General features: G+C 39.7%; 5 protein-coding genes and 1 non-coding gene across 7 annotated transcripts; 5 read left to right on the top strand and 1 right to left on the bottom strand.

Moving 5' to 3' along the window:
* Nucleotides 1–66,484: 66,484 nt before the first annotated feature.
* On the bottom strand, nucleotides 66,485–79,572 carry fbxo8 (F-box protein 8). Its single transcript, XM_041036602.1, has 8 exons — nucleotides 79,373–79,572; nucleotides 76,898–77,003; nucleotides 75,471–75,548; nucleotides 74,026–74,170; nucleotides 73,703–73,829; nucleotides 73,343–73,461; nucleotides 72,862–73,058; nucleotides 66,485–70,517 (listed from the first exon to the last, which is right to left on the bottom strand). The coding sequence occupies exons 2-8, from the start codon at nucleotides 77,001–77,003 to the stop codon at nucleotides 70,330–70,332; spliced, it is 960 nt and encodes a 319-aa protein (XP_040892536.1). The 5' UTR covers nucleotides 79,373–79,572; the 3' UTR covers nucleotides 66,485–70,329.
* Nucleotides 79,573–89,349: 9,777 nt separating this feature from the next.
* Nucleotides 89,350–96,215, top strand: cep44 (centrosomal protein 44). The gene is made up of 11 exons (XM_041036247.1): nucleotides 89,350–89,480; nucleotides 89,655–89,752; nucleotides 90,623–90,770; nucleotides 90,940–91,077; nucleotides 91,685–91,759; nucleotides 92,114–92,278; nucleotides 92,821–92,949; nucleotides 93,059–93,157; nucleotides 94,122–94,193; nucleotides 94,727–94,764; nucleotides 95,452–96,215. Exons 2-11 carry the CDS (start codon nucleotides 89,661–89,663, stop codon nucleotides 95,510–95,512), a joined length of 1,017 nt encoding a protein of 338 aa, XP_040892181.1. The 5' UTR covers nucleotides 89,350–89,480; nucleotides 89,655–89,660; the 3' UTR covers nucleotides 95,513–96,215.
* A 1,499-nt stretch (nucleotides 96,216–97,714) lies between these two features.
* Nucleotides 97,715–107,785, top strand: LOC121180657 (deoxycytidylate deaminase-like). Of its 2 annotated transcripts, XM_041036249.1 has the most exons (7): nucleotides 97,715–97,860; nucleotides 98,836–98,935; nucleotides 100,245–100,380; nucleotides 102,035–102,151; nucleotides 104,319–104,415; nucleotides 105,373–105,436; nucleotides 107,155–107,291. In XM_041036249.1, the coding sequence occupies exons 1-6, from the start codon at nucleotides 97,811–97,813 to the stop codon at nucleotides 105,410–105,412; spliced, it is 540 nt and encodes a 179-aa protein (XP_040892183.1). In that variant the 5' UTR covers nucleotides 97,715–97,810; the 3' UTR covers nucleotides 105,413–105,436; nucleotides 107,155–107,291. The 2 variants fall into 2 exon arrangements, with proteins under 2 accessions (XP_040892183.1, XP_040892182.1); XM_041036248.1 differs by lacking the exon at nucleotides 105,373–105,436 and having other exon boundaries at nucleotides 107,155–107,785.
* A 1,576-nt stretch (nucleotides 107,786–109,361) lies between these two features.
* trnal-caa lies at nucleotides 109,362–109,434 on the top strand. The gene has a single exon. It is a non-coding gene; the product is annotated as a tRNA-Leu (tRNA).
* Nucleotides 109,435–115,640: 6,206 nt separating this feature from the next.
* Nucleotides 115,641–143,749, top strand: LOC121180658 (deoxycytidylate deaminase-like). The gene is made up of 7 exons (XM_041036250.1): nucleotides 115,641–115,770; nucleotides 116,661–116,760; nucleotides 117,492–117,627; nucleotides 119,291–119,407; nucleotides 123,115–123,211; nucleotides 123,829–123,937; nucleotides 143,070–143,749. The coding sequence occupies exons 1-7, from the start codon at nucleotides 115,739–115,741 to the stop codon at nucleotides 143,079–143,081; spliced, it is 603 nt and encodes a 200-aa protein (XP_040892184.1). The 5' UTR covers nucleotides 115,641–115,738; the 3' UTR covers nucleotides 143,082–143,749.
* Nucleotides 135,978–143,075, top strand: LOC121180659 (deoxycytidylate deaminase-like). Its single transcript, XM_041036251.1, has 6 exons — nucleotides 135,978–136,043; nucleotides 136,925–137,024; nucleotides 137,708–137,849; nucleotides 140,509–140,625; nucleotides 141,962–142,058; nucleotides 142,944–143,075. The coding sequence occupies exons 1-6, from the start codon at nucleotides 136,012–136,014 to the stop codon at nucleotides 142,996–142,998; spliced, it is 543 nt and encodes a 180-aa protein (XP_040892185.1). The 5' UTR covers nucleotides 135,978–136,011; the 3' UTR covers nucleotides 142,999–143,075.
* Nucleotides 143,750–144,179: the final 430 nt, after the last annotated feature.

Here is a 144,179-nt window from a genome sequence, read left to right as displayed (position 1 = left end):
AGATTGCTTCGTTCCCAGAATGCAGGTTTGCTTATGGTTCCCAAAATCTCTAAAAGTAGAATGGGAGGCCGAGCCTTTAGCTATCAGGCCCCTCTCCTATGGAACCAACTGCCAGTTTGGGTTCGGGAAGCAGACACCCTCTCTAATTTTAAAACGAAGCTTAAAACCTTCTTGTTTGATAAAGCTTATAATTAGTTGTAGTTACAGTCCTAGTTATTTATTAAACTTATAGTTAGTCACAATTATCTCTATAGACACTGTTACAGTTAAGGATATAGCCCTTAGTAGGGCTGGCCCAGGCAACTGAATCATCCCCTAGTTATGCTGCTATAGGCCTAGGCTGCTGGGGGACATCCCATGATTTACTGCGCACTTCTTCTTCTTTTTCTTTCTCTCCTCAGACCCACTCTCAAATTTATTAGCCTTTATTACATGTCATTAACTCTGTGTCCTCTCTGTCCCGTAGTCCTGTGTTTGTTTCTCTCTGGTCTCTCTTTCTCTGTACCTTACTGCAGGTACCTCTGGCTCCGGAGCTGCATGTCCTATGGTCCTGGCTCCACCCACCTGCTGCTGTTTATTGTTTACAATGATCTATTTCTAACATGTTTAATGTTCCGTTCTGCTACAGATAAATATTTGATTAATATTCTTTGCAAACTGTAATGTAAATAATCACCAGTCATGGCAGCTTTTTGCCTCCGTGCTCTGTTTCATAATTCTAATCTGCTGAGCACACATTATCCAATAACTGTTCACTAACTGTAATGTAAATACTGACCCACATTGTCTGTATTATGCTGCATGTCTTTCTCCCCCTCTCCTCCATTCCTAGCTGTCCTATCTTCCTCCTTTTCCTCCTTTCACCCAGCCCGGCCATCGGCAGGAGGGTCCCCCATCTGAGCCAGGTTCTGCTCAAGGTTTCTTCCTGTTAAAAGGGAGTTTTCCTTGCCACTGTCGCCTTAAGTGCTTGCTCTGGGGTCAGGCTCTGGGTCTTTGTAAAGCGCTTTGAGACAATTTTGATTGTGGAAGGCGCTATATAAATAAAATTGAATTGAATTGAATTGAACATGGTGTGTGTGTGTGTGTGTGTGTGTGTGTGTGTGTGTGTGTGTGTGTGTGTGTGCGTGCGTGTGTGTCTGTGTCTGTGTGTGTGTGTGTGTGCAACCACCACAAGGTAAGTGTTCATACAAATACACACCTACAAACCCTTTAGGTTACCCATATGATCCCTGTTAACCAGGTTTATTGGGGACTAATCTAATTACTTAATTACATGTAAACACACTCTCCCTAATGATTGCTGTGGATGAACTGGGTAACAGAGGCATATAAGATATAAGATTTATTGGCAAAGGTGCTGAGGCTAGATGGTGAAAAGCACATATACATACAATCACTCATATAAATCAATTTGCAAACTCTGTTGTCAGTAGCTCACATGTCCTCAGGAGGATTTTTACACACAAAAGCTTGTGAATCACCTCACAAACCGCAACCATGCATCCTGCACTCACTTGGCTTCTGCTGAAAGCCAGTTCGCCTAGAATCTCATCTCTGATCTGACTGTCTATCTGTTTTACAAGGTGAAATTGATGGCCAGGCTTTAGTGGGTATTTGGCAGCAGGACAGGAAAATTACACACCCAGTATTTGACAGTGTGCTCCTAACATCCTCTGTGGTCATCTGTCCTGATGGCAAAACTCTTACATAGTTTCCACTCTAATCTGAGGGAGACAGAAGAAGATACAGTTACATCTACATTTCTATTCAGCTGTTCTCCTGCACAGTTTAAGCTGAGCGTACAAGCACCTGTACATACCCAACAGGTAGTCATGAAGACTGCAGCTCTGCTGAGCACCATGATGCTTATATTTTGACTCATTGTTTTTCTTCCAGCAGCTGTTTTTAGAAAAAAAAAGTGTGTTTGGAATCGTAGACTTTGGATATGTAATAATTAAAAAAAAAAACTCTAGCTCTAGGTGTTGTGAGGGATAAACCACTCTTTACATATCACAGGACTATAGATTTCAGGGTGGATACTTTCTGCCATGGCAGAAAGATGAAAACCCAGTTACTGCCTATTCATATTTTAGTGTAAAACACTAAAATAGTTGGAAACTGGATGGCACTAAGTGTAAAATCCTGGGTCAAATATTATTTATTTATTTATTTATTATTTACACCTCATTAAGTTAGTGTGTGTGAGGAAACTGTTTCATTTCCATTTTTTTAAAACCTTGGCCTATCATTATTAAGAGGCCTCTGTGGATTCATTTTGAATGGTAATCTCAGAGCCATCTGAAAATAATGTCCTTTCTCCATCCAATCCGATTTTAGTATGGTACAGTAACTTAAACACCAATGTACAGTGGTCTATAAATGTATATTGACTCATTAGATTAGCAAAGGGAAATCCAGTGAATAATATTAGTGATCAACCTCACAGTAACTCTAATCATTTCTGTGCTTTGTAAATTGTCTATATTCCAACACAGAATTAAATAAACTGTGCTTATTTGATGTTTCCCATTTTCTTCATGAATGTGCTGGTGTTTGACCTAAAGCTCTATCTAAAACACTTCAACGTGTTTATGTTTCATAGCAGATTTTCCAAAGAGGGAGGCAGAAACAATCTGCAAACACTCCACTGATGCAGCAGGGCTGCCAACGCAGAGGGATGTGGTAAAAGAAATGCAGCAACACTGAACCACACAATTCAATGTCATTCAGTAAGGTACTACACCGGCCAATCAAATATTCCCAGTAGAGACTTTATAACTTGAATGCCATATTTCTCCTGTTTACATTAAAACTGTTGCAATGCCTTGATGACTTTCCAGAGCAATAAAATAAATAAGTTCTTTTGTCAGGCATAAAGTAAGCTGTGGTGGTAGGAGTGTTGGACAGGCACATAGCATGTCTGACTTTGATGCAGGAAGCCTGAGTTTATGTCTTGTCACACATGTAACCTACGTTTGCCTTTTTATCACCTGTAGCCCTAATCATACCATCACACCATCTTTCATTTCCTTTAACCACAATCTTTCCTTAACCTCACTGCACTTCAAAAACTCTGTCTGTGAACATAACCTTGGGTCTCACACAATTTGTCCAATATCAACATTTTCTGTCTGGTGATGGGGGATGAGGTGAACCACTGGTTGGGCTGCTGCCTCCAGGCTCTGGAGACGAACACCCAACAAGACTGTGGTGTTCAGTAGTACTTCGTAATTGTGTCCATAAGTCAGAAATTAGGTCCTGATGATCAGCTGATCGGCTTAGCCCTCAGATAGAGCACCTGTTGACTGCACTCCCTACATTGTTAGACCCTCCTGCTGAATCAGCAGGAGGCTGTAACTCAGGAGTGATCACAGCCTGATGTATTCATAGTCTAGTCTTGATGTTGATGAATTATTTCACTGCTCACTTATTATGTATATACACAACATTGTATGTATCCATCCAATTAAGTCAGCTTATCATTGCAAACTGTTTAGGATTATGTGACAGGTTTTTAGTTTTTTAGAATCAGAGGATGTTAGTGCCACTTCCCTTTGATAGCTTAATTTGCTATGATGCGCACAATACATAACAATACAGGATCAATATATGTTAATGTAAGTGAAATAACAGTAGATGGAGAGATCAATTGATTATAGATTGAATGAGTCATCCACTGAAAATCCAGCCTCAGTACATTATGAGCCCTCCCTTGTCCCTCTGTTTACATTCTCCTCAAACTGCAGGAAGCCATTTTTAAAGCAGTGCCACAGATAGAGAAGCATGTGTGTATGTATGTGTGGCCAGAGGTGGGTGAGTGATTGTTAGACGTTCTGGCAGAGGGCCGGCTCACCATAAACAAAGTTTTTAAAAATGGAAACCTCATCCCTCTGCTAAGAGAGGTTGTTAGAGAAAGAAAGAAAGAAAGAAAGAAAGAACAAAAAAGAACAAAAGAAAGAGTTTAGTAGTGAGTGGAAATGCCAAGAATGGGAAGAAGAGAAGAGTTTATTGTTCTCAACATCTACTGAACCTTTATGTTAATGAATTGTGTTCTAACAAGATCACAGTGACTTTTAAGATCAGTTCTAGACTTTGTTAGCACTATGTGAAGACCCGGCTGACTTGAACATGGTCAAGTTAAGTAGTACGGTCAAATAAATCTGGGCTGATTTAGACCTAGACATCATTACCAGTATTTACACTTGTACAGAGTTATACTTATGTGTATGTAGGAATAGGTCAAGTCTAGATTCTAGATCAGGACCAGTATAATTTAAGACAAGGTCAGGAACTGCCTTGTTTTAAAGATAGTAAGAAATAAGTATTTACAGAATTAAGTCAGTTAATCTTTTTTATTATTTGCACTGAATGCTGAAAAAAAGAAGTGATCCTACCTTCAAGGAGGAAATGAAAACAGAAAATGACAATCATTTGTTAATGTTTGACATACTGCGCACAGGTAATCCTCAGTGCAGTCCAAAAGCCACACATTAAACTGAGGAGAAGACGTTAGGCCAAACAGTGACAGAGGCATGGTGTCTTTTTCTAGGTCCTGGTTGGACTTTAAAGCCATTGTTAGGAATCCCAGCTGTGATGCAGGAGATTGCACAGTGACACCAACAGGACTAATGACGTCATAGGCCTAGCATCTATTGTAGAAACAACCCAGAACCAGAAAAAATAGGTTTAAGTACAGTTCTGAGCAAAACTTGTTTTGCTTGCATTGTCTTGAAATGGTCAAGTTTAACCGTTGACTGTTTCACAAAACACAAATTTGTATTATGCACAACACAGTTGTATTATATGCAGCTGAAAAAGGCATTGCACTGCAAATTAGTCTAACAAAATATGGTGAAGGCCAGAGAGAGAGGAACATGAGACAGGCACCTAACAGCTACAGAATGTATGAATTTTCGGTGTTCTGAAAATAAATGAAACAACTAATGAAAACAGGGCAGAAGAAAAGAAAATGAGAGTTGCCTGTTTGGATGATAAGCTAAGTTTTGGAAGTTTTGGAGAAATCATTTGCTGTTACTCCAATGAACTATTATAATAAGTGTTTGTAGGTCAATGAACATAAGCCAGCATTATTTCAACAGCAGGAGACTCAATTCCTCTTTTACGTGACATATTTAAGTTAAATGTAAATGTTTCTATACAAATGAAGTGTGAGCTGAAAAATCCTTTGAAATATTATAGTTATGGAACCAGAACTCTTCTTTAAATTATTCATTTTGATTGGACCCTAAAATGTGAACATAATGTAAAAAATCTATTTAATTGTCAAAGAGAAAACAGATAAATATGTGAAGACACGGCATATTTGAACAACTGGACTGATTTAGCAGGAAAGAAGATTTTCAGTAACTGAAATTTAGGGACAACACTTTTTTCCTCCAGTTTAAGAAAAAAAACATTTGTAAAAGTGAAATAATAAAAAGTCAGTAAGAGTCTTGGAGCAGGACAAATTTTATTTAGTACTGGGCCATGGCTTTACTTGGGCTTAATGCCAGAAAATGAAGGTTCAACCTTTCCTGTCAAATGTTTGTTTATTGTAAAATCATACCGGTTGTATCGCCTGCCTGTGGAGAAGAAGAGAATAGAGCAGAATAGAATAGATTGATTTCCTTGTGGTTAACACACAGTACAGACACTGTTTATAATTCTCGTTCCAGCAGCAGTCTTTTCAATAAACAGCCTGACACTCTGATTTATTGCTGCAGTCCACCACAGTTAGTTAACATTGCTCTTCTCTCCCACTCTGTCCTTGGGTAGCACTAATTCTACAGCACATACACACTACCACTCCACATGGGTGCAGATCTGGTTCCATGAAAACTTCAGATTCTCATGTTGAAGAACTGTGATATGAAAATATTTCAAAAGTACCTGAAGCATTTTAGTTGAATGTTTAAACAGATGAGGATTAGTAATATGGCGTCTAGAAAACTGTATTCCACAGACAAATGGCCTGAATGTTTCTCTTAAATTGGGCATGCGTACTTTGTGTTATATATGCTATTTGTTATAATACAGACAGTACTACTAATAAAAAAAGTTATGCATTTGTAACTTTAGTTTTATGACAACAGGTGGAAAATTAATTCAGCCCCCCTTTCAGACCCCATGCTACTGTCTGTGTAAAAATGTGATGCACCTAAATCAGTTATCTGAGTTCAGGAGAGTTTGATCAAAAAACAACCACAAAACTAAAAACCCAGTGACAGGAAGAGTTCACTGATTTGCTTCTCTTCAGCCACAACTGAAGAAAACACAACACGGCACTGATTAAACAGGACAATAGGTCAAAGCAGACTTTTGGAAGTCCATCCATGCTGCCTTATAGCCACTACAATCAAACCCTAAAAACTGTGTTACAGAAAAAGGCTTTAAATCAATATTCTACACAGTTTCCAGTCTGATACTTTGCAAATAATCAGGTGAGCAGGAGAAGCAAAGCTGATCAAAGTGCTGCACAAATTACAATAGAAAAGTGGAGATAAGGCACAATAAAGACAACAATGAAAGGCAATAATAATATACAGGGGAATATCAAAGTATATGAAACACGTGAAACATAAAATAGAATAAGAACTTTAAAATGAATTTATAAATAAATGAATATAAGATTAGAGTAAGTACTAAGGTCATTAAGAACACCCAAAAGCTTTTGAAAACATGTAAGTCTTGAGTTTTGCCTTAAACGTCTTATTGCAGGGGTAATCCCTCATTTAAAGTAAACTATTCCAAAGGTTTGGGGCAGCTACTGCAAAGCAACAATGCCCTTAACCATTAGCCTCAATCTTGAAACAGTTGAAAGCAATTGACCTGAGGATCTAAGATGCCTTGAGTCAGAATAGTCCATGTGCAGCTTTAAAAATCAAATGAAAGAACCTTGAATGCAGGCCTGTATAATTCAACATAACAATGAAAAGAAACGTGCTTACAGAAGATAGGGAACATTTACAAGGAAAATAAATTGCACTTGCTTAATCATGCAATTATCCAACCAGCCAATCACATGGCAGCAGTGCAGTACATAAAATTGTGCAGCTAGAGGTCACGAGCATCAGTTCATGTTCATGTCAAATATTGGAATAGGGAAAAATGTGATCTCAGTGGCTTTGACTGCAGCATAATTGCTGGTGTCAGACGAGCTGGTTTGAGTGTTTCTGTAACCGCTGATCTCCTAGATTTTCACACACAGAGTCTCTGGAGTTTAACTCAGAATGGAGCCAGAGACAAAAAGCATCCAGTGAAGCAGCAGCTCTGAGGATGGAATGAGAGAGGTCAGAGGTCAGACTGGTTGGAGGTGACAAAAAGGCTTCACTAATTCAGATAACCACTCTTTACAACTGTGCTGAACAGAAAATGAACAACACGTCCAAACTTGAGGAGGATGGACTACAACAGCAGAGACCACGTCAGGTTCCAGTCCTTTCAGCCAGTAACCTGCCCAACCTGCCTTGTGTCAACAGTCCAGGCTGGTGGTGGTGGTGTGATGGTGTGGGGAATGTTTTCTTCAGTGGCCTCCTCAGTCTCCAGACCTGAATCCAGTAGAACACCTTTGGGATGTGATAGAACAGGAGATTGGCATCATAAATGTGCAGCTGACAGATTTACATTTTCCCAGTCTTCAACTGTCCAGTTTTGGTGAGCCTGTGTCCACTGCAGCCTCAGATCTCTGTTCTTGGCTGACAGGACTGGAACCCAGTCTGGTCAAAAAACAAAAAAAACAAATAAAACTTGAATTGTATCATTGGAATGGTGGCCCTGAGGGTCAAAACACAGTGACATTTCATTTAATAAAACACATTTCCTCAAAATGCAACATTGGACGTTGGAATAATTTTGCGTTCAGATGCATTCCTCTTTTTATTCCAAATTATATGCATCAGTAATCACATTGGAAGAGATTGATCAATAAAATATTGAGAAGATATACACTTTATCTATCAAGAATAAATCACATTGTCACAATCATTTCATGAGAAGAGGTCAAATATATTTTATTCCAACAGTGCATTTACCCGATAATATTATTTCAGCTCTATGCTCATGAACTTATTTTTTCAGTGTGCATGTGAGAGTGTAGTACTTCCATCTGTCTCATGCAGTATGGGAAAACAATGTTCAGATCTCAGAGCTATACAGTCCATCACAGGGAATATAAAGCCTTCATCTGATGTGCTCAAACATTCTATGTCTGTGTACTTGTCTGTCTCAATTTCTTTTTCTTTCTTTCTTTCTTTCTTTCTTTCTTTGACTTTCTGTGTCACTCCCTTGGTGGTCCCATCTATTGAGTCATGTTTCATGTTTGATGTCCAGTCATTATCACAATCACATTATCCATTCTATCCTGCTGTATAGGGCTACTGTATGGGGCCTGTGTGTGTGTGTTGTACTGTCTCAAATTAAGGCCAATGTAATTAGCATTCTGACCTCATGGCACAGGACAGCGCCAGCACTGCTAATGACCTCTAATGACCTTTCAGCCTCATGTATGTGTGTGTGTTTGTATGTGGTGTGGCCAGTAAAGCCACAGTCTTGATCAGAAAGGTTTTCTGTCAGCATTGGAGAGGTTGCCATGATGTTGATGAGAGCTTTAATATCCAGTGGTAGACAAACACACATGGAAATAGAGCGTGTGTTTTTATGTTGTTCTGTGAATTCATTTTATTTTAGTCCCGAGAACTTTAGAAATGTATTTCTTTCCTTCTGCAGACCTCCCTGCCCTTCCATGTGCATAAATGGAAAGGCTAACTCAGAGAGACAAGCAGCAAAGACACCCCCAGGGTACAGAACAGAGCAGGCATCAATGACCAGAGACATGATGTTGATTAAGTCAGACTCAGTTGAAAAAGAGGAACTGGGTAGAAGCAGGTTGTAAAGCAGCCAGCAAACAAAGCAGCAAGGGAAGGCAGACCAAAGTGTCTTAAGCAGGGTTGGATGCATGGAGGGGAGTCACCTAGGCCATCGGCTGATGTGGCCTGGCACTGAGATCAGCTGAACAGGACCACTCTGCAGTAAGTGACATTTAGCAGTATGGTTCTGTTCTGGGACCTCCCTACCCTCCCATGTGGATATGTGGAAAGCCTAAGTCATGGACATCCCAGCAGCAAAGACCCCCAAAATGGACATGGCATTTATCAGCAGGTGATGACATCGGCCCTTAGCTTTGAGTGTTGAGACAGGAGCTATAGATGATGCAGTTGGATGCAGAGAGATTGGAGCCTGCAGAATTAACAGAGGAGGGGAAGGCGAGACACAAACTTATTCTGGGACATCATTTTTTCTTCCTCTGCAGCAAAAAGAGGCTCTTGTTGGCTGTCGGCTTGAGGTAAAAAAAAAAAAAATTCAAAGTAGAACATCAGCAATTTTGTTATCCAGGCCTGGAATATGAGCTGTGTGAACAATGAAGTTACCTAACACAGATGACCACGTAAGGCCCCTTACAAAGCTATTAATAAAAGGTAACTGAAGAGCGCCACCTTTGTTCATGAAATTAACAGTTTCCTTGTCTTCTCTGTTTATGGGTTCATTTCCATTACAGAAGTAGAAGTGTTAGTGGACAGTTCTTTAGACCATACATTACCAAACCAATGATTTTTGAAAAGAAAAGAAAAACACAAAATTAACTGAAGAGGCTGCACCTGTACATAATTTAATTTACTTTTGCATTATAAAAGAATAAGATGCCATTTCATTTATTGCACAAAAGAGACCAGAAGCAGAGCTCGGATCATCTATGATATCTGCCTTAGCTACGCACCAATACCTGCTTTCTTAATAAACTTAATGGCATTGTCAACAGAATCATGAAACAGGGAAAAAGATGCCAAAGGAATGAGACCATTAATGCTTTGATTTCAGTCATAATGAGGAGTAGATAAATGAATGATTAAGCTCTTTTACCAGGTTATAAAGGGCAATTTATAAATTGGTAAATAAAGAAACCTTTATGAACCTTTTTTACTAGTACTGAATCAACTATCTCAGACTCCTTCAGAGCACATTGTAAATTAGTGCAAACAAATTACACTTTTGGTAAGCAAGAAAAAAACCAGCTATGAAAGCTTGAACCAGTCTTGTAATGAAATAATTGACAAAACAGCAGTTAGGATGCTTTTTCAGAGCCTTCCCCAGCTCATGGATGTTGACCAGGGTTGATGGCTTTATTTTTTTCAGCGCTTGAGAAAGGGTTGGGTGGTTTTGGGGCATGATGCATTTTGAGAGATGGATTGAGAGAAGGAGTCACAGATTTGGCAGGAGAGACTAACAGTAATTGTAAAATAATGTTCCTCAACAGGTCATGGCCAGATTGGAAATGATGGCTGGATAGATTTCCAGTTCAGCTCAGAGGGATAGACTAACTTAACATTCAACACCTCTGAAAACACTAAAAGCCAGCCAAGAGTTTTAGAAAGTCAGCGGTTGCATCACTGACACATCTCCACGATTCATAATGAGCCTATTGCTTAGCTCCGAGCACAGAACTAGATTGACTGGCTTGGGTTTGGTTTGGTCTGAATTTCAGCAGCAGCAGGAGGAAAGAGTGGAACCCTGTTGGAGACTGGGCCTGCATTTCCCAGCATCTCTGTGGGACTGTGATGCCACTGATGCTTGTTGGAATGATGTTAATGTTTGCAGGCTATCTGCCACGGCCGGGGATTGACGTGATGAGCACCAGGGTAAGCTGAAGCATGTACGCTGACAGCCTGGTCATTTTCATGTGGGGGAGTATGCAAAGTTTGCAAAGGAAGCAGGAAGGGTGGCAGGCTAAAGCAGCTTAAACAGAGCATCTTGTATGAGATCTGCATAATGGATGCTTGGAAGGGAGTGAGTTGAGACATTGGCTGATGTGGGCTGGCACTGAGACCAGCTCATGTTCTGGCACTGTGAGCTGAGCTTGACTTCATGGCCTACCTCAGTTAACACTATGCTCAATTTTAATGACCTGAGATGAGAGTGTAAAACATATTTTTGGACACCAAAGCTGCATTGTACCATTGCACTCTCCCTGTCTGACCTCATTCTGTTATTTTTTTGTCTAAAAATATAAAATAAATATGTCACAATTTTTAAAAGATATAAATGAATTTTATGTGTAATTAACTAAACCATTTACAACTTAAAGCCATTTACAATGGAAGGAAAACAGCTTGTTGGTAGTTGATAACCATTTTATTCAAAATGTGCTTTCCAATTATTAGAGGAAGAATTTGGCTTCAGGGTGGACAGAGGCCAAATCATGCAAAGGTACCGTAACAAAAAAATTAACAATGAAACAAACTGTTTATACAGACCAGAGACGAACACATGTACACACACCAAATGAAGAACATCCAGTGTTTATGAAGTTCTGCTCTCCACCTAATATCATCTTTAGCTGGACTGAAAACCTGCAGACAGATTCCCATCCCTGTTCTAGAAGGAGTAAATATAAAAAGGCAGCAAGTAAATTTAGTTAAGGCCAAGTGGTTATAGTTTACATGAACTCTGCTTTTTAACATAACTTGATATGTAGCTGTCATCAGGTGTTATATCTGTCATAAAGCAGACGATAGTGAAAGAAAGTTCTACGAAGTAAATAAAGAACAAGCCGTGGCTCGCCACCCTGAGTCAGTGAGGTTAACTCTGTTTGACCCTATGATTCACTCCACTGAAGTTTGACAACTCAAAAAGCAACTATCTTTAGCCCAGCTTCTGTGACTCTGTGTGTGTGTGTCCTGTCTCCAGCATGGCCTCAGGCATGTTGTTGCTTACCTCATTAAGCCATGAAAGAATCGCCAGACCACTACTGCACACACACATGCACACACTGCAGCCTATTGTGCTTGTGTGGCAGCACCGCCACAGTGATTAGTGTCTCTTATGTCTTTGACAGTGAAAGACTGAAAATGTCACTGGCTAGCCATTCACACACTGACGAGCTACGTGTCAAGTGTGTGTGTCCTTGTGTAGCCCATACAGCGCACTTGAAGTTAAAAGGATCATTTCTCTTCGTTAGTGTTCCTTACTAACATGTAGCCTGCGGACACAAGAAGACAGACAAGCGCTCGCTGTATGTGGCCTTTTCCCCTTGTGAGAATATATCAGTGCATTACAGCGAGTTAGCTCCACCCGCAGATGGATAGATTGACAATCACAGCACATGAGTCTAAGGCTTTGTGGAAGAGTAATATCTTGAATTCAAACCAATCCAATCTTGCCCTTCCCCAAGAAACCAGAAATAGGACCAAACAATTGCACTCTTTCATGCATGCATTCAAACATCCATTTCCTTACTGTGTACAGGGGCCATGGTAGAGTTGCAAAGGTGTATTATTGCCAGTGACTTCCTCCAAATGGTCCTCTCAAACACACACAGAAACGCAGTCCCCCTAGCTCTTAATTCCAGCAAGGTCAAAAGTGTAGTCTGTTCAGTTTTATGTACACAAAGGAAGCATTCAGGTGGTGTTCTTACCATTGAACTCGACTTTAAAACAACAGACTCGTAGGAGGCGTTGACCCTCTTCTTTTTGATCATGTTCATGGTCTGATAAAACCATTTTCTTTAAACAACTGAGATGCCAACCTGTAGTTATCAGACTGGTTACAGTCCAGCCCTGCACAGCCTTGATATCCTATCCATGGATGTCACAAACAGGAAGAAGTGACAAAGGCCATACTTCTCACAGCCCAGTGCCAACCTTAACCAATCCTAACAGTATAACAGCAGACATCCTTCCTTTTGGGTGTATAAAGACCCGCTAGATTTAGCTCACTTTTGACTACACTTACATGGAGCAAATTCTATCATGAATTTTCCTCTTCATTCCTATAAGAGTTTCACTGGGCTCATTGATGCAAAAATGCCTGTGTAACATTACCATTGGTGGACAACAGACAAATCTAAAGCCAAGTCCAAAGGTTTGTGATGAATAAAGAAGCACATTGTCTGGTCAGTCTCCACTGACTTAAGTGAATGTATTTATTCCCCAGGAAACAGATTCTACATGAGAAACCTCATAGAATCTTCTTAACCATTCCTTTCCTCCATCAGTCTATCATACCAAACTGCAAAGGTCATTGTGCTGAGTGTAGCAGCTTGCAGCTAAATGCTTCTAACATGCTCACAATGACAATGCTAATATGCTGAATTATAACATATGGTTTACCATCTAAGTTTAACATTTGCTATATAACACTAAACACAAAGTACACTACAGCCGAGGCTGATGGGAATGAAATGAGCTTGGTAATCAGCAAAGCATTACACAAATTCAAATGACATGACAATGGGCAGTGGATGAAAAGTTAACCAAAGTAATCATCAAAGTTACTGAAAGTTTTTGTACCAAATTTCATCATAATCCACCTGCTATATAGAATATTTCACTCAAAATGACAAATGTGTTGTTGGAGGAAAGGTCAGGGGATCACCTAAGTCATTAGGATTCATCCTCTGGGGACCCTGATTGCCTGCACAAAATTTTATCTTCCTGACATATTTCAAACTTGACTAAAAGGGTGAACCAACCAAATTAATGGCTATTCACTAATGCCGGAGAGGAGTCGTGTACTTTTTTGAATCATGTTGTGCCTCCTGCACACTTATCACACTGATCTGGTGAACCAGTCTTGAATATAAAGTCTAATACAATTATTTACAAAACAAACAAATAAAACAAGTAAAAAACAAAATAAAATGACAAAATAAGCATGGCAGTTGCACCACCATCTGTTATAAGCTAACTGCTGAGCTAAGCTTAACACTCCTGTTATCCAGCTGTTTATCTCTGTGTAGCAGCATTGGTTGATTTAAGATTAGGCAACTAAAGACACTCAAGGTTGCAGACTGATGGTTGTTATGGTTAAATAAAAGATAACCATCCACCACACTCACCCCAAAATCTGAACTCTTTGCTGCACTACTGTCACCCAGGAATGTCACCCTGTTTCCTGCATCAGCACTTAATGTTGCTATTCAGAATAATTGTTGTCTTACTTGCTGCTGCAGTTGGTTTTGCAAAATTATGATGGCATTAGATAGAGATGTTTGGATTTGGAAAATACAGCTCATATTTATGTATTCTCAATGAAATGAACGAAATATAAAAAGTAAGTAGTGGTAGGAGCAGTAGGTAAGGAAAGGTAAAATATAGCAGAGGGGTAAGGAGAATGGTAAAACAGAGATGCTGCTGTAGTTACTTGCAGAAACACAGGATGTGTGTGTCAGTGTGGAGACACCACTCGGGTCAGGGTCTCAAAGAAGGAAAAAAAAATAGATCCCCAAAAGCCTGGTAATAGCTTAAAGCTGCACTCTCTCGCTCTCTCTCCCTCTCTCTCTCTCTCTCTCTCTCACACACACACACACACACACACACACACACACACACACAAACACACACACACACACGCACACACACGCACACACACACACACACACACACGGAGCAGTAGTAGTAGTGTTATTATTGTAATTGCACTGCCAGTTTGTCTGTGTGTCACCCTCATCCCGCCCCTAAATCTGACTGGACAACAAAGTGTTTGAACAGCCAATTAGGACACAGAAATAGCCAGTGTTACTGTCAGCTGGTATTAGTGAATGGGTTAGGCCGGGGTCACCTCGGCGGATGTGTGGCCTAAATCATATCATCATGATACAGATTTTCTCAAAGAAGATGGCCAATACTGAAATGAAACTCTTAACAGTATACACACTTCTTTGGATATCAGTGTTTTATGCTGTTTTGTACTAAACAGACTTACGGAGAAGACACAGAATGTGTCCGTGAACAGAAACTGCAACTCTGGAAAGCTACTGCCAATTTTCAGTATGGAAACTTTACACAGGGTGAAAGCCAAATGTTTTTTCCTTTATTTCTTGTTTCCTGAGATGTTCCTGAAACGATCTCACCCCTGTCCACACTTTGTTTTACTTTTTCCAGCTGTGAGCAACTCACCCATTCCCACACTGCACTAAAAATGAAGCAACTTTAAAATGCATTCAGACATTGTTTATACTTTATTTCGTCACTTTTCCAGTCTTCAGATCTTTCCCTCTACCTGATCAAATGATCAATATGCTGACAACGACAATATTAATATGTTGATGTTTAGCCAGTAATATCTTCACAATTAAAGTTTAGCATGTTAGCATTTGACTGCTGAGATTGTGTGTTTGGTCATAAACCAAGTACTCCAGGACAATAGACAGAGGACAACCAACCAACCGTCATTTCAGTCGCTGGTGCCAAGTCATTAGCATCCTTCATTACCTGACTATACAGACCAGGATATTATTATTTTTTTTGTTAGCTACTAATTTGTCCTTTCATTCATGAGCAGTACGTTTCTGACATCTAACATGTTTGTCAGTTTTTGGATATTGAAAAACCACTACAAACCTTCAGGTGAATTCTTTTCTTATACTCTGCAAAAACCCTAAAGTATCAGTCAAATAGCGGATGATCAGGTTTTTCATTTGGAGAGGAATTTTAACATAATTCAGGCTAACAATACAGTAGCTGCTGTAGCTGCTGGGATGATTTTCACTGTGCCCATGCAGAAAACTTTATTTTTAATTGTATGCCCCAGTTAAACATGTGTAGTTAGAATGAATCATGTTTCCAAGACAGCAGCATACTGTGTTGTATGTTCCAGTTTACTGCTGACAGAAACATAAAATATTTTTCTCAACATAAACTGACATTTCCTAGAATTCATCTGAATCCTTCATTGCATCACCAGTAACCGCTTGTATCTGTAACTCTGATTATTTTTCATCTTCCATTTCCCATGTTCTCCTTTCTGTTTTGGCATCTCTCTACATGAGGTAGGACATTAATTTCTATGGTTGATGTTATACTCCTCTCCTCCCACTGTTCTCATTCTCCTCCCAGCTGTCTGTGTCTGTGTGTGAGTAAAGATAACATGACACAAGCAGAGATTCATGCACTGTCACAGTTGTATAAGCAGAGTTCTCCAGTGTTCAAGACGTTTATGCTTGCAAAACTTACATTTTTGAATCTTAGCAGTTATTATTATATTATTACGCTTCAGCTGTTCTTCTGTTTAATGTGTTGTATGTTGTACAGACTGAGTAACTCATTTGATATGTGAGTTATTACAACAAATAAGCAAAACAGCCATTTTTCTTGTTTTTTTTCTTCTACAGTAATAAAATCATCACAGTATCTGTGACTGAATTGTTTAACAACTAGATTAACAACTAGATTAACAACTAGATTATAACAAAATAATAGAGAATATGATTCATATTCTTTTAATTCATGTTTCTGTCTACAAATCATCAGAGTTAATTTAACCTCTGTTCACTACACGATTCTTGTAAAGTGTGACACATGATGGTGTGTGTCCAGATGGGTGCTGATGGGCTGGTCCATTTCAAAAGTCCCGGGGCTGATTTTTTTCCACTCCATGCCTGCTGGTATGGTCCTTCAAAGAAAGGTGCAAGCATGCATACACACACACACCTACACACACACACACACACACACAGCTAGTTATCTTCAGAGTAGCTAATAAAGTTGTTTTTATGAGGATCAGGTGACCGAGGCCCCTGATCTTGAGTGGAGGAGACACCGGGGCAATAGAAGGCCACCCAGCTTTTATGTTCTGTCCGTATAGTCAGCCTAGCAGCCAGGCAGAGCAAAGATACACACAGAAATACACACACAAAGCCAGGCTTCACAGCAGAAAGATGACACACAGGAAGCATTCTGAACAATAGATGATGACCAACAGACGTTCTTCCCACTTTTTATTGTATTCTGAAATATAAAATGTCAGCACACCAATGTACTTGAAATAACTTGGATCAAGTTATTGTTAAACTTATTAAACGTAATTGTTACTTTGAGCACTGTCCATTGTTTGAGTTGGGGTCACAGTGAAGTGGTGGACTGCAGGTAATTCCTCATTTTTAACTTCTGTTTACAGTGTTTGAGTTCCAGATCAGTGTCACACAGTGCAATAAGTGCATCTGTTCTTGCTGTATTTTATGGCAGAGCAGCATAGGAACTCCAAATTGCACTTCTGTTTACAACTGAGAATAATTCAGGAAGCAAGGTCTTGGGTAAGGTATAGTTTGACTGACACAGTATCCGGGTCCCTTTAATCAGAAAGAGTAAAAGCCTAAAGCTGTGCTAGTGGGACCTACAGGCCGTTATTTTCATTACAACCCACAGTGGGAACGTGCTGAGCAAGTGAACAAAACAAATTACCTATGATTTTCAGCTCTCTTCCAGTTGCATGAAAACTGCATCGGTGGTGCAAGAGGAAAAGAACTGTGGCCCTTAAAATCAAATCACATTAATGAATGTTATCATTAAATGTGTGTCACTTGAGTGAATATCCACACCAAATTTGATAGCAATAAGATGAGTCATTTTTCAGCCATGGAGCCCTGGGTATTAAGTTGGAAGTTGCTAACAGGGCAAAACTCAGATCTGTTTCAGTCATTGTCATCTAATTCATGAACACTACAGTGGGTTTCTGTTGGGAGCAGACAGATTAAATTTATGATTTATTCATTTATTCACTTATATCTTCTGTGAAAGTGAAGGACATGCTAGACATACAATATCTTGATGAAAGATAAAGATCTTTCAGTCTATGATTCGAAGCATGGTCTAATGAATAAACACAACACTTTTCTGAGCCGCTGTTCAGTGTTGCCTCAGCATTACGTGTGTGTCTGGCCTTGTGAAATCTGTGATAAGAATTCAGATAACATCACTCAGCTCATGACACTGCTGGAATCTGAGGGGGGAGAAATACATATGCATGTGATGGGATGTGGGAATCCATTTGCTTTTTTTTTTTTTTTTTTTTTTTTTGGGGATTTACTTTCCACTCATTTCAGTAATAGCCTTTTCAAAAGCATACAGTCACTCTGTAGACTGCTGAATGTGTCTTGTGCTTACTTTAAGCACTCATGAGCTTCAGATCACTTCATCACACAATGAAAATCAACTTTCAGAGACTAGTATGCATTATGTTTTGTTCTAGACAAAGTTGGACTGGAGTGTGGGCTCATTTGAAAAATCTAAACCTGACTTATATTGTCCTTCTGTGCAGTTGTAAAAAGAAATCAAACCCAGGACGCAAAACATAACGCAAACATTGAGGTGGTGAGAAAAGAAACTGTGATTTTAACAGTGCTTAGATAATAATTGTGTAGTTATGTTTTTAATGCATTAATATCCCAATAACATAAGCGTTGATGACAGAAATACCAAGTCTCTGTAGAGCCCCAACGCAGACCACCCTAACAGCTCTTCAACACCCGCTCTCCAGCCATTTCTGTTCACCCCATGCAGCCCATTTCCCCTTTCTCTTCTCACCCAAACTATTTTTTATGGCCACATTCCATCCCATATATCTGCCACACAACTCGTCAACTGCACTGCAAGTGTGTATGTGCATATGCAATGCTAGCTAGTTCTCTGCCTCCTACTGAGGCATGGAGATAAAAACATTGCATTGCACTGCTTTCATCTGTGTGTCTTTATGTCTTGAAGTGTGTGTGTGTGTGTGTGTGTGTGTGTGCATTTTCATGCATCTGTGTTTCTTTAAACACAAATATATTGTAAAGATGAGAGGGAGCATACATTTAGGTATATTCTTGATTGAGTGTGTTTTGAGGTATTGAAATGAGTGTCTGAGAGTCTAAATGGGAATTTGTGCAAGTATGTGTGTGTAGGCACACAGGGAGTATATCAGTCGGTTTAGTAGCAGGAAGTCTTTGTAATAAGGGAGTCTGACAACCCTGGATACTGAATCCCGGTGGTGATTTATCACACACACAAATACACTCACACATACACACATACATGAAGTAAGAGGCATATTTTGTGGGGAGGAAAGCATTTTATTGGTTGCTGAAACATCAGAAATCCAGCTGTTTCCAAAAACACAGAGAGGAACAAAATGCAAACAGTTATTTCAGTCACACTCAAAATGTCACTGTTTCCAGGTGAAAACCTTGTAACTCTACATCCGGTAACTTCCATGTTTCACTCAAACTGAACAACAGCATATTACGGCGCTTCTGCATGTACGAGAAAAAAAAAAAACATGTAGCTGCACACATCATAGATCAGAGATCTGAAACACCTCATAATTTATCATAAATTAATGTCAGAACATTTCAACAAAAGTAAAATAAAAACCACATTTTGCTCCTATTTCACACTGGCAGGATCGACACAAATATTTTTGTGAACCTAGCAGCATGGCGCAGATCACAGTTAAGTGCGTCAGGTAAGGTTCCAAACATATTTTTGTGGCTAGGTTCTCGCTTGTGCACCTATGGCACATTTGAATATGGCTTCGGATCAGAAATACTGCATTATCATACATGACAGGAGGGCTGCGACAGTCACAGCCAATCGCATTCACTACTTTCATCCCTTTTGGCAAACGTTGTCATGATTGCTGCTGGTGGTACTTTGGCCAGATTTGTTAAAAAGAAGAGGTATGAACTTTGTCCTGGTTAACTGGCATTTTGGACGGAGACACTGGAGAAGGAGTGGCAGGAATAGATGGTCCTGATGGAGTTATTAACTGAGAGAGAAGGATTTATTGTATCTATATATCATTGTATAATATCTACAATTATTCATGGAATTGTTTTCACTGCCTCTGTCCGGTTTCTGTGGCTTTTTTGTGAAGGTCCTGGTGCTTGTTACCCGAAATCTAACCAGTAGATCGGTCGTGCACATAAGTGTAGCTTGTCATTGTGAGTTATCACTTATGTTAGAGACTGCAGATGGAACAGATACCTGCTGCCTTCAGATCGCTATAAAAGAGTGTGTGCCTGCGCCAAAGGAAGCCACCGAAGTATTATGAAACACATGTGCACTGATCTGTTGACCTACTCAGAGCAAGTCCAAGCAGCAGACTGCGTGAAACACACTCATCAGTGGTGTAAGGTAATAATGAGGGGCCCCAGTACAAGATTTTTCTACGAGCCATACACGCTTTTTTTGGTAATCTTAGTCTTGTAGGCTTGTACAGCTAAGCTTGTACCTGTCAAGTTAGTGCTGTAAGAATGTATATCTAGGTTTCTGCCTGCAAACTTGTTTTGCAGGTTTGCACATTCAGTTTCAGTCTCACAGAATTACTTTCACAAGGTCTTACCACACTTTGGACCCCTTAATGGCAATCAGTCTGTCTGAGTATTATTGATGACCATGTTCATCCCTTTATGGCCACAGTTCACCATCTTCTAATGGTTACTTCTAGCAGGATAATGCTCCATGTCACAAAGCTAAAGTCGTCTCAAACTGGTTTCATGAAGTTCAGTGGCCTCCCCAGTCTCCAGACCTGAATCGAGTAGAATACCTTTGGGATGTGGTAGAACATTCAATTATACTCTGTGCTGCACAAGAAAATAACTGATAAATAGATCTATAGAAGTACTATACTAGTACTTGTCCTGTAAAAAAGGATGGGATAGGCTCCAGCTCCCCCCAACCCTGACGGATCAAGCAGGACAGAAAAGGGATGGATGAATGTATTTACAGTGTGTATTGTCTGGTAGTTGAAAGCCGCAGAATTTTAATGTTTCTTTTCTTTTACACAAGTCTCCATTTAAGCATAGGAAGATTACATGGTGTGTGTATGATTGTGTGATTGTTTTTTTATCATTTATCTCTGGCACCAGCAGCTGCTTGCCTACTGATAAAACACACAGACCTACACACATACACGAGTCTGGTCTGCTGAAGTTCTTTTCTGAGGCGAGTGGTCCACAAGTTAAAACACTGAACCTCCATGTGGTAGAGGTGCCCCTCATTCTTTTTTTTTTTTTGCCCTGCAGAGGGTCTGTACACACCACAGACTGTAGAAATAACAGGAATAGAGAATTTAAATCTCCTTCATCATGTCACAGACCAGCTCTACATGACCTCATCCAAAATTTGGGAATCAACTTGTTAGTATCTTAGGATGCAACTCAAAAAGCACTTCAGTGAAATTTATAAAAGATTTAGGTTGCCATATCAATGCATCTGAAAGTCTAGCAACCAGTTGCGATCACCAAGGGCCGAGTCAGCTTAACATAACTGCACTTGAGAGATACATTTATTTTAGAGATGCATTCAAGGATTGTGCAAAAAGCAGAAACAGTGCAAAAACCAGTGTGAGTCAACCAGCCAAGGGAAAGTGCTTTAGCCACAAGCCGTTTGAGATAGTCATCTATGCGTGTGTGTGTTTGTTTGTGTGTGTGTGTGTCACGCCTCGGGCTACTGCAGGTGATGTCTGCACTAATGCAGCTACAGTTGATGTAATCTCTGTATGAGTTTACAAACAGGCACCCAATCTGTCTGCCTATCTGCTCTGCTCTGTTCATCTCTCCATCATCCTCTCCTTCCTCTTGTCCTTGTGTCTATGTTCTTTTTTTTGCTTTAGTCTATATACTGTTTCTAAGCTGAACCATATAATGATAAACCATATTCAGGGCCTATTGTTTAACTGATGGATAATACTTCTCAGCTACAGTGAACCCTATTTCCTCTTTAGGTCAACTATAACAAAAAAGACATGCAGATTCTTACAATAATCTTTTTTCCCTAAACAGTATGAATTAGAATTCCTGTATGTGTCTTTGCATTGCTTTGGAGCAGGAGTGCTGTAAGCACTCTGGTCCAGTCATCGCCATGGAAGATTACTTGTAACTGGGAGGTTTCCTGATGGGCTGTTACACAGATTATCATTATCACAGATTATCATTACCATTATAACCATTATATAACATTGTACAAGGGTTTCTATCCATGTATCTTTTTTGTTTCTTTTTCACAACGTCTTACCACACTTTGGACTTCAGTTTAATCTTATGAAACAATGTCATAAGTTCTGTGTAAAGGTCATAAAGTGTGTAAATAAACAGCACAAACAGACCTTAAATGAAAAGCAATGCATTTTAAACTTTTTTATCCATATGTTACAGATGCTTATCATGCTAAGAAATATTAAACACAGAACAAACTGAGTAAAATGGAGTAAATGGAATTTGTCCTAATGGTGGCAGTAGAGAAAAGGTCACAGGGTCACCAAAAACATTTCATCCTCTGTTGATCATGAATATCCACAGAACAAGATGATAAAAAAAGGACCAATGTCAGACAAAGTGTGACAAGAAAAACAGAAATAGAAGGCAACAGGCTCCAATAAAGTTACAGATAATAAGTGTTCATCCTGCTGGATTTCATTTGTGTGTGTGTGTGTGTGTGTGTGTGTGTGTGTGTGTGTGTGTGTGTGTGTGTGTTGTGAACAGCTCCATCGATTTTCCTTGTCTTGGGGCAAAGGTGAATCTATTTATACCACAGACACAACCCAGAAGGAGACCACACGACATAACCATTAACAAGGGAGGTGTGTATGTGTCTGTATACACGTGTGTGTGTGTGTCTGTTCAGCAGGAAGGATCTACACTTTTTGACTTAGGCACAAGCCAGGGTCAAAGGTCACAAACTTTCTGTCTGCCTGTTTTGACACTCTGACCCCGAATGGCCTCTGTGACCCTCTAAACACACACAAAAATACACACAGACACACACACAAACACACTGATATGTACAAACACACAACCCAAGTACCTGAAGGCCCATATCCTCCATTCATATTTTTTGTGCAATTTGTCTTTTTTTTTTTTAAAAAAAGTATTGGAAATCTGTGAGGCAGAATGCCATGCTTTGGCAGATACTCTGCAGAAACTGGGTGCGAAAACAGCTGAGTTTTTAACTTGGTTAAAGAGCCTGCACAGCTTAGCAAGTTTACTATTGGCAGAAATAAGCTGGACTGGAGCTAAACAGAAAATTGCACAGTATTTCTATACTGGGTCAAATGATTGTGTAATGTGGTGATTACACAGAGAATTACAACCCAAGAATTTTAGCATCTTTAAGCTCATTGTCTTGATTTTTTAGCCCTCAGCTTCACTGTTTGGTTTGCTATCATCAGTCACTACCTACCCACCACCAAACAACTGACAGACAGAGTTAGCAAATAGCTGGTGAACAGAATGCAGCATTTAGCTGCTAGAGAGCCAGACATTTTTCTCAGGAGTTGGTGGAGACCAAAAACAGAGCTAAACATAGAGTCAATGTTGCACACAAACATGTGAATGTGTGAGTAGGCAACTTTTCGCAACATGTTCACCATATGAGTTTCATAAGATATGTCAGTGGTGTGTTTATAGCAAGTGAGAGGAGGTACACCCAACAAAAATCAAATATACAGACAAATACAAACATGACATTGTATTGTACATAATATCAATTTCAATTTATTTCGGTTACATACATCTTATAAAATAAACAAAAATCATTTTGCACAAATGTCACAGTCAATAACCGAAAAAGGAATAGGCTGAAGCACAAAGCTTATTATTGCCTATCCTATACCATCCAAAGAATAACCCAGAATATCAATATATCAATATTGTATTGTATTGTACAAATACATGTGAATGTACTATTCTAGACACACACATTACTATGTAACCGTATAAAATATGCTGTTTTTCTTACCTAACTACTTACAGCTACTTACTTTGGTCCCTACTATGACATCTGAACAGCTACTGTGTCGTGTGAGCATGCACCATGTTGTAGACAGACACAGTCCCCACAGAATGGATCTCAGAGTCTTTGCTGACCTTTAGAGTGGTGCCAATATCCGCCCAAAATTTCACATATACAGAAGAAATACCAAAGTTTGATTTGATTACTTTAAAATTTTGCACATTCATACTTCTTTTTAATTTTGCACATTCATGCTCCACTTTTTAATCCAAGATTGCATCTGTTCATTACAATAATCTTTTCAAAGGAAACACAGAAATTTGTATTTTACCAACCCATTTTTAAAGGTTTGAATAACGCCCCCAAACCCCCAGAATTACTAAAAAGACCTCTTTCATTGAGTGATGTTTGTTGAGCTAACAGCATGATTTAAGTAGTTACTACAACAGGTTAGGAAATAACACAAATCATGTGGCCCATTCAGTAATTTAATTTTAAATCCATTATTCTTGTTTCCACATATTCAGGTAGAAAGACAAAAAGATAGAGACACAGGTAATTCCTGGCTGTTTGGGGCTCCTGGCTATTTTAAGTGAAGAGGATTTAGCTGTAGACAGATGACTGCTGAGAGGCCCTATTACAGCTAAACACTGCTGTGTGTGTGTGTGTGTGTGTGTGTGTGTGTGTGTGTGTGTGTGTGTAACATATGGTCTCTGATGACAGCCATTTAAAGGTGTCAGACTGGAGCCACAGCAAATTATCAAAATCAAAGGCACACACACACACACACACACACACACACACACACACACTCCATTCCTCTCTCTCTTTCTGTCTCTTTGTCTCTGCAGTCTAAACAAGCTTGTTATCTTGCCCCTTATTAGATAATGGATGACAACGGGTCACATGACCCGCCCTAACAAGGTGGTTGCTAAGAGCCACATCTTAATGGCACTTTAAAACACTGAGACACAGACTTCATATTGTGTTTTTACTGATTAATTATATATATATATCTGAGCAAAGTCTTCCAAAAGACTGATTTCCACTACAAAGACAAGTTTAAAAAAGAAAATAGGAGCAAATCAAGGTACTTTTCAAATAAGATGTAATTTGCCAAGAATTAATTGATTTTTAAGAATAAATCAGTAGAAATGAGAGAAAGCTGCAGGCTGCAGGAAATAGTAGGAAATAATTTTTTGATTAAAGGAAAGGGAATTATTTTAGGGATTTTCTTAGTGAACTGAAATAAGGATAAAACCATTATTAAGGACATTTCAAATGACATTCAAATTTTTCTTTACATGCTGCAGTGAACTACAAACTACCAAACTACAGTCAAATCAGTCACTGTTCTGTTCTGCTCTAACTTTGTTGTTTACATCATGTCATATATTTGATTAGCATCATATGAAAGAATGATATTTAAAAGAAAGAAAAACAAAATCATCTTTTCCCAGTTTTTTGTCGCTATCAGTGTCCGTTTGCTATAACCGGAGGTTCCACACACACTCAGAAACACAGACGCACGCCATTGGTGCCAAGTCTGGCGCCAGTGATTATGCTGTTAAGCCAAATCAGCTTCCTGTGTTTGGTTTGATGGATGCCATCATCTTCATGGATCTAAAACAGGTAAGTGTGCCCCACCACCACCACTGTCTACACCCCAACAGGACACACACATGCAGCCCCCCCCCCCCCCCCCCCCCCCCCCCAGGTTTGGCTAGACATTGCAATTGTTTAAAGGTTGTTTTGATTAATTGATCCTGACTGATGATAACTTCAAGTATTATTTGGAGAATGTGTTTACCATCCTTTTACACCTAGATGAATGCTAATTAATCTTCTTCCTCTATAAATGGATTTTTCTTAAAACATAGTAGCTCAGTAGCTCATACTGGCCTTTTAAACTTATTTGTTGATGGTTATGTGATTTGCTAGTGGCATATACACTACACTAATTACTGCAAATATAGATGTGTTTACCTCACTGGTAGGCAAAGTTCAATCATTTTAAGTAAAAAAAAGATTGAACTTTGAACTGAAGACATATTTCTGTTACCACATACAATTATTCCCTTATAAACAAACATTTACATATATACAGGAAATATACAGAATACAATACATAATACAATAGTAAAATGCTAATAAATATGCCAAAGGAAGTTCGGTTAAGTAAGTAAATCCCTTCTCTGTACTGGCTGTAAAATCATTACTTTCTAACACAACTCAAATGCAGTAAGAGAAAAGGAGGGGAGACTGGCTTCAGAGGGTATCGCGGGTACACTGGATTAATGTCTCCCATCTCTTACAATGGAGTCACATTAGAAAGGGATTACTTCTCCATTGTGCTGCAATTTTCTGCTGCTAAACACACACAAAACTGAAGTTCTCATACTTGGCCTCAAACCAAACATGACACACAGTAGTTACTCCAGATGGCATTGCAATTCCTAAAAATCAGGTTTCTCCAACAAATCTCTAAAGACCTCTTGAGACACTTACTGACTTGCTGACGTGCTGTGGTAGGCATATTGTGTTGTTTCCAGTTGCAAGCGGTTCTGTTACTCGTAATGTGTTTTGCTGCTGAGTCTACCAAGTTGAGTTTGCTACATTCTTCATTACAGCAGCTACACTAGCTGTGGTCAAGCACTCATAGCTCTCCCCTCCTTTAGTGAAGTTTATTTGTTATATTGGAGGTGAGGCTCAGTGAACTGGAAGTGCAATTCTTTGCAATGGAAACCCAGTCGTTTGCTGTTGTGGTTAGCCAGCCCCCAGTAGCCGCTCAGCATAGCCCCTAATCGCCTCCCCGTGGCTCCAGAGGAGCCGGCAAGCCAGGACGGTGCAGCCTTGAGCAGAAGCCCTCGGTTCACCGCCAACCACTTTGTGTTTCAAACAGGTTCCCCCCACTCAGATTATTGGCAGTTCTATTTTGAGAACTGTGAAGTTAGCAACACCAGCGACCATAGTCAAATGCATTCCTGGGGCCTGACATTGAATCCTATTTAAAACTACTGGCTAAGGATAATTGTAAATTTACTAAGATTGTTTTTCACGTTGGAGGCAACAACACCTGATTACACCAATCGGAGGTCACTAAAATTAACGTTGAGTTGGTGTGAAGATATGCAAAGACAATGCTGGACTCCATAGTTTTTTCTGGGCCCCTGCCTAATCTGACCAGTGATGACACATATCACATGTCATCATTCAACCATTAAATCTGTATTAGTAAATGATTTAAGATTATCATATTGATTTATTCTGTCTTACTGAAACTGTCTTACTGATCAAGTCTGTTAATCAATCCTGAACCTAAACTCACTTAGAACTCAATCATAAGCTCCTTCTTCGTCTTTCTCACCCAACATAGGAAACTAAAGCTAATTTCCAGTAACTAATTCCATTTGCTATGGTACTATTTGTTGTAGTGTAGGTTTAGTCCTTAATACAGGTAATTATAGTAGGTGATTTTAATATTCACATGGACATAATAATAGTCTGTGTTTATCTCATTATTAGAATCCAGAGGCTTTTCTCAGAGTGTAAATAAACCCACTCACTGTTTTAACCACACTCTTGACCTTGCTCTGGCATATGTCATCGAGACTGAACATTTAATAAACTTTCTACAGAATCCTTTTTTGTCAGACTACTGTGTATTTACTTTTGAATTCCTATTATTGGACTACCCACCATTAGGCAAAAATGTCTTTACTACTCTGATGGTGCTGTAGCTAAATTTAAGGAAGTAGTTCCATCAGCACTTACTTCATTGCCATGCCTTGATATTGCTAACTTTAGTCCCTCCCAAATTGAACATCTTGTTGACAGTGCTGCAGGTTCAGTGTGAAAGATACTTGACTCTGGTGCCCCTACAAAAAGAAGACAGTAAAATAAAAGAGGTTTGCTCCATGGTTCAACTCCCAAACCTGCATTTTTAAGAAAACAACGTGAAGACTTTAAAGGGTATGGCGTTCCACCAACCTGGAAGAATCCTGCTTAGCCTGGCAAGATAGTCTTAAGACATATATACGTAGTTCAGCCCTCTTTAATGCCAGAGCAGCCTGTTACTCTTCATTAATAGAAGATAATAAAAACAGCCCCAGGTTTCTTTTCCGCTCTGTAGCCAGGCTGACAGCCATGTATTCCTGTAGCTCTCAGTAGAAATGACTTAATGAGCTTCTTTAATGATAAAATCCTGTCTATTAGACAAAATCCATCACCTTCTGCCCTCAATCCGCAACAATATATCTTCAAACACTGGAACATTAGAAACAGCTGTAAAACTTGATGTATATTTAGACAGTTTGTCATTGATTGATTGACATCCTGTCTCAAAATGATGTAGAAGAACTTCTCCATGCTTTAGTTACATCTAGGTTGGATTATTTCAAGTCCTTATTATCATTAAGACTCGTCATTATTATTAAGACTCTCCAAGAAAATAGATCTTGTTTGTGCTGCCTGTCAAAAAAAATGTCAAATTCTGCTCCTTACCTAAAAAGCCCTCAGTGGTCAGGCACCATCGTATCTTAAGGAGCTCGTAGTACCGATTACCCTACTAGAACACAGCACTGGCAGAATGCAGGCTTAGTTGTGGTTCTGTAGAGTCTGGATCTGTGGATATGGGTGAACTACTACCCCCATTATTAGTGTCCTTAATTATTATTATTAGTCCTAATTGTTAGTCGTAATTGTTAGTCTTTTTAGTAGTCCTGCACTTTGTTAATTGACTTGACATGACATAAATACTCTGCAGTTCCAGAATGTGGCTGCACGTGTACTGACTGACTGGATCTCTGATTTAAAGCCACTTGCTGTCCCCATGACCTTGCTGAACATGCACTGCCACACTTATTTGTTTTTGTTATTATTATTAATGATAATAATAATTAATTATTATTATATTAAATAATAATTTTTAATTATTATAATAATAATTATTATTATTTGTGCTGACTGTGTTGGCTGTTGCTCATTCTTATTTTCTTATTTTTCCAACTAGCTTTCGTCTTTTGTGATACTTGTTACTTGTTGTTTACTGGTAACTAGTAATTTAAACTGCTAGTTTATGTTAACTCAACTCTAAACATGCTAGTAGAAAGAGTTCTGGTCTGTTTTTTTGCCATGGAATTACTTTCATTCAGCTACCTTTTTGAATGCTATTACTCAGCTATGCTACCATTGCACAGCAACTCCACAGTCACATTGCTTACACCAGGGAACAGCTGACCACAACTTGAAGAACGGACATCCCCACAGCAATCAGAGGAGGACACACAGAGGAGGAACAAAGCAACGGGGGAAGAGAGCTGGGTCCAAACACAGACTGATGGAAAAGAGCGTATCTGCCTTATGTCATCCTTGGTAAAATGAGATCACTGGACAACAAGGTGGACAAGCTAGCGGCCCTAGTGAGGAATCAGACAAACTTCCTTGAGTGTAGTGTTATGAGTTTCACAGAGACATGGCTACAGAAAGATAATCCGGATCCCATCGCTACCACCGATGGCTTTCAGACGGTTTGGGCGGAAAGGAATAAATCTGAGAGTGGAAAGAAAAGAGGTGGCAGGCTTGCTGCTTTTATTAACAACAGATGGTGCCAGATGGTGGTCACATTACTGTAAAGGAACATTTCTGCAGCCGAGACACTGAACTATTATGTCCAGTCGTAACAGTTACGTCCATACCACATATCCAGGGAGTTCTCATACACACCCCAACTTGGTTGTTGTTTACATCCCTCCCCCCTGCTAACCCAGCAACTGTGTGTGACACCATCCAATTGGTTTCCAGAGAGACTCCAGACTCTGCACTCCAGTGCTTTCTTCCTGATCTCCGGGGACTTCAAGTGGACAACACCGTCCCAACTTTCAGTTTGTGAACTGGACTACCAGAGGAAACAGGTCCCTGGTCCTGCTGTATGCTAATGCTGAAGACGGCTGGTGATTCTACCTTGCACATTACTGCACATTTACATTTGTACATTTTTCTGTTCATTTACTGTGTATTTATTGTCATTACTTTTATGGTAGTTTTTACTCTTTTACCTATTAATTCCCTCTTTCTGAACTGTGTTGTGCAGTTCTAACAATGCATTTTTTTGTTTTGTTCTCTTTACTCTTGTTCTGACTTTATAGCCAGCATGGGCAAGAGGTACAATTACAGCAATCAAATGCACTACTGTAAGACAGAAAAATAAGGGAATGTTAATGCAGTGTGTAAAAAAATGCACTATTTGCCCAAATCAAGGGTATAGATTTCTTTTAACATTAAGGGAGTTTAGGGGTCCTCTCCTCTCAGAAAATTCATGTCTCTGTCTTTTTACCCTCTTGTATTGTTACATGCAACCACAAGTTCATGTGTATGACCCAAATACATGTCTTACATACATGCATCTCATTGATTAACTAGGTTTGTTTGTTTTAGGGCTGTGTTTTGTTTTTGGTCCTGCATTTGTCTTGAACATTCAAATCTCCGGACTGGTTGCTTAGACACCATAGCTCATTGATCTAAAGCAAAGACTCAAGGGTTATGGGTGAAACATTTCAAGTAGACTGTGCAATGAGCAAGGAAAAAATGGCAGTGGTTGGTGTCTCTTCACCAGAGCCTGTGTTCCAGGAAACTTTTCAGACATATTTACCTCACCATTATAGGTTTGATCACACAAGCTTCACAACATCAGCTACTTTAGTTATCTCTTCCCCTGTTGGTTACTAAGATCCCCTGTAGTCCCACAAAAACTTCATGGGGAACCAAGTCACTGGTCATTGGTACATATCTAAAGCATATGGACTCCTTTTCTTTCCCAGTCTTGGGTGCCATCAGTGATTATGCTGTGCTATAGAACTGGCTGAGATTGTATTTAAGTTATCTCTCCGACAGTTGTGATGCTAAATAAGTTAAGGAATTCATTTTGAATGTGGGCACTGGTAGAGTCATGAGAATGGAATAACTAGTCAGTGAGAACAGGGTCGTCCTTAGCAAGCAGTTGTAAAGGCTGGACTAAATTTGCCTCTCTTGACGCTTGGCCTCTTATGGCTGTACCCTGCTTAGCAAGGTAATGCACTGCACTTGAAATGTTTTCAAGACAGTGCCTAGCCACTTGCTGTCTTTTCTCCCAAGCCCCTCCCAAGCTTTCAACTCCTCTTGAGGAATCCTGAGGTATTCCCAGGTCAGATGGGATATGTAATCCCTCTAGCAGCTTCTGGGTCTACCCCAGTTGGGCATGCCCAGAAAACCTCCAAAGGAAGGCACCCAGGGGACATCAAAACCAGATGCTCCAACCACCTCAATTGGCTCCTTTTGACGCAGGAGCCAGTGATGCCTATGTTAGTCATAAAAAGTTGAATGCAGTAGTTGTAACTACAAGAACCTATTATGATCCCATTAATAATGTTTTATAAATATCTGAAGCAGGAATACAGTCTTAGACAAAGCTCAGAGTTGAAATGCTTACCTGGTCACCTGTCTCTCCCTTCTCTACCTGGCCTGGGCTCTGTCATTCTCTTTGTCTCTAGCCATTTTCTCATATGAACTCTGGACAATGTCCAGGTATTCAGGTCCAGGCATTGTCCTGTGTAACCCTTACAAAGATGAAGCACACAACCATAGACTGTCCACGTGAGCTGCGTTCTCACCTACTGAAGATACTCTGTTTGCTGGAGGGGTAAAGTCGCTTTAATGTCCCGTCCAACATCATTCAGACCGGATGTTCAGTGCATTCTCACACAGCTCCTCCGGATAATGTCTAGATAAGTTCAGGGTTGCAGTGCATGTGTGAAAGCATTATCTCTGTCTGCCACTGTCTATGTCTGATGCTTGTATGGAAAACCACATTGCAATACACTGTCACTGACAATCATCTTTGTCTAATCTTGGTCTTGCACATGGGAAAACTTGTTTTTTAACAATTACATCTGAAGGATGCGCTCACTGCAAGAACATTACAGCACACGTGTGTTTGATACCTATAGTGACAATCACTAAGTAATACACCTTAACTGGCCTCTCAGTTCATGCACTTAGATTAAACAGTGTGTAAAACTGATCATTTATTTTTAGTAGTCTAGTTAATGAATGTAATTAATTATTTTTCTTTAAATTGATTAAAATTTTCTATGTATTTTTGTGTTTACAGGTTTATGTAGTTGTTATTTTTTTATAAAAATGATGGAAGACATGATACACCATTGTTTACAGAACATGATCAAAGGTACTCAAGAAGAAGAACATACTGGAAGTAATGGTGTATCGAAGATGAAGGTGAAGGTGTGGTCATAGGTTAAGCTCCATATTAGGAGCAGTTATTAAAGTGAGTGCCCCTCATCCATGCCTTCAGTCACTCCCTGGGACACAGACCTCATGTCTCCGTTTTTCCTATCATCCATGATGCAAATCAGCCAATGATCTCATGAACTAAGAGTCAGCAGAAAATAATGAACTGTAATGTTAACTACAGTAGCCTTATGATATAGATATAGAATAGATAGAAACCCTACTTCTCATCCAGTGGGAACATGAGGGAGTTAACCCTTTATGGAGCAGATGGAAAATATTAGTGATTAAAATGCAAATGCAGTTTATATCAGATTAGTGGTGAAGACAATTTTAGGTAATCAGAAAAGTCACATCCCCACTATCCCTACCATAAATTACACCCATGGCCCCAACACAACAACCCTGCCACAACCCACTTCTTGTGATGTTTTTCACTGAGACTGAGGCATGGAGGCAGTTATTTATGGTGCTTCTGATGGTGAGGCTATAGATAATTTGTTTGGCATTTTTCCTTTATTTGACAATGAAGACAGATGGGAACTGAGGGGGAAGAGAGTTCCTCAGAATCAAACTAGGGACAGTGTATTATCATTGTACTCATCTTACACCACTAGGCTGTGAAGATGCTCAGTGTTAAAATTTGTCAATGATCCTCCTGAACAGGTCCTGAACGAGGAACAAATGAATGATTGCTCTATCCACGAAACAGAAAAATCCTGTTACTGCTTAGCTGGCAGCAAAGGAATACCTCTACCACATGGGTGATTTCTGTTTATTTCACCTGAAAGACTCAGCATCCCACATACTAATAATTATCTCACCACATGTAATAAAACAAAAATATTTGAACATTTTGGGCTTATATGGGTTTGTTAGTGTCATGATTATTGTGGCTAATATAATCACACCAAGCATAGGTAAAACTATAGATCATATAAGGTATAGATGAATCATCTTTGATGCTTTAGCCAAATTGTCTGAGTGCACATGATGCAAAATATGCAAGGACCATGAGATCTGACCGAAAACAGTCAAGATAACAGCTAAATTATTAATGTATAGCTGAGATACATTTCCACTGATCTTTTTGCTTGAATAAAGCACTGAATCTAAATTGTTTGCTTTGAACCTTTAAGAAAATCAGGTCAGCTCCAAATTACCATTCCATCAGCTGTGCCAAAACATTTTTTTTCTGTTATCTATGCATAAGTAATTTGTCATACAACTATAAGCAAATTCTTCTGTAATTAATTTGTGTTATTCTCTGTAACAAATTATACACAGCCTGCCAGTATTTTAATGTGTTTTATCCACAGTGTAGCAGTTGAGAAAAATGACATCACATTTCATATAAATTTTGTTAGTGGTTTTGAGTGTTGTAAAATGGGATCTCATTCTTGAGAGTGAGGTGAGGAGGTGCCATAAATAACTTGGTCGATTGAGTATTTGTGATTGTGTAGTGCTTGACACTTGGAGGTGTGTATTTTGGATCTAGCTGGACTCCAGCTGCAGATTGCGGTGTGTTTATGTGGTCAGTCAGGGCAGAGCAGTGACCGTGGGTTAGTAATGAAAAAGTAGCTGGTGAGTGTGAGAGATCTGAGAGCAGCTACATTTGAAAATACACGTTTCCTATATAAAGATGCCTGTACAAAGAATTCATTCCACATAAAATGTGGAAAAGTGTTTGTATTGTGTGTGTGTGTGTGTGTGTGTGTGTGAGAGAGAGAGAGAGAGAGAGAGAGAGAGAGAGAGAGAGAACAACAGACAGGGGGAAAGAGAGACAGCTGGACTGTGTCAAGACTGATGAGAGACATTCCTGTTAGTGTAGCATAACCTTCCTACTACTCCACTGATAACACTGGCACCTCTCTCTGTCACACACACACACACAAACACTCATATCTTTTGCACTGCACCACTACTACTAATACCATGGGAACCAGACTGTGGGTCCAACTGTGTGTTCAATTATTCCACCACACACTAACACACACATATTCACAGGGCTCGTGTTTCAGTGACCTCATTGTGGAAAGAGTTAGTTAAGATAGCACTTCTTATCAATAGTATACACACACAAACATACTTGCGTACACACACATACAAATATAGTGAGTTAGCTAAAAAAGTATATTCAGAGCTTCTATGTATAATCAGTGTAGTCTCCAAAGTATTCCATGAAAAACTGCAGATTGTAATCAGTAGAAAATATGAGGACTGATGAAAAATCAATGTAAATCAGTAGTAATACATTTGTACTCACCAAAGTCAGTCAAATGCTCACAGGCTGCAAAGAAACACCTATGTCAACTTAATTTAAGATGCTGGTCAAAATAAAAACAAGGAAAAGTGTCTTAACATAAATATATATTGAATTTAAATTTTTCCCTTCAGTAAGGATAGAAAAGTTTTGAGTTAGTGCACCTTGATTATCTTGTGAGAATACTTAAAAAGTGGAGTAGGCTACGTCACTAATTTTGCCCAGACTTGTTTGGCTGCCAGACCATGCCTGCTGCAGAAGGAGAAAACTGAGTTTGCGGGAGTTATCATTTAGAGAAAAGTTGGCGAGTAACAAGCTTTCTTTGCTTTATTCACTACAGACAGGCTACTATCTGTATCAGCACAGTGCAATAATTCAGTTTTACAACACTAAAACTGACACTGTGTTTTAAGCTAAATCTGGCTTGTAGCTAGCTAGTTACTTCAAAGTAGTCCCTTTTATATTTACCTCCCAGTGGCAGCCGAATGATTTTAACTGAAACGCGACATACAGGAGCATTCGTGGTAAGACTGCAGACAATAATACGTGTTTTGTTTTGTAGTCTCCTTAAAGTTGGCACTTTATTCATAAATTCATGCTAACGAAATTAGCGTGTTAGCACGCTCTGCTTTGGCTAACAGCTTGACATTCATCTGAGGTAACTGGTTCCTACAAATAATGTGGTTTCACATCGTTGCATGTTGATGTTTTATCACGTAAAGTTATTTATGTGTGAGACTGAAGTTGGTTAATTGAGCCACAGCAAATGAATATTCAGTGTCCACCTGCAGTCTACTGATGCAGGTTGGGGAGCCACCACCACATTGTAAAAACATTACATCGTATTTAAAATACACCATTAAATGTCATTTCTATCTGCTACTTAAGTTTGCACAACGGAATCAGCAGTTAAAACAGTTTATTTTTTTCTTGTAGCAAAGTGTGCCATTAATAATTGCATTCTGAAAAAGCAGGGAGTAAAATAGATAACTATTTTTGTGTAGTCCTGTTTTTTTTATCTTCAACATTCAAAAAAACTTTGCAAAGTCTGGAAGACGAATTGGATTTGTAAAATTTGCTAATTTGAAACACCAGGAAGAACTGATCTCTTAAAGCATTATAGACGTAGACATGGACATGGTGGAGAATTTCTCCCTTGTCTTTATTGGGAGTGTTATTGCTCATTTAAAACATGGGGTAGCCTGCAAACTCATTTGTCAAGAAGCCATTCCACCCATGAGGTAGTGACACACACTGCCTTGTCTTTTAAATGTTCATGTTGCATGATAATCCAGATTAAGAGTTCTGCAGCCCCAACAGATGCACACACAAACTCACCCACACAAATATGTGCGCAGTGTAAATGTTGTCTAATTGTACAAAACAAGGTGACAGTTTAAGTTCAGCCAGAGGGGTTATTTTATTTTCTATTCTGATGAGCATCCATGCAAAAGTTCAGTTCAGTGCTCTCATCATACAATTAAGTGCACGGTCATGATGTACCTGCACCTAACTACTAATTGTCAGCAGATGATACAAAAAAAATAAATATGATTTTCCATAATTTGTCCATACGTATGGAACTTAAGTATTTGAATGACAATGAAGAAAGAAAGAAAGAAAGAAAGAAAGGACTAAAGAATGAATTTCTCCTCTTTCCTTCTCTCTTCCCCTCCCTCCATCTTGGCCTACATAAAACACAGAGGAAGCCCTAGAAATGACAATATGAAGAACGGGACAGAGAGGTGTGCAGGATCCAGCTGGGGGGAGAGACAATAATAATTTTGTATTAGCAGGAAAAAAAACCTCAGGAATCTCATTGTTTCAATTTTCAGCTCAGAGGACTCAGTAGGGTATACACTACTGTTACTTGGGAAGAGAGGCTGACCTTTATGGCTCTACATTAGCAACTAAATAGTTCCATGCATGTTTTTGAGGGAAAGTTTGGGAACAGTAATGGACTTTTAGGGTGTACTGTGCAGTACAGGATCCATCTGATGGTCAAAACGGGAGTTAGAGAAGAACAAACAATTAAGGAGCAACATAAACATATACATCCACAACGTAACTTTATTGGGTTTTGTTTGTTTTTTTTGACAAGATACAGTAACTTTGTAAAACAGCTTTTACAGTGGCTGAAGCATTTTATACATTTCAATCACCTTATTTATTGAGAGTTCTCCTGTCTGGTGGCATTTCTTCACTGAGAACCCTAGAGAGAACAGCAGATCACCAGTACAGCAACCTGGATAACACTGAGAAGAAAATGATGGCAAGACAACAAGAACATTTACAGAGTGAACTGGAGAGAGTCAGGAAACTGACCCCAGAGGAGAGAAGAAAAGGAGCAGAGAAGAACCGCTCTGGAGGAGGAAAGAGAGGGGGAGGAGAAATTAAAAAAAAGGAGCAGGTGAATAAAGAAGGGCTTCGCTGGAAAAAGGTGATGAAGGTCCTGGAGCTCCCCATCACAAGGCCTGACCTGAACCCAGCTGAAGCCAAAGAGAAGCAGCAGAGAAGGCACAAGCAGAGGAGAAGAAACACTCTGTTCAACAACTGGGTTGGAACAGAGAAAAGGGTAAGGCCCTCAAATGTAAGGTCTACCGAGTCAACTTCACCTACTGCCCCTCTGCTGAAACAACAAGCCTGAAGTCTGAAGGTGTGTATCTCATTTGCAGCGATTAGTAGTTTTTTCTGTTTATTTAATACTGCATCTTTTTCTGTGCTCTTCAGCTTTCTTTCCTGTGGAAAAGCAGCAACACCAAATCCCTCCAAGTCCCTGCAGTAGCTGAGGGAGAGGCTGGGCATTGGCTACTTGGCACAATATGGCAACCGTTGACGTTAGAGCTTGAGCGTGTGGGCCAGTACTTCCGGTCAAAGCTTCCAGTGATCTAACAGCGACAGCGGAAGACAGCGAGAGGGAGAGACAACAGCGATCGCGTTACATTAACAGAAAGATTATTTTTTCACAATGAGTGAGCAACTCAGCAATGAATTAAAGATCTATCTTGCTTCTTAAAAAACATTCTTAGTATCATTGTCATCATTACATTAGCTTTGAGTTTTCACTGACATGAAATGAAAATGCACCAGATCAAACACCTGATATACAGACAAGGGTGGTAAATAATCTTGATCGCGGCCATTGGTGAGCGGTTGCGCTACTAGTCTCTAGTTTTCTGAACCAATACAACACAAACCAAAAGAAATACTTAAACAACTATTCAATAGGCCCACCTCTGACAATCTCATACTAGTCCTAACTTGACAGCTGGCTAAACGTAGTGTCTGATAGCGATAGGTTATGCTTTCTCTGTGATAGATTGAATCGTTTCTTCTGGTCGAGAAAAGTTAGCGCTTTTTTCAGGGCGCTGTGTTTTTGTTTTGTTCATATGCACCTCAACTAAAAAGCACCAAACGTTGAAAAAAACAACTGATAATTCTAAAATATCTACAGGACAACTGACCTAAATGTTAGCTACATAGCTACTGCCATGCAAATAAAATAAAATAATCTCTCCGTTAATGTAACTCGATCGCTGTTGTCTCTCGCTCTCGCTGTCTTCCGCTGTCGCTGTTAGATCACCGGAAGTTTTGACCAGAAGTACTGGTCCACACACTCAAGTTCTAACATCAACTGTTGCCATATTGTGCAAGTAGCCAATTGGAACCCACTGTGAGAAGTTTCAGACTGAGGCGGAGAAGAAGAGGGAGGCTCGCAGGCTCCAAGCGAGCTACAGAAAGCTGGAGGGCTGCAAGGACTCTTGCTTTAACCTCCTTTTTCAGCAGGTTGATGGTTACAGCCTGTCCAGGAACACCATCCTCAAGAAATCCCTCTACTGACCGAAACTGATCCTCCTTCTCCCCCCTTTTCCTCTCTCTCTCTCTCCACCCTCCTCTCTTTATCTCCCCCCTCTTTTTTCTCTCTCTCTCTGCTCTTTAACCCCCCTCCTCGCCTCCCTTTCTTTCTCCACCCCCCTTTTCTCCCCCCCTTTCTATGCCCCCTTTTCTCCTACCTTTCTCTCACCCCGCCGTCTCCCCCCATCCTCTGTGTGATGACTTTGTCGGAGTGAGAATGTGTTGGACTCGTTGTTAGTTTCTTTTTTGATTGTAACTTGTGCACTACAATAAAAGTGTGCTGCAGTGGTTATACTTGTTCTTAAATAGCTAAGATGTGCTTCACTATACCAAAACTGATAGTGGTGGTTACATATTTTACATGACGGGCAATGTTGATAAAAAAAGCCTCAAGAACGCTGACTCTGAAAACTTTTTGCAGGTTACGTTCAGTGTTTTGCTGTGATACAGGGTATATAGGGTTATGGCTGAGTGTTTGACTCCGCCACATGTTTCAAAAGGCTGTGGACGACTGTGTTTACCGTGCTACAGGTTATATGAGGCTTTGCCAGCTGCTTTGTCTCTCTAATGGAAGGAAACTGGCACTGAGACAAATACACACTTAAACACTTTTAGCTGCCACTGGGCACAGCAGTGTGTGTGTGTGTGTGTGTGAGACAGAGAGGGTGAGAGAGAGCGAAAGGATCATACTTGCTCTTACACTTGCTCACTACTTTCTTACTTTGACACTAATTCTTGGCACAAAGCCTCTCTATATATAAATATATTGACCCCAAACACACGCATACACACACAGGAGTGTTACTCCATATTAAGCCTTATTGTTAACGTGTAAATATTACAGCTGGCTGGCAGCCTCAGATTCTTACCTCGAACCATATTTAGCTCGATCATATTCATAAGTCAGACCATCATAAAACCATCAGACTATGGAAACAGTGTCTCAAGAAAACAGTGTTTTCAATCCATGCTGTTGCCTGGCTCAGCTGCAGTGGGCTTAGTTGCAACTCAAGATATAGTCATATTTTTTTTTTCGGTGATGCAGCACCTTAACTTGATCACCTGGAGCCGGACACTGGAGGCAGCTTCTTTGGTACTGGAACATCCTCCTGACTCACGCTCAGGTTGAAGATGGGCTGCAGAATCCCTGGTCAGTATAGATACCATCAGATCCTTTGTGACTGCAGGACTGCTGAAGAACATGTTCAGCTCACTGCGTCTGATCATGTTTCCCTCAGCCTTATTCCTCTCAGCCTCAAAAACTGTGATCTTCTTTATACCAGACCGCTCATCCTTCACATTGTTATTCTGGAGCATGTTTTCCTCACTTTCAGTTCCCTATGCAGCTCCTCAGTGTGTCTCTGTCCCTGTCCCTGAAGGCTTTCTTCCTCCTGTTGAGCAGGAGGTGATCCAGGGCTGTGTGTATCTTTGTAAGTGAGTTCGAAACTCAAAAACATTACCAATGTTAATAAGAGTCACTGATGAGTCTAACATACTGACCGCCTGACTTGTCTCTTCCCCTGGATCCTAGAAAAGAACTGCTGGATGACAGAGCTCTGCAGGTGCTCCTAAATACAGCATTTCCCAGTGAAGTGAAGTGAAATAAAATGATCATTCATATTATAGTCAAGGATGAGTTTCTCATAGAGTGTTTAAACATAGCTTTGTTCTAATCAGTTAAAGATTATACACTCAGTGGTGACTTAGATACACCTGTAAAATCGAATGTAAACCAACACAACTGTTAAGCAATGAAATCTTTACAAATCTTTACAAAAGTGATAGTGTTCAGTTTTCAGGATCTGAGGTATTAATTTAACTATATGTTTATTATTGAAGTTGTAGTTTTCGGTGGTGTTGAATTGGACTGTATTACACTGAGATGTAGAATAACAGACTTCTTCAGCTCTCTGTGACAAGAAACACCACATGAAGTCATTCCTTCTAGATATAGATCCATCTCTTTATACCATGATTCTTCTTTGTGTCAGGAGATTGGACTCCTCATTTGACAGAATAGTTTTTACCAACCATTTACCAGTTTGGGTCCAGGAGGCAGACACCCACTCCATGTAGGCTCAAACCTTCCTCTTTGATAAAGCATATACTTAGTTCTGGCTCAGGCTTTGCTTGAACCATCCACTAGTTAAGCTGCTATAGGCTAAGACTGCTGGGGGACTTCCCATCATGCACCGAGCTCCTCTCTCTCTATCTGTACTCATTCATATCCCATCAATACATGTTACATGCTCAACTTCTTCCCTTTTCCGTTGTTTTGTTTTTTCTCTCCTCTTTTCTCTTCTGCTGTCACTCTCTGTAGGTTCATCTGCCCTCAGATCTGTAGAGTCTGGATCTACTGCTGTGGGTCATCTACTGCCCCTGTTTCTAGTCTCATTAATTATTATTATTATTCCTACTATTAGTCTTACCATCATTAGTTCTTTTATTGTTGCTGTTTATATTGGTATTGGTCCTACTACTAATCCTACTATTGTTTTCTTATTTCTTTTAATATTGACGCCATCATGAAACATGCATTGTCCTATGCTCCATTTCTTCCCGTCTTGCCCCCCTCTCCTCCTTTGTCTCTCTCTCGCTCTGGACTCCCACCATGAGCCAGGTTCTGTTCAAGGTTTCTACCTGTTTTTCCTTGCTGCCGCCACCAAGTACTTGCTCTTGGGGGAAATGTTGGGTCTCTGTAGATAATATTATAAAGAGAATGGTCTAGACCTACTCTGTATGGAAAGTGCCTTGATATAACTTTTGTTATGATTTGGCACTCATGGTGGGCAGCCATCTGCCTCGACCGGTTGGGTTGAGAGAGATGGAAAGAGAGAGAGAGAGAGAGAGAGAGAGAAGGCGAGAGAGAGGGGGGTGAGGGGGGCAAGAGGGGAGGAAAGAGAACTTGGGACAATGCAGGTTTCATGACATGAAACATGACAGAAGTAAGTCATTCATGACCTTAAGAAGCATAGTTTGAGGAAAAAGTTTCAGTTGCACTTTTGCGTAGTGGGAGGAAGTGGTAACACATCATCCATCTTTATGTATAGTGTATGAGCATCACCAACTCTTGTGTAAGTATAACTGGTCCTTTGTTAAATGCTCCACTATGTCCAGCAGGTAGGTAGTTGCAAACTCTACCTGCCGTTTGGTGTTGGGCAAGCAGAGTGCAGTGTGTTTATCAGATCTTTTCCAATGAAAACAGAAGCCTGCTGTGGCAGAAAATGAGGTCATTGAGAGCAGTGAAGGTGAATCAAAAAAGTAAAGTTAAAAGCTGTAAACCAAAATAAAAAGCTGGGAGACACTAAAGCATTGTAGAGCTGAACAGAGCTACAGATTCAGGTGACTCTCAGTTTTTTGTTGGTTTGCCACTACACGTGACACATTTCATGTCCTAAAATCTAAAATGAAGAGAATGAATTTGATTCTTGCGTTCAATTATTTATGTCAATGGAACAGCAGGGTTTTACAGAGTAGCCAGGTAATCCTGCTTACAGCCGCCAAAGTCTTAAGAGATATCAGTTATTATGTTTACATTGGACATATGTGGATTTCCCATAAAAAGAACAATTTCCTAATTAGAAATCAGTGTTTACCCAGAATCCAAATATAATCCAATATTTTCTCTCAACTCAACGCATCAATTTACCAATAGAGATCAGTGAAGTTTCATATTAGTGCCTCAGAGTTTACTTCTGGTAGTATACTACTGTCTCATTCACACAAAAAATAATACTAACACAAATATTGTTTATACATGAAATAGTTCCACAACCCTAGACTAGCTTCATCTTCAATTTTCCTGTTTGTCCTAAAGATGTAGCGTTCATTAGCATGAGATAAAGTTCTTATCTGGAGAATGTAGCTCTGGGTAAACAAGAGACAAATAAGAAAGAGACGCAGAAAGACATCAGCAGAGAGGAGCAGTGCTGACCAGATGCGTCTGTGACGATGTCCAGACTAGTTCTGGACCATCGTTAATTCAATTAATGTGTACTACAGGCCTGTCTGAGTGTGCACTTTTGTGTGCATATATGTGTGTGTTTGTTGCGTCCTGGTTGGCCCCTGGCCCTGGCGCTGTGTCTCTGGCCCAAGAAACAAAAGGTTAACTGAATTTGGTCAAGATGTAATTGATGCACCCCCTCCCTCCCTCTGTATGTGTTTGTGTATTAGTGTATGTGCAGCGGTTCATAAAGCAGACCTTCAAACCACAGATGTACCACGACAGATGTTTAAGATCTGACCCAATGTCTCTCTGTGTCTTTGTCTGTCAGGTTCAGGTTATTTTTCTACAGTAGTGGCTGTAGAAAAATAACCTGAAAAGCTTTAGAAGCAAATGAGAGTGAAAACCTTTTAAGTTACAGTCAGTAATTTTCCTTTTCTTCTATGAGGTGATTTTGTTATGTTTGTTCTCAGTTGTGCTTTTATTTACTCCCTGCTGATTGTTAGCTGGTCTCTACATCTCTCCAATACTGGCCACAATACCTTGACATCTGCTGGCCAGATTGGCATAAAATGTGTTGTATACATTCATTCCCCGGAGGATTATTCCTAATTATTTCTGGTGACCCTAACTAATATTTGCTCTAACTCCACTGTGAGGCCAAAGTTTCACTTTGTCTGAAAGATCCTGGTCAAATTTCCATGAAACTGTGCTGTTCATATTCATGGTTCCCTGAGGAAAGAACTTTTATCATCAGGACAACCCATGACATTTCCTCCAGGACACTTCCTCCAGGTCAGCAAAAGAAAGAAACCTGGGAAAATAAGTTAGAGAAGCATTCGCTGTTGCTCATGGAACTCATAGAGGCAATAATAAGGCTAATAACAGAAAGCTACTCAAATGGAAGTATCAATATTTTTATCAGTTCCTCTCTTGTCTTATCTGAACTGCACAATGGTCAGAGGGTGCAAATAGTTTTAATAGTAATATTTAGCCTACCACTTATGGAATAATATCTAGAGCTGGCGAAAGTACTGGAAAATGATACTCAAATAAAAGTACTGTCACCTCTATTTTTCTCAAGTAGAAGTAAAATTACTTGGTTGAAAATGTACTCAGATAAAAATGCAAAGTAAGTCAGTTAAAATGGACTCTGAGTAAACGTTACTGTGTTTTCTAAAAGGGGAAAGGGAAAACGTAAAAATATTATATGGCGATAATAATGATATATGATAAAACTATTAAATAAAACTATTAAATTAAAGAACATATTTGGGCTATCAATGCATATATGGAGGCATATTTGCATTAGTATTACAATGAATATCTTGCCAGGTGAAAACTGCACAGAAAGTAACCAGTAAATTCCAGTCGGGCACTTTGCAGCCTGCAACTGATAATTACAAAGATACACTTAGTTGGCAGTTTATTTGGTACATCTTGCCAAAATTATTGAAGTCTAATACAAGAGTCCTGCAGTAAATCTTCCTTTCATTATGTATATTATCATGTTCAGTTTTATGAAAATTGTTTTAAAGAAGTGTTAATTCAACTCTATGATACTTTTGGAGGATGTAATGTTTAGTAATGTCCTTTTAGCACCCAAAATGTAAAACAGACTCAAAGACCAGTAGTAAGTCCAAACACAGCCTTTTATTGTAACAATAACAGTCAAAAGAGTCTCTGGTGGTGGAGTTGGGCAGGCAGGCGATCAAAATGCAGCGGGGAAGGCATTGGAGCTGAGGAGGCTGAGACGAGTATCTCTTAATTCCAGAGCTGAGCAGGGAAGCCAGTGAGCTGTGTGGAAATCTCCAGAGTACGGCTGGTAACCAGCAAGCTGGTGCCGGTGAACCTGAGGCACAGGCAGACCAATGATGAGTTCAAAGGGGGGAAAAAAGCAAGAGAAAAAGGAGCACTTCGTCAGAAACTAGCAAAGTCTGAAGGTGACCTGACAATCTGGCAGAGAATGGAGTGCAGGACCGGCCCTTATACCGCAACTACTGCCGGTGGGTTGATGACGGCATGAATCACGGGTCAGTTCACCTTGGCTAGCTTGGTTAGACGCTCAACAGTTCACAGACAAACTGTTAAGGATTATGTCGTTGTTCCCTGCTTCAGCCTCGATTTGCTGAGGAAGTCCTTCCTTGTTGGTAGAGAGCTTAAAGAGATAGAATTCCCTATCTAAAGAGCTTCAGGATTTTCTCAACACCAACCAGTCTTCCAGCTCGCTAGCCACCAGTCCATCTCCCAGTCAGCTAGCTAAATGCTGTTTCAGTGACTGCTAACCTTTTGCCTGCTTCTGAGACTGTGAGGCTTGGGTTAGTTTACCTGCACCCTTCTCCTGAGTCAGGGAGAACTAAGAATTACAAAGATACACTTAGATACACTTAGACCCACTCTACCAGGAGGTAGAGCTCTAGTAATACTAGTAGGTTATATAATAGTATTAGTAATAGTATCAGTAAGATATGTAATTGTCCTATAATTGTACCTGTAGAAGTAATGGCTGCTGTAGGAGCAGTAACTTCAGCAGTAGGGGTGTAAAGGGCAGCAGTATTCTTGCACCTATCTAACGTCATCCAATGGATTTAAGGAGTTTGTTCTGCCCCCTACTGGTCAGGGAGGGCACTGCACAGTGACCAACAACAGCATCTCATGGTCTCTTCACACAAAACCAGAATTAAAGACAATCTGTCTTCCTTCATCACATTACCCCCTTGAACTCTGCATGAGCCAAGTCTAAATGCCCTTTAATTTTCTACCAGCACATGCAATCACATTAGTTTGTCATATTCGCCAGTTAGGCTACAACGGAAAATATTTAAGGCAGTGGGTTTCTAAAAAGGCAAAACAGCAACCAGTTCATGTGCTTTGTGTCTGAAATAGCTTTAATTATGAAGAGCCGGAGTGGTAAATCTGGTCCCTAATTAATTACCACCACAATAGCAAATAACCAATACAATAATCAGAGGTATAAAATGTTTTCAACTAAAAATATTGCATTACCCATTGAGGTTACAATTAATGTTTTCAATCCATAATTTGCAACATGTTATTTTACACTCCTTGACTAAAGTCTGTGGGCAAAGGTGTTTTCCCGAGCTGATTTTTTAAAATTAGCTCGGGACTTTTGATTCCAACTGGCCCCAAAAAACCCATGTGGAGACATCATGTAGTGCCACACTTTAAAAGAATCATGTTTGAACAGAGGTTAAATTACAAACGATAGATGTGTAGACAGAACAATAGATGAAATAGAAACACTGATGTATATATTTTCATATGATTTTGTAATGTTGTATTCTCATTATTATTTACACAGTTCAGTTACAAATTCTATGACACTTTTTATAATAGAAGTAGCTACAGTCCATAAGTGAACACGCGAACAAGCATGAACAAACACTGAACTGGCTTTTTTTCCATCAGTGGATCTCTGTTAAAAAAAAAAAACAAAAGAAAGAAAAACCTCAGATAAGCTTCCAGTTGCCTTCTGCCTGACACCTGTGCAGTAAAACTGGACTCACTGGGAGCTATGGTCCTGAACTCACTCTGCTGCTGCTCTTCCTCCTGTGTTGCCCATGGCCAGATCCACAACTTATCTGAAGCTTTTGGATTTTTCTGGATTTAAGCTTCTTTTCTCTGAGCTTTTCTTTTGCACCTTTATGTTTTGTTGTTGTTTTCCATGTAAGGTGAGTTAACAGCAGTCCACTGCTAGCTGCCCCCGAGTTAACACAATGCTGAAGATATGAACACATGAACATGGAAGTTAGGTGGGGAGGGAGACGGATGTGAGGGAAATGACGGCCACACAGAACCACTGTGGGCCGCACAGCCTGCTCCACTGGGCTGATCTCCACCACACAGAGCCTCTGTCTCCATTTGAATTTTCTTTTTTTTTTGCATTGGACCCATTGTGTGGTTTTCCACCGGGAAAAGTTTTTTTCCGGACCGCTGTTTTCCTGATAGCTACTCTGCCGTTGTTTGTAGTCTTGCAACTCCAAAAACGAAAAGAAAAAAAAAAAAGCTTTTGTGCATGTGTGTATGTGTGTGTGTGTAAATGTGATCAGGAATTCAGAGAGAGAGGAAGATCTATGCTGCAGTCTGCTTTCTGTCAGTCTGTGGCACACTGATTTTTTCCCCCCAAGGCCAAGAGGATATCCCTTACACCACACACACACACACACACTTACACACACAAACATGACTGCTGATACAACCACACATGGCAACAGGGAAAGTGAGGGAGGAAGGAGTCAGCACCACAAAGCAGAATGAAGAACAGATAGCAGAAATGTACGGATTTAAATCTTTCCCCACGCTCTCATCCACCCATAATTCCATTTAAATGACAATACTTATACTCACTGTTATTCTCAACAAAGAGGAAGAGGCTATTAGCTATGAAATGAACCACCAGATTATTAGGTACATCTAATAATGTAATGCAATCCAGTGCTACAGCTCTAATTTTCTACGTTTACAAGGTTCTCCGAAGGTTTTCTGAGAATTAGTGAGGTTTCTTATCAGGGCTGTAGAAGTGGTGGTTTTGTACTGCAATATGGTAGGGTATGGTAAGCTGTTGTTTAGGACAGTATTAGATTTTAGAGGTGTTCCTAATAAAGTGGCAATGGTGTGATTGCATTTCCATGTAGTCAGACCACTCAGCCATTCAAACAAGATATGCTCAGTGTTGCTTTTGTGAAAACCTGGTATCTAAAACGTCAAGGAGGAGCATGTGTCCCTCATCCTTCTAATGAATCTTATGGTTTTCGATTGGAAAACACCAAAAAAAAAAAAAAAAAAAAAAATGTACCCAGACTTGAAATGTGCTTAATTTGATTAGACCAAAATAAATCATATAAATATGCTTGTCGTCTGTGATTTTACCTCAGTGTTAATGGGCTTGAGGACCCCGCAATGTACCTGAAAATATGCAGATTTTTACAGCAGCAAAATGTTAGAGTCTGCAGGTATTTGCACACAGAAGCAAATTGATGATTTGTCTGGATTTATTTATGTATATTTACCATAAATTCTTAATTATTTACATGCCAAAAAAAATATCCTCACAATGAAGCTATACAACTGAAGAAATAAAAATCTAAAATTAAACAGACACTGTGATATCTGTCTCCTCATGTCAACTATGGGAAATATATGTTAAATACAGCTTATACATTCACCCATGTGTCAACACTGTCAGGTGTAAATCTACATGTTGTAAATGAAGAAAACTATCCAAGTTTAAGCTGGATGAGTTTCCATTCTTGTTATTATCCAAAAGGTATTGGAAGTGTTATATGTGTGCAGGTTTGAAAAATTACTGACTTGTGGTGGAACAAGTCCTACAAACAGTGCAGACCAGAATCTCTGCTCTGCAGTTAGTCTGGGGGCATAACTTGGACTCCTGTATGTTTGTGGTGCGCTCACTCCTTCATTTATCTAAGAAAGAAAGTGTCCTTTGTGACTGGGTTTTGTGATTGAAAAAGCTTGAGTGTGTGTCCGTGGTCTGTCAGTCTTGTTGCAAGCTCCTCTGCACAGTTCTCAGCAGCTCTGCGCTGGCTCCAGTCTGACACTTCCAGGACAGGACTGAAGGTAGGTCTCAGACCAACCGAACGGCCCCGCGTTTTTTGTTTTTTTACTCCAGAACAGGCGAGGGCAAGCTGGAATTCATTTGGTGGAAGAAAGAAACGGAGACAGTGGCTCAGTTTTAAAATACATATTTATGAAAGATGATTTAGGGATTAAAATGAAGAAGGGATCCTGTAATTCTGTTAATGCTGCTGGGCTTTCACCTGTTAGTGCTGCTGCGTTTGACTTGAATCTCAGTAGCGCCAAACTGCGCTCTGCGCCTAATGCTCTCTAATGACTGAAACACGCTATTGAGCTTCTGATTCATTCATTTCAACTCAGTTTTTTAGAATTTAGACAGGGGGGAGGGGGGAGAGGGGGAGGCAAGGAGGGAGAGAGAGAGAGAGCGTGATGAATAACAGCTAAAAGTGGCTTAATAGCTAAATAGCTCCGATTAAGGTTTTAAACGGGGCTTGTGAGCGCGCTCTGCTGTGGGGAGTTTCTGTTGATGCGGCTGAGGAGAGAGGCAGCGGGTACGAAGGCAGCCCGGGTTTGTGGCTCTCTCTGAAGCTGTGTGTGTGTGTGTACTTAAAGAAAAGTGGAATGAATATATACATGCAGGCCACAAGCGCGGGCGCTTCCAAAAAAAAAAAAACGAGTAAAGGCGTGTATGATGTGTGTAAATCATATTCAAACTCATGCTACTTTTCACTAAAATAACAATAATAATAATTTTTGTCATATTGGTTTCTACATTATTTATTTATTTATTTATTTATTTATTTATTTATTTATTTATTTATTTATTTATTTATTTATTTATTTATTTTTTACAGAATCTGCTTATCTGGAGGAGACAGAACAAAGAGTCTCATCTCAAGTCAAGAGTAGTCTTTGTAAAATTATGTTTCCCTTTTGCTTCTAAACCATTTAATGCTGCTATAAAACCCTTGCAAATTAACTTTATAACCACTTATAAATCAGCATAAGACTTTTTGGTACGTGAGCAGTTTTAGTTTTACCTTTGTGTATTTGCTGGAGCTTTAAAAAAAAAAATGATGCGAACTTACTGATTTCAGTCTGGATATGAACTCAGATTTAGTCCACAGCATAATCAGCTCCAGACGATTATTCAAACATTTGATGTATGAGATGTGAGGCATTATTTATTATTCAATAACTGAAATTAGCCTAAATACGTTCAGGAAACTGGAGGTGAATCGGGCCTGTCCGAGGGATTTAACTGACAAAGATTACCGTAAAACTACCAGTGCTCAGCGCTGCTCCTCATGACCAATACAAGCAAATACAACCCATAATAAACACACAAATATCAAATATTAAATAATTAATAAAGGCTTGAAAACGCGTGAACAGTTCTAACATATTTTGTTTGTTATACAAATACTTATTTAAATTTTTATATTAATTATTTTTTATATTAAAAAAAATCTTAATAGAATTAACAACAATATTAATTATAATTATTATTGTTGTTATCATATTTTATCATATATATTCAAGGCCTGAAAACGCGTGACCATGAAAAAACATTTATTTAGTTTTACATTTACTTCAGTTAGTTTGTATTTCTATGGTGTTGCTATCCATATTAAAATAATATATATATTTAATAATAATAATGGTTATTATTGTTATAATTATTATTGTTATTATTATTGTTGTTGTTGTTATCATAATCATAATACAAAATGAAACAATACACATAAATAGATAAACTAATGAATAAATATTAAAGGCCTGAAACGCGTGACCATTTAAAAAATAATAATTTTATTTACTTAGTTATATATTTATGTCATTTAGTTTGCATTTCTATGGTGTTGCTATCCATATAAAATATTTAATAATTATTATTATGTATTATTATTAGTAGTAGTAGGAGTAGTATTTATCAAAGCCCATATAAAGTGATCGGTTTCTGCTTAGAAGGAAATATTCACATTATTTCCTTACAATACTATGCTCAAACATATTTAAGCTACTTTTCCAGAACTGATGGGATGATATTTTTGGAAAATGTTTCACGCATTGTGCCTGATAATTTCACTTAAGGAATGAAATTAAAAACTCGGGGGAAAGGCCCGTGTTGCTGTTTTGACCGTGTTGAGTTTAAAGTCATTAAAAAAAACGAAAAAAACATGTTAAAATTTCCAAAGAAGCGTGAGAAAAGAAGGAGAAGTCAAAACAAAACGTGTCTAAATTCCGCGCTAATTTATTGTTTATGTAAATGTGAAATTACTGCGCGTGGGGACAACGTCAGCGCGCGAGCCTGAACGATCACAGGAGCATTTTCTTCTGAAATATGAAAGCGACGGCAAGTTTATGTCTCAGTGTTAATTTCCACATAATACCGCGATGATGTTAATGGCGCCTGTGATTAAAGCGAGTTAAGTGGCTGACCTGTGTAGTGTGTGTGTGTGTGTGTGTGTGTGTGTGTGTAGGAGTGTGTGTGGAGGGGGTTACCTACTGATGATTGTAAAGATGATAAATGGTAGTCTATGGTCAAAGCCCATTACAAATTAAAATACACATAGGGCTACAGAGACACGTGCACGCAAACGCGCGTGCAGTTGTGCAGGTAATCTATAACGTGTGGAAGAACGGACGGTCTCGCGCACACAGAGAAAATAAGTGCAAGAGCAGCAATCACCGATATCGCTGAAACACGCAATCCATCAAGACTGGAGTGTGTATGTCTGCTGTGTGCAGGTTAAATATGTTTTTTTTTCCCAAAAAAGAGGTGGAGATGTTGGTGATGGAACTGATGGAAATGAACTGCCTGTTGTTTGATTTAAGGGACTGTTTTGAAGGAAACACGGAGAAGAAAACCTGTAGGAGTAAACAAAGGGGCTTCCCAAACTATCAGGGAACTTCATGGATTCATATTAGACCCCAAACACCAGAGAAATACCATCTGAGAAAAGCAGTTGTTGCATAGCTACACCACTATTGGTCCCACTACACACCACTATCCAGCAACATAAACACTGGACTTTATGCAGGAGCTGAATACATTTAGGTGCTTTACTGGTTCAGACTTTTAAAGTGCACTCAGCATATACACAGAGATGGGTCTTATAGTCCCTGGGTTAGAGCCTGCTACAGGCAAGTTGGACAAACAGCATACATAGGCTACATTTATTTCTTTGTCTGCAAACTGTCCACACATAGCTGTCAGTGAAGTTTAAATATGATATCTCAGAGGCATTCTCAACAGGGTTCATAAAATCACTGATGGAAACTTAAAGGACTTTTTGTTTTAGTGTTATATGAGAGTGCAGCCAGCTTCAATGTAAAGTATTTTACATGGAAGTTATATAAAATTCAAAAATTATTTTATATACACACACACATGCGCACACATATATAGAAGTGCACTGCTGCAAAATGGAACCAGTGAACAATGTGATTTGCAATTGAAAATTCGTTAAATGTGATGCATAAGAGAGGCTTATGAAAATATGGGTTAAAATGTTACTTCAGTGAGAAACATCCCGACCGTACAATATTTTCTGTCCAAACATTTAGAAAAAGAAAAAAAGGGGAGGTGGGGGGGTTGTAGGCCATTGTTCTAATGAATCTGACCTATAGCTTTGGCTTGATTTGGATACTTCCTGCTGCTTTCTGGGGAGGAAAAAGGAAAAGATCTCTGGCTTTACACAAACTACTCCAATAAACTAGCTACTTAATTATTCGCCCACTGTTTGCAACAAAAATCCTTTGTTACATCAGCAGCTGTTCATTTTGAGCTCTGACAGTGGATTATGTGTGAATTAGATCAAGGGCCACTTCAATGCAGATCACGCTCTGACAGGAATAAAAGACATGGGTTGTGTCTTAGAGATGGGCAGGTGTGTCTTGCGTTGTTTGAAGCAGGTTAGTGTGCAGATTGGTCATTTAAAATATGGCTGCCATGCAGCCTGTATGGGAGAGTAATGATAAAACCGTTAGCCCAGAGCAGGGCTTTGTGAGATACAGCAAAGTCTGGCTTTAGTTTGGGTTAAAATAAACAAGTGAAATACATGTTTTTTGATACATTTAGAGAGCAAAGTTACTGACAAACTGAAGAATTAAACAACCTTACAGTTCTCTACAGAACGTCAGAACTTCTTTAATACACTCCTACGTACACCCAAACCTTTGTGGATGTGAACCGAACTGGGTCTCAGGTCCACACCTGTGTATGTGCTTCAGTTTTTGGTTTGGTCCAGTTTTACTTGCCATGTCCTTTGATTGGGATTTGAAGGGTCCCAACAGCACCAAGTCTGAGTCATTAAGTCTTCATATACTTTCTCTTCCTTTTTGATCCTGAAGACAGACCCTGTTGGAAGAAAATAACAGTGGATACAGCATAACTCGTCAGACCAACAGATGCCCCTTGGGCATGCTTAAAACTTCTGTTACTTCATTTACCATCAGAACTATATTACTATATATTTACTATACTGTATTTTTATGAGGAATAAACCTCTCGATGTACCTCTACCATCTGTACTCTAAGTAGAAGTCTCCTTGTAAGCACAACAGAGGGTTGAGTCAGAGTAATGAAATTTGACATTTGCTTGAAGCATTTTAGCTGACAACATTTCTGTTTTAAAAGAGTAAATGACTGGCTACATCATGAACCCAGTGAGCAGGCTTCTTCAATTAAAATTTCACTAAATGAAAACATGTTTTAGACATTGCACATTTGTAATTTTCAAAAGTATTCAGATGTGTAATTCAGTACCTTGAAGAAGTCCCTCTGGCAATAGTTAAACCTTCGAGTCTTCTTCGCTAAGTCTATAAGCTTTGCACACCAGGATTTGGGTAGTTTCTCCCATTCTTCCTGGCAGATCCTCTCAAGCTACATCAGATTGGATGGGAAGCTTCTGTGAATTGCCGTCTTCAGATCTCTCCCCAGACAGAGGTTCAAGGTGGACTTTGCCTGGGCCACTCAAGGACAATCAGAGACTTGGCCCAAAGCCACTCCAGTAGTGTCTTGTTTGTATATTACTGGTCATTGTTGCAGAAAGTTTAACCATTGCCCTGGTCTCTGGTCTTGTGTATCCTGGAGCGGACCTCTATGCATTTGGCTGCCTGTCCTCCCCCAAGTATAATGACTCCATAGGTCATCTGTTCAAACAGCTTTTTCAGACCCAGAATTAGGTTTTATTCTTAGGTGACCTCTAGTTGTTGTAGCAATTGTGACATTAGCAAAGGGGCAAACCAGGTGACAAAGTGAGAGTGACAAAGTCTGTGTAGGGAAAAGGTCAGGGTGGACTGATGGGTATACAAAATGGATGTTTAGGATGGAGGACTTGTCCTTTATGCAATTCTGAGCAGTCTCCCTGTCTCTGCAGCTGAGAAGCACCGCCATAGCATGATGCTGCCACCACCGTGATTCACCCTAGGAATAGTGCTGGTAATGAGCAGTGCTTGATGTTTTGCCCCAGACTTAATGTTTGGACATTTGCCCAGAGGGTTCGATTTTTGTCTCATCAGACCAGAGAATCTTTTTCCTCATGCTCTCAGAGTTCTTTAAATGTTATTTGGCAAACTCCAACCATAGGCCTGATTGATGGAGTACTGCTGAGATGGTTGTCCTTCTGGCTGGTTCTCCCATCCCTGCAGAGGACTTCTGAAGCTCCATTGGAGCGACCATTGGGTTCTTGGTCACCTGCCTGACCAAGACCCTTCTTACCCTATTACTCAGTTTGGCCTGACGGCCAGCTCTAGGTAGAGTTCTGCTGGTTCCAAAGTTCTTCCATTTCACAATTTCAGTCCACTGTTCTCCTGGGAGCACTCACAGCTTTAGAAATGGTTTCATATCCTTGCCCTGATCTATGCACCACAAGTTTATTATGAGAGTTCCTTAGACTTCATGGCTTGGTCTTTGTCCTGTCATGCAGAGTGAACTGTGGGACCTTATATACAGAGGTGTGTGCCTTTGTCCAATCAATTTTCACTTTGTAGTTTTATTGAGTGTAGATTGATGGACAAAAAGGGTCAATTTTATCCATTTAAAATTAAATCTACAACATGATAAAAAGCAGAAAGTGAAGAGTCTGAATGCTCTCTGAAGCCACTGCAAATGAAATTAAATTGAAAAGCAAGCAATGAATAAACTGATTTACCCACTGATGCCCATAAATATTCCAAATGACATATTAGCAACATCCATATGAAAAAAGAAGTCAGTTTAAAAGATGACTTTGTTGGGTCAAAGGCTGTGGGGTTGCCGTAGTGCAAGCACACACACAAACACACACACACTGTCACATTTCTCCTGAGTGGCTACACAAGGATCAAACAGTATTAAAAGGAGGAAATGACTCAGAGGTGGAGAGAGGGTGCAGTGGACAAAACTGGCAGTGGAGTCCTACAGTTGCTTCATGAGAAGATTAAAATTACAATTCTTTGGAAGTCCATCTGACCTGACTCAGACTCATCAGTGTTGATATTTTTTCACAGCTTTCTGCAAAATAAGAGAAGGCAGGTAAAATTCACTCAATCACTCGTTAGCCACACCAGTCTGGTAGACAGAAGCCGTGAGGTTAATGACGTTCTAGTAAGTTGAAAGTGTTCAGTGTTCCACCATGACAGCAGAGGATTAAAGCTGGTATGGAACATGATAACAACAGAATACTGAGCAACACACTTTGTACAAGTAAGAGCAAAATGATGGTGCGCAGTGAATACCAGTTTAATTCATTTTAATATAATTCAACTGTAATTTTAATTGAACATAAATGGTCCCAGTTAAGTAAGAAGTAAGGTCTTCAATCCATTCTCCACCAACATACAAAGCCACCCACATCATCATGCAGTGTACTGTTCACAAGATTTTTTTTTTTTTTTGCCACATTCGAGAACATAAACAAGTCAGTGTGGCAAACTTGTATGCAAACAGTGGCCTATTTGCACATGCAGCAGACACAGAGCAACATCATCATTTGGAATCGTGTTTATACTCATCTGAGTCCAATATTCATTCTGCTTGTAATCGGCTTGTTTGGTCTTCACTAACTCTTGAGGGACATATCTATCCCATTAGCAGCTCAATGTCTTTGTGAACATGGTGGCATCTGTTGTTCTGTCTGACATTTAGTGCTGAGCAGGTTAGGTACATATATATATATATATATATATATATATATATATATATATATATATATATATATATATATATATATACACACACACATATACACATATATACATATATATATATACATATATATACATATACTTTTATATATATATATATATATATATATAAGCCTTAAGCCTTCTCTGTCTAAGGGCCTTCATTCAGGCACATGTAATTAGTACCTTCTTGATATAGCTGCAGTCATAGCTGCACCACTACACCGAGCATCCTCAGGAGATGTGCACAGTAAATACAGTAAATACTACTGCACAACAACACTAACACAGTGCTGCCGGGTACAATGTATCAGTCCAACCCTAGAGTGCTTAATAAGCTGTCAGTGAGCTAAGCTCCTCAGAGAGTTTTTTTTCTTACCCATAAAGCATCTCTGCACCACTTAGCTCAGCTCACCTCTTCCACCCCCCCTTACCCCCCCCAAAGGGGAGGGGTCAGAGGGAGAACCAGAGAGCAACAGAGCAACAGAGTGAGACATCATTCCACAGCTGGTTAACAGATGGCTGGAGCTGACACTCAATCGCATGACATTTTCTCATCCGTGGTGTATATCTAGCTAACAGGCCACAGCTAAGAAAGCTGCTAACTGCAAACACCGTTTGGTTTCGAAACACGTCTGCTCACCATTGATTAGCCACAAACATTGTACTGTGTGTCCATTGTGTGTTGATGTAGACATGAAGAAATACTGCACACAGGTTGGTGTTGATGTGGCTCAATGTGTCTTTGATCAATACACGTCATCACTACATTTCACGTGACGTTACAGCTCACATATAAGCACTCCAGCAGTTAACTGAATAAAGCTTAGTTTTCGATGACAAGTCACTTCTGAGTGGAGGGAGTGACGCTACAGTTGAATCCATCAGTCATTAACGTTTCAGGCTGAGTTATAATCACAATAGGCTCTTGTGTTAAGGTGCCCACATTTGTAGGGTTGCTAGTAGCGTGGCTCTAGGTTCTGACCATTGTCGGGTTAATTGTTTAAATTTGTTCAATAATTTAGTTTATGAACAAAAACTGGCTAAAATCATTCCCACCAGTCTCAGATGTACTTGGTGCTGTCTAACAAATGTTAGCATGATGATATGCTAACATTACTCCTGCATAGCACCAGCATGCAAGCATTACCACTGTGAGCATGATGGTGTGCTCATGTTAGCATTTCAGTCAAAGTTCCTTTATTGAGTGCTACCCTCAGGACAAACTTTACATTTTACCCTCACTGATAAGACTGTACTCTGGTGGTAGCATGGCGGTGCAGTGGTTTGAACCAGGGGTGCTCTGTATGGAGTTTGCATTTTCTACCTGTGCCTGTGTGGGTTCCCTCTAGGTTCTGCAGTTTCCACCAGAGACATGCAGATTAGTTGAATTGGACTGTGAGTGTCAGTGGTTGTTTGTCTCTGTGTGTCAGCCTTATGATTGACTGGCGACCTTTCCAGCATACACCCCGCCTCCCGCCCAATGTCAGCTTGGATTTGCTCCTGCCCTCCACCCTCGCCCACGCTTCCCTTGACCCTCAAGGATGAGTGGTATAGCTAATGGATGGATTACTGTATTTCGGTTGGTTGACTTCAGCCTTGAGCAGTCACATCAGCTCTTTAAGTGCACCAATGCCACAACTCACTATTTCTGTGATGGAAAAGAACTGTGTAAAGTAGATCTGCCAGAAACAGCTTCTCCCAAGTGGAAACTAGGAGCTTATCCCATTTAGCACTCCCTCTGGCCTGGAGCCCTTGTGTTGCATTAACTCAAAGTAGGGTGCTTTTCTGCTGCAGTTATTTTTAGTGATTTGCTGTGTTTGTTTTCTGTGTTTATTTCTGACTCATTTCTGAGTTTGCTGCATGTTTCTGTGAATGTTCCCACTTTGCAGTATGTTTCCACTGTGGTATTTGACTTAGATTTTTGAATTTGGATTGTGTATGAAGTTGAGGTCTGTTTAAAAAAGAAAAAAAATTGCAGAGCAAAGATGGGAAAAAGTCTGTTTTTTTTTTTTTTTTTTTAGAAAAGAATCCTTCCTCACACAGTCAGCTGCTGTATCCTCCTTCCAGTGAGCGTTTCTACATCTCAGCCTCATCACTGATTGAAGGACTTTTTTTTTCATTCACATAATGCTCAGTGCTCACCTCGTTCAATTTCCTCCTTCCTTCCTGTCTGTAATGAAAACATAAGCTAGCAGTTCTCTGCTGTCTTGGAGCTGCACTAGCAGCAGTAAATCTAGCAGCAGACAGACGCAGGGAGACAGAGCGAAAACGTGATCTAACAGTGATCATGCCTTTGTGTTTCTTCTGAACCAATAAATCATCATTGAGAGTGTCTCTGCTCAGGTTGCAATGCTCTGCAAGCTGCTGCTGAGTGTTGCACATCATCTGACAAGAGCTGAGACACAGGCAGCATTCTTCAGCTGGGAGCAGAAAGCCTGGACGACAATGATTAGGAGCAAAACGTTGAAAACACGTCATTGGCCTGGACGGGTTCTGTCTCTTACAGGTCTTTTGCAAATTTTGTGTTGTTTCTGTCACACTGGGGTTAGTGTACATTGTTGAAAAAAAGGGAAAAAAAATAAATAAATAAAAATAAAAAACAACATATAAATCAGGCAGGTCAGATATTTTCAAATTATATTTCAATAAGGAGAAGCATCTTTCAAATTTCAGTATAGTCAGTACTCTTAAAGAAAGCACATTAACATATTATTTTTTTTAAATTGCATAATCCATTAATGTCAATTCACCACCTTTGAACTTATATCTGAGATACTTCAGTTTAGTTCCAGTTAAAAGTCAGTTCAAAGTCCATTAAAATATATATATACCAATCACTTTCTCTTCAGTGTTATAACCTGTTACACCATGGCTGCTGAAAGTTATGGTCTCTGACTGATATGGAAGGTGTGGATATAGGTAAATTAATGCAGCACTATTAAACTGCTGGTAAAGAGAACAACAGCTGAGCATCAGCTAGAGCTCGGTGCTCAGGTTATTTGTGTAACCAAGTGCTCAGTCAGAACCATGCCAATATAATTTGAAATGTGTTCATCGTATTTGCATGAATCTGAAGGTGTTGCAAACCCCTTCCTGTTAAGCTAACGGTTGCCTAATAAAGAAAAAAATGGAAATTCTGAGGCTAAGGAACAATTTTTTTGTTATGTTTAAAATAGAGAGCGAGATCAAAATTAGTTATATAATTAACGACTATTTCTTATTTTAATTTCTAATGGGAAGTTTGCCATGGAACAAGACGGTACCCTCCAAGTGTGGAACCACCCAGAATTTACTACCAACCATGCAGCACCCCCTGTAAGTCACTAAGTACCATTTTGTCTTCAAGTACTGAGAACAGTTCAACACAGGAACCCTGCCATAAATCCCTTAAGTCTTAAGTTGCTTTCACACATGCACTGCAATCCTGAACTTTCCTAGACCTTACCCGGAGCAGCTGTGTGAACACATACGTCCAAATCAGTTGGACCGGGCATCAAACGAACTTTACCCCACCAGCTCTCCAGGACAAAGTCCATGTAAAGTCGGACTGAGCCCACGTGTGAAGCAGGCCATTGCCCAGTGAATTCATAGCGAGTGTTGATGACGTTTCTATCCTGCTTCCTGCTGCTCCACCCAGCCACCACCCCTCATCTAAACCAAACAGAAAATATGTGAGTTCATATATGAAAGTGTTTCATTTTGGTGTAGTCAGTACTGTAATTCAACTCATTTTATTCCTGAGGATGCAGAAACAACCAAAACATCATCATATTGGACAATCAAATGCTTAATTTTTTTAAGGAGCAGATGCTTACTTAGTTTCTGTGATTCACACAATGATCATATTGGTAGAGAGTTAAGATCAGCAATTTGTAGCAAAGCTTATATCAAGGAAAGGAAGCAAGGAAGAGGTCTGTTTGCTTGTTTGATGACAGTACCTCGCTGGATGTGCATGGTTCAGCTCAGCGTCGAGGGTCGTTAGATTTGCTTCATCCTGGTGCACTGAGGCGAGACGCAGCAGGCAGAAATCCTGTTTTTTTCATGCACTCGTTATTTTGAGATTTTTGCATCCATAATGTCTTTTTTTTTTTCAGACTAATGGAAAGAAAACATCCAAAATACACATTTCGGTGTTTACTGTACTGCATTTTGTCTGTGTCACTGTAACACAACCTGCTGCACCTTCTAAACCAATCAGCAACCAATAGTGAAAGTACATGAGGTGGGGGATTTGTACCTAAGCAGGAAATCTCATTGGCTGGTATTGGATGCATCATGTGACATGCATTGCAGAACATAACATAAGTCTGAGCCCATCTAAAAAACTGGAGGGACTTCAGCAGGAAATGGATGAGGGGCCCTTCACATGGAGCAGGCACAGACATCGGTGACATACAGCAAACTAGGTTGGCAGTTCTACTGGTGGCAGTGTTTGTATGTGTGTGTGTGTGCGTGTGTGTGACTGCTGTGGTTTTTTTCTCATACTCTGATCTAGAAATCTGCATTTCACACACCAACCTTTCCAGTTTTACTTCTGTCTATATTCTGAGCTTTTTTACAGAGGGGTTTGTTCATATATCATCTATAACCCCTGATTTATAAAACATCACTGGCAAAAATATGGTGGAAATTGATTATTTTATTTTATTTTATTTTATGGTTATTGACAGCATTTTCTGATTTATGGAGTGATATAAAGAGACATCCAAAATCCCCTCTGTAAAAAACTTTGACTCTTAATATGTCAAGAAAATGAAACAAGAATTTGAACCTGGTTTTACCTCATACCTCATTTGCACATTTGAGCATAAAATTACAGAAAACAAAAACAAACAAAACAAAATGTAACTGTCTTAAATTGAAGTTTCATGGTGAGTTTTCATGGAGTACATTTTTCACTCTATTCACCTGTAGTGTTTCGACTTTATAATTACATGTTGATTCATGATGTGCTTCAGTGAAATGACATACACATCAAATACGCAGCAAAGCTCCCATCTCTTTTATATGAGACAACTAATTCACGGAGATTTATTAAACTCGTTTACTTACATACCACATTTACTTACATTTTTTTCTGTTGTTTTCCACTCGGTGATTTCCATTTTATTTCCCCACATTTCCAAGGGTAAATATTTCTTACTCCATTGTTCCATTGTGGCCTTATAATGTTTGTGAATGATTTTTAATGCTTTTTCCATCACTGCTGTGCCAAAAAAAAGGGGGATTTAAAAAAACAAACTTTTAACAACTCAGGTCAAACTGTGCTGAAAGTTGCAAACATTTCATCCAGTGAAATGTTTTCATAATATTTATCTTACCTTTTCTCTCTCTATTTTTTCTTTGCTGTTATTTGTCTCTCTTTATTCTCTCGTCCCCTCTCTGGCTGCAGTCCGTCTGTCTCTCATTTGTCCCTCTGCCTTCTTCTGAATGTAGCTGAACTTTGTAAGATTAGACAAGCTCGGAAACGTCAGTGGGATGCCAGTAAAGGAGACGTTTTTTGTGCGAAATGTGAAATTTTTCTTTTTTTAGAAAAAAAAATGTTAACACTGAAAACCAAACCAAAAAGAATGAGAATGAAAAGAAAAAAAATATCCACATTACATTCATTACATTCATTTGGCAGATACATTTGTCTAGAGCGTGTTACATTTTTTTTTTTTACATTTGTATGCACACATGTATGTGTATGCACACATGTATGTGTGCATACATGAAACATGGAACTTCTGTAACTGTGCACTGTCTTTTTTGCCATTTCATATATTTTGTTTTTCATTTTCTGATTTTTTTTTTCCATACCTGGAAAACTGCTCCTGAAATAAACACACAAACATAATTGACTATGACAAAGTGCTTCCAACAACTTTTTCATCTCGTGGTTTAAAGGAATTTTTGGGAAAATTTCAGATTAATCTATAAATCCTTATTATATTTGCAGGACCTCTTGGGTTTCATGGGCTTTCTTTGGGAATGTTGTGGCCTAAAATGTCTGATTTTTCTCCAAAAAAAAATTTGGTTTCCTTTTTTGAATAAGCTTCTAAACCTAACCTTCTACATCATTGACTTCATTACACAGCCAGTTTCATATTTAGAGCAAAGCTTTCATACTATGTTGAACCATTTTATTTGAGACTGTTTATTCCACACACAGTTTGTCACTCAGATCATGCCTCTATTACTTTGTGATTCATGCTACACTAACGTTACCACCAACTATCCTTATTTAATCTAGCTCACCTTGATTCCTTCAGCATTTGCAAAAGATCTGGATGCAGCATCCTCTGTTGGGATGATATGTCTGATTTGTCCGGGTGCACCACGGTACAGAGCAATTAACCCCCGGCTTTCGTGCAGAGCAGTGGGGTGAAAACAGACCTTGCACGGTCTTTAGCTGTAATTTATTTTGTTGCTAATTGTGAGACGTTGCATCACACATGTCGAAGAAGTGAGTGTGGTGGCAAACATGCGAATGACTCAACATTTTGCATGACGAGAACTCATCATCTGATTATCATGGTGCATAATTGTGTGTCCATAATCACGTGGATTCGTGTGTCCATCTAGCATTTGTGTGAAACTAACCAGTGGACACTCAGGAAATCACTAATGACCTACCCGTCACCTTAGAAACAATGAGAGGCTTGAAAAATTGGTGAGAAAGTTTCCAGCTGCCAAAGTTCTCACAGAAGTTTAGAGCCAGAAGGGTTCGATTCCTACGATGGAACAGGAAGACCAAACTAATAAGGGGTAGGTGCATTTATTTCACAAAAACTTTGTTTTGCAGTATTACAGCACTTGTACTCATTGTGCATAAATGGGACCATCTTGGATAATTGCTCCTTCTGTTCCTAATACTCAAAATGAACTTGTATATCAATAGTAATGAATGTTATTTGACATATTTGACTGTACATTACTGAAGGTTTACTTCGTGTAAAAGTCATTTTCATGTGTAAAAGTGAGCTCCACTTACAAACAGTATAGATGAATGGATACACTTTGGCAACAATTTTGTCTGTGAAAATGAGACTTTGTCGTTCATGGAATTTTACTGATTCGTATGTGAAATTGCTGGTTACTAGTCTTCAAGTGCAGAGTTGTGAAAAACATTCCTCTTAGGTGTGAAGTGCTGTGTGGAGGGGATCTGGAGAACGGGGATGAGAACTTTCTTTGAATGAACTTAGTCATAACGAATGTCCTTTATATATATATATATTTTATATATATATATATATATATATATATATATATATATATATATATATATATATATATATATATATAGGATTCACAGCTGAATCCTATGCTGTTGACAATATGATATTTATAATATATTATACTAAGCTTTCCATGTGATTTTAATTGACTCTTGGAACATTTCTTGTCATTTATGTCACAACAATCAAAGTTTCTCTGCAGTAAAAGGGGCTTCTCATCCAATCAGAGCTCATCTCAGTACTTTCAGAAGCATCTAGAGTTTATCTGCTGCCCACACACAAAACAATTGTATTGTGTAAAAGAAAAGAACTCCAAGTTCTTGGATAGATATTACCTTTCATCTGTAAAAGAGAATTTCTAGATGCTAAGCAAAGCCAAGTGGACTGGCTTAAGGTTCTTGAAAATGAAAGGTTCAGTAGAAGCTTTGGATTAGAGCAGCTGATCTCATTCTTCCTGGCAGGTCCTCTCAAGCTGCATCAGTTTGGATGAGAAGTATCTATGAACTGTCATACTCAGAGACTTGCCGCTAAGCCACTTCAGTGTTGTCTTGTTTGTACATATCAGGTCAGTGTTGTGCTGAAAGGTGAACCGTGGGCCCAGTCTCTGGTCTCGTGCTGACTGGAGTTTTCTTCCAGGACGCGTGTGTTTTTGGCTGCATTCATGCTTCTTTCAATTCTGAAAGAAGAATTCACCATAGGCATGGTGTTGGTGATGAACTGTGCCTGGTGTTTGCTTGACATAGTGTTTGGACTTCTAGAATCCAGTTTTTGTCCATAGCCAGGCCAGAGAATCTTTTTCCTCATGCTCTCAGAGTCCTATAATGCACTTGTACAAACTCTAAGTGGCTTCCTTCTAACCACTCTACCATAAAGGCCTGACTGATGGAGTGCTGCTGAGACTCTCCCACCTCTGAAACTGTATTAGAGAGACTGTTGGCCTCTTGGTCACTTCCCCGACCAAGAGCCCCTCTTGCCTGGTTGCTCAGTTTGGTCAGACAGCCAATGCTCATGGCAACACTCAGAGCTTTAGAAATGGTTTTTACATGGTTCTCTGATCTACGCCTCGCCACAGTTTTATTACAGAGTTCTTTGGACTTCATGGTTTGGTTTTTGTCCTGACATGCAGAGGGAACTGTGGGGCTTTACATACACAGGGGTGTTCCTTTCTGAACTATGTCCAGTCAGTTCAGTTTGCCACAGATGGACTCCAATCAGGTTGTGGAGACATCTCAAGGATAAAGGAGGATAAAAGATGCCCCTGACCACAGTTTGAACAGAACAGAAGTGCTGTGTGAAGGGGTTGAATATTCTCTGAAGTAGCTGAATACAGTCCAAAAGTCTGGATCCCTCTGTACGTGTATGTGTATTACAACCTGTTTTGCTTGTTGTCTTGTTTTGTCCATTTTAATGCCTGGATGTTGTGCGTGCCTGACAATGCAGCGTAATTATTTCCTGCATGATAACTTGATTAACTTTAATTGTTTCTGTTATAATTAATGTTTTGTATGCTCACATACCACTTCAATTATTATTTTCATTTTAAAATGATATCCTATCAGTGAGCAGCAGATGTTTCCACCAACCACTGCCGGAAAAAAACAGGGTTTTGGGGAAACCTAAGCACATTCACAGCAGCGTACAACATACAACGTATCAAGCCTCATCTTGGATGTTTTTACTTCCATTTGTTTCAAAGTCAAAATAAATTTTTTTTACTTTTACTCAGTATCACTTAAACAGTTTGTCTCATATATTCCACTGTCATTGAGTTCCCCACCCCCCCGCCGATTTATGAAAAATGGCTTTACTTACTTGATGTGGTATGATCAAGGGTTGATGCAGAGCTTTTAAATCCTCCATGCTGCATTTTATTTCTCTCTCTCACTCTCACACACACAGATCACACTGAGCTGTCTGTCAGTATTCATATGAAATTACTACCAGTTATTCCTGGCTCTTGCTGTGACATCAGTTAATTCTGCCTTTTTCTTTTTTTTCCACGTCTCTGGGTTTGGATTAATATCCTCACTTTTGTTGTTCTCTGTCTTAATCTTCCGTTTTTCATTTGAGCTTTTATTGATGCTGTGTCTCTGCTTCATGTGGCTGTGCTTTTCATTTAAAAGTTGCATTTTACTGGAGTTCTGTGGCTGCTGGATGCTAACTGCTTTGTGGAGGAATCCCATCACACCATCCATTTGCCAATAAACAAGATGGGATGTAACACAAAATAAATCTTTAGTTAAACTGTACAGAGCAAAAAAATCCAAAGTATGGAAAAAATACTTTTTAAATTATCTTTTTAAAAAATCTGTTGATTGATGTTTTTCATCTCTTTAACTTCCAGTTTGTCTGTTACTGCTGTTGAAGTTGGTTCCAGCTTCTCCTTGAAGTGAAATATTTAAACCAAGAGTTTTATGGTTGCGCCATTCAATTAAAAATCCTGTCATGAATTTTACACCCATCCAGCTGTAAGTTCTAACTTCTTCCTCCCAAGGACCCCGGAATACTCCCTTTATAATTTACAATAAATGTATAATATAATATAATATAATATAATATAATATAATATAATATCTTAAAGGAGTGTTCTGTAGCATTGTGAGTTCTTGGAAATCCCAAAAATTCAGCCTGACATATTTGATGTCTCCTTTAAAATTTGAAATTCGGTGACTTTAAACAATGTTTGGCTGCACAGTGTGAGTTTGTAATGACTGAAGGAATGAGCTCTGTAAATTGTGGTTATGATTTTTTTTTTTGTGTGTGTGTGTGTGTGTCAGAATATCAGTATAAATGTTCCAGAGCTGTTATTTCACTTAGGGCACTGATTGGATTTGGCGTAAATCTCATATTTATTTATTATTTACATACTTTTTTTAATTTTTCTTTCTTTTGTAAACTCTTTAAATGCACTTTAGAGTAAAATTTTATGTGTAAATTAACACAACTGTTAAGAATAGTCACTGTTTTGATTAGGTAAGGCTCCCACCTTTTATATGAAGTCACAATAACAATCTTTAACAAGTCTTTCTGTAAAAACAATAATCATGTAATGTGTCATAATAATAAATCTATGTGTATAAATGTAATATTACTATTAGCAGGAGTAATAGTAAGTAATGGATGAGTGTTGGTAGTAACCATAGTAACAGTGGCAGCAGTACCTTTAGTGTCAGTGGAGTGTTTTAGCAAGAGTGCTGTGTGAACCAGCCTGTGGTGTGTGTGTGTGTGTGTGTTGCAGTGTCAGCAGCAGTGGCTGCTCATGCTGATGAAGTGCAGAGGCTATGGGGCTCAGGAGGCCATCCATCATCTCCATCAGGCTTAAGTGAGGCTCTCCGGACTGGGACACCACCAGACGGCGACCCAGGCCCACAAACGGTCTGAGCTGGACTAAATAAATGCCAGTTGCTTCATCATCATCATCATCATCATCCTCCTCCTCCTGCTGAGACCCAGCTTGGGTCAAAATCAGCAGCAGAGAGAAGGAAAGAGAGAGTGAGAGAGAGACAGAGAGCGAGAGAGAGAGAGCTGTTGGGTTACTGCTTCCTTTTTATAAATAACACACAGCAGCTTATTAACACATTAATTCTGAACATTGAACATCCACCTCACCACAATACAAGCTCTGATTACTGTTCAAATGCTCACACACACACACACACACACACACACACACACTCACACACAGTCAGGTAATCAAGTATTAAATCCACAGTTTAATCTAATCATTTAATATTTTTCAGTAAGCTGTGAGTTGACTTTTCTCTCAGCTGCTACTCTTTTCATTTGACAGAAAATAAATTATTTAAGTAATTCAAGTATTCTCACTGAGGGACTTTTTCATTTCATGTCACTCTAAATCCTTTTGAATATTTGGGCTGCTAGACAAAATGCATTGGTTCTGGATTCTATAAACTCATCTGATTAACTGCAGAAAATGATGAATTGAGAATGAAAACAACCAGTCTAGCTGCCGCGCTGCCTTTCATGTGCCAAGAGGCAGATCACTAAAACGCCTGAGCCCAAAATCACAAACAACAAAATAAAAAAAAATCAGTAAAATAATTATTTTGGACTGTTTTTTAGGATGATTCTCATACAGCAGATACAAACTACTTCAGGTAAGCTCCCACCAGCAGCCCTACTGATAATAAACCTGATGCTACAGCTGCAGCTGCAGACACTATTCTGTTCCTTCTTTTAGCAGTTCAGTGCTGTTTTTATTGCAGACAGGATTAAAATGAAGGGTCCATCTGTGGAACTTTTACCTCTGTGGGAGAATAAGAGTGTGCATTTGTGTGTGTGTGTCACATACAGTATCCGTACCCTCTGCTCTCTTTTCATTTGCAGTACATAAACACCACCCAGGGATAGGTCAAATCCACAAACACACACACACAGGTCAAGTGTCAAAGGTCATATTGTGTCTGAAGAGGATTTACTCCTTCGCCTGTTTGATCTCAAACATGCACACACTCTCTCTCTTTTTCTCTCTCTCTCTCTCTCTCACACACACACACACACACACACACACACACACACACACACACACACACACACACACATACAGAATTACAAGAAGCAGTGTGGTCTGTTTCTGTTTCAGAAGAACTTTCAACATGAAAGAAAACGACTCCACAGGTTGTTTGTGCAAGCGGTTTATTCCAACCCACGGTTCTGTGTTGTTGTTAATGGAACAGGTTAATATGAGTGACCTCTAGTGGTTTTGTGTAAGACAGCATCAGTTGTTTCAGCAAAATGACACGCTCACGTTCCAGTGACAAAGCTCTTCTACAACGATGTTTATTACTGTAACCATGACAACGATGTCCTCTAACCTGAATAAAGAACTTATTTTAACCCAAACAATGATCCCCCCCTAAACTTCACCAAGTTGTTTTTGTGCCTAAATCTTACCAAATCTTTGCCGAAGCACTGTCACATCATAAAAAGGTTAGTTATTTATTTTTCAGCAGTGATTTTGAACAGTGTATCTGTGGTTTAACTCCTGCAGTATGGTTATTTATGTTGAAGGACTTGACACGACACGTGTCCTGTTAGTGTCCTCTTATTAAGAATGGCATTTTCAGTTTACAATTTACATCTGATTCCTTACTAATAATTCTTTCTATGTATTTACTGTATGTATTCTTATTTTAATTAATATCATTAATTAAATATATGATAATTAATGAGATTAATTAATAAATATTATTTAAGCATTAGCCATTAGCTACAGTAGCCCTTCCATCATGAATAAATGGCCTACCATTGAGAATAACGGATGGAACTGGCTTTAAAAGCTTGACTGTTCTTAATGAGACCTTCGTCTCACATTGTTGCAGAGACAGGAAACATGTCACTGAATCAGCTTTATCTGCTGAGGATTACCAGCAATAGGAGTGAAGAAGGACACGATCTATCACTCAGCTAGCTGTTCAGTGGAACAGGTCAAACAGAGCAAGCGGTGGCTCCTGTTTCGACCCTTTCATTCCTCAAGCTGTTGAACTGCAGGTGCAGGTGAGACGTGTCAGTAAAGCAAAGCCCACATTTAGCTAAGTCAAATATTTGGAACAATTTGTTGGAACATTTTGTCAGTCATAAAGAAAAAAAAATAAAAAAATACAGTGCAGGATGTGGACTTCCTTCATAATTTAAAGAGAACAATGATACTTGTAAATCAGTATGTGCATTATCAGCAATGATGACTCTTAAATAAAGTGAATATTCTGCATTCAGGTGTGGTCAGGTTCACAATCGAATGAAGAGGCTTTTAACAGAACTGACTTGGATTAAAAAAAACAAAATTAAAACAATAAAATAAATAAGTGTTGATATTGCAACTAGCTGTCTAGGTTATGATACAAACCCCCTTAGGTTTAAATACAAAAACTGCTACAAAATTGATTAAAGTTTTTTGTACACTTCATTCATTACTCCAGATTGGCTTCAAACTCTCTAATACTACTGTAATGCCTAATAGAGGCATCAGTTACATGTATGTATTTGCCAGTCAGACACTACATCTTCTCTGCTGTAGTGGTCTACTCCAGATGTGATGGACTTTCCCTGTTTTAAAAATCCATTAAAATCAGGTCAGACACTGTACTGACAAATCAATCATGTGAAATTACACCTATGATTTTACCACACTTCTATTTATGGTGTTAAATAAGAAGATTTTCTCCTTTTTCCAGAACTGTGCTCTGTGAGCTGTCATAAACAGAAGGCTAAATGTCATATTTTGAGATGCATAATAATCTATATAATAATATTTTCATTCATTTCTGGAAGAATGACACTGGGCCTGACAGGATTACAGCTGTGGTGGTTGTGGTGTTATAAAGTCTTGCATGTCTAATTTAAAGTGATGGATTATGCTATTATGTCATGGCAGCGGTAGCTATGTTTTTACGGGCTGATTTTCAAGGATTTTCAAAACAGTGGAAGCCCACGACTTCAGGAACTACAGCTAAGCTTTTGCTAAGTTTTTGCATTGTGCAAACACAGGAGATTACAGCTGGATTATTTTTTAAAACAACTTCAGAACTTCATACACCTCAGATACTGCGCTGCCATCCACAGACTTCAGCCAGCGGTTTCATCCTCCGAGAGATAAAATCACAGAATGACTTGATGAAAATCCTTCATCCTTCATTTTTTTCCACTTAATATTATCATTCACTGTACTTGACTTCAGCCATTTCCTTGATTATGATGCCAGAATTAGAGTCAGGTCCATCATCAAACCCTGGCTTCCCAACTACCATATATACCATTTCCTCATAAAGCACAGAGGCAGAGCATAGAAGATAACGGAGCAGCTCTACATGCTGCATGAGGAGTGTGTCCCCTTCACTGCAGTGACCGAAAGTTCCCACTACGTTTAGGCAGCTGGTTCCAACAACACTTCAAATATGAAAGGTGTATTTCAACTGTATGACTGTCATATTTATCCTGAAACAATCCATCTGAAGTGATGCAGGTTTTTGAGGATTTTACATGTTTGTTAAACGATTTCACGGTGTAGACGAAGGGCTTGGTAGCATTCACCAATTTTTGCATACTTCGAAATTTCTCTTAATCACCAAACAAACTGAGTGATGGTCCAGTCCTGTCGCATGAGACATGGACAGAGAGAAAGTCTGTCTTTTGATTCATGATGTCACAATCTGAAAGAATTTGAGGTTTTAATATTATACCAAAATTAAATAAAACTAAAAGCAAACCATGCTAAATGAATCTTCTGTTCACTATATTATCATCTATCTTTTTTTTTTTTAGGCACAGCAACTTAAACAGTTTAGTAGTTGATGGTAAATCCTCTCACTCTAACAGCTACCTCATAGTCTTTATGCAGGTCACTGTCCAGCATCATCCTCTGCTGCATCCGACAGAGTAACATCACCTACTGTAGGTTATAATATTCTTTCATGTATCTCTGAAACTGTCGCGGTCTGCCACAGCTCTGCTTTGACGACACATGGATTTTCTCATTGTTTCAGGTCTGTTAATACCACCGCCACCACGACCACCACTGCTAAATGTGTTATGTTCTTCCTTGTTGATTTCTGACAACAAGACTTGAAGCTCTGTAGTGTGAAAGTCGCTCTTTGTTAACATTTCTGGAGATCAGGTAGCCTCGTGGCAGTATTAGGGGCTTTGATCGTGCTAATGATTAAATATCTTACATGCGCCTCCTCATGAAACACTCATCAAGCTGAAAAATGTAAAATTTGCAAAAACTTTAAGGGAGTCTGGTGAATCAGACCTGGAGCACTCGTACCAGCATAAAAAGGAAGAGAGATTTAGGGTTCCAATACAAAAATGTTCTCTAGTTGAATCTTGACGCTTGGACATTCTGGTTGCTGCCAATGGAAAATGTGGTCAAGGTCAGCTGATTTATACAATAGCTTCAGTGTAGCTTTGTCAGTAGTTACACTGGTAAATGCTATGTTAGTGAGTGATCTTATATTAGCCTTCATCCAGTGTGTCACTTCCTATAAGAACAGGGGGGGGCAGCCCTTGTCCTCCTGGTAAATGAGAAGCAGCTCTTGTCCAATAGGAAACCAGCAGGACTGTCCAGCGTCTGTGAAAGGCTAAGGGAAGCGCTCCTCTTCCTCCTGGACCACCTCCGCCAATCAGTAGTCCTCATCTGTCAGTGCAGTGTCAGAGCTTGTCTTCATGGTTCCGCCTCCTTCTTTGCAATGACTTGCTTTTAAAGACATTTCAGATGATTTCACACCTTTGATTAAACTCTAATAACATTACTAATATTTTGGTTGCACAGTCTCAGTCTCACAGTGGAATGGTGAATCTCGTTTGATTTACAAACCTTTTAGTAAAGATTTAATTGTTGTTAGATTCCTTGAAGGACATGAAAGTTGTTAAAAATCCATTTCGGCAATGCTCCATACTTCTACGTATACGATTCCAAACACCAATTCCGCCCTCTTCAGTGCAGAATGAGGATTCACACCGGACAGCTGCTAGGCGTAGCTATGCTGCCACATGGCCAATCAGGTATATGTTGTCATAGAGGTGGCCTACGAAGTCATCTGAGACATTGTGCGCTGCTCGGCGAGTGTTCCTGATAAACTCCCTCTTGGACATTTTGTTTTTGACGTGGGGACTGGTCAGGTCGATGGACAGCAGGATCAGACTGTAGCACAGCACATATACGGCATCTGTATGGAGATGATAGGAAACTAGGATCAGACAGGAGCTTTCACAAGACGCTCAGCTGTGTGTGGCACCGAAGATAACAGGTAAAGAGTCCACTGTAGGCTGAAACTTCACTAGTCAGACACAAACCTTTAATACATTTCAAGCATGTTTGATGTGGTCAGGGCTAAAGGGGAACTTTACACCGTAAAAGGAGAGAAAAGGGCCAAGTCAAATACAGTGCTACTAATAACTGCACATTGTTTTCCATCACTGTGCCCATTCCTTTCCAGAGGGGATGGAGGGGGCAGAGTAGCAGTGAGATGAAAAGGCTGACTTCAGAAAGGCAGCCATCCATCCCTCTGCTGCCTCGGAACCATTACTCTAATCCTACTAGTGCTACTTAATCATAGGAGTAGGTTGAAGGATTTAACAGTAACAGAGTCAGGGGGATTGGTTTCTGAATGGTCTGCTGACATTGACAAAGCTACCCAGTTGATAACATGCACGGTCAATTGAAAATACTGAAGCCAGGGATTAGTTGAAAATAAAACCTCGACGGTTTCCCTCATTTTGTGGTTGGGCAAATGGATCAGAACTGGAGTAGATCCAAAAATCACTTCTGCTGTCTACAAAAGTTTTCTAGCTGCAGGGCTAAAGCACTGTGATGTCTGGTTAGGGTCGGGATAGATTGGACATTAATGGTTTCTGAATACTCTGATGATCTCCTAACCTCTCTTGTAGCATCCTCATCAAGTAAAAATTTCAACCTGTCCACCAGAAGTATTCAAATCTTAACAAACTGCTTTGAAATTTACTAAATGTATGTATGTCCTCCAGAAGATAAAGCCTCCTTCATTTGGGGCAATCCATGAGCTGTCCTCTAGCGCCACCCTCAGGTCAAATTCTCACTGTACATGACTGTGAACACATACTGTGCAGAGCTGTGTACAGCTAGATGATTTTCAGCTTATCACATATATATATGACATATATATATGACATATATAAACGACATATATATATGACATATATATATATGACATATATAAACGACATATATATATGACATATATATGACACACATATAGCACATATGGCACATATATATGACACACACACACATATATAAGACATGTGTCATATGACATATGACATCACATATATGTCGTTATATATATATGACACATATGACATATGACATATGATGCCATATATGATGTCATTTATGATGTCATATATGATGTCATATATGATGTCATATATGATGTCATATATGATGTCATATATATGTGTGTGTCATATATATATATATATGTGCCATATGACATCATAAATGACATCATATATGGCATCATATGTCATGTGTCATATATACATATATGACACATATGTATGTAACGACATATATGTATGTATATATGTCGTCATATATAAGACATGACGTCATATGACATATGATGTCATATATGACACATGACATCATATATGATGTCATGTGCCATATGTACATGTCATATATATATATGTGATAAGCTGAAAATCATCTAGCTGTACACAGCTCTGCACAGTATGTGTTCACAGTTCACAGCTGTCCTGCATGATCGGTTATATCAACATTTAAATGCCTGGTTACAGAAAAAAGGTTAGAGGACAGAAAAAGTTTAATATATATATATATATATATATATATATATTTATGCTTAAAGTAGTTAGTAGGTAGTAAGTAGCAAGAAGCTGCAGAAGCTTTTTTGTGTGTTTCTCAGTTTGTTGTCTGACAGCAGAAACAAAAATATGTAAATGAGAACAACCGTATTTTAAATTTGGCTGCATATATATGGCACATATGACACATATACATACATACATTTTCTGTCCTCTCACCTTTGTTGTCTGACACATATATATATATATATATATATATGCTGTCAGACAACAAAGGTTAGAGGACACATATACATACATACATTTTCTGTCCTCTAACCTTTGTTGTCTGACAGCATATATATATATATGTAAACTTTAAAGTTTATATATATGTAAACTTTTTCTGTCCTCTAACTCTAGAATACAGGGCTCCTGTATTCTGAGACTATATATACTAGTATAGAGTTAAAAAGACATTAGCAGGCTGTGGGGACTTTTCCTGTTGTTCAGTGTAGTTTGGACAGATGAAGCTTTATACCAGCATAGATTTAGTGTTAAAACAACTGGCAGAGAGTTAGAACTACTGTGTTTATACTGTGTAATATTTCATTAATACAGTAATTCTATGTCCACAACAACTACAAACACGTTATGTTAGCATACACTATGTGTTCACCATATAAAGCATGTGCATGTGTGTGTGTGGGTACAAGGACTAACCAGGACTGAGCCCCAGGTCTCGGACTAGGCCTGGATTACAGGTACAAAACCTGTGGCTGAACTTGGTGATGAGTGTTTCCAGATACTCCCCCCTCTCTTCTGGTGCATGGATGTGTCTGAAGAAGTCCCGTAGTGCATTGGGGAGGAACTGGTTACTAAAATTATGGAGGGTCACCAACTCGTCCAGGACGTCCCGTCTGCACATTTACAGACAGACACAAATACAAACTTAATGCCATGACAGAAGCAAAGATTTTCAATTTGAACACAAGTAATGAAGTTGCTGAATTATGACGCAGAATTTTAATAATCAATTTGTTACCTCTGTTACAACTGGATTTACTTTATTAGATTATGGCATGCTTTTAGACTAATATACAGAAGTTCCCGGATCAGTATGTAAAAATGTCATCTTTGCATCATAACAAACACTTGCGGAGGGCTAGTGGTGAGTTCTCTGGGTTCTCTGTGCTTGTCTAACCTCTCGTCCAGATAAATCCTCAGCATCTTCCAGTTGAGCCGTCTGGTGTAGAAGATGAACTTAGCCAGCTCAGTAGGATGGTCCAGTAGTATACCTTTAGACATAAAATAACTGATACCCTTTACACACACACACACACACACACACACACACACACACACACACACACACACACACAGAAGAGACAATCACATAACTAAACCTCATAACTATACAGGATTTAAACACACACACAGTTTGATGTTGAAGTGACACAAACGTTTGCGTATACTCAACCCACACACAGAAAACATAGTAGAAGCTCTGAGGTGTTGTGCAATCTATAGGACTAAAGGTCTTGGATGTTTGGGCATGTGTTACCTCCTGTGGGTTAGCATTGAACGTCAGGCTGCCTTCATCTAATTGCAGGTATAGTCTTCTGTAGGAGAAACCAGCAGGTAGTCTTCTGTTGTAGATGGAGCAGTGTCCCCATGTGGACTTACATAGCCTGATGGATTTACACACATGGGTAATAGCACAGAAACAAATAAAAAAAATATATTTTCAGTACCCTGAACTTTTAGTCTCCTTTCTCTATCTATCCATCCTCATTTATTTTGAATGTCTGTGTGTCTAACAGTGGATTACACAACACATCTGTTGCATCAGCATTTTTACGAGCTTCAAGAGGTGGTGGTTCTTACCCCTGCCATAGATATTCATCATTTCCCAGGTCCTGCCACACACAGCCGGCCAGGCACAGATCAGTAGCATTCAAGTAGGAGAGTATGGTGATCCCTAACTCAGGTGGCAGCATCTCCAAATCGATAAACCCATGCTGCTCTTTACCTGCAGTCACCAAGAAAAAGAAGAAGGGAAACCAAGAGAGAATGTTTTAAAACATTTACTTTGTATTGCTTCCACGTGGTCTATATTGTGTGTTATAATTCAAACTACATGTAGTTCAAATCTCAGAGTAAAGTGATTTCCTATGTATTGCATGTAGCAATCTTCCCAACACCGCAGTCACCTGTTTCCACTGTGTACCACATCACAACCACAATCATTCATTGATGGCAGAGTGACGCTCCACTAGTCCCACCCTAATATGATTTAGAGAGCAGTGCAGAGCAGGAGTCTGCACAGGTCACAAGATTTTGGACATGATCCCTAAAGGACCTACGGAAAACAGCATGCAGAAATGAAATTTTTACGATCCGAAGGTTACCCAAGCACAGTCAGACCCAACCCGAAAATACCGATACCTATAATTAGACCCAATCCACAGACCCTAACTGTGAGAGAACACAAAACACCAGAAGTATTAATCAGTTAATTTGATCAATTAACGTCCAGGTCCATTTGGATCCACTTCAGTACAGGACATATTGACACACTGACCCAAGACCTGTGGCAGTAACACAATATACTGCACGACCCAATAACGCTAAATATGATCTTCAAGATGCAGGAAGAAGTTCGGTGACATCATTATTTGTAGGCTAGCAGGGGGGACTGGAGCATATCCCAGGAGACGCTGGGTGAGAGGCACTGTACTTCGCACCCACAAACGTAACCTGGTTTATGCAGTCCAAAACAGTGAAGAATGCAACTCTACAGTCATGAAACAAATGCATGGCCCAACACAGGAGGGCCAACTCATCAGGACTAGACTCAGCAGTTTTCTTAAACCTTAAGGACAAGGGACACTCCTTTAGTGACAACGATGTTTGGTCAACCAGGTGACTTTAACAACTCTGATGACAGTCTTCACAACACCCAGTAGCACTGATCAGTAAGTGGTATCAATATCCTGGTTAACGATCCTACCAAGAATAAATACCCGGGTCTCCGCACCAGTCAGTCAGAACTGAAGAAGCCTGGGAGATTGGACGAGAGTCTAATACCAGTCCAGCTGCCCTAGATTCAAACTTCCTTGGGTAATCCTAATGCACTGACTCCTGTTGCAAGAGTTGCAAAAATGCATGAATCATGTTGGATTCCCTTTCTCTGTGAGTCTCCTGTCAGTGAATCAATTTAGGTAATGCCTGTCATTGTTAACCATGCTGACTGTATGGACACACACATAATAACTGACACAGAGAGATGGTAGTAGCTATGCCCTTAGTGTGTATTTGTGTGTTCATACCTCCCCGGCGTGTTCTCAGCAGATGGTAGATGTCAGGGCCATAACAGTGCTGAGGAGCTCTTCTCTGGGGACCACCATCTCTCCGTAGGAAGGAAGGAAAGAAAGAAAGAAAGAAAGAAAGAAAGAAAAGCAGATGAAAATCATTTTTTGCTTACTGATATACTAGATATTTAACATTACAGTGACATATATACACATACAGACACTTCTTGTTGAACTAAATCTAATCTATATTTTTGCCTCATCCAGCAGCTGGCTGAACACACTCCAGATGCTCTTTCTACAGTGGAAATCAAATATGATTTCCCACAGAGGTGTTGCACTTTGCTTCGCTTTCACCTTCTGTCCAGTTCATCCCAAACCAGCTCCATGTGGTTTAAGTCTGGAGACTGTGCTGGTCTTCATCGTGTGAAGCCACCGTCTGGTTCTGTTCTTCTAATATTCTGGGTCATTATCTTGCTGTAGGATGAAGCCCTGACTAACCAGTCTGTCTCTTTTGTTACTGCCTTTTTCTCACCATTCTTACAGCAGTGCACAGACCTACTTCCTGCTGTACAATATTGTCCTAATAAAGCATCAGAGGGCATAGTAAGCCAGTTTTTTCCATCTTTGGGTCCTAAATCTTTTTTTTTTAAGTTTATTCACTTAACTTTTGAAATTTCAATAAAAAAACAGAAATATGTGGGTGTTCTAAGACTTCACTGCAGGGGATGGTGCCATCTTTTATATTAACTAGATTGGCAGTTGGTAGCGTGCAAGTTTGTTGTTGTTAAGGAAACTGATAAAAAAAATTCCTGGATCTGCCCTCTTAACCACACCAAACACACCAAAAATGTAATGGGTTCTGCCCTGGCCCATCCTCCGCCACGTTTGGTACAAATCGTTTCAGCACTGTTTGCATAATCCTGATGACAATAAATAAACAAACCAACAAACAGATACACCAACAAACCTCCATAGTGGAGGTTATAATAATCCTTGGCTATTCTTTATTCTTAGATATTGTTCATTTTATTTTTTCACTTGTTTTACAAGTGTCTTCATAATCCTTGTACAGTATTCACCTTTTTTTGGTAAAAAACTGAAAGTACTGGTAACTGTACATCTATGAGATGAGGTGCTAATCCACAGTCTTCATTTTCTTCACATCAGAGATGCATAATGATGCCTTAAACATAAACCGAACCTTTCAAAATCCTGTTGAGCTTAACAATAATCAAGACATATTCAGGTCGACCGATTTTTCTGATACTGAGTTGAAAGTTTATTACTAACTGGAACCCAAAACCTGTTTTTTTTTTCCTTTTTGTAACCATGCTCATATTTTATCTGAAAAGAAAAACCATTAATTAACCATTCCTGACAGTAAAAGTCACCCTCAAACTACGAAGGCCCTAAGCCAAACAGGATGAAAATGTAAGGATTACCTTGCTCTCGTCTTCCTCCTCCTCCTTGGTCAGCCAGTCGGTCGGCTAGCTCTTCCTGAAGCTGCTGCTGTTGTCTGGGAGGCAGCCTCCAAAGTGCCTGACCCATCTATATGGTTGCACAGTAAAACAGTACACACAAGGTTCTTAGATGATGAGAAACATAATAATATGTTGTATGACTACTGAGTCTGACCAGAGCAGTAATAAGGCGTAGACTGTGCCTGCACTCTGTGCCTGTTGTCCTTTTCTAACCCTAACCCACTGGGAAGAATTTCAGACGGTATAGATGAAAGGAATGCATATTACCTTAGTTATATGATGGAAAGATTTAAGGAAACAAAGTGGGATAAAGTAGATTTCGCATGGGAGGACACGTTGGTAGAGTGCTTGCAGCACTTTACCAGCTGGCTTTAGATGCTTGCTATATATGGGGTCCAAAGGTCTGAGACCACATTGAAAAAATCAAATATTTTCACATAAACCTAGAAATAATCAAATTTAAGCAAATATGGGACACTGACTGACTTAAACGCCGAAAGGCGAAATCTGACCTGTACTTCCTTGACTTCTATCTCTTCAACTACAGTGCGTTGACACTCAGGTGGACCTGATCTACTCAGAGGCTTGTTCAGGTAACTTATCTTGTGGCGTTCACCTGTTATAAAGGGTGTGCCTCATGTTTCCAGCAGATCATTGCTCACTAAGTAGCTCTGTGACAGTAGGGAAAAAAATGGCATCAGAACTATGGGAAAGTGTCAGAAGTCAAATTGTTAGTCTAAGTAAAGATGGGGCGTTCTCTGCATCAAATCACAGCTGGACTAATGGTTTCTAAAGAGGACACGATCTGAACTCTAAAATGCTTTACAGAAACTGGATCAGTCCAAAGCATAATCAGACAGAACAAAAGTGACCACCCCATCTGAAGATCAATACATCCAGCTTAGATCACTGAGAGATAGAAAAGCAACTACATCACAGATACAGAATTTGCTAAATAAAGAACACAAGATTCCAATCAACAAAAGTACTGTCAGCAGAAGGCTGTGTTGTACTGGTCTCAGAGGACGAGCAGCAGTTTCTAAACCACTTCTCAGGAGGGGAAACAAAAGCTTGGGGTGGGTTAAGAAATCCCAGAATTCAAAGTCCTGTTTACTGATGAATCCAAGTTTGAGATTTATTGCAGTAACAGAAGGGTGAATGTAAAGAGATGAACAGGAGAGAGGATGATACAGCAGTGTATTAAACCCATAGTGAAACCTGGGGCTGGGAATATTCGAGTTTGGGGATGTTCTGCCTTCTCTGGAATTGGACACCTGCACCAAACTGACTACACTCTGACCAAGGAAAAGCACCATGCCATTTTGCAGAGACATGCTGATCCCTCTCATTTGCATCTTTGTGGAGAAGGATTCATACTACACAGTCACCTGACCTCAGCCCCACTGAACATTTATGGGGGCACTTGAAGACTGAGAAAGCCAAGATCTTTGGAACATTGTCAAAACATGCTGGGATAACATGAGTCAGCAGGTTTTCCACAAACCTGTCCATGCCAGCCCGACTGAATGCTGTTATTAATGCTGGGATAAGGGGGGGCAAACCAGATATTGAGCTTTTCACTCAAATGTTGCGCTGATATTGCATTGAAAAAATAGTATAATATTAGTATTACATTCAAAACACATGCCAAGTAGAAATATCTTGACTAGTGGTCTAAAACTCAGTGTGTATATATACTGTATATGACTCTGTGTGTGTGTGTGTGTGTGTGTGTGTGTGTGTGTGTGTGTGTGTGTGTGTGTGTGTGTTGATCCATCATGTTAAGTCTATTTTCCTATATTAAATTAGATTTTACAGATATATGACTGATAGCACTGAAATGTCACTGAAAATTAGTAGAAACCACTGACACATAGTATGCATATAGCCTAGCCCTGGTGACACATAAATGTTAGCATTTACTCAAAGTGCTGTCACCTCCTTTTAACTTTAACATCAACTTCGTAGGTCAGTCGACTTAAACGTGTGTCAGTAAACATGGCAGTAATGCACTGTCCAGTCTATTTTAATGCACTGTCAATCCGTCCTTTCCCTCTCAGGCTGTCTAATGCCAGCTGCGTTGCATAAACAAATCCATTACAGTATTATAAACAACAGTGTTGGAAGTTCCAGCAAGCGAGGTAGTGTGACCTGTAGTCCCGCCCTCTCTTCAATACCGTTGGTCAAGTATAACGCGATAGCACTGTAACTGGAACATCATTGGTTCAGATTGTTTTCACTCACGATCTGTTCTTACAAATATCCGAGTTAGCTTACTGAGCTAGTTTAAGTGGACGATGTCAGTACCTACCTAACTAGGTTAACTATGCTGACTTCTGCCTTGTTTCGTTTAAACGACATCTGCCTTGTTTCTTCTAAAAATGGCGCAGTATTTCATGAAGAGTATGATACAGCGCTGCAATTAGAGCTACCCACCTGAGTTTAGTGATTCCACTGACAACCCGACCAGCATACAAGGACAGCTGGAAATGTTACGTCCCCGCTATCAAACGTATCCAGGTGTCATTTCAAGTTGCCAAAGACAAATAAGGCCAGAGCAGTTGCTCCTGTGGTTCAGGAGGAACTGTTCATACCGTGTTCTGTTGCCAACACAATTATCATCTGATTTCACCCTCCTCCTGTCACCTCTGCCCCTCCCCTTTTATCTCCCCTGTCATCAGAGAAACTGATGAACCGAAAGAAAATATAGAATTTTACATTAATGAATCAAAGGCGTTCATTTTCTATAGAAATACAAGCCGACGCTGACAAAACTTATAAACTAAACAGGACGAATAAAGCGGAAAGCAGTGTGCATACAGGCTTACGTCATGACGTCAGCTCGTTCTCAGACGTGGGGTAACATGTCGATGTGTTTTTGTTGACGTTCAACAAAGCTGCTGTTCCGTTCCACGGTGTACAGTGCTCAAATTCAAATTTAAGGGAGCTTTATTGACATTAAGGTTTCAATACCTATGTTGCCAAAGTAACAAAAATACAATTTAGCCAAGCACACAACAAAGAACAAGTAAATATCAAGATCCATATACACATATACATTAATTATATATTTATAGTAAATGTGTGTGTGTGTGTGTGTGTGTGTGTGTGTGTGTGTGTGTGTGTGTGTTTGTCAGCATGACAATTCTAAAAGCATGTTGCCAAAACATCAAAATACAATTAGTCAGGTACACAACAAAGAACAACTAAAAACAAGAACAATATACATATATAGATTAATTATATATACACCCTCACCATGGGGACAGAGGGTCACATGCACATGCACACGCACGCACACACACACACATTGCAAAGCACACTCAGTTCAGTAAACAAACATTAGATTATATGCATACATGTTTGTTTTTTTTATTGGTAATGATTTTAAACTGCATACGACTTATGAATATTCATTCATGCAGAATAGGGGTGTGCGATATGACAATATTAGATCGTGAAGGATTAGAAAGTGTTGATCTGCCAGAGGAGAGATATCGTATTATCGTCTATAGGGCACATGACTGCGGTCAAACCAGCCGTCTCTCCTTTTTGCGAAGTCAAGCCAGCCGCTCCAACATTTCAAGCTCCCGTGTTACAGACTTTACAGTAAATAGACTGATGTGGTTGAGAAAATCAGCGCTCGGATGCTACAGCGTAGACCAACTTCCGATTTTCAAAATAAAAATGTGGGTTATTGAAAGGCAATGAAGAGACGTGTCAGTGTGATCCTGTACTAGTTTTGAATCATTATGTCACATGACCTAGAGGCTACTGAAAAAAATTGATTGTATATATCAAAAATTGATGATCAGGAGTGTTAAAAAGTAATAAAAAGAGGTGTATCTCAACCAGCCAGTGTAGTACTGTGGTCCTATTAGATCACATGACCTGGAAGCTATTGAGCTGAAGTGCTAATATTTACATTAAAAAATATTCAAAATGAGAGAAATGTTAAAAAGTAATAAAAAGAGGCGTATCCCAACCAGCCAGTGTAGTACTATGATCATACAGTTTGGCAATTCAGTGATAAATGAGCCTGCCTTTTATTAGGTGACCTTTTTCTAGAATTAAATGACTCTGATTTATTGCAATACAGGGCATCATATATCATTACTGTATTGATATGGTATTGCTCAAAAACAGACTGAAGTCCCTCAGCCTGGAGATGACACTGAGAATACTATGAGGCGGAACCCACAGAGAGCAAGAAAGAAACCAACCAACTCAAAGTAATGCTAACTGAAAAGTTCAAAATGGAACATCTGGGAAGACTGAAGCACTTTCTGGAAATAGACTGAGCAAACAGAAGGTCAAGTTGTTATGCCACAGAAAAGATATGTGAACAAAATACTGGAAAGATTTGAAATGGAAGACTGCAGATCCAGAGAGACCCCGTGTGAGCTGAAACTGGACTATACAGAACATGCTGGAAAAATGACAAACCCAAGAAAGCAGTGGGAAGTCTAATATATTTATCCACATGCACTAGGCTAGACATAAGTTTTGTGGTCAGTAAACTCTCTCAGCACTTTGAATACCAACTGAAGAACACTGTAAAACATGTGTTCAGGTACCTTAAAAGTACAGCAGAACAGGGTTTATGCTTCAAAAGAAATGACAAGTAAACTAGGCTTTAGAGTCTACAGTGATGCAGAGTGGGCATCAGAGAGAACAGACAGGCGTAGTATCTCAGGTTATTGTGTCAGTCTAAGTGAAGGAAGCTCTCTGATCTCATGGAAGACAAGAAAACAACCAACAGTTGCACTGTCTACTTGCGAAGCAGAATACATTGTCTTAGCATCAGCTTTACTGGAATGTATATAACTGGGACAGCTACTCAAGGGAATGGACAAATATGAGTATGCACAAACAAAAGTGTACGAGTACAACCAGGGTACCTTAGCACTTGCCAGAAACCCTGTAAATAGGCAAAGGTGCAAACACATAGACATCAAGTACCACTTCATAAGGGAGATTGGAAAAAGTGGTAGGGTACTTCTAGAGTATTGTCCTACTGAGCAATAATGCTTGCTGACGTGATGGCAAAGCCGGCCACTAAAGTAAAACTAAGAAGGTTTGCTCAGGACATGATTGGCACATAAAAGTGTTAAAAATGTTGTGTTTGTTGTATAGGCCTACATAAAAGTTAAAAGAGGAAGATGTGTTTTTGTCATGTTTTCATATAACTCAACGAGTTAAAAGCGAGTAGGGGGTGTATTGTCACATAAGAACGCCTTTCACTCATTGTGTTATTGTGGACTTTTATTGTGAAATATGTTACAACTTCCGGGTGTGACGTTGTGCACTTACCGCGCGCCACTTTGTGAATCTGTTACCAGCAGAGAAGGTGATGGGCATGATTATTTTCCACTTCGTAACGTGTTCATGTAATGAATAAATACGCCAAAAGGCTAAAGGTAACGATACACGTTTGTTTGGTCCTCATACGTAGAATGGAGACTGCGCACACTGCCTAACAATAGTCTTATTAACCATCTGTACAGAGATGTTGGTGATGAGGATAAAAAAAAGATGCAAATCACACTGCGGAAAACTGGCAAGCTTTGTGCTGTGTTTGCCTTTAAGGACTGAGTCCAGACTTCCTGAGCGTCCTCTCTCACCAAATAAGGATTTATCACCTCTGCTAACAGAATATTGTGTAATAAAGCAGAAATGACATCTGAGGCGTGAGTTTCATAGAATTATCCACCTGGCTTCAGGCTGGTTATGTTTTGCTCTTTTATTGGGTTGATGTCAGTATCTGAGGAGCTGCTGGAGCTCGATTCAACATGACCTGATCCTAAAAGTGTCCGAAACACAGCAGCACCACGTGCTGGACACTGAGGTGAATTACTACAAACTGTGAGTTAAATACTTTAAAACTGTTCTGAACTCATATCACAACCTCTTAACCAAGCCATGATACATTATATATACATTGAGATGTATGTTTTTTCAAAAGGAACTGACACACGATTTGATGTTTCCCTGAAGAGCTGCAGTCCTCTTAAATGGACTGAAAATGTTAAAGACCACACACACACACACACACACACACACACAACCACACAGGGGCATTTCAAGAGAGTAGATCGAACATTTACTCTTTTCGTGGAATATCTTTATCACAACTTTTAGATAAGAATGAAAATTTAAACCAGTCTTGATATGAAATGTAAAGCAGAGATTTCTAGTTAAAAATCTTTCACTGGAAACTACAGGCACCTTGTTTTTTTTTTTTTTTTCTTGTTTTGTTTTTTTTCTTTCTTCAATTTTCTTCACACCAGAGACCATTATAACTGTTTTCACACAGCAGAGTAGAAAGAACTTTCACAGTCGCATACCAGCCAGGTGACGGAGGATTTCACACCCGAGAAGGTGATTTGGAAGCAAGGTGAGCCCATGAGCTGATCTTGTGCGATATCAAGATGAATGTCTTCCATCCCTTTTCATTATTATTCATGACTGAGCACAGGCCCAGAGTTGATATGGGCCTTATCTTCTTAGAGAGAGCAACATGGATCCACGAAGGTTCATTTCTATGTGAGTTTTACAGTCTACCCAGAAGTGAATCTGAATTAGGTAGGACAGAATTAAATTTGTGAGCCACAATGCTAACAATTTAGTTTGTAATGAATTGGAATTCATGCAATATATTTGAACCATATGGACATAAATTATCAGAGAACTCGACAGGACAGAAAGGAGAAAAATCTCTAGCAGGAGCACGGCAGACTCTCATTCCAAAACACAAAATCATGCCTTGACCAGAAGTTCATTAAAACATGCAGGTCCTGGATGTCTAACAGTTTCAATCAATTGGACACACACAAATCCCCCCCCTCCCAAAAGAAGCTAAAAGGTAGAAACAGCAACTGAAATTAGATCAAAAGCTTCATTCAGGACTGTAAATCTGGATGGCTACATTGATACAGAAGATGCTGTGTACTACATATACTATAAGTGAGTTAAAAGTCACACCTCTTTCGTGTGCAAATGCTGACAAATTCCAGTTTGTCACATCTACAGATCTGACAGATTTGCAGCAGAAACAAAGATAAACAGATCTTATTGTTACTCACTGCTCTGGGGTCAGGCTCTGGGTCTCTGTAAAACGCTTTGAGACAATTTTGATTGTGGAAGGCGCTATATAAATAAAATTGAATTGAATTGAAAAAATTGAACTGCTAAACCAAATTTCCATTTTATATGAATTTTTCTGTCTTAAAGTTTGGGTGTGTCTTGGCAGTGAACTTCACTCCATGTAGGTTACACCTAATAGAGAGACAAACGTAGGTAGGAGCAGAAGCAGAGACCCATCCATCTACCAATCCATTTATCGATCAGAATGAAACTAGTTGCTCCCCATTAGTCTGCTAAACATCTATTAACCCGTCCATCTGCCAGGTGCCTGCTGTACCTCGTTCTTCAGCTCCTGCGTGAGGCTCTCAGCCTGGTCCAGGGGGAACCCGGAGACAAGCTCTGTGGTCAGCACATGTCTGTATAACTATAGATGTGTAGATATGAATCTATCTTTGTTTATGTAATTTGAGTGTAACATGTCTCTTGAATGGAGTAAAGCCTGAATTACAGATAGTTCTTGAAAACAGGTAGGATGTCGATCAACCAATGAAATGGAAAGAAAAACGCGTGTGAATGTGACATGTATTTACACTTAGATATCTGCTACATAATACCTGAATTTCTTTGCACACTGGGCTTCTCTAATTTAGTCGCACTCCAGTGCTAGCTCTGTTCTCATTACATCTATCAGATGCTCTGGAAACATATTCAGCACCGTCATCAGATTGCTGACATCACTGTTGATACTATACACAAAATACTATACACAAAGAAATTTAACACAAAACCATCACACATTTCTGTGGTGTTTTCTTTAATAATCTCACTTTCAAATACTGTAAGTCATCATCACATGTAATCCAATAACTATGTTTTAAACTGTATCTTTAAACTATATTGTAATTCACAGCAACTGTAGTCACAGCGACCGTGACCTTTGACCTCTCACCTCCAAAATCTACTCAGTTCATCTTTGAGAGACAGTGAACATTTGTGCAAACTTTAAAGAACATCCTTCAAAGTATTCTTCAGAACTCCTTTCAGGTATGCCCAAGTTTGACAGAGTGACTTCAAAGTCACACAGAAGACATAGAAGATATCATGATATAAAATATCAACTTGTATTGCCCCCCAGGGGACAAATAAAGTTCTTGATCGATCGATTGATTGATCATAGACATAGAAGAATCTGTGACATCATCATCATCCATGATGTTACTATATAGGGCAGGGGTATTCAACTAAAATTTTAAGAGGTCCAGTGAGAGAAAATTTCCTCAAGCGAAGGTCTGGAACATCATAATGTCAAATATATACATACATATATACATATACATATACATATATATATACACATACACATATAGAAGTGGCCTCATAGTTGTATCAACGTCTGCAACTGACTGTTAAAGTAGAATTCAAAAATATTTGTCACTTAATTTGTGAAGTGTACATGTGTACATTGAACTATACATATCATAATAATGTTTTTCTCTCATTGGGTTAAGGCTGCATTTAAAAATTTAATTGAGAAAATAAATAAAATAACATTTGAAAAATTGTGCAAAATAAATTAATAATGAAATAAAGTGAATAATTTTAGAAAAATAAAATACCAGCAGTTTGAGTTTCCCTTTTTCCTTTAACTGTCTCAACAAATTTTTACAATAAATTAATATTTACATCTTAACAACTGAACAGTTACAGTTTCTTTCTTCTCTTTTTATATTTTATGCCCCCACTTTCTGTTGTTCAGTGAGAGAACTGAGCTCTAACTGCTCCTGCCAGGACTTTAAACCTGGGCTGGAATGGTGTCAGGGTCATCGTCTCTCCCTGTCTCCCGCTCACTCGCCTCTCTGTCTTCTCTCCCTGTCTCCCGCTCACTCGCCTCTCTGTCTTCTCTCCCTGTCTCCCGCTCACTCGCCTCTCTTCTCTTCCTGTCTCCGGCTCACTTGTCTATAAATGTCATCTCCCTGTATCGTTAATTTCCCTTTCCACCTGTCACTCACCTCTCAGCTCTCTTATCTCTTTATTCAGAGTCGCGCTTTCACTCTCAAATTTGATTGGCTGACCGGCGTCACGTGGGATGGCTTAACTCGCGTGCAATTGGTCTGCAAGGTCCGCTAAACATATACCGTAAAGACTAGAAAAGCTGTGCTGGTTAAAATATTAGCGCCCAGTCGTGATGTAGAATCCCTCAATAATTTATTGATGGTAGGTCTGGGTCCGCATAGGACGGCGTCTCGGTCCGGACCCGGACCGGGGTCCGCCTGTTAGTGACCGGGGGTCCGCCTGTTAGTGACCTGAGCTTTGATGTCCCCTAACATGATGTCCCTATATTATAGGGACATCATGTTAGGGGACATCAAAGCTCAACACTCTATAGTGATGTGATGACATCATATACAGTGATGACATCACATATAAATAAGGCTGCAGCTCTTCAGACAGCTATCTTTTCTTGTGACACAAAACTGTGAAGAAGTGAGAAGTTGTGAGCGGATAACACAGGGACACCAGACAAGATCAAGACAGCCTGTTACTTCAAGCAAGAAGATAAGCAAAAGGACAACCTGCTACTTCAAGCAAGAAGATAAGCAAAAGGACAACTTGCTAGTGCAAGCAAGAAGACAGGCAAAAGGACAATCTGCTACTTAAAGCAAAACGATCTTACCACCTACAAAGATGTCAAGTCCTACCTTCACGTCCAACAACAGGAGGACCCCAAGACAGGGCAGAGTCAGGAATAAAATTTTTGCGCTTCAAGATGAAATTAAGAAGCTTAATGACATGTTGGAAAGGGAAAGGGCCCACCTTCAACGAGAGAAAGCCTGGAGAATCCAACTCTGGCAAGAGTTGGATGAAACCAGGAAAGAACTGGATAACCAGAAAGCCCTGAAAGAACTTCACATGAACAGGGCAAGAGAAGCAAGGAAAGAACTAAACAAGCAGCAAAAGCGCAGATGGACAAGACCCGCTCAAGCTATGAGCAAGGACAATTTTGCGGCTGAGCTTGCGGCAGAGAAGGAGAAAAACAAGGCTCTCCAAAACGAACTGGAGAGTCTGAGACATTCTTACCAAGAGCTCAGCCACAGTTATAAAACTGATATGCTTAGAGCCAGGCAGCAGGCTGACAATCTGCAGCACGAGCTTAAGAAACAAACTGAGTTTCGTGCAAAGAAGGAGTCACAGAGCCTGCACTTGAGACTGAAAGCTGAGAATAACCGCCTGCGCCAAAACATGGACAAAGAGATCAAGAAGGCCAAAAAAGCTGCTGTGGAGCAGGAAAGGATTTTTCAGGGAGAGCTGGAGGACATGACAGCTCAGTTTGCAACCAAGCTCTCCCTCAACGAGATCCGTAAAGACATAAAAACTGAGACAGAGAACAATAGGCTTTCCTGCCAAAGGAATACCAGGCGTGAGGAGAAGCCACAGAAAAAGCCCACAGCCAAGCTCAAGACCTGCCCTAAGACTGTCCCTGATGCCCAACCCATGGCAGTTGATATGCCTGATGAGATCCTCGCCCAGACAGCAAAGAAGACAGTCTGGATGAGAGCCCCAACCTTTGTGTGGGGTTCATCAGCATGGAACTGAAAACTGCCAACCCCTACCACCCACCCCCTCAACCTACCCCCCCCCCCCGCCACACACACACACAGCCCACACCCCCCTACCCTACCCCACACCCCCCACCCCCCTACCGTACCCCACAACCCCCACCTCCCTACCCTACCCCACACCCCACACCACCCTAACCTACCCCACCCCCTAGGTGGTAGTTGCCGACAGACAAATGACAACTACCGCCCAGCAACCCCCCCCCCCAAAAAAAAAAAAAAAAAAAAAAAAGAATTTCTGCCTACAGTGCTTTATTTCATATTAGTTCTCAAGGGTGCAATGAGGATGCTGAAAGTTTTGGTAATTAGATAGGAACCTAACTGATGATCAGACCTGTTGTGGGGTACTTGTCTTTTCTTTTTGCGTGTTTTTTTGAGAGAAACTACACCTCTTTGGCCCCAGGTTCGCAATATGAGGGGATTAGTCATTAATTTATGACCTCTACGCTGTGTCTCATACCAGGGTTCATCAGCTCATTTAGGGGCTCTCCAGGGCTGGACTGGGACAAAAAAACAGCCCTGGCATTTTTGGCTTAGACCGACCCCTCATAATTAGCGGTGCACAATGGACTGTACTATAATCTGTAATGAGGCTGTACTGTAAGTATGTAAAAATAGAATAAAAAGAGGTGTATCTCAGCAGCCAGTGTAGTGCTATGATCCTGCACTGATTTTGAGCCATTAGGTCACATGACCTGGAAGCTTTTGAGCTAAAGTGCTAATATTTACATTAAAAAATTATTTAAAATATTAGGAATGTTAGGAACCAATCATGGCGAAGTACGAGCAGTGCTGATTTTTTTTTTTTTTTTTTCACTAGCCTCGCTGTTTTAGTCAAGGTGTAGCGGGTAGCCATGGCCGACAACGAAAGTGAAAGGTTGGAGTCTGAAGCTGGTTTGGGTTTTCTCCAAACAACAAAGCGCAAACAACTGTTTACAAACAGACTTGCAAAGTATGCACAGAGAAGGTTCGTGCAACAATTTGAAACAATTTGCTGAGAGCCTACCAGCGAGGTCAACCACACATCAGCCAGTGGTAACGGCTAAAGACATTACACAGAAACAACCAACCATAACGCAAGCCTTTGATAAAAGCACGCCATATGAGAGAATGGTGGAAAGAGGTGACTGACGCAGAACTTTTTACCTAGCAAAAGATATGATTCCTATCAAAACAGTGGAAAACTACGGTTTCAAAAGACTGCTCAAAGTAATTGAGCAGCAATTAACTTCACTGTAAAAATGAACTGTGATAAAATCGTGATCGTGATTTTACCATTAAAAAATCATGATATGATAGTTTTGCCATGTCGCCCACCCCTAATGCAGAGTATAACTATGTCTATATGAATTATTATTTCCCACACCCACAGCAATTTAGAAGTAGGATTTGTCAAGCAGGACTTTTACATGTAATGGACTATTTTTACATTGCAATTGGTACTTTCACTAAAGGATCTGAATACTTTTTCCACCACTGGTAATTAGTAAATTACGTCAGGTGTTAAATCTGGTTTTCTACGAATTCAACCTGTCAGGTGCTTCTTGAGGACTGGAGTCAAGAAACGCTGTTTTAATAATGGGGGGCCAAATTTGCATAATAATATAATTTGCTCATTTAAATGGAGGTCTGCGGCGCGAACACACGGCACCCGTTCACATAGCGACGGCCAGACAAGCATAACATGTGACGTCATCTGGAGTCGCAGGACCCCGTTCTACGTCTCTGGGAGAAACAAACGGAGCTATACCAAAAATAGCAGCTGGTTATAACTATAAAGAAACGATTCTTTCGAAAAAGTAGCTGGGGTTATTGTGTCATCTAATTTCAAGAACTGACAGGTTTGTAACGTTTTTGTCGGTAAGTTTTGTCGGCAGTAGTTCCTGAAGTAACCAATGAAAATAGGCCGTTTTACTTGGCGCTTCTCAGATTCAAATTCAAATGTTCTTTATTGACATTGACAAGTTTGAAAAACAGTGTTGCATCAAAAGGCAATGTATTTCTCTTGCATAAAGTTAAAGATGCAGTCTACTGGAGATGTCCAAGGTTGTCTTCGTAAATTGGAAACTCTCCTGCGGGTGATCAAGTACCCAGGACATGTCGACTACAATGGGTAGGCCATTAAACTGCCAGTAACGTTACTTTAGGGACACAAAGACTCCAATAGTAACAGTATCACACAATATAGCAATTAAAGAATAACACAACACATATATATCTAACTGAAGCTTTTCAATAGCTCAGCAGTCCTACATTCAACAACAATGATTGTCAGTGCTAGAATGTCATGGATTTTCTTTGAAAAAAATGTTGACAAATGTGAAAGCTTCTATTAAATTCATGGGATCTTGCAAAACCCTATAGCTCTACTCCAAATCCTTTTTTTCACCATTGTTTGCAGGAATTGTTGTTGTTATTTGTATATTGTTTTACAAGAATATATTTTGCAAATGATCCTAAGCGTTTCTTAAATGTCAAGTATACATTTCAACCCATAAAACTAAGATCTATTTACATCTACTGGGTTTACTCATGTTTAAAAAAACAAACAGAACCCCCCCCCCCCCCCCCCCCCCCAAAAAAAAAACATATTTACATGCTAATTTTGATGTAAAGAGGGTATAAAATTACTTGGATTGAGATCCAAACAATCAGCAATTAAATTTCCACATATAAACAGTGTGTAAAATGTATGTAAAAATATATGACAGTTTAATTGCCTAAGAGTTTATATTAATTTTATTAAGAAAAATATGCTTGATGACACTATACTATAAAAATAATTAAAGAAAAAAATCATGCTGAGATTTGGTGGCTGCTGATTGTGATCACCACCCTCTGCACAAACACAACTGTGTGTGTACTTGATTTTAGCACTCCTCTGAGCAGTGAATGTTTTTACAGTGTGAATTTAGGCTGTCAGACTCTCTGTTTTTGTCAGCTGAAGTGTTTCTCACAGTCTTACCCATTGTTTCTCCACCAGTCTCTCCAAAGGAGATCCCTCAGCTTTTCTTCCAATAGTGAGCTTCACCCTCACCACCTTCTCTCCGCCTTTTGCTGAGCAGTTAATGGCGGCTGGAATGGAGTTGACTGGCAAAACTGACCTCAGATTCACTGAGGCTCTTTATAAGGTACAGTAACACACACACACACATTCTGAGCACAGTGTTTCCACAGGTGTGTAAAGACTGTTGTAAGCAGCATTGTGAAATGCTGTCACTTTTCTTAATACAACCCTCTCCATCTATTAACCTACCAGTGTACAGTAGATTTAACTTTAATTGTGGTTTTTGTGTCCAGATACTACGAGATATCTTCCACTATAAGCCCGTACTGACCAAGCAGCAGTTCCTCCAGTGGGGTTTCTCTCAAAGGAAAATCTCTGTCATCTGTGACATCATTAACTTGGTCCTAGAGAAACATAAACAACTGAAGAAGGTATTCAAATGTTTTTTGACATTAGTGTTTATGTGTGTCTTAAATCCAGATTGCATAATCTGTAGCATTTCTGCCCTCTATTACCTACTTCTAACTACTGTGCTACCGAACTGGTGCAATGAAATCTTGTTCCTTATACATACTAGAGACGTAAAGTGAATAACATTAAAGTTCTCCGAACTGAATTGGACTGAACTCTATTATTGAAGTAAGCAGTAATCACATTAGCCAATATTAAAAGCTACTGAAAGCATTATATAAAATCTACACAACAGGCTAATCAGTAAGTAGTGGAGCAGCAGTAATGAAGATACAATAAATTCAGTTCAAACTATTAACAACTCAATTTGTCTATTTGAGCCAAAGCATGTAAAAACTCACTAATGACAATTTAAATCTGTGGACTCCTTTTTTTCAAATTACTGATTATATGGTTCAAAAGTAATTTTTCTATTGGTAAAGTCACAATCACACATTGTCATTTGTCATTTCTGATTGGTTGTTAATCTTAAGCAGGAGGGTCCTACCTACTTCGAGCCTGTCAGAGTGTGAGAGCCTGGAAGCATGTAAAGTAGCCAACAGAACCGTGTGTGTATGTGTGTTGTAGCCCAGGGTCAGGTGTCCCACCTCACACAAAGATGGCAGAGGAGAAGCTCATCCAACACTGACTAATGCAGACACTGTAAGTATAGTGTAAAGTTCTGTACCACAACTTACAGTACAGAATACTGTATAATATTGCACACCGCTCAGTGATCCAGATAACACAGTGAGCGATGTACAGTTATGGTCTTGAGCATTTCTTAGCATGTGACCTCAAAAATGCAACAGTGCCTACAACCCTCATCACAGAAGTGTGTATGCACAGTGGTAAACAATTCAACAAAAAATATTTTTTTCCCTTTTTGATTCGTTTCACTTGAGGCGCAGACCTAGTGTAGACTGTAATAATAATAATAATAATAATAATAATAATAATAATAACGCCTCCATAATAACAAAGAATAATATGCCATTGTGTTTTTATGTCTTTCAGGTGCCAACTGTTGTGAATCACATAGAAAATCCTTCTACTTTTTTCCCAAACTCCTCCCACAGAGGAACCTTTTCCTCCTATGATGAAGCACACTCCCCCAGTTCTCCTGAAAATGGGATCACAAAGCTGACAGAGGGAGAGGAGGACAAGGATAACATTTTTCACGTAAACACTGACCAAACCAGTATACAACCTAAGTCAACGCTTGTAATAGAGGTTAAGAGATTCAGTATAGTAAACGTTTAGACTATTTTGCCAGTGGATGGAGCCAAAAGGATTGAAGTAAAATGGGCTGTGGTCATTTTCCGCTTCCAGTGTATGTGTTGGAAGTGGTGGAGATTATCTTTGTAAATTTGACCTTTACTAAAGAGAAAGCTAATAAAAATCTATGCCTACTTACTTACACTGCCTTTGTTTGAAACAATATGCGCTACAGCTTTGCAGCCTTAGTCATTTTGTAGATTTTATTTATATATAAACAAGAAACTCTTGTATGTGGTTTGGAGATGTATCAACATCTCACAAAAAAATGTAGACACCACGTGTCTACATGTGGTGGCCTTTAGCAATGTCATCTCAAATCTTTAGTGAAACTTTTAAAGGCCTCAAGTTCTGAGGACCTCTGGATCCACCCAGGACCTCTCCACAGGAGGTTGAACACATGTCAGTATAAAATGTGATCTAACTGTCTTTTCTGTTTTCTGTAGTCTTCAGAAGTAGAAGGAAGGCTCTCAGCACTGGAAGCTCAATTAGGGAGTCTTCTGTCTGGGCTAGACCGGCTCAGGATCCTGGAGAAACGCCTGGAGGAACTTGAGATACGGAGAAACACAGACAAGGTTGATAAGACAGTCTCTGCTTCTTTAATATCTTATTCCTTTTATTTAGTATTTTTCCTTTCTTAGACAGATGTAAAAGAAAAGAGTTCTTTACCATATTCTCTTCTAGAATGAAGGACAAGTGATCACCATATGCAGAGAGAGCTGGGAAAATCTGATGAGCAGAGTCCTATTACTGGAAACTAAACTGGAACTGAACAGTATACAGGTATGACAAGTGCTGTGAAATTTTAATTACATTTCCATATAGAATCCAGTTGCTTGTTTTGGGGTCCAGGTGACATACTTTTTGTCTTCTGCCCATGTCCCAGAGGGTTCACGCAGAACCCCATGCAGATGTCCACATGCAGCCCAAAATTTGAGACCACATGGCCTGGCCTGCACTGGAAGCACACCAACCTATACTAATACACAGACTAATACTGGATAGAGCCTCGCTTTCCTTTCAGTCAGTCATGGACAGACATGGTTTACACGGCTGGTCCCTGCAGTTATTAGAGAGTTAATGTAACAGAGTGCAGTGGGTTCACCTAACTGGGCAGATTTAATAATAAAATAATAAACAGGACATACAGCTTTAGTGCAATGAACAGCAGCAACAACTTTATTTTTCATAACACATGCCGCAAGCGGGAGTTGGGCCAACAACTCCTGCTTTACATAAACCTTATGGGAACACTTGTCGGGCAGGAAATCCAAAGCGTGGGACCATTTAGAGACAGTGGCATGAACACCCTTCAGGCACAACTGTCATTGGTCAACCTCAAACATGGCTTATCATGAGACTGCCAGTGTCGCCACCAGGCAGCGTGCTTTGTGCGTGCACTTAGAACACTGTCACTTAAAACATTCTTCCTCAGGCCTGGAACTCCAGACATTTTTTGGTTCCTCCCAAAAATATATATATTTAAATCAATATCGAGGTGTGACGACTAGTCAGCTAATGGCTTGAAATAATGACTGCTTGTCAGTTAGGAAAACCTTTGGTCCAGTGTGTGGAATTTGTAGTTGTGATTTGCTACAACATGTGCCACTTTGTTATTATGTTTTTTGCTAATTGTACATTTGATCACCTTCACAGGTGGGTAAAGTGTGATGCCCGTGTACACATTCATCCATCCAAAATGAGCATTTGCGATGTGTCTCCCTTTGCTCTTTCACCTCTCTCTTAGCCCAATGCCCCACCACCATGTCCCGCTCCTACCACCTCCTATTCTACTAGCTACACACCTGATGCTTCCAAGGTGAGACAGAGCAAAGGACTTACCTCCCTAAACACATCTCAGCTTGTCAGTGATCAGAGACATGTTTTTGTACATGACATGACCATAATTGTTCTATTGCTGTTTTCATTGTTGTCTCTGGCGGTGCAGTTAAATAGTACATGGTCACTGTGTTTACAAGCAAACAGAGTTGTTGTACTGGCATTAAACTGTAAAGTGTTGTTTACAGTGTGATTTTGTCCACCTTGCGTAGGTGGACAAAACACTAGTTTGTTATCACATGATTTCTGTATTTCTTTTACAAATAAGCTGTTTGTGTGACCGTAGGAGACAGAATAGATTCTAACAATGTTAGCTGGTGCCTCAGATGTCATGGCTGGACTGTACACTGGTGTTTTACTATAGCAGATGCAGAATCATTTGACTAAACTATGCAAACATTATTGCCACCTACATCATGTCTCAGGCCACTGGACAGTGCACCAGTGAGCCTTTCTATTTGTTTGGGAGCTAGAGACATATTGTCTTGTCCTTCTCCTGTTTCTTCTGTCCAGGAGGACCTCAAGGATAGGCTGGAGAGCATCACCAACATGTAAGTACTCTATAATAGTTTTTCAATAAATTTTCAATACTAAAGCAAAATACTGAAATATTGAAAATATATTGTCCTCTCTACAAACTGCAGGCCAGTGACATTTTTGAGTTCAAGCTCTAAGTCTGGCTAACCTTGATATCTCTATCTCTTCAGACAGTGTTTGGCCTTTCAACCACACTACAAAGTTTTGTTTAAGATCTGATTTTTATTCATTCATTTTTTGTTTTTTGTATTACATCCAGTCCTTACGGCAATAGTGCAGAACATTTCATGCCAATTCAAACACACAGTAAAAAAATGCAAAACAAGTAAGACACCGGAAATGAGCTGCAAAGGAATAAGCGTGCTGCAGGAAGCCAAAACAAATACATTAACAACAAACACACAAACCCCGAAAACAACATGCAACATGAAAAACACTGCACGTTCACTCAACACAATGGAAATTCTCCAGGCCTGTAGTGGGTGCACTAAGAGGAACAGCTTGAACTTCAACCCTATACTGCGAATCATCTTTACTCCGCCTGTCTTCTCAGGCTCTCTCTGATCTGACCCTTAGGTCTGGTCTCGAATCCTGTGAATGTGTCTTGATTTTAAAAAGACGGCGGTGGTGTGGTTGCTAGAGTTAATAGTATACACTTAATATAATATTGTTTTGCACTTGTGTGTGTCTGACATTTGTAGGCTGAAGAGCACCGCCAGTCTGTTGAAGAAGACGGAATCCTCCACAACACCCCACAAATAAATTAAGATAAATGATCACACTACAGTCTTGGCACACTTTTCTTGGCTTTGTTAAACCTAATTAAACCTAATTATCACCATAAGCCTCAGCTTGTTTTGTAGCTTTTCTATAACAAACAACCTGTACTTTTTAGACAAGCTGAAAATACCCTGTAGGTGCTCTTAACTCAAGTTTAAAGTGAAATTATTGTGTGGAAAATATAATGTCACCATGAAAACTAATGTTCACCGATGAAGGCCTGGCCTGATGAGAGCACAGTAGATGATTTCCACTGGTAAATGCTTTATTCTTAAAACTGGGTCATGTGAGCTACAAAATCAAACTGCAGAGACCAACGCAGGATCATTTCTGTCGTTTGTTCTGTCATCTGTCATCATCATCACTTTTTATTTATTTAGAAAGCACCTTACTAAAAACACAGTTGATCCAAATCAGCTCTTGAACATCTCAGCAATGGTGGAGAACTAGATGATGGGAGATGTGACAGAAAAGCTTTGTCCCCATAACGCGTAGTTAGCAGCTAAACGTAGGAAAGCAACTTCGAGGACAAAATGTTCACCTGCTGCCAAATGTATCCCACCCACTAACAGGTGCCATGATGAAGAGATAATCAGTGTTATTCACATCACCTGTCAGGAGTCATAATGTTATGCTTGATATAGTTTGTTCAGTAAAGGTAATTATGAAGCTCTTGCTCTAACTTTGTTGATTTTTTTTTTATACATTATCTGGTATGCTCTCTATTGCAATCATCCAAGAACACACGGATTGAGGTTTTTGCCAGAATTTGTAATTGATTGCAAATTATTTCTGTATTAGCTTTAATCTGCAACATTAATAATAAAAATGTTTATTTAATGTTGCTGTTCTTGAAATTTGACAAGGATCAGAAGACATATTGGAATGTGTGCTTTCCTCAGGTGTCTTTTGTACTTACAATTTTAATGACACTGAAATCACTCATTTGCATTAGATGAAAAACATACCCTTTCTTTTCTTAATTTTTAATTTCATTAATTCCAGTCAAAATGTTTGTTTTTGCTAATTCTATGTAGAGGAAAATAAATAAGCACACAAGTAGATTTTTTTTCATCAATTCACCAATACATTTACTGTACATCTGTACATATTTAAAGAGAATTAAACCAGCTGAAATCACTTTACTGCTTTGCACTGTTGCATGCAAAGAAGTTAGAACCAGCAAACTGCCACTACAGCAAATACTGTGAGACTCTGAACTCAAGCAGCTAAACTGAACATTTACTGTCAGTAAAATTATGGCCAGATTGGACTGAAATTGTCCAAGACTGAGTTAAAATTTGTACTTCTAACTTTGCTTGCTGACTTTTACACAGTTATCTGCTTTGTAACTGTACATAGATGTGTCTTTGTGTTGCCTCACCACACTGAAACTTTCTCATATATTTATTTTACAGGTTTACAAAGGCTAACACATCACATCACGTTACAGTCTCAAAATCATATTAACCTTTATTTGAGCCCGTTAATTACCGTTACATCCAGACCAGTCCTGTGGCTACATGAGGGAATGATTCTGAATAACTAATGAAGTTCTTTCTTCAGCAGCTCTCCCCTGCTGCTGTATGATGGCTACAGGTATTTAACAGCCTAAACTCAGAGGAAAGAAACCTACAAACAGCTGTAAGATACAACATTTAAAAATATTAAGTAGAAAATCAAAGAAGATGTCTCTGAGTATATACATATGTATAAGAAGCATGGCAGCATGACCTTTAAGTATCAGACAGGGATATCAACATGACGTATATAACAATAATGCAAAAATGAAGAAATAAAAATTGTCCTATATTGCATAGACTCTGTCTTAATCTCATTTAAAACTGTATTTTGATGGAACTTACACAGCAAAGTGAGTAAAGCAAACCTCAACAAGATCGAAGGTGTCCTGTCATTTTGCAGTGGTGTGTGTGTGTCTGTGTGCGCGAATTGATGTTCGAGCGCTTTGTAATGTTTACCTGCCAGGGGGGCTGAATCTACATTCTCACTATCAGTTTACAGCCCTCTAACATACAAAACACAGTGAGGACTTATTTTAGCATAGCTATTATTTCACTGTTCTAGTCGTAGCGAAAGATATGAAGTTTGTCCTCGGGGGCATCCGTCGGAGTTCACATTTATAGTTAGCGCGGGAGATTTCTTCCTGCTTCGTGATGACGTCCTGGCCCGGGGCGTGTGTTGTCGTTTTCTGCCGCGGCTGACTTAAACAATTAGTAGACAAGTAGACTCACAGTCCAGAGAAAATAAGACCTACAGTATATGGAAAGTATGGAAGAAATACAGCAGTCGATGCCTGGTCATCTGAACGGGTAAAATTACCTTTGACTGTGTGTCCGACATGAGAGGCTTGTGTTCGGCTGAAAACTCTCTGGTTGGAATATTGCCTGTCCACATGCTGTTGGTTTTCTCCAGCGTTTGTTAAGTTGCCTTCTTAAATTTCTGTTCAGTGTTTCAGTTTCTCATATTTTAAAACAGCAGACGGAATGAATCTGTGCCACTTTTCATCCTGTCACGTTGTGTTTTTTTTAATGTAACCATGAAGTTTTAAAGAGGTGCTAGCTAGCTCATTAAATGACACAAGTGTGTGTTTCTTGTTTCTGTGAATGGCATGCTAAGATTTATGTCCTGACACTTTCCTTGTTGAAGGTGCTGGAAGAAGAATTTGGCTCCTTTACCTGAAGAAAAGTAGCAAAACCACTGTTTAAAAAGTTCTGCAGTTAAAATGTCAAACTACAGAAGTACTGCTGTCAAATGAATTGACAGTATTAATAGTAAAAGTACTCATTGTGCAGATAATTGCTCGTGTTATATTAGACTACTCATTACACTGTATAATGAACATTTTAGGAAAGCTGCATTTTACTGTTGTTCCTAGCTGAAGTGGAGCTGAAATGACTACTTTATGAAATATTTGGTAGTTTAATAATTAACAGTGCGTCACATTTATATGCTGATCAACAGTTTTGAATGTTAAATCTTCAGAAAAGCACATTATTTCCCTCTGAAATGTTTTTACTGAAGATTAGGCCCATAAAGCTGAAAGAACATGACTGTTTATGGTAATCTTGTTGCAAATCGTATCCAAGATACTGTATACATGCACATCAGGTAATGCAAATAGGACACAAATGTAGGAATCTGGATGGGTTATTTATTGTACATAGTTATATACATAGTTACTGCTCAGAGATGAAATGTGGAAAATCTCTAAACTCAAAAATGCATTGATTTTTCTTTTTCTTTTTTTTTTTAACATCCTCTCTTTTTTTTGTGTGTTTCTCTAGTGACATAACCAAGAAGAGAGAAGATTACCTGGAATGGCCAGACTACTTTATGGCTGTAGCCTTTCTGTCAGCCCAAAGGAGCAAAGACCCAAGCTCACAGGTGTGTGTGTGTGTGTGTGTGTGTGTGTGTGTGTGTGTGTGTGTGTGTGTGTTTTCTTGCATGCGCATCAGTTACCTACTTCACAGTGATGTAAAGTGTCCAACTGAGTTTGAATAAAATGCTTTCTTAATAAATCACGTAGGCCATCCTGACCAGCAGGTGGGCAACAGACTACTTGGATAGATAGATAGATAGATAGATAGATAGATAGATAGATAGATAGATAGATACTTTATTCATCCCCTAGGGGAAATTCACTGAATACAGCAGTATCCACAAACTCAAGATAAAAAGGCATGCAATAAATACAATAAGGCGCAGTAAACAAAAAATTAGCAAAAATAGAATAGAATAGAATTAAATATAGAATTAAAATTAGAAAAGACAAAGTCCTGGATGAGTTTCCTGTACCCCTCCTCCTGTCCACTCCTGATGCAGCCTTCAATAGCAGTGTCATCTGCTAACTTCTGCACGTGGCAGGACACTGAGTTGTATTGGAAGTCCGATGTGTACAGGGTGAACAGGACTGGAGAGAGCACAGTCCCCTGCGGCGCTCCCATGCTGCTGACCACAGTGTCAGACCTACAGTCCCCCAGTCACACATACTCAGGTCTACCTGTCAGGTAGTATGTGATCCATGCCACCAGGTGTGAACCTACTCCCATCTCTGTCAGTTTATCACTGAGGAGCAGAGGCTGGATGGTGTTGAAAGCTCTGGAGAAGTCCAAAAATGTAATTCTCACAGCACCGCTGCCCTGTCCAGGTGAGAGAGAGATTGGTGTAGCAAGTAGACGATGGCGTCCTCCACTCCCACCTTCTCCTGATAGGCAAACATCAGAAGGTCGAGGGCGTGGCAGACTTGTGGCCTCAGGTGGCGTAGCAGCAGCAGCTCCATGGTCTTCATAATGTGTGACGTCAGGGCGACCGGCCTTAAGTCATTCAGCTGTGGGACTGGGATGATGCAGGATGTTTTCCACAGCCGAGGGACTCCCTCTCGTTCCAGGCTTAGGTTGAAGATGCACTGTAAAGGCTCTCCTAGTTCCAACGCGCAGGCCTTCAGCAGTTAAGGGGATACTCCATCTAGACCTGCTGCCTTGCTGGGACGAAGCCTCCTCAGCTCTCTGCACACCTGGGCTGCTGTGATCTTGAGTGGGAGGATAATCCTGTACAGGATAATACGGTTCTACCACATATACCTTTAGTTAGTTGTGCAGCAGAGGGGAGAGGTCCGCACTTTCAAATTATAGAATAAAGGCCAAGTATAAGTGTGTGTGTTCAAACTGTGGAACCTGTCTCTCCCTCTCTGCAGGTCGGGGCCTGTATCGTGAACCAGGAGAATAAGATAGTTGGCATCGGTTACAATGGTATGCCCAATGGCTGTGACGACGACCTACTACCGTGGTCCCGGTCTGCTGATGACCGACTTGAAACTAAATACCCATATGGTGAGAATGAATATGTACACACACTAATCATTTTGGTTTTATTTTTTCAGAAATTCAAAAAAATTTAAAAGCTTTGATGGTTTCATCTTAAATCGTGTGGCGGTTTTCTGGAATTAACATAATTCAATTTTAAAGACATTTGTGAATGCAGAAAGACTGTAATTCATCAGTGGTCCATATGATACGGCTGCGTTCTCCTCATGTCTCAAGTGCTGTGAACTTTGTCCAGCAGAGGGCAGTACAGGATAAATAATGAAGAAATCTTAAAATCTTTCTCCATTGAGAAGATGCCCTCACATTCTTCTTCATCTTCCTCAGTTTCTCTTTTTCTCTCTCTGTCTTCTCTTATCTCTTAGTGCTTAATTCAGAGAGTGATTGAGGGCACGTAAATCATCTCTCATGAAGAGCTTGTTGTCTCCATTTCGTTCTGCTCTTGTTTTGATTTTCTTTTGTTTTTAAATAAAATGAATATTATACGGAAAATCAGTGTATTCACAAAATACTTCTGCAAAATAAGTGACACTTGAACAAATCAAAAGCCTTGAAAGGCCTAATGGTGACCCCATTATGCTGCTGTGTTTTTACAATCCCCAAATTTAAAGTGAACCAAACAAGCAGTTTACTGATGATAGTGCTTTTTCCTCACTCACTACCAGTGTGGTTAAAATCTAACCATTCCCCGAGTGTGGCTGGAGAACAGCTATAAAATGATTACAGGGGAACTCCAACGATTTTACACTTCAGAGGCCCTTTACAGGTCTAGGGGGAGTTCTGCTGCATGGTGAAAAAAAAGTTCTTTAAACCCTTTTGTGACTCCAGAGGGACAATCTGATGATTACCTCAACTGACATTACTTGAAGTAATGTCAGTTGGAGCTGAGGACTGCAAGTTTGGAAACAGAAAAAGTTAGTTATGCTAAGACTGGAATCTCCCAGACTGAATGAAAAATGTCTAATCAAATGTTTAGCAGTCAGGTAGCATTGTGGGTAATGTAGGCACTAGGTTTTGACAAGGACAAAGATAAGATCTCTGGTTTTCTTTCATCAGTGTTGATGCTTTTATTGTTTTAAACTGTCCATCTAGGGACAGGCAGTGCTATAGAAGTGCAACACTGGGTTGGTGTGGGGCTTTTTTAAATTAACCGGATTCATCCTCTGGAGAACATGATTTTGTTCACTAAATTTTATTGCAATGAGCCTTTTAAATATTTATATTTGTATAAATAGAAATGTTTGCCTGATGGTGACACTAGAGAAACAGGATAGAAAAGGGTTCATCCTCCTGGGAACATGGGTGTTCTCAGGAAACTTCAAGACAGTCTGTCATGTCATGTTTTTAGTTGAAGGCAAAATTATGTTAGAATTTATCCAGACTCATCATCTGCTGGAGGTAATGAATATCATCAGAATCATCAGAAAAATGCATGGAAATCTGGCTGTTTGCTTTCAAAACTAAAAGAAAGTACCGGATGGAGGGATGGACAGGCTGAATTGATCTAGTGGTTTTAGACTGAGGCCCAATACAATGGAGGTAAATAGAATTCTGTCTGTGGTTCACAAAACCACGTTTGCAATACAACCGAATTAAACTTATAACAAGAAGACATGCAGTGTCTTGTATTGACTGGAGACCATTTCAATACTCTGTCCCACAGTGTGCCACGCAGAGCTGAACGCCATTATGAACAAGAACAGTGCTGATGTGAAAGGCTGCACCATGTATGTGGCTTTGTTCCCCTGCAACGAGTGCGCCAAGCTCATCATCCAGGCAGGTGGGTGTTGATGACACAGGCTCTTATACTCCACACACTTGTAAGTATGGGTAGACTGATACTGATGGTTACATTTTTATATTTTTATTATATTATTGATATTTATTTTACGTTTTAACCGCTAACTTTTAAGTGTTAACCCCATATTTTGTGCTTACATTAAGTGTTTAAGAATTGAGAACTTTCTTGGTAAACCCCTTAGATAGAAAATATTTAGAATTAACAGAATCAGTATCAGTATATTAGTATACACTCACCTGCCACTTTATTAGGTACACCTGTTCAACTGCTCGTCAATGCAGATATCTAATCAGCCAATCACATCGTAGCAACGCAGTGCATTTAGGCATCTAGACATAGTTAAGATGACTTCAGAAGTTCAAACCGAGCATCAGAATGGGAAGAAAACTGATTTAAGTGACTTTGAACTTGGCATGGTTGTTGCCCAACCATGGTTTGTTTTCCCGCACAACTATCTCTAGGGCAGAGGTGTCAAACCTGTTCCACAAAGGGCCGTGTGGCTGCAGGTTTTTGTTCCAACCAAGCAGCAGCACACCTGACTTGACTCATTTAATCAGCTGATCTCAGTCTTCAGACAGTTGTTTGGTCAAACTGTGTGCTCTTCATTGGTTGGAACAAAAACCTGCAGCCACACGGCCCTTTGTGGAACAGGTTTGACACCTATGCTCTAGGGTTTACAGAGATGGGTCAGAAAAAGAGAAAATATCCAGTGAGCGGCAGTTCTCTCAAGGCGGAAATGCCTTGTTGATGCCTGAGGTCAGAGGGAAATGGCGAGATTGCGTTGAGCTGACAGGAAGCCAACAGTGACTCATATAACCACTCAGTATAACCAAGGTATGAAGAGCATCTCTGAATGCACAGCACGTTGAACCTTGAAGCAGATGGGCTACAGCAGCAGAAGACCACACTGGGTGCCACTCCTGTCAGCTAAGAACAGGAAACCGAGGCTACAGTTCACACGGGATCACCAAAATTGGACAATAGAAGATTGGAAAAATGTTGCCTGGTCTGATGAGTCTCAGTTTCTGCTGCGATACTGGGATGGTAGAGTCAGAATTTAGCATAAACTACATGAAAGCATGGATCCATCCTGCCTTGCATCAACAGTTCAGGCTGGTGGTAGTAGTGTAATGGTGTGGGGGATATTTTCTTGGTACATTCTGGGCCCCTTAGTACCAATTGAGCATTATTATATTATTATTATAGCAACACCATAGCCTACCTGAGTATTGTTGCTGACCATGTCCATCCCTTTATGACCTCAGTGTACCCATCTTTTGATGGCTGCTTCCAGTAGGATAGTGCTCCATGCCACAAATCATCTCAAACTGGTTTCTTGAACATGGCAGTGAGTTCACTGTACTCAAATGGCCCCTTTCAGCAAATTTTAGTCACTGCTTCTGTCTCTGCTGCTTTCACTGCTCTCAAATGGTAAAGTACTGTATGCTGCTGCTTTTAGTTGCCACCTCCTGGCAGTGACACCACACGTAGCATGAAACTGCCGTCTTTGAACAGTTCTACTGGCAGCCTTTGAGTCCGTTTTGTTCCTCGACACAGGCCAAATTGGCTGTGTACCGTAAATTCCAGACTATTGAGCACACCTGAATATAAGCCACACCCACTAAATTAAAAAATTTACACAGGCTCATCACTCAGCAGCAGGTTTGGATCATCTGGTCTTCTCTTTCAGGATCTTCTCTAGTCTTGCCTTGGAACCAGTTCTCATCTCTGGTTAATCTTACTTACTAATGTTACCCTTTACCCAATAGTGAAGCCAATAGGTAATACGTGTGTTTGATGGTGACATTGTGTATAAAAACACTATAAAAACTACTGCATTATACCTCACTTCACATTACATGTGTAACCATGGCATCGTATGACAGCTTATTTTCCGCTCTTTTGATAGGTGGGTTCTTCCTGTTTCTAGCATGAACTATGGCAGAGATATTAAGTCAGTTAAATTTAAATTTTTAAAGTTAAATTTTTCATTCTCTGTATTACAATTTGGTGGGCAGTGGTATGAAATGCAGCACTGAGATCTAAAAAGACAAGTACAAAAACAAGTTCTTTGTCTGTTGAGATTTGATAATCAGACTAATAACAGTCTTCTTTTGTGCTCTTCATTATCCCTCCCTTTGTCCAGGTTTGAAGGAAGTGGTTTATCTTTCTGACAAGTACCATGACACGCCGGAGATGACTGCTTCCAGAAAGCTGCTCAGCATGGCAGGCGTACAGTTCAGGTGAGTAGAAAGTTTATCTCCGGAACACAAGAACCAAAAAGCTCTCAGGCGCTAGGGCTGTAGCGATACACTAATCTCACAATATGATACGATACACGATATTCAGCTAACAATACAATTTGATACAATTCATTCGATATGATTTGACACATCATTTTCATCATATTTTTTTACATCAAAGATTTTAAAAGGGACAGTGTGATTTTGGTGACTTCTTGTGAGTGTTCCATTAACTTGGATCAAATTGACTGAACTTGGCTCTGACTGGACATAGTCTACAGCTTGCAAATGCTGGACAAAATGAATCAAAGATGTGGTGAGAAAATTTGTTTCATTTATCAGCAGTGACAGTGCAAACTGTAGCTTACAAGCCTTTGAAAAGTAAATAAAGTTCATGAACAATGGAGAGTTAAAAAGTGCAGCAAGTGGCCTGTTCTGAACAGATTCTTTGACGTTCAAACCAACTTAAAATTGTACTCGTCTTAAGATAGTAGCTCAAGGCCTGTAGGCCCTGTCCTACAAGTGCACACTAAACAGAAAGTCTCCTCTCCACATAACTGCAGACCAAGTGATCTACATTCCCTTCAGATTTTTGTTCAGGAATAGAATCTGATCGACGTGCTCTGGGAGAAGTTCTCTGAGCAGTGATGATATCTCCAGCAGTGGAGAAGACCCTCTCTGAGGAGACACTTGTGCCAGGGATGCAGAGGTACCTTTTAGCAAGGTGTGACAAGAGTAGATACTCATACTGGTGCTCTTTCCACCAGACATTGCCAGATTTGCATTTTTAAACTTTGAATAATGTATTATTTAGGCCTATGCTTACTCTCGTCAGGAGATGGCAGGTAGGATACAAGGCCAAGGGTTAAACCCAGCAATACAGTCATTGCATTACCTCTGAATGTCTTGCAGCCTCTGCAATCAGTCCATCATAAACTTCCTGTCTTTCATTCTCAGTCAGGAAGGGAAGACTTCTGAATCTTGGATCCATTGCTGAACATGCATGGAGAGTTGCCTTGAGGTTGGTGTACCTCTTCTTAAGATCCCCCGCCATGGCAGCCTTCATCTCTTTTATGACTGCAGATTCAGCTTCAATCGGTTTCAGTCCGTTGATCAGTGTGTCCTGGAGGGGTGCGATGACTGACAGTGTGGGGGTCTTCTCCTTGGACATGTACTGCGTAGCCTCCTTCATGGGCTTCAGCGCACTGACTACTTCTTCAGCTGTTGTCACGTCTGATTCTTGCTCAAGGAATCTTTCCAACATGTGCGCACTGTTCCACCTGTAGTTAAATAAAAGTAAGAAACTTTATTTATAGACCTATAGTGCCCTTCACAGCATGGATGCGCAGAGTGCTGATTTACATTAATGACAAAATAAATTAGTAATAAAAACAAAATAAACAATTGAAAAGTAACCACACACGAACCTGGTAACCACGTCCGTCATCAGCTTGTGCTGTGGTAGTCGTAGAAACCTCTGCTTCTCTTTCAGTATGTGCTTTGTCTGAAGAAGTTTGCAATGCGTCTCACTCTTCCCATCAGGTGTGCGACTGCTGTCATTTTGAGGGCACGTTGTGCAGCCAAATTTAGGGTGTGAGCATAGCATTTGACATGAAGTGTGAACGCTGCCTCTCCAGCTGCGATGGTCGTATTTGAGGCATTGTCAGTAACAATTCCTGCATCTTTTTCTGTGATTCCCCACTCAGCAAGGGCCTTTCTTAGATGTTCTGCGAGGTGGTGTCCAGTGTGGCTCTCGGGCATGTCCCTGGTTTATTAACACATGCGAAACAAGCTCCCGTTCTTTGTTAATAAAGCGGGCCGTGATGGTGACATATGACTCAGTGTTTCGCGAGGTCCACCCGTCGCACGTCAGGGCAACTCTCTCCGTGCTGGTCAGGGAGGCTTTGATGTGTGCCTTTGTCTGAGTGTACAGCCTGGGAACACAAACCTTGGTGAGGTGTTCACGGGTTGGCATAGGATAGCGGGGCTCCATCGCGCTCACCATGCACCTAAAGCCTGCGTTTTCCACCACTGAATAAGGTCTCAAATCTTGACATATGAAGTACGCAATTGACTCTGGAATTTTTTGCAACCTTTTTTGCTTTGGGTCACGCCGTAGCTTCTTTGGTTCATCTGACTTTACCTTGTGCAGATGGTGACATTCCAGGTGCACTCTTAAGTTGGTGTTTTTTTTCCCGTGCATTTTACCTGTGTGTGACACAGCTTGCATACCACTATACTTTTGTCTAAATTGTCGCTTTTATGCTTGTTTTGAAAGCCACAGTGCTCCCACACGTTGGCTTTTAAGCACGCAGGTGCTGGGTTTATTTTCGCCACCATTCGATTGAATCTCCTCCCCTTTTGTTTGTAGGAAGAGCGACTGGCTGACCTAATCGCTCTTCCTGCAAAGCGAACGGGGGGAAATGGGCAGCGAGCACTGTGCCAGGCGGAACACGGGGGATTTAATTTATCGATTCTCGCGGCTTAAAAGTCGATACAAAATATCGATATATATCGCAGAATCGATAACATTGCTCAGCCCTATCAGGCATCATCTGTTGACAACTTGTTCAGACCTTGTGAACATTTACCAGGGGACAGATGAAAGTATGACTTGAAAACTCAATGAAAAGGTGACTTTCATCCTCATGTATGATTTTATTTGGTGTTTTTTTTGAGTGTGTGTGTGTGTGTGACTTGTGTGCACATTTTTTTTTTGTCCTCTGTGTGTCTTAACAGGCAGTTCAAGCCCAAGAAGACAGAGATTGTCATTGATTTTAATTCCATTAACCACCCTGGAATGCTGAACACCACAACCAAGAGAAAAAGAGGCGGGGAGGAAGAAGAAGACTGATGAGATTGACAGGGGCTTTTAAATGGGCATATGCTATTGTACTCGCAAGAAACATTTTTTATAACACTTTGTCATTTAACAAAGAGAAAGCAATTTAACATACTTCATCTCCTGTGGTACTAGCTTGTATTCCAAGCTAACAAAGTAATTGTTTTTATTAAATGACAAAATGATGCTAGATTAGAATGATCAGTGTAGCTGCTTTGTGAATGGCCCAGTTATTCCAGTGTGCTTTTGTAAAATGTCTTTCTATTCTCAGTGATAGTAACACAACAGTTGGCTACACTGATTGATTGTAATGCATTCAGGAATGCCTGAATGCTGTGGGTGATTGGTCATAATGTTTATGTTTAATGCAAAGCGGCAGCGGATTCTCTTCTAATTTTCATTGAAAACTCTGCTTTTATTTTAGATTTCTCTCGTGTTTTTAAAATCACATTCATTTATTGTGTCTGTGGATGATTATAATATCTTCAAAGACCACCTTCAGTTACATTGAAAACTTTTTTCTTTTTTTTTGTTGTCATACTGTCATACTGTCTGTATGTGTCTGTGACAACAACTATATGAAACCTCATCATTTGTTCATAACATGTCTGTGTATTGAATAAATGAATACAGAGGCTTCAGAAAGTATTCCCCTTCACTTCTTGACAGACACCAGATACTTGTCCTGAATCCACTGTAGCATTGACTTGGTCCTGTGCTTGGAACATTTTGGAGCAGGTTTCTCCAGGGCCTCTCTGTATTTGGCTGTACTCATCCTTCCCTCATTTCTCACCAGTCTTTCTGTCCCTGCTGCTGAGAAGCACCTCCATAGCGTGATGCTGCCACCACCATGATTCACCATAGGGATGGTAGTAGCCAGGTGATGAGCAGTGCCTGGTGTTCACTAGACATAGTGTTTGCAGTTCTCTACTGCAAACACTATGACCACTCTACCATAAACTGGTATCCCAGTCTTCTCTGGTTGTCCCAGATACTGATATCTGTCACGGTATTGACAGTGACAGATATTAGAGTGAGGAGACTCTGAATGGTTTCCGGACCATGTGGCAGTTTGCTCCTCATTGTCACCAACTGCTCAGTTGCTGTTCACCTCCTCTGCAGCATGTCCAGGTTTATATGTCACTGTGCCCTGCTTCCACAGCAGAGAGATGCAGAGAGAACCACACCTCAGTATACACACGTGGACAAAATTGTTGGTACCCTTCCGTTAAAGAAAGAAAAACCCACAATGGTCACTGAAATAACTTGAAACTGACAGAAGTAATAATAAATTAACTAATGAAAATCAGACATTTAACAGAATCATTTAAAAAACAAACTAATGAAACTGGCCAAGACAAAAATGATGGTACCCTTAACTTAATATTTTGTTGTACAACCTTTTGAGGCAATCACTGCAATCAAGCGATTTCTGTAACTCTCAATAAGAATTCTGCACCTGTCGACAGGTATTTTGGCCCACTCCTCATGAGCAAACTGCTCCAGCTGTCTCAGGTTTGAAGGATGACCTCTCTACACTGCATGTTTCAGCAATTACACAGATGTTCAACAGGTTTTAGGTCAGGGCTCATGGAAGGCTGCTTCAGAATAGTCCAATGTTCTCAGCCATTCTTAGGTGTTTTAGCTGTGTGTTTTGTGTCACTATCCTGTTGGAGGACCCATGACCTGTGTAGTGGCTATTTCTTTAGTTTCCTTTTCCTATTGATAACCACTACTGTGGTGGCTGAGCAAAAATGTCTGACTCTGCACATCAAAAAAAATCCCAAGGTCCACAGAAAGATGGCTGACAAATAAAGTTGAATTTAATACAAATTATGAAGTAATACAAGACTCAAAATGTCAAAGTGCAACTACAAATAAGGATTCTAATGATAACTAAAGATTGACTAAAAATAAATCAGCCATAGTCTGCAGCAGCCAGGAATCCAGGATGTGAGGTCAAAAACTGTCTCTTCCTGCTCCAGCCCCCTTTTCCAGGTGGCATCCTTTATCTCCTTTTGTGACAAGCAGAGCCACTAGATGGGGACAACTCAAAGAAAAAAGATGTGTAAAACATTAAAAATATTAACAAATAATAATAGCCGCCTGGTTAGCTCAGTTGGTAGAGCATGAGACTCAACCTCTCAGGGTCGTGGGTTTGAATCCCACTCCGGGTGGCACCACCTCCCATGGGCTCACCACCCGTGGAGGTGCCATAGGCCTTCGGTGCATTGTGAATTGGGTGGGCTGCCCCCTGGGCCTGGACCCAGACAAGCGGCAGATGACATGACATGACATGACATGACATGACATGACATGACATGACATGACATGACATGACAAATAATAATTTTGGTACCTGCGACTGAGACCAAGCTTTCTGACACTAGGTGGCACATTTCGCTCCAGAATGCCTTGATAGTCTTGAGATTTCATTGTACCCTGCATCTGCTTTGCTGCCAGATGCAGCAAAGCAGCCCCAGAACATAACCGAGCCTCCTCCATGTTTCACTTTAGGTACAGTGTTCTTTCCTTTGCATGCTTCATTTTTGCGTCTGTGAACAGAGCTGATGTGACTGACGTGCTGCAGAGGATGTGGCCTCAGATCCCCAGTTCTTTCAGTAGCTTAGCAGTAGATTTTGCAATGAAACTGCAGCAGCCTACCTCCACTGGGCAGACTGTTGCCTTGCAACCCCACTGTTCTGCGTCCGCCCTCAGCTCAGTATACCGCAGCCTCTTCCTCTCATTGGCCTCGTCTTTGGCATCCTCCCATGGCACTGCCAATTCTATGAAGTAGACAGTGCGAGAGTGTTGGACTATAGTATCAGGTCTGGCCTTAGAGTGAAGATGAAGTTTCTGCTGATATTGTCAGTCAGCATTTCCCGGTCCTGTGCTCCTTCCAGATGTCCATTTCTGGTCAAGGAAGGGGGGTTTTGTTGTCCTTGTTTTTTTTTGTGTTTTGTTGTCCATTTCAATGATCCATTTCTTACACGTTTAATGTTCCATTCTGCTACAGATAAATATTGGATTAATATTCTTTGCAGACTGTAATGTAAATAATTACCAGTCATGACAGCTTTTTGCCTCTGTGCTCTGTTTCCTATTATAACTGTAATCTGCTGAGCACACATTATCCAATAACTGTTCACTAACTGTAATGTAAATGCTGACCCACATTGTCTGTATTATGCTTCATGTCTTTCTCCCCCTCTCCTCCATTCCTAGCTGTCCTATCTTCCTCCTTTTCCTCCTTTCACCCAGCCCGGCCATCGGCAGGAGGGTCCCCCATCTGAGCCAGGTTCTGCTCAAGGTTTCTTCCTGTTAAAGGGGAGTTTTTCCTTGCCACTGTCGCCTTAAGTGCTTGCTCTGGGTCTCTGTAAAGCGCTTTGGGACAATTTTGATTGTGGAAGGCGCTATATAAATAAAATTGAATTGAATTGTCCTTGTCCTTGTTGTTGATGCTCTGGGGGAAGCAGTGTTGGTGGCTGCTCTTTTCGTCTCAACAGCTACGGCCAGGAAATTCCAGCACTTGGTTGTTTCGCCACACTGATGGTGCTGCCTTAGTCCACATGGGTCTGTCCTGACATATGCCCAGCCCTCCTCTTCCTCGCTGAACATGGCCCACAATCTCAGCATGCTGGAGTGCTGCCCATTTCTGTCCTGTTGTTAATGCTGGTGCAACAGCTTTTGTGGCTGTGTTCCGAGATTCTGAGAGGGTCAATTCCAGTCTTACCTTGAAGCACTTGAACTCTTCTACAAGAATTGAAAGAGGCCAAACTGGAGACACCAGACTCCCATGGCTTTTGATTTGTTTCTCAGATGCAGTTGGTACTGGTTCATTGTTAATGAAAAACCTCTGGTTTGACAGCTTTGCTATAAGATGGCGATACTTGCTGATTTTGATGGGATGATCTTCATCTTGGCTCATGTGATGTTTTCTTGTAGCTTCTCTAGCAAATGTCGGGTTCACAGTACTGTTGTGGTCAGGGTCGTTATGTCATCCATGTAAGCCCTGATCAGAGTTAACTGGGCTGTGGCCTTCAGCTGCTTGCCCCCCACCACCCATTTTGAAGCTCTGATAATGACTTCCATTGCCATGGTGAAAGCTACAGTACATGCCTATTTCAAGGCTTTGCCAAAGAGTGGTAAGCCCAGATGTGGTGAAGCAGAATTGCAGGTCCTGGAAATAGGCCTTGATCAAGTTTGTGATGGGCTCTGGTATTCTGAAGAAATTAAATGTGGTCCAGAGGATGCTGTGGGGAACTGAGCCAAATGCATTTGCAAGATCAAGGAAGACAGTGCGTAGGTTGCTCTTCTTGCTCTTGGCCAATTGGATTTGGTGCAAGATCATTCTGGTGTATTGCAGGCGTCCTGAAAAACCTGAAATTCAAGCCTTTTGAACTGTTGTGTCCACGAGCTTGTTTTCCTCCAGGTAGCTGTCCAACCTTTGGGCTATGACACTGAAGAAGATCTTGCCTTCAACAGTAAGAAGACTGATCAGCCGGTCGTCTTTTGGTATCAGTATACCTCCTGCTCTGCGCAATGCTTCTCAACCTGTTAAAGGGAGTTTTTCCATGTGAAGAGAGCAGGTGGAAGATTTCATAAAGGAAACAATAACCTTTTACATGGGTTGGGCCGTTCACAAATTGATGGGGCCACAAGATTCAAGTAAATTAAGCACTTTAGGACATTTTTACAAATTACAGGAAGCCATGAGGTATCTGGCTGTGCTACTGTTCGTAGAAAGACAAAGAATGAAGTGATCACACCCTCTCCACCCAACCAGTTCTGACAAGACTGCTGTCATGGACGAGTAAATTAAGAGGTAAGAATGCAGATGAATCATTTAATCATGCAAGTTCAAATATTCTCTTCCATTTTCTGTTAGGCTTGAGTCAACAGTATTTCCTTGCCAGCAACATCATCCAGTTACGCAACACAAATTTGTTTTTATTCCACAAAGAAAATAATACAAATTGATCTAATTTGAACTTGTATCTGTAATTGCAGTAGCAAGTTCTGTGGTAATCAATTATATTAATATTCTTATATTTTAGATCTTTTCATTGATTATTTAAATTACTTGCAAATAATATATGAATGGTCAGAGTGACTGCTATGGCCATTCTAGTAGTTACAGAATTCTGGTAGTTTGAGTTAATTTACTGAAATATTGCAGCTTATTCACACAATGATCATGTCACAAAGGAGAAGTGTGTTCTCATGTATAATACACAATGGACGGAAGAAACTGTCACGTACCAGTTTGTTCATTTAATACTGTAAGTTCATACATGATCGTCCTCAGCTGAAAGACATTCATGCTCCTGTCCTGACAAGCTGCTATATGTGATTCATTGTGATCCACCATGTTTTAACTACAGTGTTTGTCTTTGACTGTAATTCCAAAGGTTTCCACACTGAAAACTGAATGACCTGTGCCAACAGAATGAAGACCTCATGTATGGAGCAGTGTATTTGGTGCCATTCATCAGGTTGTGGAGAAGGGAGACTGCATGGACAACATCCTTAGTTCTCAGATGGGTTGTGATGATGGTGATGCCAGAAAACCCGATCAAGTTCAGCTTTTTAGAAGTTTATTATTAAGTTTATTATTCTGTGTCCTTAGTATTCACAGGTTCAGATTTTTGTCTTGGACTTCATCTCCGCTGTTGTTAGAGCTGATAGTAAAAACAGGATTTTAAAAATATTAAACAGGAATTAAGTGTTGAATCAGCTCTAGCACAGTCACAACCTTCACAGGTGAAAGTCTTTCCCAATTTGACATCTGGAACTGGCCAACCAGATGTGTAATACAGGAGCCAAATGTAAATCCTGTAATAGATATGTGTCTATTACAGGAGTCACAATAGATAGTATGTTTTAGGCAGACAGACTCTGTGTACAGAAGATTAAATTCAGAGCAGTAAGGTCAAACAACATTTCATTGTATGATTTCGTTTGATGGAGACTGTGCCCAAACACCTGTGTAGTCCATGCATAATACAAAGCCACAAGTTCATATCCTGGAATAGATTATCTCTTCATCTATTTATCTATTTCCTTGCCAGCAACATCATCCAGTCACGCAACGATCCCTGTCATTACCCACAACGGCAAAATTCTACCTGTGTGGACAGCAGTAGTTTGAGTGTCAGGTGACTAAACTTCAAGGTGCAGTAAGCGATTTTGGACAAATGAAGAAAGAAACTTTACATTTTTTCTTTTATTTTTCATTGTCAGTTAAATCTTGAGTGAGCACGAGTTTGTTGGAAATAAAGTACACGATAAGCTTCATATTCAAGAGGTTAAATTTGCAACATTTTGACATTTTGACAAAAATGAATGACCTGGAACTCAGTTTTCACAAACAGAAACAACTGAAAAACTGTGTTGCATTTTGACATCAAATAAAGGAACAAGAGAAGAAAGCAAAGGAGACTGAGCTCTGCCATTTAAAAAAACAGACATATCATCATATCATATCTAATCTAACAGCCATCAAACACTTTGTACTTCTGATGAAAGTTATCTGTGCAGCTTCAGGGTTAGGGTTAGGGGGGAACACTGGGAGCTTTGAGCACTGAGCTTTACACAGTTTTTTGCTTTGTAACTGTACATAGGTGTGTCTTTGTGTTGCCTCACCACTGATAGAGTTTGTTCACACATTTTATTCTCAGTCACAGTCTTTTTTTTTTTTTTTTTTAGAAGTAAATGATAATTTCCTTGGTCTTGTCCACGTTCAGCACCAGGTTATTCAGTCTGCACCAGTCCACCAGTTCTACTTCCTCACTGTACATTGACTCGTCGTTTGCCCTGATGAGTTCCACCACTGTGGTGTCATCTGCAAATTTTGTGATCAGGTTCCCCGCTTTTCTGGCTGCACAGTCATGTGTCAGCAGTGGAGGAGGAGGAGGGTTCTTTCAGGCACGAGATGACTGGTTTCTTTGCCATGTATATTTGTTTTACAGGTTTAGAAAGCTTCAATTATTTGTGAACATGACTTCTGTTTTTTTTTTTTTTTATGTAACCGTGAAGTTTTAAAGACGTGCTCTTTCGTACTCAGCTTCTTTCTATCTGATTCTACGTAGAGCTAGCTCAAATGACACGTGTGTGTTTCTTGTTTCTGTGAATGACATACTAAGATTTATGTTCTGACACTTTCCTTGTTGAAGCTGCTGGAAGAAGAATTTGGCTCCTTTACCTGAGGAAAAGTAGCAAAACCACTGTTTAAAAAGTTCTGCAGTTAAAATGTCAAACTACAGAAGTACTGCTGTCAAATGAATTGACAGTATAAATAGTAAAATTGATCATTGTGCAGATAATTGCTCGTTATATTAGGCTACTCATTACACTGTATAATGAACATTTTAGGAAAGCTGCATTTTACTGTTGTTCCTAGCTGAAGTGGAGCTGAAATGACTACTTGCTGTGAAATATCTGGTAGTTTAATAAATAACAGTGCATCACATTTATATGCTGATCAACTGTTTTGAATGTTAAATCTTCAGAAAAACGGATTATTTCCCTCTGAAATGTTGTGAAATTATGATATAAAGTAGTATAAAATGAAAATAGTCAAGTATAGCACGAGTGTTCTTGGATGAGGGTTCATTGTCCATGTATTTATGCCTACACTGGTCTCTGGCACTGGTACTGGTCACACTTATGTGGCACTGGTCACTCTTATGCACAGCACTGGCACTTTATTGACAGTAGCTGCTATGGACATCACAATTTTTGCACAATGGGCGTCTTGCAATATGTTCGGGGGGGGGGGGGGGGGGGGGTTTAGTGTGTTTATTTTCTTTCCTTCTCGTAGTACCTATATAGTATTTATTATTACTATTTTATTTTTCTATGTTGACCTTCACTCTCCTGATCCCAGGAAAAGCTGTCTCATTTTGTCTGCACTGCAGTTGTATGTACGGCAAAGTGACAATAAAGCCTGATTTGATTTGATGCAACAAGTTCTTCCAGGTTGTTCAGATGACATAGTGTTGACACTGGAGCAGGGTTTTTACTTTTTAGATCAGGTCAGAAGTCAAAAAGCCATTAAGCTTGTGCACAAACCCCAAAGAACAAAAAGAAGATTTCAGGAAATGAATCTACATCATGTTCCCCTGGTATCTGTAAAAGTGGCAGAATGGAAGCTATGATATTCAAACTTTTACTGAAGATTAGGCCCATAAAGTTGAAAGAACATGACTCTGTTTATGGAAATCTTATTGTAAATTGCTGAAAAGATACTGTGTACGTACACATCAGGTAATGCACGTAGGATTCAAATGTAGGAAACTGGATGGGTGTGTCTGTGCAAGTTCTCATGGATGGGTGCGTAAACAAAAAGAACTACTGTGTCTAAAAAACCTGACTTGTGGGACACATGTCCCGTGGGGTGTGTCCTCTTCTGACTTCAACATTTAAAAAACAGTCGAGAGAAAAGCAGAAAACATTTCAGTATCTGAAAGTACGGAAGAAATGCAGCAGCCAGGGTCTGGTCATCCAAAGAGGTAATTACCTTTGTGTGTCCAACATGAGAGGCTTGTGTTTGGGCTGTTAGATACACAGAAAACTCGCTGGTTGGAATATTGCCTGTCCACATGCTGTTGGTTTTCTGCAGTGTTTGTTAAGCTGCCTTCTTAAATTTCTGTTCAGTGTTTCAGTTTCTCATATTTTAAAACAGCAGACTGAGTGAATCTGTACCATTTTTCATTCTGTTTTTTTTTTGTAATGTAACTGTGAAGTTTTAAAGAGGTGCTCTCTCGCGCTCAGCTTCTTTCTATCTGATTCTACATAGAGCTAGCTCATTAAATGACACGTGTGTTTCTTGTTTCTGTGAATGACATGGTAAGATTTATGTTCTGACACTTTCCTTGTTGAAGGTGCTGGAAGAAGAATTTGGCTCCTTTACCTGAGGAAAAGTAGCAAAACCACTGTTTAAAAAGTTCTGCAGTTAAAATGTCAAACTACAGAAGTACTGCTGTCAAATGAATTGACAGTATAAATAGTAAAATTGATCATTGTGCAGATAATTGCTCGTGTTATATTAGGCTACTCATTATACTGACTTATGAACAGCAGTTTTGAATGTTAAATCTTCAAAGAAGCATAAAAAACATAAAATGGAAAGTATAGCATGAGTGTTCTTGGGTGAGAGTTCATTGTCTAGTACACACGTACTACTGTGGCATCCTTCCATCAAATGTTAGTGGTTTGCCAAGCTGCTAGCTCAGTATAACAAACAACTATGACTAAACCCTAACACAAACAGTAAATCACTGACAAGATACTGTTGACGTACACATCAGGTAACGCAAATAGGATTCATATGTAGGAATCTGGATGGGTGTGTAAACACGGAATATTTTAACATCCTCTTTCTTTTTGTGTGTTTCTCTAGTGGCATAACCAAGAAGAGAGAAGACTATCTGGAATGCCCAGAATACTTTATGGCTGCCGCCTGTCTGACAGCCCAAAGGAGCAAAGACCCAAGCACACAAGTATGTGTGTGTGTGTTTGTGTGTGTTTGCATATGTATCAATTACCTACTTCACATTGACGTTAAGTGTCCAATTGAGTTTGAACAAAATGTGTTTTTAATAAGTGGCAGAAAGGTGTCTATAGTAGGCAGAGGTCCTGAGGCAAGGGGCCTGGTTTCTGATACAGTCACCATTCAAATACTGGAAAGGGTTACAAGTATATTAATAGCCCTTGACATTTGTTTTCATTGGTAGGATCCTAGGTTCTCTAAGATAGATGAAGTTTATGTGAGTGAGAAGTTTTTGAGGTTTTCAGGCCTCACTCCTGTACAGGATAGAGTGGTTCTACCACATATACCCTTCGTTAGTTGTGCAGCAGAGGGGAGAGGCCCAGAAAGACCCATAAGCTCTTAAAACAGTCGTTATTACAAATAAACAAATGAAGAAGATGCTGTTATGGCAAACCCAGGCCTTAAATCTTGAAACAAACACGGACCAGCACTTTCAAATTATAGAATAAAGGCCAAGTATAAGTGTGTGTGTGTGTGTGTAGAAGATCATAAAGCTGACAGAATTTGAAGGGACCCCATTAATGTCCAAGTCTTTAGAGTGTGTGGGACACCACTGAAGGTAGTGGACTGTTTGCTGCTTTTGTTCTTGGATTATTTGATGATACACTGGACTGTTTGACAGTTTGAGAAAAACAAATGCAGCTAAACCAAACTGTGGAACCTGTCTCTCCCTCTCTGCAGGTCGGGGCCTGTATAGTGAACCAGGAGAATAAGATAGTTGGCATTGGTCACAATGGTATGCCCAACGGCTGTGATGATGACCTTCTACCGTGGTCCCGGTCTGCTGGTGACCGATTTGAAACTAAATACCCATATGGTGAGAATGAATATGTACACACACTAATCATTTTGGTTTTATTTTTTCGGCAATCCAACAGTTAAAAAAAAAAAAAAAAAGTTTATATGCAAAAAAATAAAGCGCTGATGGTTTCATTTTAAATTGTGTGTGGGTTTTCTGGAATTAACATAATTCAATTTTCAAGGCATTAGTGAAAGACTGTAATTCATCAGTGGTCCATTTGATGCTGCTGAGTTTTCCTCATGTATAAGGTGCTATAAACTTTGTAGAGGGCAGTATAAATAAATAATGAAAAAATCTTTCTCCATTGAGAAGATGCCCTCACATTCTACTTCATCTTTCTCAGTTTCTCTTTTTCTCTTTGTGTCTTCTCTTTTCTCTTAGTGCTTAATTCAGTGTGATTGAGGGCAAGTAAATCATCTCCTCTCAAGAGGAGCTCTTTGTCTCAATTTCTTTCTGCTCTTGTTTTGATTTTTTTGACTTGTTATTAAATGAAATGAATATTCCACAGAGAACCAGTGTATTCACAAAATACCTCAGCAAAATAAGTGACACTTGAACAAAACAAAAACATTGAAAGGCCTAATGGTGAACCTGTTATGCAGCTGTATAATACCATTGAGTCATCTCTGTCATTTCTCCTTGTGGAGCTTTTGTGTTCTCTCACTTTTTTTCTTCTCTGTTTTAATGGATGTGATGTTTTGCCCTCATAGAATGACCCACAAGGACATTTGATCATATAAATGACGCTTGTTTTTTCTTTTTATGTAAGTGAGGTATTTCACATGACAGATGATACATGTGTCAGAGTTGGTGATTGAGAGACACCTGTGTGCACAAGATAGGCTGAGCATTTTCTATTTAAGATCCTGGTTGTAAGAATTGTTTTAAAACTCTCCACAAAGGTCCAGAGGGACCAAAATGTTAGTGTTATGTTATGTTAGTGTTGGTATGATTGATAATTGAAATGCTGAGCAAGAGCAGTGTACAGTGAACATCCTTCCTTCTACAGAACTTAGGAGACATTTTCCAATGCCCCTGCATCTGAAATAGTTGGATGTGTGAATACCGCTCATAAAGAAATTTGTTTTAAACTGCCCATCCAGGGACAGACGGTGTTATAGAAGTGCAACACTTAATTGATGTAGTACTCTTTTTAAATGAAAGGGGTTCATCCTCTGGAGAACATGATTTTGTTCACTAAATTTTATTGCAATGAGCCATTTAAATGTTTACATTTGTATAGAATAAATAGAAATGTGGCCTGATGGTGACACTAGAGGAACAGGATAGAAAAGGGTTCATCCTCCTCTGAGCATGAATGTTTTCAGGAAACTTCAAGACAGTCTGTCCATAAATTTTCATGATTTTCTTAAGTTAAAATTATGTTAGAATTTATCCAGACTCTTCATCTGCTGGAGGTAATGAATATCATCAGAATCATCAGATGATTGCATGGAAATCATGGTTTTCAGAACTAAAAGAAAGTACAGGATGGAGGGATGGACAGACTGAACTGATCTAGAGGTGTTTAGACTGAGGCCCAATACAGTGAAGGTAAATGGAATTCTGTTTGTGGTTCTCAAAACCTTGTTTGCAATACAACCTCATTAAATTTATAACAAGAAGACATGCAGTGTGTTGTATTGACTGGAGACCGTTTCAATACTCTGTCCCACAGTGTGCCACGCAGAGCTGAACGCCATTATGAACAAGAACAGTGCTGATGTGAAAGGCTGCACCATGTATGTGACTTTGTTCCCCTGCAACGAGTGCACCAAGCTCATCATCCAGGCAGGTGGGTGTTGATGACACAGGCTCTTATACTCCACTCACTTGTAAATATGGGTAGACTGATACTGAGTTTTTATGGTTTTTTATTTTTGTTAATTTTTTAAGTATTAACTGCTTATAGATGCTGCTAACTGTGTCCCCATATTTTGTACTTACATTCAGTGTTTACAAATTGGGAACTTTCTTGATAAACCACCTTTGATTCAAAATATTTACTTCACTTTAATACTAGGTCTGACACTGGCCCTATTGGTTATTAACTACAGATCATTTCCCATCAGCACTAATGGCAGAGAATTGAACATAAAATAATCCTCCACTTGGCCAGAACTAGAAAACACTAGTAAACAGAATTGCCATGCTAAACACATGACCTACACTGAATATGAATGTACAATGTTACAACAAATTTTGGTATCCATGGTGGTGGTACAGGAGCTATATTGAGTAAATCTATTGAAGTAAACAAAGTTTCACCCAATTTTATTCACAGCTTCTGTCTCTGCTGCTACCACTGCTCTCAAATGTTGAAAAGTACTGCATCCTTCTGCATTTAGTTGCCACCTCCTGGCAGCAACAGCACATGTAGCATGAAACTGCCGTCTTTGAACAGTAATCTGGCAGCCTGTGACACATCTACCTGATCACTGCTGATCACTTTGATCAGCAGTGATTGTGCACACAGCTATTGTGAGGTGTCATGCCTGGTTGAGGAGGTCATCCGTAATGGTGTCAGTGGGGTTGTCACCAAAGTACAGGTATATACAGATTCATGCTGCTCTTGGTCCATGCCTTCTGACCACTCAAATATGAATAGCAAGTGACAACTCTGGCACAACACTGTGAAGGTTCCAGTGCTACAACCATTTCATGGTAAGTATGCACTCTGGGCTGTTCTCTCCCACAACTCTGTTAGATCGCTGAGGTGTGTTGCACCATAGTACAGGCACATGGTAAAGATGCCATTGGTATGGATGACAACTCTGTCAACGCCTTCAGTCTGGACACTGTAGAGGGATCGGAGCATAATCCTTCTATCAGCCTTTTGCTGTGTTGATTCCAGAGCAGGAACGTCCATGACAGACCCTTCTGTGAGCACCATGCTCTTTGCCTCTTCTCTGAATCCACCACCCATGTAGAGATGAGCTGGGCAGAGAGCAGGCTCCAGTTACTCATTCTCACACCACTTCTCACAGACGAAGCTCCGAATTTTTGCTTTGTCAGCTGAAACTGCAAAAAATTCCTATGGATCAGCTGTGTACTCAGAATCAGAAAAAACTTTTATTAATACTTATTAATCCCTGTAGGGAAATTCTTTTGTTACGTACAAACTCCCAATTGAAAATGAAGAAAAATTGCAGAGAGTGTGTACACCAAGAGAAAAAGTTTCTAAAATAAATAAGATAAAATGAAAAGTGAAAAAAAAAAGTATAAAAAGTATAACGAAAATAAACATAAACATATTGCAATACACCCATTAAAATATACATATACTCCAATAGCAAACAGAGCAATATAATAAAAATAAGATAAAAATAAAATAGAAAACATAAAAACATCTTCATATTTACATATGTACATGAGGTTTGTGGTTTAAAGGTTTAAAAATGATGTATACAGAGTATACATGAGTCTGTGATTTTTTAGAGTTCTGAATAATTATAGTGCCTTCCACAATCAAAATTGTCTCAAAGTGCTTTACAGAGACCCAGGGCCTGACCCCAGAGCAAGCACTTAAGGCAACAGTGGCAAGAAAAAACTCCCTTTTAACAGGAAGAAACCTTGAGCAGAACCTGGCTCATATGGGGGACCCTCCTGCTGATGGCCGGGCTGGGTGAAAGGAGGAAAAGGAGGAAGATAGGACAGCTGGAAATGGAGGAGAGAAGGAGAAGAACATGCAGCATAATACAAACAGGGTTGTCAATGGACAATGTTAGAGGGCCAGCATTTAGATTACAGTTAGTGAACAGTTAGTGGATAATATGTGCTCAGCAGATAACAGTTACGATAGGAAACAGAGCACAGAAGCAAAAAGCTGTCATAATTTGTAATTATTTACATTACAGTCTGCACAGAATATTAATCCAAAATGTATCTGTAGCAGAGTAAAACATTAAACATGTGTTAGAAATGGATAATTGTAGACAATAAACAGCAGCAGGTGGGTGGAGCCAGGACCACAGACAGAGAACATGCAGCTCCGGAGCCAGAGATACCTGCAGAAAGGTACAGAGAAAGAGAGACCAGAGAGAAACAAGCACAGGACCATGGGAGAGAGAGGACACACAGTTAATGACATGGAATAAAGGTTAATAAATGTGAGAGTGGGTCTGAGGAGAGAAAGAGAGAAAAGAAGAAGTGCGCAGAAGATCATGGGATGTCCCCCAGCAGCCTAGGCCTATAGCAGCATAACTAAGGGATGGTTCAGTTGCCTGAGCCAGCCCTACTATGGGCTTTATCCTTAACTGTAACAGTGTCTATAGAAATAATTGTGAATAACTATAAGTTTAGTCACAATAACTAAGACTGTAACTACAACTAATTAAAAGCTTTGTGAAACAAAAAGGTCTTAAGTCTAATTTTAAAATTAGAGAGGGTGTCTGCTTCACAAAACCAAACTGGCAGCTGGTTCCACAGGAGAGGGGCCTGATAGTTAAAGGCTCGGCCTCCCATTCTACTTTTAGAGATTCTGGGAACCATGAGCAAACCTGCATTCTGAAAACGAAGCAATCTGTTGGGATAATATGGTACTATCAGATCTTTGAGATATGAAGGAGCCTGGCCATTGAGGACCTTATATGTAAGGAGAAGGATTTTAAAATAAATTCTGTGCCCACAGGCTCATCACTCAGCAGCAGGTTTGGATCATTCCGAGATGCTACCAAATGTTTCACCTTTGTGAAAAGTTGGTGTACATAGTAACAATGACTGCTGCTAGCTTTATGTCATTTGAGACAGATCAAGAATCTGGTCTTCTCTTTCAGGATCTTCTCTAGTCTTGCCTTGGAACCAGTTCTTCTCTCTGGAGAAGAATCTGGAGAAAAGGGTAACATTAGTTTTTGACAAACTAATGTTACCCTTTTCTCCAGATTAACCAGTCCATTAGTGAAGCCAATAGGTAATTCGTGTGTTTGATGGTGACATTGTGTATAAAAACACTATAAAAACTACTGCATTATAGCCCTCACTTCACATTACATGTGTAACCATGGCATCATATGACAGCTTATTTTCCACTCTTGGAAGGTGGGTTCTATCTGTGCCATAGTCTGTTAGACAATGCAGAGATATTCAGTCAGATTAGAAAGATGGAGTTTGCCCCAGGTACTAGATTTTTTTTTTTTTTTTTTTTTGCATCTTTTTGAGACAAGATGTGCGTCAGCTGTCCTGATTATAGCAGTGTTACATAGGTCAAAAAAGTCAGTCCTTGCAGTTTGTTTTATATGGACAGAGATGTTTTACACCGAGTATTCATGATTAATGTATAAAATGTGAAATTGATCTGATAAATAGGTCTTACACCAGCTTAGTGCTTAGTGCTAAGTTAAATGTTTCATTCTCTGTATTACAATTTAGTGGGCAGTGGTATGAAATGCAGCACTTAGATCTAAAAAGACAAGTACAGAAACAAGTCCTTTGTCTGCTGCCATTTGATAATCAGACTAATAACAGTCTTCTTTTGTGCTCTTCATTATCCCTCCCTCTGTCCAGGTTTGAAGGAAGTGGTTTATCTTTCTGACAAGTACCATGACACACCGGAGATGACTGCTTCCAGAAAGCTGCTCAGCATGGCAGGTGTACCGTTCAGGTGAGTAGAAAGTTTATCTCCGGCACACAAGAACAAAAAGGCTTTCAGGCACTGTTCATTTGTGATGGTTTCCCTTTCTGTATGCAGCTCAGTTTGAAGTCCACAGAGAAATTAGCATCACATTGCAAATTGTCAAACATTTTTATTCCATTGAATGTTAGTCTTTTTTTGCTGTAACGTTATGTTAGAATGAAATAGAGCTTCTTTTACATTTTCTTTATCATACTCACTCAAGGAAACTAGTTGTGCTTTGCAGTACAAGAATTATTCTTTCTTTGAAGTCCTCTATGACGTCATCTTGGAGCTAAGTCTGCTCTGGATCAGTTATAAGCTGAAATATTTTCTCTGAGCAAGTGTTTCTCCTCTTCATGTTGTTCACTTTCTGTCACTCACTCACTCACACACTCACACACACACAACCACACACAACCACACACTTCTGTTGACAACTTGTCCAGACCTTATGAACATTTACCAGGGGACAAATGAACGTATGACTTGAAAACTCAATGGAAAGGTGACTTTCATCCTCATGTATGATTTTATTTGGTGTTTTTTTTAGTGTGTGTGTGTCTGACTTGTGTGCACATTGTTTTTTCCTCTGTGTGTTTTAACAGGCAGTTCAAGCCCAAGAAGACAGAGATTGTCATTGATTTTAATTCCATTAACCACCCTGGAATGCTGAACACCACAACCAAGAGAAAACGCAAAAGAGGCGGGGAGGAAGAAGAAGACTGATGGTGTTTTTAAAATCACATTCATTTATTGTATCTGTGGATGATTATAATATCTTCAAAGACCACCTTCAATTACACTGAAAACTTTTTTCTTTTTTTGCTGTCATACTGTCTAACATGCTGTTACAATAACCATATGAAACCTCATCATTTGTTCATAACATGTCTGTGTATTGAATAAATGAATATAGAGGCTTCAGAAAGTATTCCCCTTCACTTCTTACACATTTTATTGTGTTGATTTTGTCTGAAATGGATAAAATTACCATTGTGCCCATCAGTCTACACTCAATCATCCATAGTGACAAAGTGAAAACATGTTTGAAGAAATTTCTGATAATAAAAATCAAACTGAAACCTCTCATTTACAAAAGTATCATAAACCTTAATTCAGTTAGTCTGGGAGCAATTACAGCTTCAGTTCTTGGGTGAGTCTCTACAAGCTTTGCTCATCTGGATTTGTGCAGTTTATTTCATTCTTGCTGACAGATCCTCTCGAGCTCCGTCAGATTGGATGGGAAGAGTATGTAAGCTGCCATCTTCAAGTCTCTTCACAGATGTTCTAAGTCTGGACTTTGACTGGGTCATTGAAAGACACCAGATACCAGATACTTGTCCTGAATCCACTGTTGCATTGACTTGGTCCTGTGCTTGGATTTGGAACATTTTGGAGCAGGTTTCTCCAGGGCCTCTCTGTATTTGGCTGTACTCATCCTTCCCTCAATTCTCACCAGTCTTTCTGTCCCTGCTGCTGAGAAGCACATATCATGATGCTGCCACCACCATGATTCACCATAGGGATGGTAGTAGCCAGGTGATGAGCAGTGCCTGGTGTTCTCTAGACAGTGTTTGCAGTTCTGCCCAAAGGGTTACAAGACCACTCTACCATAAACTGGTATCCCAGTCTTCTCTGGTGGTCCCAGACACAACAGGTATTGACAGTGACAGATATTAGAGTGAGGAGACTCTGAATGGTTTCCAGACCATGTGGCAGTTTGCTCCTCATTGTCACCAACTGCTCAGTTGCTCTCTACCTCCTCTGCAGCACATCCAGGTTTACATGTCACTGTGCCCTGCTTCCACAGCAGCGTGATGCAGAGAGAACCACACCTCAACATATCTGAGAGAGGCAAAACTCTCTGTACTAACCTCTACTCATCTCTAATTATAATTTATTATAACTCTAAATATTAATGTCTAGAAAATAACGTCATTTACAAGGCGGTATGATGTTCTTGATTTTGACAATACTAAATATCCTCTTTTTAATTCATAAACAGTGAGTGACTTAGAGAACTGATCAGGACATGCTGACAACTGCCCACTGCCCCCTCTTTGTGCTGGCCTACCTTGTGTTGTTTTGCTGGTGGTGTGAACATGTGAATGTGCTTACCGGAGGGTGTGTCTTGTAATCTGAAAGCAGCAGTTAGGAGTGTGCTGTTGTAGTGTGTGATGATTCAGACAGGTGAGTGATTAAAATTTGAATTGATAAAATAATAGCACCTCCATAATAACAAAGAATAATATGCCATTGATTTTTTTTATGTTTCAGGTGCCTGGCAGGTCATCTGATGTGAATCATGTAGAAAATCCTTCTACTTTTCCCACAAACCCCTCCCACAGGGGAAGCTGACCGAAGGAGAGGAGGACAAGGATAACATTCTCAAAGCTTGTTCAATTTATTTTTATTTTTATTTATATAGCTCCTTCCACAATCAAAATTGTCTCAAAGCGCTTTACAGAGACCCAGAGCCTGACCCCAGAGCAGGCACTTAAGGCGACAGTGGCAAGGAAAAACTCCCTTTTAACAGGAAGAAACCTTGAGCAGAACCTGGCTCAGATGGGGGACCCTCCTGCTGATGGCCGGGCTGGGTGAAAGGAGGAAAAGGAGGAAGATAGGACAGCTAGGAATGGAGGAGAGGGGGAGAAGGACATGCAGCATATAGATCATGATACAAACAGGGTTGGAAGTGGACAATGTTAGAGGGCCAGCATTCAGATTACAGAACAATTAGTGGATACTGTGTGCTCAGCAGATTACAATTATGATAGGAAACAGAGCACAGAAGCAAGAAGCTGTCATGATTGGTAATTATTTACATTACAGTCTGCAGAGAATAGTAATCCAATTACAATAAACAGCAGCAGGTTGGTGGAGCCAGGACCACAGACAGAGAACATGCAGCTCCGGAGCCAGAGGTACCTGCAGAAAGGTACAGAGAAAGAGAGACCAGAGAGAAACAAGCACAGGACCACGGGAGAGAGAGGACACAGAGTTAATGACATGTAATAAAGGTTAATAAATGTGAGAGTGGGTCTGAGGAGAGAAAGAGAGAAGAGAAGAGGTGTGCAGAGGATCATGGGAAGTCCGCCAGCAGCCTAGGCCTATAGCAGCATAATTAAGGGATGGTTCAGTTACAACTGGTTCAGTTGTAATAGAGGTTAGTTAAGCAATTTAGTAAATATATAGTAAATGTTTAGACCATTTTGCCAGTGGATGGAGCCAAAAGGATTGAAGTAGAAATGGGCTGTAGTTATTTCCCACTTCCAGTACACACATGGACAAAATTGTTGGTACCCTTCCATTAAAGAAAGAAAAATCCAAAAGTAATAATAAATACAAATTTACTGAAAATTATCTAATGAAAATCAGACATTGCTTTTCAATTGTGTTTCAACAGAATTATTTAAAAAACAAACTAATGAAACTGGTCTGGACAAAAATGATGGTACCATTAACTTAATATTTTGTTGCACAACCTTTTGAGGCAATCACTGCAATCAAGCGATTTCTGTAACTCTCAATGAGACTTCTGCACCTGTCGACAGGTATTTTGGCCCACTCCTCATGAGCAAACTGCTCCAGCTGTCTCAGGTCTGAAGGATGCCCTCTCTACACTGCATGTTTCAGCAATTCCATAGATGTTCAACAGGTTTTAGGTCAGGGCTCATGGAAGGCCGCTTCAGAATAGTCCACTTTTTTGTTCTTAGTCATTCTTGGATGTTTTTAGTTAAAAAAAAAAGACAACAAACAACTGAAACAAAACAAAACAAACAAAAAAAAAACGTCACACATGAGCATTTCACTTTTGCTGAAGTTTGAAGGGCTTTAACCGACTCAGCAACAATTTAAAAATAAACATTGTGCTGAAATTAAGTCCATCTGCAAAAATGCAAGAGCATGCAAGAGCGTCAGACCTTATGAGAGGGTCATGTACAAAGCTGCCGCTCAAACAATGAACATATGGAGCCTTAACACTGTTCACAAACCTCCAAGCCTTGTCGATGTTCACCGGCTCAGCACCAGCCTTCTCCTGCATCTGTATCTGTGGGTGGTGACACACAGTTAGCTAACAGTTGGCTTACACCCATAATTACACCATGTAACGTGTAACACAACATTACAGGTTTCTCCTCGCATATGTACTATTTCCTAAATGTGAACACTAATGCACTACCTAAGATCACCTTAACAATTAGTAAAAAAAAAAAAGTTTAATTGGAATTATGGAAGCTAACTTTATCGGCAAATTAGCACAGCACGGCTGAGAGCCCGGAGCAGCCAGGTTACCATTTAAGAAACAGTTCAGAGAAAAGCAGAAAACACTCCAGTATCTGAAAGTAATTGTGTGTGTTTATTGTTTCTGTGAATGACATGTTAAGATTTATGTCCTGACACAAGTGCTTCGAACGGTTAGTCATGCATCACATTAAGTCATCTCTCCCCACCCTGGACCCTTTTCAGTTTGCATATCGGTCCAAACGCTCGACCGATGATGCAATTTCAACAGCCCTCCACTCAGCCCTCACACCCCTGGACACTAAAAACTCATATGTCAGAATGCTGTTTATAGACTTCAGTTCAGCATTCAACACAATCATACCTCAGCAACTTATTCATAAACTGGACCAACTGGGGATCAACACCTCAACGTGCAACTGGCTGTTGGACTTCCTGACAGGAAGTCCACAGGCAGTACGGGTCGGCAGCAACATTTCTAGCACCATCACACTGAACACGGGGGCCCCCCAAGGATGCGTGCTGAGCCCCCTCCTCTTCACCCAACCTCTCCAACCTCTTCATCAAGTTTGCAGATGACACAACTGTGGTAGGTCACATCAACAACGACGATGAGACATACTACAGGAGTGAGGTGAGCCGCCTGGCCGAGTGGTGCAGTGTCAACAACCTCTCCCTGAACGTGGAGAAGACAAAGGAGATTGTCATTGACTTCAGGAGAGCGCACGGCCAGCACACTCCACTAACCATCCACGGTGCTGCCGTGGAGAGAGTTAGCAAGTTCCTGGGTGTGCACATCTCAGAAGACCTCTCCTGGTCAAAAAACACTGCATCACTGACCAGCAAAGCCCAACAGTGACTCTACTTCCTCCATAAACTGAGGAGAGCCAGAGCCCCAGCCCCCATCATGTGCCGTTTCTACAGAGGCACCATAGAGAGCATCCTGACCAGCTGCATCACTGTGTGGTATGGCACCTGCACCGTGTCCTGCCGGAAGAAGCTACATCGCGTAGTGAGAGCAGCTGAGAGGGTCATGGGTGTCTCTCTCCCCTCCCTTCAGGACATCTACCACACTCGTCTCATCCGAAAAGCCCTCTGCATTGCAGGTGATCCCACCCACCCGTCCAACAGCTTCTTCAGTCTGCTGCCATCCGGAAGGAGACTGAAGAGTCTCCGGGCCAGTACCAGCAGACTGAGAGACAGTTTTGTCCACCAAGCTGTCAGGATGCTGAACTCTCTCCCTGCCTTGCCGTCCCTCCCCCTGAGGACCCCCGCACACACGAACCCTAGACCCTCACCCACATCCCCCCTCTGAACCCCCCCGGAAATATGGACTCATTCCCACACACACACACACATCACTGGGCTGAAACAGACTTGCACCGACACTTACATTCAGCTGCTGCTATATAACCTTGTTACTGCTTAAATTACATAATTTGAGCTAAAAATTACACACAAATTCTTTTGTGTCACTGATTTTTTTGTATTATATACAACTCTCTTCTCAACTGAGATATGTTTATACTGTTTATACTGTTTATACTGTTGTGTATTGCTGATGGAACTGTGTGTTTATACTGCTTATGTTCATTTATGTTTATACTGTCTTTAATTTTATTTATCTTTTACCGTAACACTGCGGGCCTAGGGAGCACTGCAATTTCAAAACCTGTACATATGGTTTTGACAATAAAGTTGACTTTGACTTTGACTAATTGTACCAAGCCTTTGACACTAAAAAATGAGCAGTTGTAAAACTGAATGGGCTAACATTTAGGTGATAACCTGGTCTGTGACTGCAGTCCACTGCAGTTGGGAATACTCCTGACATCATCAGTCTTTGTGCCCAAACACCTGTGTAGTGTATGCATAGTACAAAGCCACAAGTTCATACCCTGGGATAGATTATCTCTTTTTCTCATTACTAAACCCAACCCACACAAAACACAAGTCAACCAACAGTCTCTGTGTTTTCTAATACAAGATGCATAAAAAGGCACATAGGTATTTGAAAGAGGTAAAGAGCGTCTTTTCAGTGTCTTTGTAGGCTACTACCAAGGCCGCCAGTAGCTGCTGACAGCTATTTCTTTGGTGCAAACAGTTCTCTGTAAACTTTGGCTGGCCAAGTCTGTCATAAGTCATAAGAGTATGGGGCTGCCTTCTTTGTCTCCTTGGATAAGGTTCTCTCTGTTCTGTCTCCTCCATGATTTCATCATCCGAGCTCTCGTTGTCTGTAGCAACAACATCCCCTGGACTGTCCTCTGAAGTTGCTGTGGGGACCTGTCCCTCCTCAGCAATATTGAGCACAGGTGGTTTTTGAGGGGTGATATTACATGACCCCTCACATATACTACTTATTAAAGTATTTAGTAGTTTAATCTTTAACAATGCATTACAGGAGAGAGGCCCAGGTTGCTATGTCCAATTGAGTTTGAACAAAACGTGTTTTTAATAAATTGCAGAAAGGTGCCTACAGTAGGCATAGGTCCTGAGGCAAGGGGGCAGAATTTGAAGGGACCCCATTAATGTCCAAGCCTTTAGAGTGTGTGGGACACCACTGAAGGTAGTGGACTGTTTGCTGCTTTTGTTCTTGGATTATTTCATGGTACACTGGACTGTTTGATATTTTGAGAAAAACAAATGCAGCTAAACCAAACTGTGGAACCTGTTTCCCTCTCTGCAGGTCGGGGCCTGTATAGTAAACCAGGAGAATAAGATAGTTGGCATTGGTCACAATGGTATGCCCAATGGCTGTGACGATGACCTTCTACCGTGGTCCCGGTCCGCTGATGACCCACTTGACACTAAATACCCATATGGTGAGAATGAATATGTACACACTCTAATGATTTTGGTTTTATTTTGTCTGGAATGAAACAGTTTGGGAAAAAAAGATGTACAACAAAATAACAAAACATAAAATAGAAATAGCCACAGCTCAGGACTCCATGGTATTCATCTGAAATTGTGTGGGTGTTTTCTGGAATTAACATAATTCAAATTTAAAGGTATTTGTGAATGCAGAAAGACTGTAATTCATTAGTGGTCCATACCATGCTGCTGAATTCTCCTCATGTCTCAAATGCTATAAACTCTGTCCTGTGGAGAACATGGTTTTGTTCACTAAATTTCATTGCAATGAGCCTTTTAAATGTATATATTTGTATAAGTAGAAATGTTGGCCTGATGGTGATACTAGAGGAACAGGATGGAAAAGGGTTCATCCTCAGGTTTTCATAAAGGAAATAATTTGATGAAGATCAAAAGGAGTGATGGTGTTCAAGTAGTTACAGGTGGAATATTACTGGCTCTGATGTCTCAGGTCAGAGGCCTGTTTATTAGTTTTGAATCATGGGTGGCTGAAACAGTACTGTTAAGTAGAGAAACACGTTCCTCTGCATTATCGTGAGATGGTGTAGCCTCAGTACCAGTAACAACAGGAACCTCCGTATAGGCTGTGGAAGAATTTGTAATGTGGGAGTGGAGAAGAGCAGGGCAAGCGTGGGAAGCTTGTGGCAAACCCAGATCAAAAATGATTGTCATGTGGTCACATAGATGAAACTCTGAGCTGGAGGTGCAACGACCTGAGCAGAGAACTACATCTGCAGTGTGGCCTTTTACTTGGGTTGGGCCGCTCACAGATTGATGGAGGCCATAAGATTCAAGTAAATTAAGCACTTTGGGATATTTTTACGAATTACAGGAAGCCATGAGGTGTCTGGCTGTCAGACAGACTGGGATGTGATTTACAGGTGGAGCAGCTGAATTTGAGTTTGACGGTCCATGCCCCATGAGTGGTAGAGGGTGAATTTGTCCTGATATTGCAGAACTTTGACTTGTAACAGGGAGCTGACCAGTCTCTTTACTGTGGAAGTAAATTGCACTTTGACCTGTTCGTAGCACCAGTAAGTAGAAAGACAAAGAATGAAGTGATCACACCCTCTCAGCCCAACCAGTTCTGACAAGACTGCTGTCATGGACGAGTAAATTAAGAAGTAAGAATGCGGATAAATCATTTAATCATGCAAGTTCAAATATTCTCTTCCATTTTCTGTTAGGCTTGTTTAAAGAAGTCACCAGTATTTCCTTGCCAGCAACATCATCCAGTCACGCAACGATCCCTGTCATTACCCACAAGAAACTTTACATTTTTTCTTTTATTTTTCATTGTCAGTTAAATCTTGAGTGAGCACGAGTTTGCTGGAAATAAAGTACATGATAAGCTTCATATTCAAGAGGTTAAATTTGCAACATTTTGACTACTGACAAAAATGAATGACCTGGGACTCAGTTTTCACAAACAGAAACAGTTGAAAAACTATGTTGCATTTTCACATCAAACAAAGGAACAAGAGAAGTAAAGGGGACTGAGCTCTGCCATTTTAAAAAACATCATATTTAATCTAACAGCCATCTAACACTTTGTACTTCTGATGAGCAGAAAGTTATCTGTGCAACTTCAGGGTTAGGGTTAGGGTTAGGAGAACACACTGTACATAGGTGTGTCTTTGTGTTGCCTCACCACTGGTTTCACTTGTGTCCATAAAGGTTTTTAAAACACATATTGATGAAGTCATTGTATCCTAAGATCCAAGGAAGAATGAATTTGTTTTTATTTCACAAAGAAAGTAATAGAAATTGATCTAATTTGAATTTGTATCTGTAATTGCAGTAGCAAGTTTTGTGGTTATCAATTACATCAGTATTGTTATATTTTAGATTGTTTCATTGATTATTGAAATTACATGCCAATAGTGTATGAATGGTCAGAGTGACTGCTATGGCCATTCCAGTAGTTACAGAATTCTGGTAGTTTGAGTTTAATTTACTGAAATCTTGCAGCTCATTCACACAATGATCATGTCACAAAGGAGAAGTGTGTTCTCATGTACAATACACAATGGATAGAAGAAACTCTGTCCTGTACCAGTTTGTTCATTTGACTGTAATTCCAAAGGTTTCCACACTGAAAACTGAACGACCTGTGCCAACAGAATGAAGACCTCATGTGTGAAGCAGTGTATGTGGTGTCATTCATCAGGTTGTGGAGAAGGAAGGCTGCATGGACAACATCCTTAGTTCTCAAATGGGTTTGTGATGATGATGCCAGAAAACCCGATCAAGTTCAGTTTTGTAGAAGTTTATTATTCTGTGTCCTTAGTATTCACAGGTTCAGATTCTTTGCTGTAGTTAGAGGTGATAGTAACATTTTTAAAAACAGGATTTTAAAAATATTAAACAGGAATTAAGTGTTGAATCAGCTGTAGCACAGTCACAACCTTCACAGGTGAAAGTCTTTCCCAATTTAACATCTGGAACTGGCCAACCAGATGTGTAATACAGGAGCCAAATGTAACTCCTGTAATAGATGTGTGCTGCTGTAACCACTGTAGAAGTATGTTTTAGGCAGACAGACTCTGTGTACAGAAGATTAAATTCAGAGCAGTAAGGTCAAACAACATTTCATTGTATGATTTTTCATTTGATGGAGACTGTGCCCAAACACCTGTGTAGTCCATGCATAATACAAAGCCACAAGCTCATACCCTAGAATAGATCTCTTTATCTGTTTCCTTGCCAGCAACATCATCCAGTCACGCAACGATCCCTGTCATTACCCACAACGGCAAAATTCTACCTGTGTGGACAGCAGTAGTTTGAGTGTCAGGTGACTAAACTTCAAAGTGGAGTAAATGATTCTGGACAAATAAAGAAATAAACTTTACATTTTTTCTTTTATTATTCATTGTCAGTTAAATCTTGAGTGAGTATGAGTTTGTTGGAAGTACAGTACATGATAAGCTTCATATTTTTTCACAAACAGACATCAAATAAAGGAACAAGGAACAAGAGAAGAAAGTAAAGGATACTGAGCTCTGCCATTTTAAGGGACATATCATCGTATCTAATCTAACAGCCATTAAACACTTTGTACTTCTGATGAGCAGAAAGTTATCTGTGCAGCTTCAGGGTTAGGTGGACACCATCCAGACATGTAATACAGGAGCGATTCTGGACAAATAAAGAAATAAACTTTACATTTTTTCTTTTATTATTCATTGTCAGTTAAATCTTGAGTGAGTATGAGTTTGTAGGAAATAAAGTACATGATAAGCTTCATATTCAAGACGTTAACATTTTAATCAATGTAGCTGATTAAAGCTAATACAGAAATAGGCTTGTAATCAATTGCAAATTCTGACAAAAACAGTCTGTCAGTATTTTCTTGGATGATTACAATTGTGTGCATACCAGATAAGGTATGAAAAAAAAAAAAAAAATCTCAGGACAAGAGCTTTAGAAATACATTTATTTCACATTAGAAATAAAAGATTGTAACAAACTGATGAATTATGTAACCTTACAAAGGCAAGGCCCTGAACACTACCTGCCTACCTCATATAATGAGTGTGAGGAAGAGAGTCACACCGGCTCAGATGTCACCCAAAATCCGCGTCAGGTGTTGGGGAACCAGCGCAACATGATGAGAAGTGGGCTACTGGAACAACTAGGGTGATAACATGAGAGCTGACCCACTGAGGCTGGAGACTGAACGACACTGGTAAAACATATGGGAGAAGGAGGCATCACATAACAACAATGCTCAGTGGCTATTAGACCTGAGAGCAGACCACAGCAACCTCCCTGAACAGGACGCAGTTACATCACAGTGGCAGATATCCAAGAAAGGGTCTAAAGCAGAGGTATCCAAACTGTTCCACAAAGGGCCATGTGGCTGCAGGTTTTTGTTCCAACCAATGAAGAGCGCGCAGTTTGACCAATCAACTGTCTGAAGACTGAGATCAGTTGATTAAATGAGTCAAGTCTGGTGTGCTGCTGCTTGGTTGGAACAAAACCTGCATCCACACAGCCCTTTGTGGAACAGTTTGGACACCTCTGGTCTAAAGCATAAAGGGCTGGACAGCTCCTGGCCCTGACATGATCCATGCCTACTGGCTAAAGAACCAGAATCAGAATCATTTAATGGCCACAAAACAAGTTGGTGGAATTTGCTTTCAGTACAGCATGTTACAGCTCACATCTGTAACAGTGCATGGCAGTCGGGAATACTCCTGACATCATCAGTCTTTGTTCCCAAACACCTGTGTAGTGTATGCATAATACAAAGCCACACATTTATACCCTGGGATAGATTTTTTCTTTTTCTCATTACTAAACCCAGTATCTTGGTAGGCTACTACCAAGGCTGCCAGTAGCTGCTGACAGCTATTTCTTTGGTGGAAACAGTTCTCTCTGTGAACTTTAGCTGGCCAAGTCTGTCATAAGTCACAAGAACATGGGGTTGCCTTCTTTGTCTCCTTAGAGACAAAGAAGGCTGTGTCCTGAGGTTCTCTCCACTCTGTCTCCTCCATGATTTCATCATCCGAGCTCTCGTTGTCTGTAGCAACAGCCTCCCCTGGACTGTCCTCTGAAGTTGCTGTGGGGACCTGTCCCTCATCAATGTGGGGAGGCTCAGTCGCATCTGGAACAGTCCTTTCAGCTTGTGGAAAGAACTCCTGAGCTGTGGGGTTGAACACAAGTGGATTTTGGGGAGTGATATTACATGACCCCTCACATATACCACTTATTAAAGTATTTAGTAGTTTAATCTTTAACAATGCATTAGAGGTAAGCTTAGGAACCATGTTATTAAAAAAGCATTGTTTTTTCTACATCAGTTCTCTTTCTTTCTAATATATTAATTGTCCTTGACATTTGTTTTCATTGGTAGGATCCTAGTTTCTCTAAGATACATGAAGTTTATGTTGTCAAGTAAGAAGTTTTTTCCAGGCTTTATTCTTGTGTAGTATAATGAGGTTCTACTGTAGAAAGTCTAATCTGGATTAACATTCAAATCACATAACTTACACCTCCATAATGGTTGAATGTTAAATCTTTAAAAAAGCACATTATTTTCCTCTGAAATGTTGTGGAGTTGTGATGTAAAGCAGCATAAAATGAAAATAGTCAAGTATAGCACGAGTGTTCTTGGGTGAGAGTTCATTGTCCATGTATTTATGCCTACAACAGGTTGTTCAAGGATGTTCAGATGACCCAGTGTTGATGCTGGAGCAGAGTTTTTACTTTTTAGATCTGGTCAGAAGTCAAAGAGCCATTAAGCTTGTGCACAAACCCCAAAGAACAAAAAGAAGATTTCAGGAAATGAATCTACATCATGTTCCTCTGGTGTTTGTAAAACTGCCAGAACAGATGCTGTGATATTCAAACTTTTACTGAAGATTAGGCCCATAAAGCTGAAAGAACATGACTGTGTTTATGGAAATCTTATTGTAAATTGCCGAAAAGATACTGTGTACGTACACATCAGGTAATGCACGTAGGATTCAAATGTAGGAAACTGGATGGGTGTGTCTGTGCAAGTTCTCATGGATGGGTGCGTAAACAAAAAGAACTACTGTGTCTACACAACCTGACTTGTGGGACGCACGTCCCTTGGGGTGTGTCCTCTTCTGACTTCAACATTTAAAACAGTCGAGAAAAAAGCAGAAAACAATTCAGTATCTGAAAGTACGGAAGAAATGCAGCAGCCAGGGCCTGGTCATCCAAACAGGTAATAACCTTTGTCTTTGTGTCCGACATGAGAATCTGTTAGACACACAGAAAACTCAGACAACAGACTGAATGAATTTGTGCCATTTTTCATCCTGTCACGTTTTTTTTTTTTTTTTTTAATGTAACCGTGAAGTTTTAAAGACTAGCTCATTAAATGACACAAGTGTGTGTTTCTTGTTTCTGTGAATGACATGCTAAGATTTATGTCCTGACACTTTCCTTGTTGAAGGTGCTGGAAAAAGAATTTGGCTCCTTTACCTGATGAAAAGTAGCAAAACCACTGTTTAAAAAGTTCTGCAGTTAAAATGAAGTGCAGAAGTACTGCTGTCAAATGAATTGACAGTATTAATAGAAAAAGTACTCATTGTGCAGATAATTGTTCATGTCATATTAGACTACTCATTATACTGTATAATGAACATTTTAGGAAAGCTGCATTTTACTGTTGTTCCTAGCTGCAGTGGAGCTGAAATGACTGTAAAATATTTGGTAGTTTAATAAATAACAGTGAATCACATTTATATGCTGATCAACAGTTTTGAATGTAAAAACTTCAAAGAAGCATAAAAAACATAAAATGGAAAGTATAGCACGAGTGTTCTTGGGTGAGAGTTCATTGTCCAGCACACACGTACTACTGCGGCATCCTACCAGCAAATGTTAGTGGTTTGCCAAGCTGCTAGCTCAGTATAACAAACAACTATGACTAACACTAACACAAACAGCAAAGAAGTAAACCTGTTGCAAATCACTAACAAGATACTGTTGATATACACAACAGGTAAAGCAAATAGGATTCAAATGTAGGAATCTGGATGGGTGTGTAAACACAGGGAATATTTTAATGTCCTCACTCTTTCTTTTTGTGTGTTTCTCTAGTGGCATAACCAAGAAGAGAGAAGACTATCTGGAATGCCCAGACTACTTTATGGCTGTCGCCTTACTGTCAGCCCAAAGGAGCAAAGACCCAAGCACACAAGTATGTTTGTATTTGTGATGAAAAGTGTCCAATTGAGTTTGAACAAAATGTGTTTTTAATAAGTGGCAGAAAGGTGTCTATAGTAGGCAGAGGTCCTGAGGCAAGGGGCCTGGTTTCTGATACAGTCACCATTCAAATATTGGAAAGGGTTACGAGTATATTAATAGTCCTTGACATTTGTTTTCATTGGTAGGATCCTAGGTTCTCTAAGATAGATGAAGTTTATGTGAGTGAGAAGTTTTTGAGGTTTTCAGGCCTCACTCCTGTACAGGATAGAGTGGTTCTACCACATATACCCTTAGTTAGTTGTGCAGCAGAGGGGAGAGGCCCAGAAAGGCCCATAAGCTCTTAAAACAGTTATTACAAATAAACAAATGAAGAAGATGATGTTATGGCAAACCCAGGCCTTAAATCTTGAAACAAACACAGACCAGCGCTTTCAAATTATAGAATAAAGGCCACTTATAAATGTGTGTGTGTGTAGAAGATCACAAAGCTGGAAGAATTTGAAGGGACCCCATTAATGTCCAAGCCTTTAGAGTGTGTGGGACACCACTGAAGGTAGTGGACTGTTTACTGCTTTTACTCTTGGATTATTTCATGATACACTGGACTGTTTGACATTTTGAGAAAAACAAATGCAGCTAAACCAAACTGTGGAACCTGTCTCTCCCTCTCTGCAGGTCGGGGCCTGTATAGTGAACCAGGAGAATAAGATAGTTGGCATCGGTTACAATGGTATGCCCAACGGCTGTGACGATGACCTGCTACCATGGTCCGGGTCTGCTGACGGGTCTTTCCGACTTGACACTAAATACCCATATGGTGAGAATGAATATGTACACACACTAATCATTTTGGTTTTATTTTTTCGGCAATCAAACAGTTTATATGCAAAAAACATAAAAGCTCTGATGGTTTCATCTTAAATCGTGTGGAGGTTTCCTGGAATTAACATAATTCAATTTTAAAGACAATAGTGAATGCAGAAAGACTGTAATTCATTAGTGGTCCATACGATGCTGCTGAGTTCTCCTCATCTATAAGGTGCGGTAACACTTTAGAATAACGAACCGTTATAAGACATTTATAAGCTATTAGTAGATATTAGTAGATAGTTAACTAATCATGAACTAAACACTTATATACATTTGTAAATGATTATTAAAACACTTATTAATTAAGTTATAAGACATTTATAAACTATTAGTACATATTGAACTAATCATGAATAAACCATTTATAACTAAAGTTGTATAACATTTATATATGATTTAGACATTATTAAAAATGCTGTGCCAACATTGTTTGTACATGATTTATTCATCATCAACTAATTTTCAATATGATCAACCTTATTAGTAAATTATTGGTGAAATAGTGTAGATGTGTTAAAAAACCCACTGTACCACCATTTGTTTATTCATGTTTAACAAATGATTTGTTAGGCATTCATTTAAAAAATCTATAAATGATTTGCAGATGTTATTATGTCCCCTAATCTAAAGTGAAGACTATTCATTATTTACAAGTCTGTTAATGTGCCACCATTTGTTTATTCATGTTTAACAGATGGTTTGTTAGGTATTCATAAAAAAATCTATAAATCATTTGCAGATGTTATTATGTCCCCTAATCTAAAGTGAAGACTATTCATTATTTACAAATGTCTGTTAATGTTTATAAATGATTTGTGGACACTATTTCACCAATAATTTACTAATAAGGTTGATCATATTGAAAATTAGTTGATGATGAATAAATCATGTACAAACAATGTTGGCACAGCATTTTTAATAATGTCTAAATCATATATAAATGTACAACATTAGTTATAAATGCTTTTATAATCATTTACAAATGTATATAAATGGTTTATTCATGATTAGTTCAATATGTACTAATAGTTTATAAATGTCTTATAGCTTAATTAATAAGTGTTTTAATAATAATTATTAATAATTAAATAACAATACAAATGTATATGTGTTTAGTTCATGATTAGTTAACTATCTACTAATATCTACTAATAGCTTATAAATGTCTTATAACGGTTTGTTATTCGAAAGTGTTACCTAAGGGGCTATAAACTTTGTCCAGCAGAGGACGGTACAGGATAAATAATGAAGAAATCTTAAAATCTTTCTCTATTGAGAAGATGCCCTCACATTCTACTCATCACCATTCATCTTTCTCAGTTTCTCTTTTTCTCTTTGTGTCTTCTCTTTTCTCTTAGTGCTTAATTCAGAGTGTGATTGAGGGCAAGTAAATCATCTCCTCTCATGAAGAGCTCTGTCTCCATTTCTTCGTGCTCTTGTTTTGATTTTTTTGACTCTTTATTAGATGAAATGAATATTCCACAGAAAATCAGTGTATTCACAAAATACTTCAGCAAAATAAGTGACACTTGAACAAAACAAAAGCCTTGAAAGCCCAAACGGTGACCCCGTTATGCTGCATCTGTATAATACTATTGGGTCATCTTTGTCAGTTCTCCTTGTGGAGCTTTTGTGTTCTCTCTCTTTTGTTCTTCTCTGTTTTAATGGACGTGATGTTTTACCCTAATAGATGGACCCACAAGGACATTTGATCATATAAATGAGATATTTCACATGATAGATGACACACGTGTCAGAGTTGGTGATTGAGCAACACCTGTGTGCACAAGATAGGCTGAGCATTTTCTATTTAAGGTCCTGGTACTAAGAATTGTTTTAAAACTCTCCACAAAGGTCCAGAGGGACCGAAAAGTTAGTGTTATGTTATGGTAGTGTTGGTATGATTGATAATTGAGATGCTGAGCAAGAGCAGTGTACAGGAACATCTTTCATTCTACAGAACTTAGGAGACATTTTCCAATGCCCCTGCATCTGAAATAGTTGGATGTGTGAATACCGCTCATAAACAAATTTGTTTTAAACTGCCCATGTAGGGACAGATGGTGTTACAGTAGTGAAACACTAAATTGGTGTAGGACTCTTTTAAATGAAAGGGAGTCCTCTGGAGAACATGATTTTGTTCACTAAATTTTATTGCAATGAGCCATTTAAATATTTACATTTGTATAGAATAAATAGAAATGTTTGCCTGATGGTGACACTAGAGGAACAGGATAGAAAAGGGTTCACCCTCCTCTGAGCATGAATGTTTTCAGGAAACTTCAAGACAGTCTGTCCATGTTTTTAGTGGAAGGTAAAATTATGTTAGAATTTATCCAGACTCATCATCTGCTGGAGGTAATGAATATCATCAGAATCATCAGAAAATTGCATGGAAATCTGGCTTTTTGCTTTCAAAACTAAAAGAAAGTACAGGATGGAGGGATGGACAGGCTGAATTGATCTAGTGGTTTTAGACTGAGGCCCAATACAATGGAGGTAAATAGAATTCTGTCCGTTTGCAATACAACACAATTAAACGTATAACAAGAAGACATGCAGTGTCTTGTATTGACTGGAGACCATTTCAATACTCTGTCCTACAGTGTGCCACGCAGAGCTGAACGCCATTATGAACAAGAACAGTGCTGATGTGAAAGGCTGCACCATGTATGTGACTTTGTTCCCCTGCAACGAGTGCGCCAAGCTCATCATCCAGGCAGGTGGGTGTTGATGACACAGGCTCTTATACTCCACACACTTGTAAGTACTGATACTGAGTTTTTATGTTTTTTTTATTTTTGTTAATTTTTTAAGTATTAACTGCTTATAGATGCTGCTAACTGTGTCCCCGTATTTTGTGCTCACATTCAGTGTTTATAAATTAGGAACTTTCTTGATAAACCACCTCTGATTCAATATATTTAGAATTATTTATATTTTCAGATTTCTTCATAGTCAGAGGAAAAACACTGACCCATAATGATCTAACAAATAAAAATAGCTGTAGCTGTATTAGGCAGAAGTTACTGCAGAGAGTAACAGGAGAAGAGAAGAGAAGAGAGAGTTGAGAAAGGAGAAAACTATTGGAAGCTGAGTTAGTAACAGGTATTAATGAGATCTAAATGTGAACATAAGAAGAAGGAGAGGAGCTCAGTTCATCCTATGAAGTCCTCCAGCAGTCTGAGCATATAGCAGCATAACTAGAGGGCGGTTCAAGGAAAACATGAGCCAAAATCATCTATAAGATTTATTAAAGAGGAAAGTTTTTTGCCTGTTGTTAAACATGGAGAGGGTGTCTGCCTCCTAGACCCAAACTGGTAGATGGTTCCACAGGAGAGGAGCCTGATAACTAAAGGATCTGCCAACCATTGCAGTTTTGGTTTCCACACCACCCAAGATTTGTTTTCCACACCGCAGTATACCTTATAATTGAAGGTATACTGTGTTGTAGCCCAAACCAAACCTTATCTGGGAGCTGAAATGTTAAGTTGTTCCAGCAGAATTAAAACCCTGTCTGTCATTTGTTCAAATCATTGTGTCTGTTACTATGAAACAATGTCTGTTTTGATAATTAAAGAAAGTAAATACTTGGCAGCAAAAACTGGTATAAGGTGTTGTGACAGATGGTCTATAATGTCATTCTGGGGGTGTATACAGACAGTGTTGACAACTTAGAACATTTGTCCCCAGATTTACCAACTTTACAGACCCCATTTGCATTTTTTTTTAATTATTTTTTATTTATCTTTTTGAACAAACGTTAGCTACTGACGAGCACACTTTTTCAACTTTGGAAGCCACAGGCTTTGGATCAACAAGAAGAGCTCTCTGATACAGAAAAAAGTTCATCCCTACGAAAGATAATCTAATTCATTTAAACTTAGTGGTTCTAGTCACCATTTACTGAAATATCTTCCTGTGAGCCAAACATTTGAATGGATGGACGTCTCCATTTTGTTTATGGTCAAGCACTTCCCCAGGTAAAAAGCAGATCTTTGCTAAGGAGACTAATAACAGTCTTCTTTTGTGCTCTTCATTATCCCTCCCTCTGTCCAGGTTTGAAAGAAGTGGTTTATCATTCTGACAAGTACCATGACAGACTGGCGATGACTGCTTCCAGAAAGCTGCTCAGCATGGCAGGTGTACACTGCAGGTGAGAAACAAGTTTTTCTATGGCACACATGTACAAAAAGGCTCTCAGGTACTGTTGGTTTGTGATGACATTTTTGTTCCGTTGAAATAAGAATCTGACATTGAAGACTTAGATTGAAGACTTAGATTTAAAACTTAGTTCTCACTGGTGTTTCAGTGACATCAAGACAAACATGTGACCAATTATTCATAAGAAAAATACACAAAAAAAAAGAAAACAAAAATTGTGGGCAACAACAAGGCAATAGGGTAACTTCTTATCATGGCTGGCTAACTAGCATACATCCTACAGTATTAAAGTGGTAAGCATCAGGGGTTATGTTAGAATGAATAGAATGAATTCAATAGAATTAGAATGAAATTGAACTTCTCTTACATTTTCTTTATCATACTCACACAAGGAAATTAGCTGTACTTTGCAATACATTAATTATTCTGTTTCTTTATTTTGAAGCCCTCTATGTCAGAGATGTCCAAACTTTTCATGCCTGTTTTATGGTAGTATACATTTTTTATGTCTATAAATTACATAGTCCCAGGCCATGGCCCTTTTTATTTAATTTCATTAGAGAGATTATCTTCAGGAGTGAAGATAATCTATCTATCTATCTATCTATCTATCTCTCTCTCTCTCTCTCTCTCTCTCTCTCTCTCTCTTTCTCTCTCACACACACACACCCACACAAACACACACACACACACATACACACTTCTGTTGACAACTTGTTCAGACCTTGTGAACATTTACCAGGGGACAGATGAAAGTATGACTTGAAAACGCAATGGAAAAGTGACTTTCGTCCTCATGCATGATTATATTTGGTGTTTTTGCAGTGTGTGTGTGTCTGACTTGTGTGTTGTTTTTTTCCTCTGTGTGTCTTAACAGGCAGTTCAAGCCCAAGAAGACAGAGCTTGTCATTGATTTTGATTCCATGAATTAAAATCAATGAATTCAAGTAATTGAATGCTGAACACCTTAACCAAGAGAAAAAGCAAAACAGACGGAGAGGAGGAGGAAGACTGATGAGATTGAAATGGGCTTTTAAATGGGCTTTTAAATCTGCTATTGTACTTACAAGTAACATTTTTTTTTACAACACTTTGTCATTTAACAAAGAGAAAGCAATTTTTCTTTTTGGAGAATTTAACATACTTCATCTCCTGTGGCGTTTTAACAGCACATCTATGACTAAGACCTGTGGTACTAGCTTGTATTCCAAGCTAACAAAGTAATTGTTTTTATTAAATGACAAAATGATGCTAGATTAGAATGATCAGTATAGCTGCGTTGTGAATGGCCCAGTTATTCCAGTGTGAGCTACTTTTCTGTGATTGGAATGTGCTATTGTAAAATGTCTTTCTATTCTCAGTGATAGTAACACAACAGTTGGCTACACTGATTGATTGTAATGCATTCAGGAATGCCTGAATGCTGTGGGTGATGGGTCATAATGTTTATGTTTAATGCAAAGCGGCGATTCTCTAATTTTCCCTGAAAACACTGCTTTTATTTCAGATTTCTCTCATGGTGCTTTTACAATCACATTCATTTATTGTATCTGTGGATGATTAGAATATCTTCAAAGACCACCTTCAATTACATTGAAAACTTTTTTTTTTTTTTTTTTGCTGTCATACTGTCTAACATGCTGTTATGACAACCATATGAAACCTCATCATTTGTTCATAACATGTCTGTGTATTGAATAAATGAATACAGAGGCTTCAGAAAGTATTCCCCTTCACTTCTTGACAGATACCAGATACTTGTCCTGAATCCACTGTAGCATTGACTTGGTCCTGTGCTTGGATTTGGAACATTTTGGAGCAGGTTTCTCCAGGGCCTCTCTGTATTTGGCTGTACTCATCCTTCCCTCAATTCTCACCAGTCTTTCTGTCCCTGCTGCTGAGAAGCACATATCATGATGCTGCCACCACCATGATTCACCATAGGGATGGTAGTAGCCAGGTGATAAGCAGTGCCTGGTGTTCACTAGACATCGTGTTTGCAGTTCTGCCCAAAGGATTAAAAGACCACTCTACCATAAACTGGTATCCCAGTCTTCTCTGGTGGTCCCAGACACAACAGGTATTGACAGTGACAGATATTAGAGTAATGAGA

The sequence above is a fragment of the Toxotes jaculatrix genome, chromosome 4 (assembly GCF_017976425.1).
Source record: "Toxotes jaculatrix isolate fToxJac2 chromosome 4, fToxJac2.pri, whole genome shotgun sequence".
NCBI lineage: Eukaryota > Metazoa > Chordata > Actinopteri > Toxotidae > Toxotes > Toxotes jaculatrix.
This window is presented reverse-complemented; position numbering and strand designations above follow the sequence as displayed.

Bases quoted from the DNA above. Each gene is read 5' to 3' on its own strand.
- LOC121180657 (XM_041036248.1), top strand. From the start codon at position 97,811: ATGGAAAGTATGGAAGAAATACAGCAGTCGATGCCTGGTCATCTGAAC. The intron at 98,936-100,244 runs GTGTGTGTGTGT...CCCTCTCTGCAG, and splicing joins GCAAAGACCCAAGCTCACAG to GTCGGGGCCTGTATCGTGAA. The intron at 104,416-107,154 runs GTGAGTAGAAAG...GTGTCTTAACAG, and splicing joins ATGGCAGGCGTACAGTTCAG to GCAGTTCAAGCCCAAGAAGA.
- LOC121180659 (XM_041036251.1), top strand. From the start codon at position 136,012: ATGCAGCAGCCAGGGCCTGGTCATCCAAACAG. The intron at 137,025-137,707 runs GTATGTTTGTAT...CCCTCTCTGCAG, and splicing joins GCAAAGACCCAAGCACACAA to GTCGGGGCCTGTATAGTGAA. The intron at 142,059-142,943 runs GTGAGAAACAAG...GTGTCTTAACAG, and splicing joins ATGGCAGGTGTACACTGCAG to GCAGTTCAAGCCCAAGAAGA.
- LOC121180658 (XM_041036250.1), top strand. From the start codon at position 115,739: ATGCAGCAGCCAGGGTCTGGTCATCCAAAGAG. The intron at 117,628-119,290 runs GTGAGAATGAAT...TCTGTCCCACAG, and splicing joins TGAAACTAAATACCCATATG to TGTGCCACGCAGAGCTGAAC. The intron at 123,212-123,828 runs GTGAGTAGAAAG...GTGTTTTAACAG, and splicing joins ATGGCAGGTGTACCGTTCAG to GCAGTTCAAGCCCAAGAAGA.
- fbxo8 (XM_041036602.1), bottom strand. From the start codon at position 77,003: ATGGGTCAGGCACTTTGGAGGCTGCCTCCCAGACAACAGCAGCAGCTT. The intron at 73,830-74,025 runs GTAAGAACCACC...TAAATCCATCAG, and splicing joins GATGAATATCTATGGCAGGG to GCTATGTAAGTCCACATGGG. The intron at 73,059-73,342 runs GTTAGACAAGCA...GTAAATGTGCAG, and splicing joins AGGATTTATCTGGACGAGAG to ACGGGACGTCCTGGACGAGT.
- cep44 (XM_041036247.1), top strand. From the start codon at position 89,661: ATGCAGTCTACTGGAGATGTCCAAGGTTGTCTTCGTAAATTGGAAACT. The intron at 92,950-93,058 runs GTTGATAAGACA...ATTCTCTTCTAG, and splicing joins TACGGAGAAACACAGACAAG to AATGAAGGACAAGTGATCAC. The intron at 94,765-95,451 runs GTAAGTACTCTA...TGACATTTGTAG, and splicing joins CTGGAGAGCATCACCAACAT to GCTGAAGAGCACCGCCAGTC.